This window comes from Aquarana catesbeiana, linkage group LG01 (genome assembly GCF_042186555.1).
Source record: "Aquarana catesbeiana isolate 2022-GZ linkage group LG01, ASM4218655v1, whole genome shotgun sequence".
NCBI classification, from domain to species: Eukaryota; Metazoa; Chordata; class Amphibia; order Anura; family Ranidae; genus Aquarana; species Aquarana catesbeiana.
Window position 1 is genome coordinate 917,482,622 of NC_133324.1, and position 144,179 is coordinate 917,626,800.

At 42.8% G+C, this 144,179-nt stretch overlaps 1 long non-coding RNA gene across 1 annotated transcript; it reads left to right on the forward strand.

Annotated features, from left to right (window-relative positions):
• Positions 1-34,399: 34,399 nt before the first annotated feature.
• LOC141125990 (uncharacterized) lies at positions 34,400-90,335 on the forward strand. The gene is made up of 3 exons (XR_012241407.1): positions 34,400-34,660; positions 55,682-55,755; positions 90,231-90,335. It is a non-coding gene; the product is annotated as an uncharacterized lncRNA (long non-coding RNA).
• Positions 90,336-144,179: the final 53,844 nt, after the last annotated feature.

Below are 144,179 nucleotides of genomic sequence, written 5' to 3' on the forward strand. Positions count from 1 at the left end.
TTCACTTTAAAAGTTGGAAAGTGATTGTAAAGGAAAAAAATAAAAGAATAACCTACATGTCATACTTACCTGTTCTGTGCAATGATTATGCACAGAGCAGGCCTGATCCTCCTCTTTTCAGGGTCCCCACTGGCAGTCTGGGCCCTTCCCCTTGCCGATTGCCCCTATATCAAGCCACTTGCTATGGGGCACTTGTGCATGCTTGCTCCCGTGCTGGCTGTCAGGGCCTCAACTTGAACCTGAGACCACTGCTGTGTCTGGCAATGACTTTGCTTGCTGAGCCACCTGAAATTCTGGACAGTTCCCTAAACAATTCCTTGAATGATCCTTCCCTGAATCTTGTTTGTCTTGAACCTTGAACTATTTGCTACTCCTATTAACTTCCTAATTTAAGCCATGTCTCTGCTCTTCCTGTTTGCCAGATTATTTTGCTCTCTCCAGCCAATACCTTGCTTTTGTTTCTTCTGCTGCTGTCTGTAGCTTTGCTACCAATCGTTACCTACCTTTGGCTTGTTCCTCGACTACGCTTCTGATTAATCCCAGCCTGCAACTATTCATTACCTACTTTTGGCTTGTTCCTCTACTATTATTCTGCTTGATTCCTACCTGCTATATCTGCTAGTGGACCCCGGCTTACTTACCTCCTGGTGGGGTGATCCTGAGGACCGCAACCTGGTACTAACATGCAGCAAAGCCCACCTTCATCATCAGCCAGGGTGACCTGCATGTATATATGTCCCACTTGTTGGTGGGAGCTGATGTACTGATATAGCTGCTGGCCTCCAAACCTGACTCCAGACCATGACACTGGCTCTCTGTGTCCATAATACACAGAGAGTATGACTCAGCCCCGCTCCTGGCTCCCAACTCACTGTGGTTGACAGTCCTGCTGCTGCATCTCTGCCAATCAGAAGGGAGAGACCCAGGAGAGCCTCGGCTCTCATGCACATCTCTGGATCGAGATTAGGCTTAGGTAAGTATTAGAGGGGCTGAGGGGGAAGCTGCACACTGAAGGGTTTTTATCCATAGAATGCATGAAGGTAAAAAAAACCTTCAGCCTTTAAAACCACTTTAACCGCTTGCTGACCAGCCGCTGTCATTATACACGACCCCGCAAACTTTCGTAGCTATACTTTGGCTCGCTGAAGCGGGATAGCAGGCGCAGTGCACCGCCAGGGGTGCGCGCACGCACCAGCTGCACAGCGGGGGTGCCGCTGCTCGTGGCCGATGCTCGTGATGATTGCCGGCCGCGAGCGGTCACGAGCACGAGGGACAGAACATGGAAGTGTGTGTGTAAACACACAAATCCGTGTTTTGTTTTGAGAGGAATGACAGATCGTGCATTTCTATTAGCTAGGAACCACGATCTGTCACTTCCTCCAGTCAGTCCCCTCCCCTTCAGTTAGAATCACCTCCCAGGGAACACAGTTAAACCCTTCGCCGCCCCCTAGTGTTAACCCCTTCCCTGCCAGTGACATTTTTACAGTAATCAATGCATTTTGATAGCACTGATCGCTGTATAAATGCCAATGGTCCCAAAAATATGTCAAAATTGTCCGATGTGTCCGCCATAATGTTGCAGTCACAATAAAAATTGCAGATCGCCGCCATTACTAGTAAAAAAAATTATAATAAAAATGCTATAAATCTATCCCCTATTTTGTAGACATTATAACTTGTGCACCAACCAATCAATATACGCTTATTGTGATTTTTTTTAATTAAAAATATGTAGAGGAATACATTTCGGCCTAAACTGAAAAAAAATGGGTATTGATATTTATTACAGCAAAAAGTACAAAATATTGTTTTTTTTTTTAAAGTTGTTGCACTTTTTTTGTTTATAGCGCAAAAAATAAAAATCACAGCGGTGATCAAATACAACCAAAAGAAAGCTCTATTTGTGGGAAAAAAAGGACGTCAATTTTGTTTGGGTGCAACTGACTGCGCAATTGTCAGTTAAATCGATGCAGTGCTGAATCGCAAAAAATGGTCTGGTCATTCTGCAGCCAAATCTTCCGGGGCTGAAGTGATTAAAGGGGAACATTGCTCTCTCAATCAATATCGACCATTTTTAATCCTTATGCTGCTTGCATCAGTAAATAGATAGGAAGGTATATTATATGTATTTGTTTTAATCTTTTTTATATATATATTTCTTCAGTTACTTCCAGGTTTCCAGGCCTAGGTAAATGATGTCATACAGTGGTCTTCAGGAGGTGAGGAGGGGGTTTTCTCAACTACGCATTCCCTTCTACATGCATGCCTGATGGATTCCATGATTTCAAGTTGGCCATGGCTAGAAATGCTAGGGGAATGTTTTTCAAAGTGATTTTTTAGCAAAATAAAGTGTAAAAAAAAAAGGATGGATGGGGGAGTTCGCTTTGAATATTAAAAATGAATTAAATTGCATTTTTGGTTTGTGGTGTTCAGATGAAGTGTTGTTCTGCTTTAAATTGATGCATCTTTGTATGGATATTTTTGGAAATGTTTAAAGCAATTCCTTAATTATGGAAGGACTGTATATACCCCATGTCTTTAGACTTTTTCTTTTCTCCTTTTCTTCTTTACAACTTAATTCTGCGAGTGTGCTGTGATTATATAGGCAGTTAATGTTTTGCAGCAGTGAGTTTACAGGATAAAATAAAGCTGTTATTTAAAAGTCAAGAACATGATAAAATATTATTATTACTACTGTATGTGAACAAATCATTTTGTGAATTGGGGAAATCTGGCAAATCTCATATTCTTTCAATGAAACATGCAATTTAGATTCAAGTCAGTATCTGAGTGCAGATTTGGCCAGTCTGCAGAGCATTGTGCAATTCATGAATCTTGATTACATGGTTCATTAAATTCATGATTCCTCACAGACTGTGTATATCTGCATGCAAATATTCAACAATTCTAAGGCTCAGACTCACCCTGATTTGTCCATTTTGTAAACTTGATTCACATTTCTATTAGAAAATGCTGGTTTATCAGGACAAATATGAATTGATTTATCAATACAACAGTTACCAAACTTTGACCAGGAACTTTACAGACTCCACATGAATTATAATGTTAGAACATGATGCAACCTTGTCTCTAAGCCTTTTCTGCTGCTTTGATTGTGTTTCTTTCTAAGCAGCTGAATAGAATTTTATGTTTTTTTTTTGTTTTTTTCTTCTTCTAAGCTTCATATTGCAATAATATCTACCATCCACTGTTGATTTGTAAAGCTGGTTGTGTTCAAGAGTACTGTCTTAGCATACTGAAGGGAAAAAATTAGTGGAATAAGCGCCTCAATCTGAGCAGTGGGCATTACATATTTTTTTTCTGCATACAGAATTTACAGTAGACATAGCGATAACCCATAGTCTAATGCCACGTACACACGAGCGGAATTTTCGACCGGACTGGTCCAACAGACTGAGTCTGGCGGACAATCCGACCGTGTGTGGGTTTCATCGGACCTTCAGCTGACTTTTTCTGTCGAAAATTTGACGGACTTTAGATTTGGAACATGTTTCAAATCTTTTCCGACGGACTCTAGTCCGGTCGAAAAATCCGCTCGTCCGATGGACGTAAACCTACGCTAGGGCAGCTATTGGCTACTGGCTACTGGCATAATGCCCCGTACACACAGTCGGATTTTCCGATGGAAAATGTCCGTTCGGAGCGTGTTGTCGGAAATTCCGACCGTGTGTGGGCTCCATCGGACATTTTCCATTGGATTTTCCGACACACAAAGTTTGAGAGCAGGATATAAAATTTTCCGACAACAAAATCCGTTGTTGGAAATTCCGATCGTGTGTACACAAATCCGATGGACAAAGTGCCACGCATGCTCAGAATAAATTAAGAGATGAAAGCTATTGGCCACTGCCCCGTTTATAGTCCCGACGTACGTGTTTTACGTCACCGCGTTTAGAACGATCGGATTTTCCGACAACTTTGTGTGACCATGTGTATGCAAGACAAGTTTGAGCCAACATCCGTCGGAAAAAATCCTAGGATTTTGTTGTCGGAATGTCCGAACAAAGTCCGATCGTGTGTACGGGGCATTACTCTCACGCCAACGCCCTTACCTTGTATTCGCCCACCTCTGCAATCCTTGCAACCTCTCAAGCACCCCATTTCTTTTCTCTGATAACAACCTTTATCAGTTTTACTCTCACCCTGTTTTCAACCTCGTATCCCTTCAACCAGTAAACAGTTACCTGTAGAAAACTTCACCACTTCAGGCCTTCTCTTCTCTTTTTGGCTGTGATGACCTGTGTATCAAAATCTCACCCTGATCCTGCCCTGAACTGGTCACTTTTGTTTACAACAGCCCACATCCACACTGGATACACGTGTTTGCTACAGAATTAGGCCCTAACCACTACAATCTTTGCAAGCAGATGACACGTGAAGGCCCCTTTCACACCAGCGGACCGATTAGGTCCGCCTGTCCGTTTTTCAGGCGAACCCAATCGGGCCACCCATTGTTCTCTATGGGACGCATCAGATCTGGTCCGCTAAAAACAGACAGATGGTGATACATTTGCCAGCCGTCTGGCGGATCAGATCTGATGACAATCGGATGGAAACGGACATGCAGCCCGTTTTCATCTGACTGCCCCATAGAGAGCAGCAGGCTGTGTCCATGTCCGCTCTGCATAGCAGAGCAGACACAGAACTGTCATCCACCTGTTTAGCGGGGACCAGCGGAGAAACCCCTGTTGAGCAGGCGGATCCACTTGGACGGATTCTGCCCTGTGTAAAAGGGGCTGAGGTCTTAAAAGGACCTAGCAAGAATAAAATATAATTACTCCCTCTGTGTTGCTAAACAGACCTAGTTTATCACTCTCATTAACATTACTTCATTCAGTCCTCATCAACTCCTTTCTACCCTTTAAAACAATAAAAAAGTCCATGCTAATAAAGTATAACACACTAAATTTCAGCAGCTAGCATTCAGGATTGATATATAAATCCACTGATAATAAAATATATAAAATGTAAGTCCTTTTTTCCCCACAAATTCTTTTGGTGGTATTTGATCACCTCTGCGGTTTTTATTTGTTGCGCTATAAACAAAAAAAAACAGACAATTTTGAGAAAAAAACTATTTTTTTACTTTCTGATATAAAACCTATTCAATGAAAAAATTGAAAAATTGAATTTCTTCATGAATTAAGCCAATATGTATTCTAAAACATATTTTTGGTTACCCCCCCCATAAGCGTATATTGATTGGTTTGCGCAAAAGTTATAGCATTTACAAACTATGGGATGATTTGATTTACTTTTATTTACATTTTTTTTACTAGTAATGGCAGTGATCGGTGACTTAGACCTCTTTCACACTGAGGCAGTTTTCAGGCATTTTAGAGCTAAAAATAGCCCCTGTAAAGCGCCTGAAAACTACCTCTCAATCCACCCCAGTGTAAAAGCCCGAGTCTTTTGACACTGGGGTGGTGCGCTTGCAGGACAGGAAAAAAGTCCTGCAACTGCAAGCAGCATCTTTGGGGCGGTGAGGGAGCAGTGTATACAGTGCACCTACACCGCCCCTGTCTATTGAAATGAATGGGCACCGGTTCCGAAGTGGCTGAAAGGCGTTTCAGAAGCGTTGCATCACGGCGCTTTTAGGGCCACTAAAACCGCTGTACCGCTAACGCCAGCACGGCCCCAGTGTGAAAGTAGCCTTATAGCGGGACTGTTTTGGATTCAGAACAAAAGTTCCGTTATTATTATATCTACCCTGATCAGATTGTTGTCTACAAAAGCATGCATGCTTCAAGTAAGCTCACACTGAGACTGCTTAGTTCAGAGTCAAATTACTTTCTGTTTAATATTTCCGATACTCAAGACTTTTATACAATTCCATTGAAGATTGAGATACGTCAACAAGACTGGGGCATACAAACCACAAATATAAAAATTCTAATATGTGACACAATTTTGGCTTTCAGCTGATGCACATTTACAGAAGTGAATCATTGTTTTTGCAGCATTCTCTTGCTCTTGTTCCATTGTGTTATGCTGTTATATTCTGAATGTATTCTGGGAAGCAGGCGCAAACTTTTTGATTAACTCTTTGCAGTCAGTCCAGTTCCTAAGCAAGCTTTGAGCTTTGCAGAATATCTGTAAATCTCTTAAGGCTTAATAAGCATAGAAGCTGAGTTTATATATGTTAGGTATATAAAGCAGGTATTGAAATAGACAGTTCACAATGATCACATCCATTACAGGACTACGGACATTCTGACACTAACTGACACTTTTGACACTTTTTGGGGACCAGTGACACTAAAAATAGGCACTGTCACTATACTAATGACACCGACTGGGAAGGTCAGGGGCGATCAAAGGGAAGATTGTGTGCCTAGCCAGTGTTTTACTACATGGTGGTTGGTGCTTTTACTAGGGGAAGAGATGGAATTTATTTCATGCTTTGCAGGGACACAAATTCCATCCCTTCTCTCCTATCAGAATGACAATCTGCCTTGTTTACATAAGCAGATCGCTGTTCTGCCTCTCTGCCTAATGATTGGTGGGTGCCGGCGGACATCGGGTATCCTGCACCCGCCGAACAGCTTTTTCTGTGTGTAATCACAGAGGAAGCGAGCTGCCGGTGGCGCGCTCCCTACCCAGAAGTGTCAGATCACGTACAGTGGGGACGGAAAGTATTCAGACCCCCTTAAATTTTTCACTCTTTGTTATATTGCAGCCATTTGTTAAAATCATTTAAGTTCATTTTTTTCCTCATGAATGTACACACAGCACCCCATATTGACAGAAAAACACAGAATTGTTGACATTTTTGCAGATTTATTAAAAAAGAAAAACTGAAATATCACATGGTCCTAAGTATTCAGACCCTTTGCTCAGTATTTAGTAGAAGCACCCTTTTGATCTAATACAGCCATGAGTCTTTTTAGGAAAGATGCAACAAGTTTTCACACCTGGATTTGGGGATCCTCTGCCATTCCTCCTTGCAGATCCTCTCCAGTTGTGTCAGGTTGGATGGTAAACGTTGGTGGACAGCTATTTTTAGGTCTCTCCAGAGATGCTCAATTGGGTTTAAGTCAGGGCTCTGGCTGGGCCATTCAAGAACAGTCAGGGAGTTGTTGTGAAGCCGCTCCTTTGTTATTTTAGCTGTGTGCTTAGGATCATTGTCTTGTTGGAATGTAAACCTTCGGCCCAGTCTGAGGTCCTGAGCACTCTGGAGAAGGTTTTCATCCAGGATATCCCTGTACTTGGCCGCATTCATCTTTCCCTCGATTGCAACAAGTCGACGTGTCCCTGCAGCTGAAAAACACCCCCACAGCATGATGCTGCCAACACCATGCTTCACTGCTGGGACTGTAATGGACAGGTGATGAGCAGTGCCTGAGCGTGAGTGATGAGCGTGTGGTTTTCTCCACACATACCGCTTAGAATTAAGGCCAAAAAGTTTTATCTTGGTCTCATCAGACCAGAGAATCTTATTTCTCACCATCTTGGCATCCTTCAGGTGTTTTTTTAGCAAACTCCATGTGGGCTTTCATGTGTCTTGCACTGAAGAGAGGCTTCCGTTGGGCCACTCTGCCATAAAGCCCCTACTGGTGGAGGGCTTCAGTGATGGTTGACTTTCTACAACTTTCTCCTATCTCCCCACTGCATCTCAGGAGGTCAGCCACAGTGATCTTTGGGTTCTTCTTTACCTCTCTCACCAAGGCTCTTCTCCCCAAATAGCTCAGTTTGGCCGGACGGCCAGCTCTAGGAAGGGTTCTGGTTGTCCCAAATATCTTCCATTTAAGGATTATGGAGGCCACTGTGCACTTAGGAACCTTAAGTGCAGCAGACATTTTATTGTAACCTTGGCCAGATCTGTGCCTTGCCACAGTTCTATCTCTGAGCTCTTCAGGCAGTTCCTTTGACCTCATGATTCTCATTTGCTCTGACATGCACTGTGAGCTGTAAGGTCTTATATAGACAGGTGTGTGGCTTTCCTAATCAAGTCCAATCAGTATAATCAAACACAGCTGGACTCAAATGAAGGCGTAGAACCATCTCAAGGATGATCAGAAGAAATGGACAGCACCTGAGTTAAATATATGAGTGTCACAGCAAAGGGTCTGATTACTTAGGACCATGTGATATTTCAGTTTTTCTTGTTTAAAAAATCTGCAAAACTGTCAACAATTCTGTGTTTTTCTGTCAATATGGGGTGCTGTGTGTACATTAATGAGGACAAAAATGAACTTAAATGATTTTAGCAAATGGCTGCAATATAACAAAGAGTGAAAAATTTAGGGGGGTCTGAATACTTTACGTCCCCACTGTATATGTACAAGATCTGGTGCACAGGTGCCACCCTGTAGCAGTAAAACTGCTATAGGGTGGACCTGAAGTTGTTAAGAGGCTCACCAGAGTAAAAACCTCAAACACAAAGTATATTGCGTTCAGCATGTATTGGCCTGGGGCAATATAAAAGCACTTCTCCTTTTCCTCTGACACCAGGGACACAAATGGAGGAACAATGCCTGACAAGCGGATCTCACAAACACCAGCAGATCTTGACTACGACACTCCAGATCCCCTCATCCATATCGGGACTCCAATATAAGAGCCCTTTTAAACTGAGGCAGTTTTCAGGCATTTTAGCGCTAGAAATAGTGCCTGTAAAACGCCTGAAAACTGCCTCCCATGCCGCCCGAATGTGAAAGTCCGAGTGCTTTCACACTGTGGTGATGCGCTTGTGGGACGTTAGAAAAAATCCTGCAAGCAGCTTTTTTGGGGTGGTTTTTCCACCCAAAAGTGAAACTTCCGCTTTAACCACTTCTTGCCCCCTTACATGTCACATTTGGCATGTAATTTTTGTTTGGAGGGGACTGGGTGACTAGTTTTGAGTGGGACTTCCTGTCCCACTTCCTACTTCCGACTACGGGCCGCCTAGGTGACTCCTCCTTTCCCCCTACGTGGCCCCTCCCTCTCGGCAATCTTCTGGGACACGTCACAGGTCCCAGAAGATGGCCTGTCCACTCGGAGAGCGCAGCTTCCAGAGCCTCCCTGTTACAGTTCTAGAGCAGTAATTACCTTGCAAAGGCCCTAGCTCTTCCCCATTCTAGGCCGACGCTTAAATTAAAGAAATGCAGGCTAGAAATAGGCTTTAAATATTATATTTAAAAAAGCATATTAAAGAGTGAATCCTTTTTACTTTGAAAAAAAAATCACCAAACTGAATGTGAATGGAAGTGACTTTATAATTATCAATTATCAAGTTACACCAGCAGGGTTCTAATAAGGGAAAGTGGCAGGGTCTGAATCTCTTTAGACACGATCAACCCTTTGGGAGTATCTCACAAAAACTGAAGTGCATTTTAGAGGATGTGAGGATGTCCACAATCTGATTTGTATCTTAGTGCAGAGTTTTGGGAAGATCAGTGACCCAACCACACAAGCAGACCATCTGTGTACAGAACACTTTCAGGTTGTCATTTTGCATCTTACAGAAAGTTACAGTGTTACAGAAAAAAGGAAAGTGAATTTTTATTATTGTTATATTACAATATGGCTTGATCGCGTTTGTATATGATATATATACAGTATCTCACAAAAGTGAGTACACCCCTCACATTTTTGTAAATATTTTATTATATCTTTTCATGTGACAACACTGAAGAAATGACACTTTGCTACAATGTAAAGTAGTGAGTGTACAGCTTGTATAACAGTGTAAATTTGCTGTCCCCTCAAACTAACTCAACACACAAATTGGGCCCAAAGTGTAAATATTTTGTGTGGCCACCATTATTTTCCAGCACTGCCTTAACCCTCTTGGGCATTGAGTTCACCAGAGCTTCAAGGGTTGCCACTTTAGTCATCTTCCACTCCTCCATGACGACATCACAAAGCTGGTGGATGTTGGAGACCTTGCAGTTGAGGATGCCCCACAGATGCTTAATAGGGTTTAGGTCTGGAGACCTGCTTGTCCAGTCCATCACTTTTACCCCCAGCTTCTTTAGCAAGGCAATGGTCATCTTGGAGGTGTGTTTGGGGTTGTTATCATGTTAGAATACTGCCCTGTGGCCCAGTCTCTAAAGGGAAGGGATCATGCTCTGCTTCAGTATGTCACAGTACATGTTAGCATTCATGGTTCCTTCAAAGAACTGTAGCTCCCCAGTGCCGGCAGCACTCATGCAGGCCCCGACCATGACACTCCCACCACCATGCTTGACTGTAGGCAAGACACACGTGTCTTTGTACTCCTCACCTGGTTGCCACGCATGCTTGACACCATCTAAACAAATATGTTTACATTGGTCTTATCAGACCACAGGACATGGTTCCAGCAATCCATGTCCTTAGTCTGCTTGTCTTCTGCAAACTGTTTGCGGGCTTTCTTGTGCATCATCTTTAGAAGAGGTTTCCTTCTGGGATGACAGCCATGCAGACCAATTGGATGCAGTGTGCGGCGTATGGTCTGAGCACTGACAGGCTGACCCCCCACCCCTTCAACCTCTGCAGCAATGCTGGCAGCACTCATATGTCTATTTCCCAAAGATAAACTCTGGATAAGATGCTGAGCACGTGCACTCAACTTCTTTGGTCGACCATGGTGAGACCTGTTCTGAGTGGAACCTGTCCTGTTAAACCGCTGTATGGTCTTGGCACCCATACTGCAGCTCAGTTTCAGGGTCTTGGCAATTTTCCTATAGCCTAGGCCATCTTTATGTAGACCAACAATTCTTTTTTCAGATCCTCAGAAAGTTATTTGCCATGAGGTGCCATGCTGAACTTCCACTGACCAGTATGAGAGAGTGAGAGCGATAACACCAAATTTAACACACCTGCTTCCCATTCACACCTGAGACCTTGTAACACTAACGAGCCTCATGACACCGGGGAGGGAAAATGGCTAATTGGGCCCAATTTGGACATTTTCATTTAGGGGTGTACTCACTTATGTTGCCAGTGGTTTACACATTAATAGCTGTGTATTGAGTTATTTTGAGGGGACAGCAAATTTACACTGTTATACAAGCTGTACACTCACTACTTTACATTGTCACATGAAAAGGTATAAAAAAATATTTACAAACATATGAGGGGTGTACTCACTTTTGTGAGATACTGTATATATATATATATATATATATATATATTTTTTTTTTTTTTTTTGCAATATTTTTTCCCTTGAAAAATTACCCTTTAAATATTCAATGTTGTCTGAGTAATCTAAACACAGAAATTATATTTGTCAAATATTAGAAATAACAATACATGTAATAATATAAACTTGACAAACTGAAAATGTATATGTATTTTCTAACCTTTTTTGATTCCTTTTTGTATTACTATGTATTAGACATGTGCATTTGTTTTCGTCCAAATGCATTTTCGTCCGAATTTCAGGTATTTTCGTTATCGTTTTAACAAACGATAACGAAAGTGCAGAGTCCGAAAAACGAAAGATCCGACATAAACAAATGCTTTATTTTCGTTTTTGTTGCTACAACAGTTCGATATAGATAGGAGATTCGACATGATGATGACAATAACAATCTGTGTACATCAAACCTGTGGTCGAATGTGCCTAACCTTAACTCTATTAGTTAAGATTATTCTACATAGAGAGAAAAGATTCGACGTAGGGGAGGAAAGATTCGACGTAGGGAAGGAAAGATTCGACATAGGGGAGGAAAGATTCGACGTAGGGGAGGAAAGATTCGACGTAGGGGAGGAAAGATTCGACGTAGGGGAGGAAAGATAAATAAAAATAATGATGATGATGAATGTTATTGGTTGATTGTAACCAAAGAGGAGGAGCAGTAAAATAGCTAGAACTAAGTACACACGTACTTTGGCTTATGGTGTCTGTTGAAAGTTCTAAGAAGATTCGACGGAGCAGGTAAACTATACGGCGTTGTACAGTTTAGCTGCTCCGTCGAATCTTCTTTGAACATTCGACAGACACCATAAGCCTTCAATGACAGATTCGACCTTAATTTGGATTTTCGGACTAATGCAATTTTTAACGAAAAATGAAATAAATAAAAACGAATTTCGGGAGTAACTAAATAAATTTATTTTTCAGACGAAAACGAAATTCCGAAACGAAATATTTCAGTGTGCACATGTCTATGTATTGATTACTATTTATATACTGTTTTTGCACTATTTTTATTTGCAAGTGTACAATATATATAAATGGCCAATGTACATTTTTATTTTCTTTTGGCCTTGAAAAATAATCCCCAGTAAAAAGAATAACATTTTAGCTGTAGTTTGTTTTAGAAAAGCCTGAATCAAATTTCTTTTTTCGGTAAGCACTTATGGAAACAGATGTTTTGTGTCAAATGTCCCCAGTTGATTTTTATTCAAGTAAAATCTGGCACTTTTGATGGGATAAAAAGAAAAGGCATATCCATGCTGTTTGGTAATTACTGTTAAATTTGGCTCAAAGTAAAGGACAGCTGGTTACCAAATGCATATATTACACAGCTGGTCACTTTAGTTTATGGTGAGTAATTCTTACATGTTATTGCTGTTAAATATGAGGATCTCTTAAAGTGAACATATAAGATTTTTTTAACACAGTTAAGTGCACGATTGCTAAGTAATGTGTAAGCGTATCACTTTCAGGTATGCATACCTCCCAACTTTTGAACTTCAGAATGAGGGACACTGGAGGAGTGAAAAGACCTGTGACACGCTACCTTGCAGTAAATTGTGGGCATAGTCAAGCGCCTAGCTGTGGGAGGGGCTTAAGGAATGTGGTTAAACAAATCCTGTGCTTCCTGGTACCTATAAAATATGCTTTTGATTGCTTTGTCTGAGCCTAACTTAAAGAACTTCATTAAAATAGTCAGGGACTGCATAGCAAAGGTATGGACATAATACAGAAGATGGTCAGAGACTGCAGACATGATAGAAGAGACTGTCAGAGACTGCAGACATTATACAAGAGACTGTCTGAGACTGCAGACATGATACAGGAGATGGTCAGAGACTGGACACATGATACAGGAGACTGTCAGAGATTACAGACATGATATAGGAGACTGTCAGAGACTGCAGACATGATACAAGAGATGGTCAGAGACTGCAAACATGATACATGAGATGTCAGAGACTGCAGAAATGATACAAGAGACTGTTAGAGACTGCAGACATGAAACAAGAGATGGTCAGAGACTGCAGACATGATACAGGATACAGTCAGAGACTGCAGAATGCAGACAAGCACACAAACTCAAGTTAAGTATAGTAACAAGTCCTATTTGCAATTTCTGAACACCCAATAAGAGGACAGTATGCGACCGGTCTAAACTACGTGGCATGTTCACCATTGCCAGGAGCCTGGCGAACAAGATGGGAGAACTAGAGATACTGTTGTACAAGGAGGATTTTGATTTTGTGGGAATTTCAGAGACCTGGTTCAACAGCTCTCATGATTGGCTGGCAACCATTCAAGGGTATTACTTTTATCACAATGATAGAGAGGGTAAAAAAGGGGGAGGGGTATGCCTATATATCAAGAATAATGTACAAGTGAATGTGAGAGATGACATCAATAAAGGAGCTAGGGAGGAGGTAGAATCCTCATGGGTAGTGCTCCAAAGGGATGAAACTAAGGGGAAAATAATACTGGGAGTATGCTATAGGCCCACCAACCTGAGGGAGGAGGGGGAGACGGACCTCCTATCACAATTTGAATTAGCAGCAAGGATTGGAAGTGTCATCATAATTGGGGATTTTAATTATCCAGACATAGACTGGGCAGAAGGAACCGCACATTCTTCTAAGGCTCACCAGTTCCTAAATGTCTTGCAGGACAATTTCATGGATCAGATGGTAGACGCACCAACTAGAAACAAAGCGTTACTAGACCTACTGATTACCAACAATACAGACCTGATCACAGATGTGGAAATAAGGGGCATTTTAGGAGACAACGATCACAGGTCAATAAGCTTCAGGATAAATCACAGAAATAGGAAACATAAGGGGAATACAAAGACGCCGAATTTCAAAAGAGCCAACTTCCCTAAACTACCAACCTTGCTAGTAGATATACATTGGGATAGAATCTTAGGAACAAAGAACACGGAGGAGAGATGGGTTTGCTTTAAGAGCATATTAAATAAGGGCATGAGCCAGTGCATCCCATTGGGAAACAAATTTAAAAGAGCGAACAAAAATCCTGGATGGCTTAACTCCAATGTAAAAATGAATATAAAAACAAAGGGGAAGGCCTTCAAAAAATACAAGGCTGAGGAATCATCATCAGCATTCAGACTTTACAAAAAATGCAACAAAAAATGTAACGGTGTGTGACAGACCTAGCCAGGACAGAGGCTTCTGGATGGGACTGAATGCAAGCCTCTTGCGGACCGATTATGGGCCCTGGCATTTGGGGGAATGGTGCTCTTTGTGAGCCTGGGGACCCTTGAGGTAGTATTACTTTGGATTCAGGTCCTTGTCCCCCAGGACACACAGACTCTGGGGACCTTGTGTATGCCATATGGGAAATGGTGACTTGGAGGGTATGTCTTGGATTGCTTAAAATGGGACAGTCTATTCCTACTATAGTTTGTTGATGACTAGGCTGAGGAGGGGGGGGATCACTGTCTGTTCTAAAAGGTCATATCTGTTAGTCACCTAGGCTGCATAAAGGATTAGATAATTAGCTCATGTTAATTAGGTTAGGTTTTAGTCATCCTGCTGTATATATTTATGTGAGATCTCAAATAAAAAGTTAGTCCTGATGTACTCCAAGACTGGTGATGTCTAGTTCTTGGGGGTTCCTATAGCCAGATCCATTGGACTCGTGTTCCAGCACTTAGGAAGCGGTATACTGATGGAAGCACTCAAGCGGAGTGTGGGACGTTCCGTGACAGGGTGCAATTAGGGCGGCTTAGATAGAACACGAAAGACACATATCGGAGGAGAGTAAAAAAAATCCCAAAAAATTCTTTATGTGTATAAACAGTAAAAAAAAGGAGGACAGACCATATTGGCCCCATAAAGAATGAGGAAGGAAATGTGATTACAAAGGATGGGGAGATGGCGAAGGTATTGAATTTATTCTTCTCCTTAGTCTTCACGAAGGAATCGGGGGGCTTCAGTAACCAAAACTGCAGTGTTTATCCTTATGACACATCACAGGAAACACCTTCATGGCTAACAGAGGACAGAATTAGAGATAGACTTGGAAAACTTAACATTAATAAGTCACCGGGACCAGATGGCTTGCACCCGAGGGTCCTTAGGGAACTTAGTCATGTAATTGCAAGACCATTGTTCCTAATTTTTACTGACAGTCTACTAACGGGAATGGTACCAGCTGATTTGAGAAAAGCCAATGTAGCACCAATATTTAAAAAAGGACCAAAAAACATCCCTGGGAATTACAGACCAGTTAGCCTAACATCAATAGTATGCAAGCTCCTGGAGGGGATGATAAGGGACTATATACATCAGTTTAGTAAAGAAAATGGTATCATTAGCAGTAATTAGCATGGATTCATGAAGAATCATTCTTGTCAAACCAATCTATTAACCTTCTATGAGGAGGTGAACTGCCATCTAGATAAAGGAAGGCCCGCAGATGTGGTGTATCTGGATTTTGCAAAAGCATTTGACACAGTTCCCCATAAACGTTTACTTTACAAAGTAAGGTCCGTTGGCATGGACCATAGGGTGAGTACATGGATTGAATACTGGCTACAAGGGCAAGTTCAGAGGGTAGTGATAAATGGGGAGTACTCGGAATGGTCAGGGGTGGAAAGTGGGGCCCCCAGGGTTCTGTCCTGGGACCAATCCTATTTAATTTGTTCAGAAACAACCTGGAGGATGGGATAAACAGTTCAGTCTCTGTATTTGTGGACAATACTAAGCTAAGCAGGGCAATAAATTCTCCGCAGGATGTGGAAACCTTGCAACAAAATCTGAACAAATGAGTTTAAATGTGGAAAAATGTAAAATAATGCATTTGGTTGGCAAAATATGAATGCAATCTACTCACTGGGAGGAGAACCCCTGGGGGGAATCTAGGATGGAAGATGGTAGATGATGCCAAGCTGCTGCTAACAAGGCAAATTGAATATTGGCATGCATTAAAAAGGGGATTAACTCCAGGGATAAAACGATAATTCTCCCACTCTACAAGACTCTGGCCCGGCCGGACCTGGCATATGCTGTCCAGTTCTGGGCACCAGTCCTCAGGAAGGATGTACTGGAAATGAGCGAGTACAGAGAAGGGCAACAACGCCAACTGAACTGGAGGATATTTATTATGAATAGGGATGAGCTTCGTGTTCAAGTCAAACGCATGTTCGACTCGAACATTGTGTGTTCGGTCGTTCGTCGAATTACGAACGATATGGGCCGCTCGCCCCAAATTCAAGTGCCGTGTCACGGCCCATAATTCACTGCGGCATCGCAGTGCATTGCTGGCTGATGATTGGCCAAGCATGCACTATGACCCGCATGCCTGGCCAATCACAGCCCTGTGTGTACAGAGAGCCGTAATTGGCCAAAGCCAAGGAGGCTTTGGCCAATTATGGCTAGTTGGTTTAGTACACGCCCCACACTATATAAACCGCCTCCGTGGCGGCCTTGTGTAGTATGTTGCGGTGGAGACTGGAGAGAGATAGATAGACAGAGAGACAGTGTCATTTCATTTAAGTTAGATAGAGTAGGCAGGTAGAGTCAGTTAGCTGCACTTACAGGGTATTGAGTATATATATGCATCCCAGGTGTTGTATGTATATATATATTATAGTATAGCTACCTGAAGCCAGGTGCTTGTGTAGGCTCTTGATGTATTTCCAGTTACTGTACTGTGTACCCTGCACAGTTGCACCTACAGTATAGCTACCTGAAGCCAGGTTCTTGTGTAGGCTCTTGAAGTATTTCCAGTTACTGTACTGTGTACCCTGCACAGTTGCACCTACAGTGTAGCTACCTGAAGCCAGGTGCTTGTGTAGGCTCTTGAAGTATTTCCAGTTAGTGTACTGTGTACCCTGCACAGTTGCACCTACATTATAGCTACCTGAAACCAGGTGCTTGTGTAGGCTCTTGACATATTTCCAGTTACTGTACTATGTACCCTGCACAGTTGCACCTACAGTATAGCTACCTGAAGCCAGGTGCTTGTGTGGGCTCTTGACGTATTTCCATATACTGTACTGTGTATGCTGCACATTTGCACCTACAGTATAACTACTTGAAGCCAGGTGCTTGTGTGGGCTCTTGAAGTATTTCCAGTTACTGTACTGTGTACCCTGCACAGTTGCACCTACAGTATAGCTACCTGAAGACAAGTGCAGGTGTTCTCATACTATTAATACTACAGGCAGGCAGTTGATTCTGCTAGCTGCAGTATAATCAGTATATATACATCCCAGTTTTGTGCAGCTACATCTCACTGCAGGCCAATAGTATGTCTGGAAGGCCAACAAGGAGATGCAGACAGTCACAAGCCAATAAAAGAGGGCAAGCAGGCTCTGTGTCTAGAGGCAACAGTGCTGGTCGTGGACACGGTGCATCCTCATCAGCACGTGGCCATGGGACACGCTTGGCTTTTTTTTCAGCAGCTGGTCACGTTGAGCCGTAACACGCGGAAGACTTGGTCCTCCTCATCCTCTCTCACCCAGGCTCAGGGTACTTTGTCTGGCAAAGCAGCTGCCAACGCGGCCTCTTCCCTCGGCTCAATGGCATCAGTGATTCCTTCCATAGCCCCACCATATCCTCCTGAGGAGTCCCCCAAACTGTTTGACCACAGTGTTTGGTACATGCTCCAGGAGGATGCCCAGCGTTTTGAAGGCTCCGATGATGGTACTCAGCTAGAGGAAGGCAGTAACGTGAGGCCAGACAGAGGGGGTGCCCAAGAAGGACAGCAATCTGGTAGTCATGTTCCCCCTGCTGCAGCACTCTGCCAAGTTTGCTCCAGTGATGAGGAGGGAGGGGATGATGAGGTCACTGACTCCACGTGGGTGCCTGATAGGAGAGAGGAGGAGGAGGCACATCCCCAACGAGGCAGGATGCCCTCCAGGGGCCAGCCTAAGGGCAGCACACTGACTGCATCACACCGCAGAGCTCAGCATGTGCAGGGTGCTGCTGTCTCTGTGCGTTATTCCAAAAGTTCTTTGGTTTGGGCCTTTTTTTAGACGAGTGCATCAGATCCCACCGCTGCTATTTGCAACATATGTCTCAAGCGTATCTCGCGTGGCCAAAACATCTCCCGCTTGGGCACCACATGCTTGACCAGGCATATGTTGACCTGCCATGCAGTTCGTTGGCAAGCGTACCTAAAAGACCCACACCAAAGAACAAAGAGGACCTCTCCTTGCTCCTCATCAGCTGGGATCTCCAACCCCACTATACCTTCAGTCCTCTCTGAGACCTGCACTGAGAGGAATGAAGGTGTAGAATTAGGAGTGTCACAGCCAAGTACTTGCGGGCAATCTGCTATCGGTACACCAACGTCAGATTGTACCAGGCAAATTTCCCTGCCCCAGCTGCTGCACCACAGAATAAAGTTCACTCCCAGCCATCCCCATGCCCAGTGGTTGAATGCTAGCTTGGCAAAATTGCTAGCACCTCAACTGCTACCTTTTCAGTTGGTAGACTCTGCCCCCTTCCGTGAGTTTGTGGAATGTGCGGTTCCTCAGTGGCAGGTTCCCAAATGCCACTTTTTCTCACGGAAGGCGATTCTGGCCCTCTACCAGCATGTGGAAGGCAATGTCTTGGCCTCGCTGGACAGGGCGGTCAGCGGTAAGGTGCATATTACTGCTGACTCATGATCCAGCAGGCATGGACAGGGACATTACCTAAGTTTCATGGCGCATTGGGTGACTCTGCTGGCAGCTGGGAAGGATGCAGGACAAGGTGCAGTAGTGTTGGAGGTTGTTCCGCCACCACGCCTCCAAAATGCCACTACTGGTGATTCTGACACACCTCTCTCCTCCACCCCCTCCTCTTCTTCTTCCTCCATGGCCTCTTCCTGTGCTTTGTCCTCGGAAACCAGCGGTGCTCCGTAGGCATTCAAGGGGCTGCGCAAGTACGCAGGCCAAAAGATGCCATGAGGTGCTTGAGCTGGTGTGCTTGGGGGACAGGAGCCACACTGGGGCAGAGATTCTGTCAGCTCTGTAGGGGCAGGTTCAGAGGTGGTTGACGCCATGCCAACTTAAGCCAGGAATGGTGGTTTGTGACAATGGCACCAACCTCCTCTCCGCCCTCCGACAGGGACAACTGACCCATGTGCCCTGTTTGGCTCATGTCCTTAACTTGGTGGTGCAGCGGTTCTTGGGCAGGTACCCAGGCTTACAGGATGTCCTGAGGCAGGCCAGGAAAGTCTGTGTGCATTTCCGCTGGTCATATAATGCCAGTGCTCGGCTGGCAGACTTGCAAAAGGAATTTAACCTGCCCAAGAACCGCCTAATCTGTGACATGCCCACCAGGTGGAACTTAACGTTGGCCATGCAGCAGCGGCTGCACACACAGCAGAGGGCCATCAATGAGTACCTGTGTGACTATGGCACCAGGACAGGGTCAGAGGAGCTTGTTTTTTTTTCCCCACGCCAGTGGGCCATGATCAGGGATGCATGCACTGTCCTGTTACCATTTGAGGAGGCCATGAGGATGGTGAGCAGTGACAGTGCATGCATCAGTGACACTGTCCCCCTTGTCCACCTGTTGGAGCACACGCTGCATGGAATAATGGACAGGGCACTTGAGGCAGAAGAGAGGCAGGAAGAGGAGGACTTCCTTAGCTCTCAAGGCCCCCTTTATCCAGACAGTGTTCCTGCATGCCCGCCGATCACACAGAAAGAGGAGGAGGAGGATTGTGTCAGCATGGAGGTGGAGCCTGGCACTCAGCATCAGCAGCAGTCTTTAAGGGATCATTTACAGTCCCAAGAAACCCATGGACTTGTACATGGCTGGGAGGAGGTGGCTGCGGATCATGTTGTCCTTAGTGACCCAGAGGACTCCGGACCGAATGCCTCAGCAAACCTACACTGCATGGCCTCCCTGATCCTGCAAAGCCTGCAGAAGGATCCTCGTATTCGTGGTATCAAGGAGAGGGATCGTTACTGGCTGGCAACCCTCCTTGATCCACGTTACAAGAGTAAGGTTGCAGACCTTATCTTGCCGTCGCAGAGGGTGCAGAGGATGAAACATCTTCGGGAGGCCTTGCAGAAAGGTCTGCGCAATGCGTTCCCAGAGACTGGAAGGTTACAAACTCCTGTTCCTGGACAACGCGTTGCCAAGGCTTCAGTCAGTCAAAGAAGGAGCGGTGGAGAAGGTGGCCATCTGACCGATGTGTTCAGACAATTTTTTAGTCCGCAGCCCCAAGATATGATCGGTTCCAGCAACCATCGCCAGCGTCTGTTTTACATGGTGCAGGAATACCTAGGGGCAAGATCTGACTTTCCCACCAAAAATCCTGGGTCTTGAGGATGGATCACTGGCCAGAGCTTGCACAGTATGCAATTGAGCTACTGGCCTGTCCTGCATCCAGCGTTCTTTTGGAACGCACATTCAGTGCTGCTGGAGGCTTTGTAACCGATCACAGGGTGCACCTGTCCACCGACACCTTCATAAAAATGAATCAGTCTTGGATCACCACCAAATACCAAGCACCTGATGCTGATGTAACCGAATAAATTTTTTTGAAATGTCAGATCGCTTCAAGACTGCCTATGCTGATGCTGAGTGACTATCCTGTTATGCTGAGTGACTATCCTCTTCCTCCTCAATGATCATGCTGATAGCTTGTAAGAATATTTTTGCTTCTGGGAGCCGCCACCAGTGACTAAGGCTCAATTTTTCAGCTCCTGTTTAACAGGGGCGTGTAATTACAATTTTGAAGCAATTCTTTGCAGCAGGGCTCGTTCCTGCGCTCCAACTAGAGTATCTGTGAGGTAAAAAATACCCCCAATGAAGGTTTATTACATAGAAAAAATTATATATATATATATATATATATATATATATATATATATATATATATATATATATATATATATAAAACATTGGCATAATTGATATACATAACACAGCAATCACAATAAAAAGCTGAAAACAGCTGTACTGATGTGCAATAGATGGAGATGCTTGTATAGTCTTCCACGAAGCCTACGCGTTTCGGGACTGAAACAGACCGTCCCTTCATCAGGGGAGACTCGTGGGACAAGCTCTTACCAAGCATATCAGTGTTGGAATACCCATTGCCAGAATCACGGCGGCGACTATGTCAAAACCACCCACGGATCCAAAAAGCGAAAGGAGCCGGGGTGTGTGTGGCTGGCCCCGCTCTGTCCACACTGATCCACCCCCAAAGAGACACCAAACAACAGAGCCCATCCAAGAGGGTACTGTACCAAAAAGGCGCAGACCCAAATAGATGTCTGGGTGTTAGCAAGTGTGCAGTGATGGATCCAGGGAGAGTAAAGAAGAAAACATATAAAGAGAATGTGAGGTATGGGGTAAAATGTCAATAAATGGCTCACATAGGTGTATTTAGCGCATTGATCTTCACACCAGCAAAGTATACCGGTATGAAGCTCTTTGTTACTGGGCATTGGATCTTAGTGCACCTACGTCCAAGCGGATTACCTCCGTGCAGAGCATTGCTCTGTGTTATGTATATCAATTATGCCAATGTTTTGTATATATATATATATATATATAATTTTTTCTATGTAATAAAATCGTTTTTACATTACGCTGCTGCCGTTAAAGTCCCCAACCTTCATTGGGGGTATTTTTTACTTATCGATCTAGGGATGTTGGCAACATACATGATCTAGCTAGATGGTAACCCTTTTTATTAGTAGAGTATCTGTGAGGGGTTGCAGTGCTGTGGCACCAGCACCAGTGCCTAAGGCCCAATTTTTCTGTCCCTGTTCAACAAGGACATTTAATTACAATTCTTGATCTAATATTTCACAGCAGGGCCTGTTCCAGCACCCACCAAGAGTAACTGTGAGGACTTACAGTGTTGTTGCACCAGCACCACCACCACCAAAGGCCCAATTTTTCTGCCCCTGTTCAACAGGTGCATGTAATTACAATTCTTGATCTAATGTTTCACAGCAGGGCCCGTTCCAGCGCCCACCAAGAGTAACTGTGAGGACTTACAGTGTTTTGGCACCAGCACCACCACCATCACCAAAGGCCCAATTTTTCTGCCCCTGTTCAATAGGGGCATGTAATTGCAATTCTTGATCTAATATTTCACAGCAGGGCCCTGTGAGGGCTTACAGTGTTGTGGCAACACCAACACCTAAGGCCACAATTTCTGAAGAGTATATAGGGCAGGCCCCTACTTTCAAACATCCAACTTACTAATGACTCCTACTTGCAAATGGAAGGAGACAACAGGAAGTGAGATAAAATCTACCCCTAGGAAGGGAAATTCTCTCCTATAGGAGTTAATATGGGAAAAAAAACTTTCTCCTTTCCACTGATGCTTTATCACCAATCCTTTTTTCACTAAAAACCCAAAATTTTCTAAAAACATTTGTCATTGTGACAGAAAGTGAGGTGAAATCTTCTGAAGAGGAGCACAGACAGCAAAACAAATGTCAAAACAAAAACCCTTCCCTATGTTTTCCAAAAAGCTTAAAAATTGATTTTTTGGCTGGAGCTACACTTTAAAAATGTACCAGTTCAAAATTACAAACAGATTCTACTTAACAACAAACCTACAGTCCCTGTCTTGTTTGCACGCCTGTATACTGCTGTTCAGAGTATATAGGGCCTGGGGGCCCCACGCCTATCCTTTTTTTAGGGTGCGGGGTCCCCCTTAATATCCATACAAGACCCAAAGGGCCTGGTAATGGACTGTGTAGGGACTCTTCTAAGCACGGGAAACACGCACCACTTTACAGGCCTACTATAGACACCCCCCAGGTACGATATTTAAAGGAATATTTCACTTTTTTTTCACTTTAAGCATTATTAAAATCACTGCTCCCGAAAAAAGAGACGTTTTTTTAAACTTTTTTTTGCATTGATACATGTCCCTTGGGGCAGGACCCGGGTCCCCAAACCCTTTTTAGGACAATACCATGCAAATTAGATTATAAAATTAGCAATTTTGATTTTGAATGTTCGAGTCCCATAGACTTCAATGGGGTTCTAACGTTCGTGCGAATTTTCGGTCCGTTCGCAGGTTCTGGTGCGAACCGAACCGGGGGGTGTTCGGCTCATCCCTAGTTATGAAGAAAGGTTGCGAGCACTGAACTTATTCTCTCTGGAGAAGAGACGCTTGAGAAGGGATATGATTTCAATTTACAAATACCGTACTGGTGACCCCACAATAGGGATAAAACTTTTTCGCGGAAGGGAGTTTAACAAGACTTGTGGCCACTCATTAAAATGAGAAGAAATGAGATTTAACCTTAAATTGCGTAGAGGTTTCTTTACTGTAAGAGCGGCAAGGTTGTGGAATCCCTGTCCACAGGCGATGGTTTCAGCTGGGAGCATCGATAGTTTAAAAAAACTATTAGATAAGCACCTGAATGACCACAACATACAGGGATATACAATGTAATACTGACATATAATCACATGCATAGGTTGGACTTGATGGACTTGTGTCTTTTTCAACCTCACCTACTATGTAACTATGATACAAGAGATGGTCAGAGACTGCACACATGATACAGGAGATAGTCAGAGACTGCAGACATGATACAAGAGACTGTCAGAGACTGCAGACATGATACAATAGACTGTCAGAGACTGCAGACATGATACAAGAGACTGTCAGAGACTGCAGACATGATACAAGAGATGGCCAGAGACTGCAGACATGATACAAGAGACTGTCAGAGACTGCAGACATGATACAAGAGACAGTCAGAGACTGCACACATGATACAGGAGATAGTCAGAGACTGCACACATGATACAGGAGATGGTCAGAGACTGCAGACATGATACAAGAGATGCTCAGAGACTGCAGACATGATACACAAGACTGTCAGAGACTATGAACAATATATAGAGGTTGTTGGAGACTGGGGGCATGTTTAAACAGTCAATCATAGACTGGAGACACAGTACATGACATATTACAGATAAGCTTTTGCAGGGGACAAATGGGCCACACAAAAAGTGGCAATGGGCTACATGTGGCACTGTGTTGTACATTTGGTGGGAAGTGCACATTCTTTTTCCAAAACCCCAAGAGCTAGCTCTGTTCTCCAGCTCTGGCAACACTGCCAGGATTCTTGCTATGAGAAATAAAATACAATCTATTGCTGGAGATCGGGAACATGCAAGGGCCAGTCTTCACACAGAAACAATTCTACCACCTGGCAAACTTCAAAACATAAAATGCTGCTAAATTCCAGTTGAAGTTGAAAAATATCCCTTATGCCGCGTACACACGACCGGAATAAATTCCAAAGGTTTCTCCGACGGAACTCCGACGGAATTCCATTCAAGCGGTCTTGCCTACACACGGTCACACCAAAGTTCGACCGTCCAGAACGCGGTGACGTGACGTACAGCACGTACGACGCGACTAGAAAAAGGAAGTGCAATAGCCAGAAGACAAAAATGCTTCTGTCTCAAACTTGCTTCAGAGCATGTGTTGTTTTTGGTCCGTCGGAACAACATACAGATACAGACGAGCGGTTTTCCCGATAGGAATTGGTTCCGTTGGATATATTTAGAACATGTTCTATTTCTAGGTCCGTCAGAATTTTCGAAAAAAAAGTCAGATGAGGCATACACACGAATAGACAATGAAAAGATTCCGTCTGACTTTTTCTGTCGGACATTCCGCTTATGTGTACGCGGCTTTACAGTGATGTGCCAGCAGTGCAAGGGTTACCTGCATTTTAACTTGTCCATCTTCTATCCTGACAGAGGCAGCATGGTGAGCCTTCTCCCCCTCCTCCTCTGTGTATAGGAGAACATCACAGCAGGAGGAGGAGAGGTGGGTTCAGTGCACGCTGCACTGTCTGTCAGAGGCAGAGGGGAGAGAATCCGGCTGCCATTTAAGTGTAGCTTGTGGCATGCGGGAACCATGACAACTCGCACATGCCGTGGGCATTCTGGGATTCAGCCCTGATTCTCCAGGACTCAGGGACAGGGTCCAATTTACAGGACGGTCCCGGCGAACCAGGGATGGTTGGGAGGTATGGGTATGTATTGTTTCTCACAGAGATTACTTACTCCATATGGCAATGCCATCATCTGCCTGTCTCTCTAGATCACGTGTGTCAAACAAAAGCTGGTGGGCCATATCAAGCCCACCAGGCCATTTCATGTGGCCCTCACACCTGTACTGCAGCTATGGCAGCCTCCTCCTCTCAGCCCCCATCTTGTCTCAGCAGTCGGCAGCAGAGAGGAGGGCAGAACACCTTTACTAAATCCTGCGCTTCTCCATGCTGCCACGGAGAGGCTCATCTCTGCCTCCCATCTCAGCAGATGGCAGCGGAGAGGAGGACAGAACTCATCCTACAGACCTTGTGCCTCTCTGTGCAGCTACAGAATCCCCTCACCTCCACCTCCCCTGTTCTCACCATTCAGCAGACTTCGGCAGCTGACTCCAGCTCTCCTCTGGAACTCCTCCAGAAACTGCCCCTTCTGCTTCTTTCTGGTAGCAGCACAAGGTAAGGGGCTGCACTGTGATGTAAGGGAGGATGGGGGACTCTTAACTTCTTAACTCTTAAAGGGGTTGTAAAGCTTCATTTTTTGTTGTTGTTGTAAAATACCAACCATGTTATACTTACCTCCTCTGTGCAAGGATTTTGCATAGGGCAGCCCCGATCCTTCTTTTCTGGGGTCGCCCCACAGTGCTCCTGGCTCCTCCTTCTCAAGTGCCCCCACTGAAAGCCGCATTCGATTGGGGCATTTGTGCAGGCGGGCTCCAGAGTCCTGTTGCTGCGTCCATTTATACAGACAGTAGGACTGGGTCCTGCCCCCGACTCCCACGGCTCCCACTGCTATCTATCTATCCAATGAAGACAGGGACCTTTCACGACCCATGCTATCACAAGGGATGCTGTTCAACCCTTGTGATAGAAATAAAGTTAATCCAAAAAAATTAAGCGTAAAAAAAAAAAAAAAAAAATTGTATTAAAAAAATTATGTTTAAAGTAAATAAAATGTTTAAAGTGCCCCATCCCACCGTGCTTACGCACAAATGCGAATGCATACGTTACTCCCGCATGCATATGTGTTGTGCAAACAGATGTGTAGCGCCAATTAAAAAGGAAGATACAAAAAGTTAATATAAAGTAAAAAAACAGTCCTCAATTAGCGAATAAAATCCTTTTTGATGAGAAGGAAAAAAAAACGATAGTGCCTAGTCCAGTGAAAAAAATTAAGACTCCAAAGAAAGATCCAGTACAGCAATACAAAGGAACCATCAATAACACCTCTTGAAGTGAACACAAGTGAACCAGCAAAGTGCTCCAAGGTCAGCCACGACACCCCAGTGAAATGAACACTCGCCATTATGGCAGCATATACGCCTATAGTGTGTATCTTTCATCCAATGAAGACTGAACACAGTAAGTCCGTCCAGCGACATTTCTCACCAGAGAATAACTATGGTAAATTAAGCTCACCGGGAGCCAGAAGGAATCCTCATAATGTAGTAAGTTTAATATAGGTGCAAAGACACATTACAAGAAAGTAGCATGAAAAGTCCTTACATTGGAACGCGCTGCCGACCCGGCGTGACAAGGAGCGGCATGTGGTCAGCACTAGAAACTCCTTCCGACGCGTTTCGTCCAATAAGACAAGGGGATGATCGCACCACACATGTAAGGTATTGTCACGAACATTAGAGTGAGAGCAATAAATCTAGCACTAGACCTCTTGTGCAACTCTAAACTGGTAACCTGTAAAGGTGTTTAAAGGGTCACCTATGGAGAATTTTAAGCACCACAGTTTGGCACCGTTCCATTGGCAGACGCAATTTTAAAGCATAACACGTTAGGTATCTATTTTTTCAGTGTAACACTATACAAAACAAATTGGGCTAACTTTAGTATTTTTTAATTCATGAAAGTGTTTCTTTCCAAAAAAAATTGCATTCGAAAAACCGCTGCACAAATACAGCGCAACATAAAAAATTGCAATACCCACCATTTTATTCTATCCCTGTGTTGAGTCAAATGGTGAGTCTAAGCAGCAAAACTTAGCATGTGCTCCTTTATGCCCTGTACACACTATAGGATTTTCCGATGGAAAATGTGTGATAGGACCTTGTTGTCGGAAATTCCGACCGTGTGTGGGCTCCATCACACATTTTCCATAGGAATTTCCGACACACAAAGTTTGAGAGCTTGCTATAAAATTTTCCGACAACAAAATCCGTTGTCGGAAATTCCGATCGTGTGTACACAAATCCGACGCACAAAGTGTCATGCATGCTCAGAATAAATTAAGAGACAAAAGCTATTGGCTACTGTCCCATTTATAGTCCCGACGTATGTGTTTTACGTCACCGCGTTCAGAACGATCGGATTTTCCTACAACTTTGTGCAACCATGTGTATGCAAGACAAGTTTGAGCCAACATCCGTCGGAAAAAGTCAATTAATTTTGTTGTCGGAATGTCTGATCAATGTCCGATCGTGTGTACAGGGCATAATACTACTTAAAAATGAGCAATAATATTGTGTTAATAATAATGAAAAATAACAAAAAGTTATATAGTGGCATTGTCCCATCTCTTAATACCCAAAACAGGTAAACGAATATGCAATATTAGTTTAAATCAACTTTGGGAGAATTCCAAAAGCAGGACATTACACTGTTGATAAATCAATGTGTGTTTCTAGTCTTGTCATTATTCATTAGGTTTCATTTCAACTGCTTGTTTTCAAACTAACTCCTATATCAGTGTTTCTCAACTCCAGTCCTCTAGGCGCCCCAACAGGTCATGTTTATAGGATGTCCCTCAGATGAAACGGCTGTGGTAATTACTAAGGCAGTGAAACTGAACAAATCACCTGTGCAAAATAATGGGAAGCTTGAAAACATGACCTGTTGGGGCACCTTGAGGACTGGAGTTGAGAAACACTATCCTATACTACAAGCAGTGTTCATTTTGTCAACTAAAATATTTTTGTTGACTAAATTAATACTATATTAGTTGACTAAAATATGACTAATGCCCCGTACACACGGTCAGACTTTGATCGGACATTCCGATAACAAAATCCTAGGATTTTTTTTTGGCTCAAACTTGTCCTGCATACACACGGTCACACAAAGTTGTCGGAAAATCCAATCGTTCTGAACGCAGTGACGTAAAACACGTATGTCAGGACTATAAACGGGGTAGTAGCCAATAGCTTTCATCTCTTTATTTATTCTGAGCATGCGTGGCACACGATCGGAAATTCCGACAACGGATTTTGTTGTCGGAAAATTTTATATCCTGCTCTCAAACTTTGTGTGTCGGAAAATCCAATGGAAAATGTGTGATGGAGCCCACACACGGTCGGAATTTCAAACAACAAGGTCCTATCACACATTTTTGGTCGGAAAATCCGACCGTGTGTACGGGGCATAAGACTAAAATACATCTAAAACTAAAATGGCATTTAAGTCAAAAGTCTAAAATACGACTAAAACTAAAATTACATTTTAGTCAAAAGACTATGACTAAAACTAAATTGAAATTTGACATCACAATTAACACTGCACTACCACATAAGAAAAAAAAAAAAAGGAAACAAAAAAAAAAAGCTTTTATTTTTTTCTTGATATTTAATGATGGTAATATATTAAGGTAATATGTGCAATGGCATTACAACCAATAGAGTTTACAGTTTTTTGGATTTTTTATATTTTCAAGTTAAGTATTTTTGTTTGTTTATGAAACTTGGCTTTATTTTTAAAGATGTTGTAAATCGCAATGGCTAAACCGTGTCTGTAGTGAGTGCATGTTCAAACCTTAATACCATAAATAATAACATGTTGTTAGATTTTTACTCTAGCAGTATATAATGTTTGGCAAATCTAAAGAAATGCATAAATAATGCACTCAAATTTAACTGCTTCCGGACCATCCACCGCACATTTTCCTGCAGCAGGGTGACCTGGCTGCGTGAAACAGCATACCTGTACGCTGGGTCTGGGGCGAGTGCACCTGCTACCGGCGACCCGCTCCAGCTGATTGGACACAGTGGGAGACAATCAGCGGGTCCGGCAGTCGCGATAGCTTCCGGGACCTGCCGATCATTTGCTGGAGGGGCAGAACGGCGGTCCGCCTACGTAAACAAGGCAGACCGACATTCTGTCAAAGAGGAGGAGAGAGATCTTGTGTTCCTGCTAATCAGGAACACAGATCTCTGTCTTCCTCCAGTTAAACCATCCCCCACACAGTTAGAAATCACTCCCTAGGAGCACACGTAACCCTTTGATCGCCCCTGATGTTAACCCCTTTCCTGCCAGTGTCATTTATACAATGGCAGTGCATTTTTTTAGTACTGAATTTTTGTCACTGGATCCCAAAAAGTGCCACTTAGTGTCCAATTTGTCCGCCACAATGTCGCAGTCCTGCTATAAGTCGCTGATCCCGGCCATTACTAGTATAAAAAAATAAAAATAAATAAAAAATCCATAAATCTATGCCATAGTTTGTAGACGCTATAACATTTGCACAAACCAATCAATATACACTTATTGGGATTTTTTTTATCAAAAATATGTAGCAGAATACATATTGGCCTAAATTGATGAAGAAATTTGATTTTTTTAAATTTTTTTATTGGATATGTGGGGAAAAGCTCTATTTGTGGGGAAAAAAAAGGACACTCATTTTATTTGGGTACAGCGCTGCGTGACCGCGCAATTGTCAGCTAAAATAAGGTAGTGCTGTATCGCAAAAAATGGCCTGCAATACAGCATTTTCTGAAGTGGTTAAGAAAATGTTTTAAAAAGTAAGAAAAATATAAAACTTGGGTACAAAAATACACAAACCTGTTGGGCTAATGTACATTCTTTTCCATTTTGTAAAAGAGATTTGTTTATGGATACATCTGTAATATATGTACCTGCAAAATATTTTCTATCAAATCAAATAAAAACAAATAAAAAAAAAAAAAAATACACAAAACATAAATATTCTATCTCAGGACATACATTTTGTTTGGGTACAGCGTCGCACGAACACGCAATTGTCAGTTAAAGCAACACAGTGCCGTATCGCAAAAAAATGGCCTGGTCATGATCACGGGGGTGAAACCTTTGCGGGGCTGAAGTGGTTAACTAAACCTATTCGATTTCAGTCGACTAATATGTACTGGAGATTTTAGTTGACTAAAAAACGACTAAAACTAAAACGATTCAGATGACTAAATTCTGACTAAAACTAAAATGGCATTTTAGTCAAAAAACTATAACTAAAACTAAATTAAAATTTGACATCAAAACACTAACTATAAGGATGATAATGATCACATTGGTCCTAAAGAAAATCTTAATATTTTGCTTGTTCTATTGTTTAGAAACTTCTTTATAACTAAACACAGATTGATTTAGTTTCTTTTAAGAAAATTACAATTGTAGAAAATCCTAATGATTCTCTGATTTAGACAATTATGGGCAGGTTCTTCCACATATTGTTCTTGGCCACAGATCTCATCTATGCACACTCATAGTAAAAATAATTGATCATTTTCTAATCTCTCTATAATTATTTTCGTAATTTCATAAGTCACTAACAAAATTTAGAGTATTGAACCTGGAAGTTTGCTCTTTTCTAGGGATAACAAAACATTGTCAAAAATAGAGCAACTCCAACTGAGACGTGGCTCAGCAGTTTTGTTATCTTATTCCTTCTGGATTGTAGTCTTTGATTACTAAAATGCTTTACAATTTCCTACTTCCTGGCACTGGACGCCTTCAATGATTATTTGATTGCCCTTGTCCATGGCTGAACAGATAGCAGTTTTGCTTATTTTATCTCTCCAGTAAAGGATTTTCCGAGGGCACAGTAAATTAATCATTCTTGAAAATAGTCCAAAACTTCAAATCTTTGAAACTAACTTAAAGAGACAGAGATTAAAATAAATTCCTGAGTGTTCTACTTAAAGTGTCAGGAAACCTTGAAGTCTGTTTGATAAAGCCCTAGGAGAAAAATGAGTTCGAAAAATGTCTTTTCAATGATTACTTACTCTCGAGATAAGCAGCCATCCCACTCATACTGATTAATAGCTCTTTGCTTTCATTAATATACCTCTTTCACTTGTAGATGCGCAATAGATACATGCTGGCGTCTGGCAGGCCAGCTAAACACAATTACTTGGTTGCAATCCAAAATGTGTTTAGCTGGAAGCAAGCGACATGTTAGCAAATGTATACTGTCCAGCCACAGCTATGATTAGATACAGTGCCTTGCAAAAGTATTCACCCCCCCCCCCCCCTTGGCTTTTTACCTATTTTGTTACATTACAGCCTTTAGTTCAATTTTTTTTTAGTCTGAATTATATGTGATGGATCAGAATACAATAGTCTAAGTTGGTGAAGTAAAATTATAAAAATATATACATAAAACTATTTTTCAGAAATAAAAAACTGATAATTGGCATGTGCGTATGTATTCACCCCCTTTGTTATGAAGCCCATAGAAAGCTCTGGTGCAACCAATTACCTTCAGAAGCCACATAATTAGTGAAATGATGTCCACTTGTGTGCAATCTAAGTGTCTCATGATCTGTCATTACATATACATACCTTTTTGAAAGGCTCCAGATGCTGCAACACCTAAGCAAGAGGCACCACTAACCAAACACTGCCATGAAGACCAAGGAACTCTCCAAACAAGTAAGGGACAATGTTGTTGAGAAGTACAAGTCAGGGTTAGGTTAGAAAAAAATATCAAAATCTTTGATGATACCTTTGAGCATACCTAGGAGCACCATCACCAGCATCATAACCAAATGGAAAGAACATGGCAAAACAGCAAACCTGCCAAGAGACGGTCGCACACCAGAACTTATGGACCGGGCAAGGAGGGTATTATTAAGAGGCTAAAATTTAACTTTTTGTCCATCAAAGAAAACGCTATGTCTAGAGCAAATCTAATACATCACATCACCCAAAGAACACCATCCCCAAAGAACACTATCCCCACAGTGAAACATGGTGGTGGCAGCATCATGCTGTGGGGATGTTTTTCAGCAGTCAGGACCGGGAAACTGGTCAGAGTTGAGGAAAAGATGGATGGTACTAAATACAGGGATATTCTTGAGCAAAACCTGTACCACTCTGTGTGTGATTTGAGGCTAGGACGTAGGTTCACCTTCCAGCAGGACAATGACCTCAAACACACTGCTAAAGCAACACTTGAGTGGTTTAAGGGGAAACATGTAAATGTGTTGGAATGGCCTAGTCAAAGCCCAGACCTCAATCCAATAGAAAATTTGTGGTCAGACATAAAGATTGCTGTTCTTAAGCGCAAACCATCCAACCTGAAAGAGCTGGAGCAGTTTTCCAAGGAGGAATGGGCAAAAATCCCAGTAGTAAGATATGGCAAGCTCATAGAAACATATCCAAAGTGACTTGAAGCTGTGATAGCCACAAAAGGTGGCTCTACAAAGTATTGACTTTAGAGGGGTGAATAGTTATGCACATTGACTTTTTTTGTTATTTTGTCCTATTTGTTGTTTGCTTCACGATAAAAAAAAAATCTTCCAAGTTGTGGGCATGTTCTGTAAATTAAATGATGCAAATCGTCAAACAATCCATGTTAATTCCAGGCTGTGAGGCAACAAAACAAGAAAAATGCCAAGAGGGTGAATATTTTTGCAAGGCACTGTAGGTGTGATTTTGCTCTTCAGATGCAAAAAAGGGATCATTATTATTTATTATTATACAGGATTTATATAGTGCCGACAGTTTACGCAGCACTTTACTTGAGGGTAGACAGTACAAATACAATATACTTTAATTCAGTAGGAATCAGAGGGCCCTGCTCCTTAGAGCTTACAATCTAAGAGGGGAAGTCAAGAGATACAAGAGGTATTAACTGTGGGAGATGTGCTGATGGAGAAAATAAATGTACAGTTTTTAGGTGGGGGCCAGATAGGCTCCTCTGAAGAGATGAGTTTTCAGGGATTGTCTGAAAGTGGACAAAGTAGGAGAAAGTCGGACAGATTTGGGTAGAGCATTCCAGGGGATGGGCGAGGCTCAGGAGAAGTCCTGAAGGTGAGCATGGGATGAGGTGACAAGGGAGTTAGAGAGCAGGAGGTCTTGGGAGGAGCGAAGAGAACGATTAGGTTCAATATTGAGTTGGCCCACCCTTTTGGGAAGGCTGTCCACAAGGTTTAGGAGAGTGTCTATGCCAATGTTTGACCAGAAGCGAATTTGTGAGGCCAGGCAATGACGTTTGTCAAGAGGGCTTGGCTCGCAGCCTCCACCCAAAACTCGCTCATCCATGTCTTTATGGACCTTGCGATGTGCATTGGTGTGCAGTCGTGTTGGAACAGAAAGGGACCACCCTCAAACTGTTCCCACATAGTTGGGAGCATGTAATTGTCCAAAATGTCTTGGTATGCTGACGTCTTAAGAAGTTTCCTTCACTGGAACTAAGAGGCCAAGCCAAACCCTTGAAATAAAACCCCACACAATTACCCCCCTCCACCAAATGATTTGGACTAGTGCACAAAGCAAGGTCCATAAAGACATGGATGAGTGAGTTTGGGGTGGAGGAACTTGACTGGAGTCTTGACCTCAACTCGATAGAACACCTTTGGGATGAATTAGAGAAGAGACTGTGAGCCAGGCCTTCTCGTCCAACATCAGTGCCTGACATCATAAATGTGCTTCTGGTCAAACATTCCCATAGACACTTTCCTAAACCACTAGCCAAATTTTAAAAGATGGTTATATTCTTTCTATTCTATTCTTTTTTTCCATTTTATTCTATTATGTTCTTTTCTTTTCTATTCTGGTCAATTCTATTCCTTTATTTTCTATGCTATTCTAATCTATTATTTTCCATTCTATTTATGGTTCAATCATTTTTATTGAAGTTACAGAAAGAACACAACCTTTGACATACAAGAGTTGCATTGTCAAAAGACAACATAAACATGATCCAACTTGGGAAACATTAAAAAAAACAGCCTATGTTTAAATAAAATGGTTGGATATAGATGTAGCACCCTTGTCCCTAGAGTAAGGCTACAGGTAAATTTAGTTGTGCTGGATGATAGCCAGTCTGTCTAATTTGTAGTGTATAGTGATTACATGACTTCTGTTATATCCATTGTAAGTTGTGGCTTCTCCCTTCTGTCAGTAGGTGGTGCTGTTGCCTTTGACATTAGAATGATGAGTTACAGTGAAGTTCAGGTTATGATAAACACACTTTTCTTAGCCAATCATATTTGCGGCTAAGCATGCTGGGAAAAGGTATTTCATGGAATGAAGTCAGGTGATCAGGCAGAGTGTTCCCGCCCAGGGCTACGGCCTGAGTGGATGGTGTATGTAGAGTTCCTGGCTGCTAGGCCTATCTAGGTGGCTGCCAGCTGCTAGACCTAACTGAGGCCTATCCGGGTGTTCAAGTATATGCAGAGAAAAGATCCAGAAAGGATTCTAGAGGGATGGAGTTCTAAGGAAGCACCAGAGGGAACTTTTCATGAGCCAGAGGCTATGAAGTGGCTGGGAGGACATCAAAGAGAACTCATCCAAAGGAATCAGTGCATGAAGCAGTGAGTAAAGTTCAGTTATTAGACCAGTCTTTTTCATATTTACATATAGAACTTCACCATAAAACTGTGCACACTTTGTAGTAAATAAGCTCTCTCTCCCCCTTTTTCTTGTTTATGCCCTAGAAACTTAAGGTGTATTCCTGCTTCAGCTGTGGCATGTGTGGGGTTGGGTGGACACAAAGTGCCCTCTGTGTTTGGTCCTGAATCTGGGCCTGCCGCGCCCTCTTCCCTCACTGGTTTTCTTCAGCTTGGATGATATATGGCAGCAGACTTCCTCCCTGCTTTTAAAAGGATGCAATATTGGTGATATCCAAGAAATATATGGTCCGAATCAATATTATAATATGTTTATTTTAGAACTTTAGTAATTACGTTTAATGATGAATGCTTATTGCCTTTTGTTCTCTATTCATTGTAGACAACTAATTATTGAACCACTAACTTCTAAAGAAGAGGCTTACCCAGGGCCGATCCTAGGGTCACAGGCGCCTGGGTGCAGAAATATTTATGGCGCCCCCACATGGGCGTGGTCTTTTTTAGTAACTCCTCCCCTTTACAAATATTTCTATGGCAACGACTCAACCACAGAGATGCTCCACCACAGAGTCTTCATTACCCTGGGATCCTTACAGGTACAATAAACAAAATACAGGAAGAGACGCAAGAGTACTTTATTGGGACCTGGAGGGGGGCCTCTCTGATGGAGACAGAGAGCGCTTCTGTTAGAGAGTCTGTTAGAAAGAGCCCCCAGAAATACTACAGACGTGATACAGGAGATGGTCAGAGACTGCAGACATAGTACAGGAGATGATCAGAGACTGCGGACATAGTACAGGAGATGGTCAGAGACTGCAGACATAGTACAGGAGATGGTCAGAGACTGCAGACATAATACAGGAGATGGTCATAGACTGCAGACATAATACAGGAGATGGTCAGAGACTGCAGACATAATACAGGAGATGATCAGAGACTGCAGACATAATACAGGAGATGGTCAGAGACTGCAGACATAATACAGGAGATGATCAGAGACTGCAGACATAATACAGGATATGGTCAGAGACTGCAGACATAATACAGGAGATGGTCAGAGACTGCAGACATAATACAGGAGATGGTCAGAGACTGCAGACATAATACAGGAGATGGTCAGAGACTGCAGACATAATACAGGACAGAGACTGCGGACAGAGACTGAGTACAGGAGATGGTCAGAGACTGCAGACATAGTACAGGAGATGGTCAGAGACTGCAGACATAATACAGGAGATGGTCAGAGACTGCAGACATAATACAGGAGATGGTCAGAGACTGCAGACATAATACAGGAGATGGTCAGAGACTGCAGACATAATACAGGAGATGGTCAGAGACTGCAGACATAGTACACTAGATGATCAGAGACCGCATACATAGTACAGGAGATGGTCAGAGACTGTAGACATGGTACAGGAGATGGTCAGAGACTGCAGACATGGTACAGGAGATGGTCAGAGACTGCAGACATGGTACAGGAGATGGTCAGAGACTGCAGACATAATACAGGAGATGGTCAGAGACGGCAGACATAGTACACTAGATGATCAGAGACTGCAGACATAGTACACTAGATGATCAGAGACTGCAGACATAGTACACTAGATGATCAGAGACTGCAGACATAGTACACTAGATGATCAGAGACTGCAGACATAGTACAGGAGATGATCAGAGACCACAGACATAGTACGGGAGATGGTCAGAGACTGCAGACATGGTACAGGAGATGGTCAGAGACTGCAGACATGGTACAGGAGATGGTCAGAGACTGCAGACATAGTACAGGAGATGGTCAGAGACTGCAGACATAGTACAGGAGATGGTCAGAGACTGCAGACATACTACAGGAGATGGTCAAAGACTGCAGACATAATACAGGAGATGGTCAGAGACTGCAGACATAATACAGGAGATGGTCAGAGACTGCAGACATAGTACACTAGATGATCAGAGACCGCATACATAGTACAGGAGATGGTCAGAGACTGTAGACATGGTACAGGAGATGGTCAGAAACTGCAGACATGGTACAGGAGATGGTCAGAGACTGCAGACATGATACAGGAGATGCTCAGAGACTGCAGACATAGTACACGAGATGATCAGAGACTGTAGACATAGTACACTAGATGATCAGAGACTGCAGACATAGTACAGGAGATGATCAGAGACCGCAGACATAGTACAGGAGATGATCAGAGACTGCAGACATGGTGCAGGAGATGGTCAGAGACTGCAGACATGGTACAGAAGATGATCAGAGACTGCAGACATAGTACAGGAGATGGTCAGAGACTACAGACATGGTACAGGAGATGGTCAGAGACTGCAGACATAGTACAGGAGATGGTCAGAGACTGCAGACATAGTACAGGAGATGATCAGAGACTGCAGACATAGTACAGGAGATGATCAGAGACCGCATACATAGTACAAGAGATGGTCACAGACTGCAGACATAGTACAGGAGATGGTCAGAGACTGCAGATATAGTACAGGAGATGATCAGAGACTGCAGACATAGTACAGGAGATGGTCAGAGACTGCAGACAGTACAGGAGATGATCAGAGACTGCAGACATAGTACACTAGATGATCAGAGACTGCAGACATAGTACACTAGATGATCAGAGACTGCAGACATGATATAGAAGAAGGTTAGAGACTGCAGACATAATACAGGAGATGATCAGAGACTGCAGACATAGTACAGGAGATGGTCCGAGACTGCAGACATAATACAGGAGATGATCAGAGACTGCAGACATAGTACAGGAGATGGTCAGAGACTGCAGACATGATATAGGAGACAGTTAGAGACTGCAGACATAATACAGGAGATGGTCAGAGACTGCAGACATAATACAGGAGATGGTCAGAGACTGCAGACATAATACAGGAGATGATCAGAGACTGCAGACATAATACAGGAGATGATCAGAGACTGCAGACATAGTACAGGAGATGGTCAGAGACTGCAGACATAATACAGGAGATGGTCAGAGACTGCAGACATGATATAGGAGACAGTTAGAGACTACAGACATAATACAGGAGATGGTCAGAGACTGCAGACATAATACAGGAGATGATCAGAGACTGCAGACATAATACAGGAGATGATCAGAGACTGCAGACATACTACAGGAGATGATCCGAGACTGCAGACTAAGGATGATCTCTGGCGTGTTCGCATGCTGCATGTGCCGAGCCCGCCAGGAAGTCGGCAATGCGCTGCGCTAATCACAAGCAGTGAGACATTTCCCGATCTCTGCAGCCGCACATTGGGAAATGTCTAACTGCTTGTGATTAGCGCTGTGCAGTGCCGAGTTCCTGGCGGGCTCTGCACGTGCAGCTTGCGAACATGCCGAAGCTCATCCTTACTGCAACCATAGTACAGGAGATGGCCTATTAGACCCCTTTTACACTGGAGGCGTTTTTCAGGTGCTTTAGTGTTAAAAATACACCTGGAAAAAGCCTTATCTACAATCCCAATGTGAGAGCCCGAATGCTTTCACACTGGAGCAGAGCACTGGCACGACGTCCAAAAAAATTCCTGCAAGTTGCTTCTTTGAGGCGCCTTAGGAGCGGTGTATACACTGCTCCTAAAGCGCCCTTGCTCATTGAAATCAATGGGCAGTGCCTGCAAAGCGCCTCCGCAGTTGCGTCTTTGAACCCTTTAGTGGGGGTTAAATGTACCTCTAAAGCGACGGTAAAGCGCCAATAAATGTAGCAGCGCATTACCGCCGATGCCCTTGCACTGTCAGTGTGAAAGAGCTCTTAGTACATCTCATTAAACATCACATCTGTAGCTGGACTACATAGGTGCAGAAAGGGACAGGGGCTGTGTATCCTATTGTAATCTATCATGCCAAAAAACCTCTCCTAGCAGGGGCAGCCCAGAGCACATCTAAAGGTGTGCAGGGGATGCCATTTTCCTACACACAGCACACTGACCCGCCTCAGTTCTCTCTCCTGCAGCCCGAGATAGAGATGGGAGGGGGAGGCATTCCAACTGGAGTTGGTAGAGACAGTGCGGGATCCCAGTGTGAGAAATTCATTCCCGCACATCAGCATCCACTGACTAGAATCCTCATGTCAGGAAGAGGAGCGCCCCTCCCCCGAGCACTGCCAGGCTGGACAGGCTGCCCTATGCTCACACTAGTGTTCTGGATGGACACACACAAGGAGAGAAGGAGGGAGGGGAGAACTCTGGCTCTTCGGCGCCCCCACCTCTGCAGGCGCCTGGGTGCAAAGCACCCTGCGCACCCTGGGTAGGATCAGCCCTGGGCTTACCGTTACTAAACTTGAAATGTGTGGGGCATTCTGTGTCCTATTCTGCTATTCAACAGTCAAGTGGTTGTCTGTATATGTTTTTTGATATTACACCTGAGTAATAAATGCATCCAACTTTGACTTTTATCAATGTTATACTCTCATATTTTTAACTTTTCAAATAAAATATAAATATATTTTCAATATTATCTGATTGTCAAGGAGTTTCTGCCTTTCAAAGTCCCATAGAGGAAACTGTTTTTGTATTTGTATTTTTGTTTAAGGAGTCTGCCAATCTGCTTGTTGCTGATCGTTACTAAAGGTGTCCTGTGCCCTATTCCCCTCTCTACCACATCTTCCTGTTCTGAGAAATACATTTCTCTTTTGTTCAAGCATAAAAGTGACTGGCGCCCAACTTCTTTCCTGTTCATCACCCACGATGCCCACAAACCTGCAACCTGAGAGTGTATGTCAGCCATCCCTACCCCCGCTAGTCACCATAAAGCTTCCGGAAAGTCGGGGCCATGGCTACATAGACTATGTCAAAATAACAACAGATGACAATATAAGTGGCTACGCAAAATGCAAAAGATATCGGGTTGTACTACAGGATATTGGTTATCTCAATTGTTTAACCAATCAAGCCACTGCTTCCATCTTTTTTCAAGGGCTGGAAGGATGCCAGCATATATAGCAATCACTCTTTCATAGGAATAGTAAAGTTGCGTTGTATTCACAGCTTCTGAAGGGTTAGGGGCAAGATCTGTGCTCCACTTACGTGTGATGGTTCATTTTGCAGATAACAATAAGTTGGCTATGACATTACGGTACAAGATAGGGAAAGAATCTAGACCAATATTTAGTATGGCAAGGCCAGGATTGGGAGTAGTTAGGATTCCTGAAATTTCTGTTATAATTTGTAAGATCTTTCTCCAGAAGCTGCGGATACTTTTACAAGACCACAATATGTGATATACAGTAGGTTACCCGTTAGGCCACAACTTCTCCAACAAAGTGCCGAGCTGTCAGGATACAGCTTTTTTCTAGTTTAAAGGGTGTGAGATACCATCTAACATTTATTTTCAGGGCCAATTCCCAATGTGTGACACAGTGAGTAACATTGTATGCGGCACGTATTGCTCGTTGCCACTGGGATTCAGAAAACTTAGCATCCAGGTCTGCTTCCTATTTGGTTAGGAGGTCATTTTTGCTAAGGGTTAATTTTTTAATGGAGTAAGTTGTATATTAATGAAATACCCTTTTGGGGTTTGTCTGTTTGGGTAAAGAAGCTCCATAGTTTAGAATGTAATAACAATGGAGGGGGAGGCTTAGAGGATAAGAAGTGCTTGACGTGCACTAGTGTGAAATAGCATTTATGTGGTAGGTTAAGTTTCCGGGTAAGCGAACTAGGGTCAATGGGGTTACCATCAGACTTAATATCCTCGACCCACTGGATTCCATAAGGCATCCAATCAAGGACAGGGAGGTCTGGGATTAAAGCTTTTCTATTCTATTTAAATTTAAATGTATTTTGTTAGAATTTTGGGAAATGATTATATTCTTTTATTTTCTATTCCATTCTTTTTTATTCTATTCGAATTCAAATGCATTATATTTGAAATTCGAATTTCAGCAGAAGATGGTTATATTCTTACTATTTTATTCTATTCTATGCCTTTATTTTGTATTCTATTTTATTCTGTTCTTTTATTTTCTATTCTATTTTGTTCTGTTTTACTCTATTCTTTTATTTTCTACTCTATCCTTTTTTTTTCTATTCTATTTTTTTTCTAATCTTTTATTTTGTATTCTGTTCTATTTTACTCTCTTATATTCTATTCTACTCTTGTATTCTAATCTTTTATTTTCTATTCTATTATATTCTTTTCTGTTCTATTCCTTTATTTTCTATTTTATTTTATTCTCTTCAGAAATTTGAATCTAATTTGAAAACTATTCAAATTCGAATTTGATCAAAAAACTATTTGAATTTGATTAAAAATTGTTTGAATTCAATTTGAATTCAAATTTTATCAAATTTAATCAAATTGTGATTTGTTATTTCAGATTTGCTTAAATTCATTACTATTGTAATTCGGAAATTCGGATACATCCGATTTTCTGAATAATGTAAAATTTGTCTGAATTTCAATTCGGAACGAAATGAACCACACATGTCTACTCTGGAGCAACTGCACTCTAATGCCCCAGACACACGGTCTGATTTTCCGACGGAAAATGTTCGATGGGAGCTTGTTGTCGGAAATTCTGACCATGTGTAGGCTCCATCGGACATTTTCCATCGGAATTTCCTTGACACAAAATTTGAGATCTGTGCCTTTTGTAAATAACCCCCAATGTGTCACCATGTGCTATCTGCCATCATGGGATATCAAGGTACGCATTTTGGGAATTCAACCCCTTCCTCGCAAATAAAGTAGATGAGAGGAAAGGGTTGCACCCCTGAAATACATTCATTGATCCTCCATGATGGGAGCTAGCACATGTTGACATTAGGCATGGGATCAGGAGGGTAATGCCCATTTTGACTCTTAATTTGTGTGCATCTTCAAAATTTGGCTTTCACAGGGGTGAGATCACCCAATCTGATGAAGGCAAGATCAACACAGTTTGGACATACTAATGTCTGATATTGCCTGCACTTTGTCAAAGTTGGACTTTGTAAGTTCCTGAGTTGTGTAATGTTTTATGGTTTTAAACATGCCTGTTTTAACACAAAAAAGGCTATACTGTCAAAAACAAAAATGTTATTACTAAAATATGTTGGTTTGTTCAAAAACCATTTTCTAACGCACATGTGAATGTGCACAGAATAAAAAGTTTTCTACTCAGCAATGTGTAGCTTCTTCTTTTAATGCTCAATATCATTTTTTGGACTGATGGTCCAAAAAATGGACTGATGGTTGGTAGTTTACACTGAAATGGGGGTAATTTACTAAAGGCAAATCCACTTTGCACTACAAGTGCACTTTCAGTGCAGTTTCAAGTGCAGTTTCAAGTGCACATTTGCAGTGCACTTGTAGTGCAAAGTGGATTTTCCTTTAGTAAATAACTCCCACTGTGATTTATAATTTGCCACAATCATGCCATTTTCGTGACTCTGCAAAGTTCATTCATGGTGCTGAAAATGATGTATATTTTTAACAGTAATGCATTACCTACATTAACAACAAAAACAAGGTGTGTGTGTAGCAGACCCACAACATAATAATAGTTCGCTGAAGAAGAGATTGTCACCTCGTGTATCAAATAAATTACGTTTGCACTATTGAAGAAAATATAAAAAAAAAAAAAAAAAAAAAAAAAAAGACCATTGGTGAACCTAGGAGACAGCTAAAAGAAACACTAGTAGTAAATCAAAGGAAATATTATTTCAGTTTAAATTATAAAAAATTATTTTTAAAAAAGTTTATTAAACATTTACTGGCATATCAATGCCCCCCCTACCTGTAAAGTACTCCATATATTTTATACGGACCTCGCGTGCGCTTTGGGGGGCAAGCACTGAAAACCAGATACGAACCCACAAGCACAAACTGAAGAGCAGTAACGATCGGAAAAGCACAAGGCTGAAAAGCGAGAATTGTGTCTCACCAAACTTCTACTAACACGAGATTAGCAGAAAGGGTGGCGCACTTGGTATTGAACTTCTCTTTTCTAGTCGTACATGTTGTATGTCACCGCGTTCTTGACGTTCAGAATTTCCGACAAGATTTGTGTGACCGTGTGTATCCAAGACAAGTTTGAGCCAACATCCATCGGAAAAAAAACATGAATTTTGTTGTCGGAATGTGCGATCGTGCATATGTGGCATTGGATGCAAATGCACTTGCAGAGTGTACAGTCTAGTTGCCTTTAGTAAATCATCCCCACTGTCTAATAATTGCACACACTATTTACCTCTGAGAAAGACAAAACTAATTTTAGTTCTTTAGAGATTTGGGCTTGATGTAAAATAACATCCTGTGAACATTTTACAGCATTTATTCAACAATAAAGTGCTTCCTGAGGAATACCATTTACCCAATAATTGTGCATGTCTTTCATGCTCCCATCATCACGGTAATGACGTATTAATTCGGCTGTCATTATGTGTTACCCTGGGGCAAATCCACCCCCATTTAATGAACAGGCAGATTCTTCCTAGTGGCTTTGAAGAGCATAACGCAGAAAATAAATAAGTCTGGCCACTGACAGCTTGATTTTTTCATGTGATACAGTATGGCAGACTTAAGCTTTGCATGGCCTCGATTAGAGTAAGGCTTGGGATTTGTAATCAACTGGAATACAAACTGCATATTATAATACAAATTACTACATTGAGGTGGAAAGCAATCAGTTGCTGTTCAGAGGCAAAATGTTGAAAGGCTATCCAATTATTTATATATCTAAAATGACCCCGTTGCTAGACAAAAAAAAAGATACAAAACTACTAGCAGCCTAAAAAAAGATCAGAAATACTTACCAGTTCACTAGCTACGCACTCTGTTGGAATACAACTCTTCTCCACATGCAATAAAGTTCCACCAGCCACTACATCACTACATTGCACAGTAAGGACTCGCTTGTGGCAAGGATTACCACTCCTCTGAAAAATCTGCATTCATTTCACTTTTCAGAGGTGTTTGACAGGTGTTCTCACCGCCTGGTCTAAATGCAGCACTACTGGGCTGCCACCGCAGGCATTGCATGCAGATGCAGGACATTCTTTGGAATGTGTCACTTTTGGAAGGTGGTAATACTCTCCAAACATGACAGGGTGGTAAATTCCTGCCACAGCCACAATGCTTTGTATACACCCCTGGTTGCTGCCTTTGCATCTTATTTTTTTTGTTTACAAACTTTTTATTGAGTTTTTTTTTTCATATAGTAACAAGAGAAGTAACAATTGTAGCGTTTAAATAAATAAATAAATATATATATATATATATATATATATATATATATATATATATATATATATATTTACATATAAAACCTATACATGTACACAATAACCAAATTACAAATGTACAAAAATTAATTACTTCTTTATCATTAGAAGAAGAGAAAAAAAAGAAGAGGAGCAAGAAGATTAACCACTTAGGGATCGCCCCATGTACATATACTGCGGCAGGGCAGCTCTTAAGCGCAAAATGGGATTCCTCTTCTTTGCCTCTAAAGCGCGTGCGCACGCCGCCGGAGCCCCACTCCCGCTGTGATTGGACACAGCGGGAGCCAACCTGTGGGTCCGGTGGACGCAATGTCTGCCGGGAACCCGACGATCATTCGTAGAGAGGCAGAACGGTGGTCTGCCCATGTAAACAAGGCAGACCGCCGTTCTGCCAGAGAGGCAATAGAGATCTTGTGTTTTTGCTATGCAGAAACAGAGATCTTTGTTTTCCTTTAGTCAAAGCACTCCCCCACAGTTAGAAATCACTCATAGGGAACACATTTAACCCTTTGATCGCCCCTGATGTTAACCCCTTCCCTGCCAATGTCATTTATATACTGACAGTGCTTTTTTTTTTTAGCACTGATCACTGTATTGGTGTCACTGGTTCCCAGAAAGTGTCGCTTAGTGTCAGAATTGTCCGCCGCAATGTCGCAGCCCTGCTAAAAATTGCTGAGCCGGCACTGCGGCTAGTAAATTTACTAGTAAAAAATTACTTTACGATTACTAGTAAAAAATATAATAAAAAAAAAAATAAAGTTCCTAAATCTATCCCATAGTTTGTAGACACTATAATTTTTGCGCAAAGCAATCAATAATACGCTTATTGTTTTTTTCTTTACAAAAAACATGTAGCAGGATACATATTGGCCTAAATTTATTTAAAAATTAGATTTTTTTAAATATCAGAAAGTTTTATAGCAGAATGTAAAAAATATAGTTTTTTTTCAAAATAGTCGGTCTTTTTTTGTTTATAGCGCAAAAAAAAAAAAAAACATAGGGGTGATCAAATACCACCAAAAGAAAGCTCTATTTGTGGCGAAAAAAAGGACATCAATTTTATTTGGGTGCAGCATCGCACAACCACGCAATTTAGTTAAAATAACGCAGTGCCATATAGCAAAAAATGGCCTGGTCAGGAAAACCTTCTGGAGTAAGAAAAAAAAGTAAGAAAAATATAAAATTTGGGTACAAAAATACAAAACACATAAATATTCTATCATAAGAAAATGATACACATGGTATTTTCCCAGTAATTGTTCGCTATTTACTCCCAAAGAGGGAAAGTATATAGAACTAATTACAAGACTGCATATCATTCCTATTTGTAATCTATGCATTAGCTGTAGTTTTGTAAATAAACCAGGGTTCCCATTTAAGATCAAATTTTTTTTGGTATTATTGATAGTATGAAAAAATATTTTCCATTGTTCTGATCTCCTCTACCTCAGCCACTATTTGAGGAAAGGGAACTACTGTAGTTTTTCAATGAGTTGCAATGGCCCAACATGTTGCAACACAAATGGTATGAATTAAAATTGATAAAGGGGAGGGTATATCAGGGATATTCTGGAATAGTAAACAATTGTATTGGGTTAAATTAATCTCTTTACCGGCCAAAGTATTAATTAAAGCAAAGACCTCTTTCCACGTGGTGGACAATTGTTCACAGCTCCCGAAGATGTGTAGAAAAGTCCCGGGAAGAGAACAACCTCTGAAACAACATGGAGAAGCTTCTTCTGATCTTTAAATGAGAGGGTGTAAAATACCATCTAGTGAACAGCTTCACTGCTGTCTCTCCTATTGCTAATGATTTTGTACATTTATGTAGATTATTCCATATAGAATTCCATTCATGAGAGGGAAATTGTGTGTCTAATTTAGACTCCCATTTGAGCATATAAGGTCATTTATCTGTGAGTGAAGGTGTATTAAGGTCATTGTATAATAGTGAAATAAGACCCTTCCCTCTTGGATTATTAAGGCTTATCTGCTCAAATATAGTTAATGAAGATTTTAAGGGTTTACAGTAGTGGGTGTCAAAGAAATTATTTTTTTTTAATTTATTTGTGAGTAATTCTGCTGCTCTGAAATTGGGACTGTTTTAGTCTCCTGAATTGAAGATGAAAATATCTTTGTTGTAGAATTCAGATAATTTGGTCATGATATCCGACACTGGAAATTTTTCGGGGAGGGAAAGGCTGATTTAAGTCTAGGGTCTCCCAAAAAATGTTGTATGCGGTGAAGGGTTATGCCGCATACACACGGTCAGATTTTCCGATGGGAAATGTTGGATGTGAGCTTGTTGTCGGAAAGTCCGACCGTGTGTATGCTCCATCGAACATTTCCTGTCGGACTTTCCGCCAACAAATGTTGGCTAGCAGGTTCTCAAATTTTCCGCCAACAAAACTTTGTTGTCGGAAAATCCGATCGTGTGTACACAAGTCCGTCGCACAAAAGTTCACGCATGCTCGGAATCAAGCAAAAGGAGCCGCACTGGCTATTGAACTTCCTTTTTCTCGGCTCGTTGTACGTCTTGTATGTCACTGCATTCTCATGTTCGGAATTGTCGGCCAATATTTGTGTGACCGTGTGTATGCAAAACAAGTTTGAGCCAACAACCTTCGGTCAAAAATCCACGGTTTTGTTGGCGGAAAGTCCGATCTTGTGTACGCAGCATTAGAATAGTCCAGTCTTTCTTGCATCTATTCCATAATTTTAGGGAATGGGATATAATCGAATTATGGGGTGTAATAAAACGCAATAAAATCGCATTGGACCAGAGAAGTCCTGGGAGGTAAGAGGGTAGAATAGAAGCCCTCTCAAATGTTATCCAAGGTATTGTAGAATTCTGTATGCTCCATTGTGCTATATAATATAATTACAAAGTTGAGGAAGACCCAATCCACCAGATCTTTGTGATCGATATAAAATCTTTATTGAGTATCTAGGAGGCTTGTCATTCGAGATAAATCTGTTGATAATTGATTGGAGTTTGGAGATATATGCTTTAGATAGAGACATTGAAAGGGGTCTGAAGAGATATAATAATTTGGGTAGTATATTCCTGCCTTAAAGGGGAGCAGTTAGAGGGCTCAACTGCATGTCTTTACCCCCCCACTCAACCAAAAATGTAAACTCTCCCTAAGTGAGACTTATCTTCTTTTACTTCTGGCTTAAAGAGCAACTCCACTTATGTTGAGAAAGAAACATTCCCTTCTGGAAGGATTATAACAAACTTTGTTGCAGATTTCTACCTTTTGTTATTCTGAAGAAATCCATGTGTGTTTGTCTGTGCCCCCGGCTGTAAATGGGTCTAATGGGAGTGGTTTCATAATTATCAGTCAGCTGTGGCAGCTGCAGAGCACTAATGAGGAAAGCTGCTGGGCCTGCATCCCATTAGACGTGTTCCTATTTGAAGTATGTCACTAAAAATGACATTTTTGTGGCAGGGGATGCCTAAAATCTGACTTGTAGCTTAGGCAGACTTCTGGGATAATTGGAGAGCCAATCACACAAGCAGGAAATTATATTTCTGGGGAGTGGTCAGTACACATTCTGTGTACAGAACACCTCCAGGTAGCCATATTGCATTGCATTTATAGAAAATTACAGCGGCTGCAGATTGAAAAGGAAAGGTAATTTTTAATAACATTCAATTATAATATGACTTGTGTCGCAATTGTATACACTATATTATTTTTTTCTTTATTTGCTATCTTTTCCCCACGAAAGTGGCGTTACCCTTTAATTGTATTTGTCTAGTGACAGGTTTACTTTAACATACACATGTACAGTGGGTATAGAAAAGAATCATCCCCTTTAAAATAATCACATTTTCTTGCTTTGCAGTCTTAAATGAAGACAGACACAATTTTTGTTTTAACCAGCTGTAAAACAGAACCACTGAGTTGGAAAAAGGATCACCCCCTCCTAAAAATGACTTGTAAACTCAATTAGGTGTAGCTGATCACCTTTTCAATGGCACTCAAAACAATTTGACTTTCAACTGTGATCAGCTATGGTCATTTTGATTAGCTCAGCACGAAAAGAGCTTTCCTGGAGCATTTCAGTCTCTGATAGTGAAAACTGAAGCAAACAATCAACTATGGGTGGCAAGGCACTGTGAAAAGATCTCTGGGATAAAGTTGGGGCCAGGCACAAGTCAGGAGATGGATACAAAACAAATGAAAAGGCTTTATCAATGCTTAGAAGCACAGTGAAGTATATTAAGAATTGGAAGGTATTTGGTAAAACACAGACCCTTCCTGGATCAGGACGTCACTCCAAACAGGATGCAAGAGCCAGGAGGAAACTGGTCAGAGAGGTTACCAAGAGGATTACAGCAGCTCAGAAGCAGGGATTTATTACAAACAGTGGTCATTGTGTGCATGTGACAACAATATATCAAATTCTCCACAAATGTGGCTTGTATGGGAGGATTGCAAGAAAAGCCACTCTTCAAGAAAGGCCACATGCATGAATGACTGAGCTTTGCCAAAATGCACCTTGAAGATTCTGAGGCCACATGGAAAAAGGTATTATGGTCAGATTTGACTAAAATTTAATTATTTGGCCTCAAGACCAAACAATATTTCTGGCGGAAATCCAATACAGCTCACCAACCAGATAACACCATTCCCACAGTAAAGCATTGAGGTGGTAATATCCTGTTAAGGGGGTGTTTCTCTGCAGCAGGAACTGGAAAACTGGTCAGGATAGAAGGAAAGATTGACAGGGCAAAATTACCATCAAATTCTTGAGGAAAATCTGCTGCCCTCTGCCAGAAAGTTGTCAATGGGAAGGTTTACCTTCCACCATGATGATAATGACCCAAAGCACACAGCAAAAATGACCACATAGTGGTTGAAGGAGAAAAAGGTGAATGTCCTTGCATGGCCTAGTCAGATCCTAGATTTAAACCCCATTGAAAATCTGCGGAATGACTTGAAGACTGCAGTTCACAAACGGTCACCATCAAATTTAATTGAACTTGAACAGTTCTGCCAAGAAGTTTGGGCAAATATTGAAAAGTCTACATGTGCAAAGTTACAAATCCCAACAGACTAAAGGCTGTAATTAAAGCAAATGGTCGTCCAACAAAATACTGACACAAGGGGTTGTTTCCAACTCCGTGATACTGCTTTTGAATATATATTTTTTCCTAACATGTTGGTGTTATATTTTTCACTTGGATGTTATTATTATTATTATTATACAGGATTTATATAGTGCCAACAGTTTACGCAGCGCTACAACATGAGGGCAGACAGTATACACAATGCAAATCAATACAGGAGGGATCAGAGGGCCCTGCTCATTAGAGCTTACAATCTAGAAGAGAGGGTCAGGTGGAAACAAAAGGTAATGACTGTGGGGGGTGAGCTGATGGAGAAAATGAAAAAAAAAAACAGTTGTAGTTAGGTGTGGGTAGGATAGGCTTCTCTGAAGAGAAGGGTTTTCAGGGATCGTCTAAAAGCTAATAGAGTAGGAGATAAGCGGACAGATACGGGTAGGGCATTCCATTGGATTGGGGAGGCTTTGGAAAAGTCCTGGAGGCGTGCAATGGGAGGAGGTGACAAGGGAGCTAGAGAGCAGAAGGTCTTAAAAGGAACGAAGAGAACGAGTAGGTTGGTATTTAGAGACTAGGCTAGTGATGTAGCTGGGGGCTAAATTTTGGATGGCTTTGTGCGTAGTTGTTAGTATTTTGAATTTAATTCTTTGGCCGACCGGAAGCCAGTGGAGCATTCATGATGGATTGAAGAGGTGATAGACTATGTAGAGGTAAGCCAATGAGAAGGGAGTTGCAATAGTCGAGGCGAGAGATGACCAGCAAGTAAATTAAGAGCTTTGTTGTGTCATTGGTTAGAAAGGGGCGTATTTTGGAGATGTTGCGGAGGTTGAGGTGGCAGGATTTGGACAGTGATTGGATGTGGTGCTTAAAGGAGAATTCAGAGTCCAGAACTACACCTAGAACCTTGGCATGTGGGGATGGGCTTATAGTTGTGCCATCGATTTTGACAGAGAGATCAGGGGAAGGGTCATATGGGGGAGGAAAAATTATAAGTTCGGTTTTGGATAGATTGAGTTTGAGGAAGTGGTGTGACATCCAGACTAATATATCCGATAGTAAATTAGTGATACGTGAGGAGACAGAGGGAGTGAGCTGAGGGGTAGAGAAATAGATTTGGGTGTCGTCAGCGTAGAGGTGGTATTGGAAGCCATGGGAGGCTGACCCAGGGAGGAGGTGTAGATTGAAAATAGGAGAGGTCCAAGAACAGAACCTTGGGGGACCCCAACTGAGAAAGGAAGAGGAGAAGAGGAAGTAGAGTTGTAGGAAACGCCAAAGGTGCGGTTGGATAAGTAGGAAGAGAACCAGCGAAGAGTACAGTCATGGAGACCAAAGGCATGGAGTTTCTTGAGGAGGAGGGGGTGGTCAACTGTATCAAAGGCAGCAGAGAGGTCAAGGAGTAGGAGTACAGAATTGTGTCGATTGGTTTTGGCCGTTATTAGATCGTTTGTTAGTTTTAGGAGAGCAGTCTCTGTGGAGTGTTGAGGACAAAATCCAGACTGAAGGGGATCAAGAAGGCTATTATCAGTGAGGTGGACGTTCAGTTGGTTGTAGACCAGAAGTTTGAGGAGTTTGGATAAGGAGGGGAGCAAGGAGATAGGGCGTAGGTTGGTAAGATTGGATGGGTCCAGTGAGGGCTTTTTAAGTATGGGTCCGACAAGTGCATGTTTTAGAAAGTTGGGGAAGATGCCAGAAGAGAGGGAGAGATTGAAGATGTGGGTTAGAGAATGTAACATAGAGCCAGAGGGTGATTGTAGCATTTGTGAGGGAACAGGATCCAGAGGGCAGGTGGTAAGGTGGACATTAGCATTAGCAAGTAAGGTGGACATTAGCAAGTAGTTTAGCAACCTCGTCTATAGTGGTGGGGTTGAAAGAGGGAAGTAATGATTGTGCCTATGGGCATGAAGTGTGAAGCATGGAGGGTATCGGTACAGTAGAGATCTCCTCGCGAATTGTATTGATCTTCTGTTTGAAGTGATTGGTGATCTCCTGCGCAGTGAGTGAGTTGGCGGGTGGAGGCGGTAGAGGACGAAGTAGAGAGTTGAAGGCAGGGAAGAGTTGACGGGGACGGGATGATAAGTTGCTAATGAGAGTGATAAAATAGGTCTGCTTGGCAGTGAGGAGGCTGGAATTGTATTTTTGGAGGGCAGATTTATATTGGTTGAAATCTCTCTGAGACTTATTCTTAAGCCACAGGCACCCGTGAGCATGACTACGTTTTTTCAGACTTCTAGTATCATCTGTTTGCCAAGGTTGAAGGGGTCAGGGCCTGATTCTGTGTGTAGTGAGGGGGGCCATTGAGTCCAGTGAGGCTAGAAGTAAGGCGTTGTATACAGAAGTAGCTAGGATGGTGCAGGATAGGGGTGAGATTTTGTCGTAGAGGTTGTCGATAGCAGAGTAGAGAAGAGAAGCGTTGAGATGACGTTGAGATGACATAGGTTTCTGCGGGTAACTTTTAGGCGGTTGGAGGGAGAGGAGGTGGAGGAGAGTGAGAGTGAAACTGATAAGGTGGTGATCAGAGAGAGGGAATGCATAGTTAGGTTGTATGGAGTGCAAAATGAGGTCAAGGGTATTGCCTTCGGAGTGAGTAGGAGCATGTATCCACTGCTTCAGGTCAAAGGAGGATATTAGGCTGAGAAGTTTGGAAGTGGCAGGAGTTTTAGTATTAATAGGGATGTTGAAGTCCCCGAGAATGATTGTGGGGATTTCAGAAGAAAGAAAGTAGGGTAGCCAGGCAGAGAAGTCATCAAGAAAGGATCAGCTATCATTAGAGAAACTGGAGTGAAAAGACGAATGCAGTGTGCTTTGAAAGAGGAGAGTGACAGAGAGGGTGGTGGGTGTAGCACCTGAAAGGTGCTATGTGGGACTAGAAGGATTCCGACACCTCCTTCCTTATGTCCACTGGATCTGGGGAAGTGAGTGCAGAGAGGACCACCATGGGATAGGGCAGCAGAAGACGCAGTGACAGATTCGTGGAGCCAGGTTTCGGTAATGGCGAGTAGTTTAAATGAGTTGGCAATAAAGAGGTCATGGAGAGAGGTGAGTTTGTTGCAGACAGAGCGGGAGTTCCAAAGGGCACAAGAGACAGGGAGTCTGGTCTTAGGAAGAATAGAAATGGGAACTAAATTGTGTTGATTGCGGCTGCTACCAGCGAGTGCAAGCTGTTGGGTGCATGGGGTACAGTTAAATGATGAAGGCCCAGGGTTTGGGGATATATCTCCAGCGGTTAGGAGAAGCAGGAGAGTGAGGGAGGTAATATGGGAGTGGGATTTATATGAAGGGACATGGCCCAGGGTCTTGGAGATTTTTAGTGTGTGTGGATTTAGAATTAGTAGGAGTTGGTGGGTGCAGTAATAAGGAGAGGACAGAAGTGAGGGTGATATATATATGCTGTGGGGGGGATAAGAGGGGTGAAGGAGAGATAGTTTAAGGATAGAGGACACAGCTGTCAAAAGGAGTGGTAGAGAGTGCATGTTACAAGGAGAAGGAGCTGAAGGGGTAAAATAAGGTCACCTGATATCGGTCTGGTGTTTTTCATAGGTATTTCTTGTGTTCATTTGCTTTGTGCATTTGCTGAAGTGAAGAGTCAGAAGTGCTTCCACTTATAGAAATCACCCACTTTGAGAAAGAGCCCCAGTTGCAAATGTGCCCCCTGCAAATGCTTCCCCCAAAAGAAGCTTATATTTATACTGATAAGGGTGGGTGGTGGGTGGATTTCAATTAGCAATCAAGAGGTAATAAAGGTTGGCTGGTTAACAGGGCAAAATTCTTACTGCAGAAACAGACTAGCAAGAGGGCACTAAAGTTAACGGGCCATAATTGTGGGTAATAAAGCATTGTAATGTGGACAGGTCTACAGACTGTTAAGCAAAAATAACATACCAGCAATTATTAAGACACATAAGCAAAGCAGATAGCAGTGTTTCAGTTTTTGGGTGGATATGGTTTAGTTAGCACATACCATAGCAATTTAGACTAGGGAAAACAAATACTTTTCAGTTTTCAATTCTGGGTAGTTGGCAGTCAGCTGTAAACATACCATAGCCATTTAGACTAGGGAAAACAAATACTTTTCAGATGTTATAAGTTGCACTGAGTAAATATAACTATATGAAATAAAAACTGTGTCTGTCTTCAGTTCAGGCTGCAAAGCAACAAAATGTCATTATTTTAAAGGGAAGTGATTTTTTTCTATACCCACTGAACATGTATTGCTAGATTGATAAATAATGTATATATTTATTATCTTAAATTTCACCAATGCCAGATATAGAATTCACGTAGCGACAGTTTTGCTTACTACAGAGCAACAAAATTAGTAGTACCTGCTCGGACCAATCATTTCAATTATATACATTATTAAGATTCAGGACTGCCTCCCAAATTTGGTAAACTTAAAAGCTTTTGCCATCAGTTTGTGCAAACATTTAACTGATTCACACCCTGTCTGGCGTGAATTGGTTAAATTGTGTCTGGTTTAATGATGGGAGAACTGGCATTATGCCCATCGAAACTCAGCAACCTGTTCAATGTTGGTAGGTTTGGCCCTCAGAGACCTGAGACTGCTATTTCTGTATGTTTATCAGCTTATTGGTTAGGTAAGTGTTACTTTTTATTTGTTTTAATTGTGTGCGTGTGTTATGTCACTAGTACTATATCAAGAGACTTAAATTGTATATATAATTAGTTCCCTTAGAGATATTGCAAGTGAACTTAAGATGAACAGCGCCAGGCAATTGTAGATCTCTGTAAGATCTGATCATTAAACCATGAACTACAGCACATGGGAGTACCAGCATGTGCTTTTCTAGCTTCATTTATAACGTTTATTAATTTAATAAAACTGTTGCATTTTATTAACAGAAAGACACTAATGTTATAAAGAAGTTTAATTGCCACAAAAAGTTTTTTTTTAAAGAGATTGACAATATGTAACATAATGATATGGGAAGTGGCTGGCGCTCCATACAGGGCGCAGGGGTGCCGCCCCCTCCAATCCACGCCGGACGCATGGATTCCAATGTTTTTTTTTGTTTTTTTTTTAAGCACATGATTGAGGCTCTAATTGGCTTAAAAAAAGGTGGGCTTGTGGCACAGAGTACTGTGCCTGAGCCCGCCCATTTGTGTGACAGCAGCAAATTATTATTCGCCATTGTCTTCCTGCTTCTCCTCTTTCTGGCCAATCGGCAAGCAGGAGGAGCGCGATTGGCTGAGAGGAGAAGCAATTGTATTGGCCGGTACCGGGGGCAGGGAGGATGTACAGGGAGATACGGAAGATGGCTGCCGTCATCGGCTCTGCATCCGTCATCTACTCTGCATCACCGCCAAGAGCCCGACCACGTGAGTACCACCCACCGGGTGATAGAGTAACCAATCATTTTCCAAATTCAGTTTGTTCAATTAAAGTGGAGCTCTACCCAAAAGGGGAAGCTCCGCTTGTCTGCCTCCCCCCTCTCTAGTGCCACATTTGCCACCTTGTGGGGGGAGCGAATACCTGGTATTGACAGATACCCACTCCGACTTCCTGCTGAGTTTGCCGCAACTAGCTCAGCCTGAAGATTCGGCCCTTGCCGCAGCAGGCCCATTAGGAAAGCGCAGTACGATGCGCAGTGGGAAACTGGCTGCGAAGCCGCAAGGCTTCACTGCTGGTTTCCCTTACCCAAGGTGACGGTGCCAGCACCCAAGAGCCAATTGAAGCATCAGCTTGGGTGAGGACACCACTGGATCCCTGGATTGCTGCTGACATTACATTTTTGGTGGGGGGGCTGGAGCTCCTCTTTAAGCTTTGACAATAAAACCTAGAACCTGATTGGTTTCTATGCAGTGCTGCACAAGATTTTGCACTCTCCAGTTTTAATAAATCCCCCCCATGTCTTACTTGAACTGGTTTCGCGCACAGAGGCATGCCATTCAATTATCTAAAATGTCTTTATATGCGGTAGCATTGACAGTACATTGTACAAAAAGACACTGAAACTCATCATTTTGAGAGGTGTCCAAAAAATGAAGGCCATATTGGACATCATAATAAGCAAAATTAGATTTAAAAAGCTAAAACTGTTAGAGATGATACCTGCTTGCTATATGCACTCTTTTGTTTAAAAAGGAACTGCAGTCTGCTCACATAATTTGTAATAAAAACATCTTTGCCATTCTGAAGTTTCCCTCCAGCCACTTTGCATATTATTTTATATATACTGTGATTCTGTACTTGCCAAATATGCTGCAGAAATCTCCCTCCACTGAGTCTGGCTGCAGCCATTTTAACTATGGGCAGCTGAGGCTGCTGCCTGTTCACTTCCTGGATTTACACAGGCACACCTCCAGCTCTGCAGCTCTCATTGGCCCTCTTATGGCTCATCCCCCCTCCCTTCCTGGCAAACTCTCACGAGAGTAAGAGAGAGAGCTGTGCATGATGTCATAAGCCTAGGCTATTGACCAGACAAGAAACAGGAAGTGGGCTGTATAATTTACTGGCATAAAAATATATGTTTTACTATCCAAAGTTAAAACAACAGGGGGCAGAAGATTTACTAGATGGAAAGTTAAAAAATGACCGAAGTTCTGCTTTAAGTCCATGCAATATGTTACAGCTTATAATGCTAAATCCTATTTGCCCAAACACGTCTTTGAGCTTTAATTTGCTTTAATTAATCTCTGTCCATTTTTAATCCCTCAGATTTATGATGGTACCCTCTTCATCGGCACAATTCATACCTTGTTTACTGGAGAGGTCTGATGAATGCTAAAAAGGTTTGATTTTTCCATTTCATCAAATGAAAATGTTTTTGAGCTATTGTTAACTTGTCATTAAGCATTTAAAAATGAAGCACATTCATTGAGTGTCTTCATGATGGCGCATTCATTGAGATGTGATCTCTCTGTCCCATGAAGAGCTTTCGTGTCAAGGCTATTGATTCCGATTTAGCAGCACTAATGCAAGTGCGATGAGGCAATTTGTTTTATTTTGCAGTTGTCTGAATATGTAACATCTCAACTCGTTTGGAATGATCACATATAAATAAATTCTCCCGTTCATGAAGCCATTAGAACAAATAATTTTCCTCATTATGGCTATAAACAGAAAGTAAAAAATACATTTGCATTATATCATGATTATAACTTCAATCCTTAATTATTATATTTGACTTGAAATCGTACACCGGGTGTCCTTGCTTGCTCTCTGCTCTAAGTGAATGCTAGGTTAAACTTTGTTAACAGCTCTTTAGATGAATAACCTTGAGAACTTGCAAAGCTAGTTAGACACCATGAAAAGTATTATTTGACTTCTTTTTTTATTTTTATATCTTTTAGCCTTATTCATTTATTTAATGGTAATCAATTATATATGCTCATTTGTCCTCTTTTTCTTTAGCTTATATAGATCCTGTTAGTCAGCTGTCAACTCCATATGTCTGATGAAATTCAGAGATTCAGCATTGGCATGGTATATACAAATCCTAACTTTTCAGTGCCTTAAAGCGGAGCTCCACCCAAAAGTGGAAACTCCACTTGTCTGCCTCCTCCCCCCCGCTGCTGCCACATTTGGCACATTTTGGGGGTGAGCAGGACAGGTAACTGGTTTGGACAGGTACCCGCTCCCACTTCCAGCTCAGTTAGTCATGGTGAAGTGAGCCAGAATTTTGACTCCTTCCCCCCACTGCATGCGCAGTAGGAAACCAGGTGTGAAGCCGGTTTCCCTTAGCTAAGATGGCGGCACCAGCACCCGAGAGGACACCTCTGGATGACTGGACAGGTAAGTACCCTAATAGCAAAGCAGTATTTGTAGCTGATGACCTTTAATTTTTCGGGTGGGGGGAGGGAACTCCTCTTTCACTTCTTGCCGTCCACGCTATAGCTGAAAGATGGCTGCAGCCCTGGCCTTAATTGCCGGGAGGGCGTCCATGGACGTCCTCCTGAGCAAGCGCAGTCTGTGAGACCCTAAGGGTTACGCGCGGCGTGCTCTGTGATCACCGAGTCTGTGAGACTGATCACAGATCCGAGTAAGGGGTCGATCCCGGCCCCTTACCACGTGATCAGCTGTCAGCCAATGATGGCTGATCACGTGATGTAAACAGAAGCTCGGTAATTGGGGAAAAAAAAGGCGATCACCGGCTTCTGTAAGAAGGACATTGGTCCCTCACTAAGAAAGCCGTGGCTGTGCCCACCAGTGTCACCTGCCAGTGCCCACTGTGCTACCTACCAGTGCCACCTAACAGTACTCACCAGTGCCACCTACCAGTGCCCACAGTGCCACCTACCAGTGCCCACAGTGCCACCCATCAATGCCCATGAGTGTCTAATAATCAGTGCCACAGATCAGTAATGCCTATCAGTGTCACCTACCGGTGCCCAACAGTGCCACCCATCAGTGCCGCCTATCAGTGCCCTTCAGTGCCAACCATCAGTGCCCATTAGTGCCAACCATAAGTGCCACCCATCAGTGCCACCTATCAGTGCCGCCTCATCAGTGCTTATCAGTGCCATCTATCAGTGCCCATTACTGGCGCCTTATCAGTGCCTATCAGTGCTCATCAGTGCTGCCTATCAGTGCCCATCAGTGCAGCCTATCAGTGCCCATCAGTGCAGCTTCATCAGTGCATATCAGTGAAGGAGAAAAATTACCTGTTTTCAACATTTTATAACAAACTATGAAACAGTTTTGTTTTTTGTTTTTTTCAAAATTTCGGTCCCTTTTTGTTTTATTTAGAAAAAAAAAAAAAACCCAGCAGCAATTAAATGCCACCAAAAGAAAGCTCTATCTGTGTAAAAAAAAAAAAAAAAAGATAAATATTTAATTTGGTTAAAATGTAGCATGATTGCGCAAGTGCCAGCGCTGAAAGCTGAAAATTGGTCTGGGCAGGAAGGGGGTTTAAGTGCCCAGTAAGCAAGTGGTTAAGCAAGTTTCCTTTTTGCCCTTGTGAGCTTTTAGAAATTGTCTTAGACTCCTAGTTGGTACTCATCTTCCTTCCACTTGTTCTCATCTTTAGCTAGTGGTATGACTCTAAGGGGTTGATTTACTAAAGGTAAATACTCTGTAAGAGCAGTTGCTCCAGAGCTTAGTAAATGAGCAGAAGCTCTGCAGACTTCTAATCATAAACAAGCAAAAATGCAAAAGTGAAGCTTTATCTCATTTACTAAGCTCTGGGGCAACTGCACTTGCAGAGTACAGCTGCAATTTGCAAAGTGTACAGTCTATTTACCTTTAGTAAATCAACCCCTAAGCATTGTCTATCCTGATCTATGCCTGTGTTAATGAAGTATGTTCTTGCTTGTTGATCAAGTGTGTTGTTTTTTATTATCTACCATCAGTGCACCAGACTTGGTACCTTTTCTTAGGATTGTCACACAGAAAAATCATATCCTCCTTCCAGGAATCTCTTCGGAAAAGAGGGGTCACTCCATATCCTCATGGTTTCTTGGGAACCACACAACTGATGACACAAAGGGCCTTAACTGATTGGTCAAATTTGAAAAAACCTTGTGAGCTGCTATATAATTCCTAGAAGCTGCCGGCACTTCCCACACTTTCAAATATGTGATAGTACAAAAAGATTAAAAATTAAGTGCAGCACTATACAAACATAATTAATACCCAATGTGCATATATAATTAAAAAAAAAAATTATATATATATATATATATATATATATATATATATATATATACATATATATATGTATATATTTTTTTTTTATTATTATTATTATTATTATTATTATAATACCTCCTTTAGGGAAAGGGAGCCTTGACTGCTAGAAGCATGGCATCACTGTAGGCGTGAGCCTAAAAGGGAAGTTAAAGAGGTGTTCCAGCCTGATGAAACATTTTACAAATACTGTAGCTGCTGACTTTTAATATATGGATACTTACTTGCCCAGGGAGCCCGCAATTTCGGCACCCCTGCCAATCTTCGGATCGGCTGTTGGGTGCTGCCGCCACCATCTCCATTTAGGGAAACCGGCAGTGAAGCCTTTCAGCATGCGCCAAGAGCGCTGGACTTTCTAATTGGCCCGGCAGCGGAGGAAGGAGGAGGGGGGCCGAACTTCCGAGTGACAGTGCCGCAGCACCCTCTATGGAAGTGGGGAAGGGAGGGGGACCTGTCAAAAACAGGTCCTCCTCCCCCTGAAAGGGGCCAAATGTTGCACAGAGGGGTGGAGGAAGAAAATAAGCATAAGTTCCACTTTTGGGTTGAACTCTGCTTTAAGTAGCTCCTTTAGGATTAGCTACAAAGACCTGAGGAGATCTAGGAAAAGGCTACGATTGGGCACGTCCAACTGTTCTGAGGAGATTCAGCTGTTACAAGAGTTACTCACAATTCCACCCGTTGTGATGTTTTTTCACAGCTTTATTGGCGGTTTTGACCTTGCCAGAAATTGATGTTGCTTCATGGGCTATGCCCTCAAGTTAAATTCTGGGGCCTCTTAGACTATGTGAGTTTATATTTTATGGGTGCTCACAATATAACTGTGACTGGCATTATTATGTGATACATTTGGAAAGTTGTTACATTTGCAAAGTTCAATAAAGCTGTGGCCTTGCCCTATTTTCAACTTAGTACATAGTACATAGTACATAGTAGGTGAGGTTGAAAAAAGACCAAGTCCATCAAGTCCAACCTATGTGTGTGATTATGTGTCAGTATTACACTATATATCCCTGTATGTTGCGGTCATTCAGGTGATTATCTAATAGTTTCTTGAAGCTATCAATGCTCCCCGCTGAGACCACCGCCTGTGGAAGGGAATTCCACATCCTTGCCGCTCTTACAGTAAAGAACCCTCTACGTAGTTTAAGGTTAAACCTCTTTTCTTCTAATTGTAATGAGTGGCCACAAGTCTTATTAAACTCTCTTCTGCGAAAAAGTTTTATCCCTATTGTGGGGTCACCAGTACAGTATTTGTAAATTGAAATCATATCCCCTCTCAAGCGTCTCTTCTCCAGAGAGAATAAGTTCAGTGCTCACAACCTTTCCTCATAACTAAGATCCTCCAGACCCTTTATTAGCTTTGTTGCCCTTCTTTGTACTCGCTCCATTTCCAGTACATCCTTCCTGAGGACTGGTGCCCAGAACTGGACAGCATACTCCAGGTGCGGCCGGACCAGAGCCTTGTAGAGTGGGAGAATTATTGTTTTATCTCTTGCATTGATCCCCCTTTTAATGCATGCCAATATTCTGTTTGCTTTATTAGCAGCAGCTTGGCATTGCATGCCATTGCTGAGCCTATCATCTACTAGGACCCCCAGGTCCTTTTCCATCCTAGATTCCCCCAGAGGTTCTCCCCACAGTGTATAGATTGCATTCATATTTTTGCCACCCAAATGCATTATTTTACATTTTTCTACATTGAACCTCATTTGCCATGTAGTTGCCCACCCCATTCATTTGTTCAGGTCTTTTTGCAAGGTTTCCACTTCCTGCGGAGAAGTTATTGCCCTACTTAGCTTAGTATCGTCTGCAAATACAGAGATTGAACTGTTTATCCCATCCTCCAGGTCGTTTATAAACAAATTAAATAGGATTGGTCCCAGCACAGAACCCTGGGGAACCCCACTACCCACCCTGACCATTCTGAGTACTCCCCATTTATCACCACCCTCTGAACTCGCCCTTGTAGCCAGGTTTCAATCCATGTACTCACCCTATGGTCCATGCCAACGGACCTTATTTTGTACAGTAAACGTTTATGGGGAACTGTGTCAAATGCTTTTGCAAAATCCAGATACACCACGTCTACGGGCCTACCTTTATCTAGATGGCAACTCACCACCTCATAGAAGGTTAATAGATTGGTTTGGCAAGAACGATTCTTCATGAATCCATGCTGATTACTGCTAATGATATCGTTCTTATTACTAAAATCTTGTATATAGTCCCTTATCATCCCCTCCAAGAGTTTACATACTATTGATGTTAGGCTAACTGGTCTGTAATTCCCAGGGATGTATTTTGGGCCCTTTTTAAATATTGGTGCTACATTGGCTTTTCTCCAATCAGCTGGTACCATTAACCAAATGTCTTTTTGGGGGCAAGGTATTGGTTTATTAGTTGGTCATAAATGAGCCTATGCTTCTCAGCAGTCAAGGTACATTGGCAGCTCATCAAGTAAAAGGCCAGATCTTTGTAACCATAATGCATTGTTGGCCATTGAACCAAGGGTAGGTGGCGGGGAAGAGTCAACAAGAGGGCTTTCGGATATGACAGCAGCCATATTAACAATGCACTTCATATGTAATAGGGATAGCATAGGGAGTGCTGCTGATAAACTGCATAGGGAGAGATTAGTGTAAAGCTTATCGGCACTGCAGGTCTGTTAAAGTAAACCCTTAATGAATGTCAAAAGATGGCAAAATGTTGTATATCTTAGAGAACAACTTCTCATCATGTCCCTGTCAACTCTTCTCTACCTTCAACTCTCTGCTTCATCCTTCATTGCCTCCACCCACTAACTCATTCTCTGCCCAAGCGATCGCCAGTCGCTGCAAGCATAAATTTGTTACAATTTGTGAGGCGACTTCCGCTGTGCAGATACCCTCTCCACTTAACACATCCATGTCCACAGGTACAATCATTACTTCCTTCATTCAACCTCACTACTATTGACAAGGTTGCTAAACTTCTTTCTAATGTTCAGTTTACCACCTGCCCTCTGGACCCAGTTCTTTCACAATTGCTACGTTCACCCTCTGGCTTTATTCTACACTCTCTAACTCACATCTTCAATCTCTCCCTCTCCTCTGACATCTTCCCCAACTCTCTAAAACATGTACCAGTCACCTCCATACTTAAAAAGCCCTCAATGGACCCCACCAACCTTAACAACCTATGCCCTATCTCCTTGCTCCCTTTTTATCCAAACTTCTTGAATGTCTGGTCTACTGAGAAACACTCCACAGAAACCGCCCTCCTAAAATTAACAAACAATCTAGTAACAGTCAAAACCAATGGACACTATTCGGTACTCCTACTCCTGGACCTTTCTGCTGCCTTTGATATGGTTAACCACCCCCTACTCCTCAAAAAACTCCACGCCTTTGGTCTCCCTGACTGTACTCTTTACTGGTTTTCTTCCTACTTATCCAACCGCACCTTTAGTGTTACTTAAAATTTTTACCTCTTCCTCTCCTTTTTCTTTCTCTGTCGAGTCCCCCAAGGTTCTGTTCTTGGACCCCTGCTATTTACAATCTACACCTCGTCCCTAGGTCAGCTGATAGCATCCCGTGGCTTTCAATGCCATCTCTTCTCTGATGACACCCACATTTATCTCTCTACCTCTCAGCTCACTTTTTCAGTCTCCTCACGTATCACTAATTTACTAATAGACATATCAGCCTGGATGTCACACCACTTCCTCAAACGTAATCTATCCAAAACCGAGCTCATCATTTTTCCTTCCCCACGTGCTCTTTCCCCTGATCTCTCTGTCAAGATCGTTGGCACAACTATCAGCCCATCCCCGTATGCCAAGGTTCTATGTATAATCCTGGACTCTGAACTATCCTTTCGGCCCCACGTCCAATCACTGTCAAAATCCTTCCACCTCAACCTCTGCAACATCTTCAAAATATGTCCCTTTCTAACCAACAACACAACAAAGCTCCTAATTCACTACCTGGTCATCTCCAGTCTCGACTATTGCAACTCCCTTATCATTGGCTTACCTTTACAGGGGTTATCCCCCCTTCAGTCCATTATGAATGCTGCTGCCAGGCTCATCCTACTTACCAACCGTTCAGAGTCTGCTACTTCTCTGTGTCAATCCCTCCATTCACTCCCGCTCACCCAACTAATTCAGTTCAAAATACTAACAACAACTTACAAAGCCATCCACAACTCTGCTACTAGCTACATCACTAACCTAGTCTCAAAATACCAACCAAATTGTTCTCTTCATTCCTCTCAAGATCTCCTGCTCTCTAGCTCCCTTGTCATCTCCTCCCATTCTCACCTTCAGGACTTTTCCAGAGCCTCTCCCATCCTATGGAACTCCCTAACCCAATCTGTCCAATTATCTCCTACTCTGTTTGCTTTTAGACAACCCTGAAAACCCTTCCCTTCAGAGAAGCATATCCTGCCTTCACCTAACAACTGTACTTCAATTTTCTCCATCAGCTCCTGCTCCACAGCTATTACCTTTTGTATCACTTGACCCTCCCTTCTAGGCTGTAAGCTCTAATGAGCAGGGCCCTCTGATTCCTCCTGTATCAAATTGTATTGCAACTGTACCATCTGCCCTTATGTTGTAAAGTGCGGCACAAACTGTTGGCACTATATAAATCCTGTATAATAATAATAATAATAATAATAGAGTGGGGGTGGGGTTATGTTATTACATCCTTACATCCATAAGTCAGCCATAGACAGATTGAAATTTGGCCAGTTCAGCAGGAACCAGGCAAATTTTGATCCATCTATGGGCAGACTGGTTGTACTGAGATCAATCTATCAATTAACTTTAGTACAACCAGCCTGTTGTTTCTCCTTCATTTGATCACTGCCAGCGGAATGGCTGTAGGCAGTGATCATTTTATACTAATGGCAGGGAAACCTCCCACTGTCAGAATACAATAGTGCAGAGGGAGGAGTTCCCCCATCAACACTGTCAATGTTGATGGGGTAATTGAGAAATTTTCTTTCCTTCAACCCATAGTTGAAGGAAATAAAATTGCATATTGCATGGCCTGCCTTACATTACATTACAATGCTGCTGATGTCCTGCAGCCTCTTTTACAGCATGTCCCCATCCACATTCACTACAGTGATAACAAGCTGGATATGTTTTTTTTTTCACAGGGCATATTTTCTAATGGTTCCTATCTGCAATTATTTGTTTTTATCACAAGATTTAAAATGGTGAAAAGAGTAGACTATGCTTAGGCGATGTTCATCAGCACAGTAGCATTTGGATTCTTTGGGAGGGCATGTTACAGGTAGACTTACAGACAAGAGATGGGGTTGACAGGAGCAGAATGTTGTTACTGGATAAATCACTGGGGTTGATTTACTAAAGGCAAATAGACTGTGCACTTTGCAAAGTGCAGTTGCCCTCTGCAAGTGAAATTGCTCCAGAGCTTAGTAAATGAGGTAAGGCTTCACTTTGCAAAGGATACCCAATCACATGCAAGGAAAATTTTAAAAAAAACAGCATTTTTGCTTGCACATGATTGGATGATGGAAGTCAGCAGAGCTTCTGCTCATTTACTAAGAGCAACTTACTTTACTGGAGCAACTACACTTGCAGATTGCAAACTGCACAGTCTTTTTGCCTTTAGTAAATCGACCCCATAATGCCCAAACAAGGAATGGGGAGGTTGATTTAAAAAGAGGCAAATATACCGTGCAGTGCAAGTGCACTTTAAGTGCATTTGCTCTAGATCTGAGGGGAAGATCTGAAATGAGGGGAAGCTCAGCTGGTTTCTATAATCCAATCATGTACAAGCAAGAATGCTGTTTTTTATTTTCCTTGCATGTGATTGGGTATTCTTTTCGAAGTGAAATGTCACCTAATTTACTAAGCTCTGGAGCAAGTGACCTTGCAGTGCACAACATATTTTCCTTTAGTAAATCAATCCCAAAGTCTCATATTGCCCTTCACCTCCCTCTCTCACATTTGGATTTTTTTTATTTTTGTTATTTTATGAGATTTTTTGGTGTTGAAAAGGTAGCACTTCTTTTCACCTGGGAAAGAATGACACTTGCGTCGCTACTTCACCCCTCCCAGATTCTGCAAGTGCGCAGATGTGCCACAAGGTACATGCATGACTTTGTATACAAATAAGTTGTGCTCATATAACTTGAGTGATCACATACTGTATGGTAAACGAAAAATTGCAAATACTAGTGAAATACAAAATATTCTAAGTGAAAAAACAATAAGTGAAAACTAGAAATAAGGAAGTCTCTATGTAAAAGTCTATATTAAAAACTCTTTATCAGCAAAAGTGAAAAATGACAATTAAGTCCACATAACAGAAGGAAAAAATCAGCAGTGTTGAAGATGATAATTCCAATAACATGATAAAGTCCAGATTCCTTCCACCTTCACCAAGAGAGAGAGGAGAAGAAGAGGGGGGGATTCCTGAATCGAAAAAAAACCCACTCGGTGTGTGGGGACTGTCACGGGCATGGCCAGAGCGGAGGCTGTTGGAGAGGACTGTGTGCAAGCCTGTTGCCCACCGATTATGGGCCCTAGCATTTGAGGTGAATGAGAAATCCAATCTGAACTGTATTAATCGGACTCAGTCATGTATATATTGTATGGGGACTCCTTACTGTATATTTGTGTCCCTGAAGAGGGAGGGGGGATTCCTCCAGCAGCCCCCTGCTGATAAGACTGATTCATTCTGCTGGGACACATCCTGTGAGGAGATGCTGGTGTTATCAACATGTGTTTATGTTAATTGAGAGAGCTGATCACATTAGCCACCAGCCCTGGCTAATAGACGAATGGTCTAGGCTGAGGAGGGGGGAGATTGTTGTTTGTATTGTTAATTGTATTAATGTGTGAAGCTCGGTGCCCACAAGACTGTCATCTGGTCTGGGTACATTTTGTAGTAAATTAGGTCATGTTAATTAGGTTAGCTTTGAGTCATCCCTGCTGTATAAAGGTCTGTGAGATCTCAAAATAAAGGCAGTTCTGATGTACTCCAAGACTGGTGTTGTCTAGTTCTTGGGGTTCCTATAGCCAGATCCATTGGACTCGTGTTCCAGAACTTAGGAAGCGGTATATGACGGAAGCACTCAAGCGGAGTGTGGGGCGTTCCGTGACATTGGTGGCAAGCAGCGGGAAAGCTTCCTGAAGTCTGAAGTCTGGGACATCCAAACCTCCAACTGGATCCAAGATCAGCATAGCAGACTTCAGTCACCCCAGCGGAGATATGGACCTGGCATCAGAATTCCCGGGGCTGCTGCGGATCATCCTTTCAACGTACACCAGGACTGTGTCTGAGGATGAATACCTGGAGCTCAGGCAGCTGATTCGGGTGGAGCTCTAGATGGCAGCCCTCCGTCTTGCTGGTATAAAACAAGGCAAGTGCTTTCCAACCCAAGAGCAACGGGCCAGTGACCAACGGGCATTGCGGATGGCATTCCTGGGAGAGCAGCCCCAGGAGCAATGGGTGACTGAGTTGGACAGGTTGGTCCAGCAGGAGATAGAGCTGGACAATCAATATCGGGCTCTGCAATGGCACGCAGAGGAGGGATATTTAGGGGAGACAACAGAATGCTCTCCGGAGGGATATGACTTTGGCGGCCCTGGATTGCTGTGGGAGAACCTTACAGATCTTTTTATGTTTGGCGATGAGGGGGAACCTGACCTTGAGGACATGAGAGACTATAGAGAGTCTATGCTCGGTCTTGCAGGGGTCTCAGAGCTCAAACCTGATCTGGACCATTTGCTAAGGAAGGAACAGCATCTGGAAAGGGCATACAGGAAACTGCTAGAACAAGTTCAGCAGCATGCCAGAGAATCGGCAGTGGAAAATCCGGAGATTGCCGTCCCCAAACCTGAAGTGCTGACAACAGGGCAGAGCTCTGCTAACCTCTGTCCAGAAATGATAACATCTTCTGGGTTCCATGGACAGGAGATGGTGAACCTCTATTCACAGACACCAGTTATAGAGGTAGAGGATTTAATAGACTTTTCTGCTGAGGAAGAACAACCTGATGAGCCTCCAGCAGAAGAGCTGCTATCAGGGCCAAAGTTCACCGTGTTCTGCCCAGCACCAACAGTGGCTTCCGCCTTCCTGAGAGAAGAGGTAGTCAGCCTTTCTCCCACAACACTGACAGGGCCATGTGATTTTCTGCCAGCAGCATCTATGGAGTTAAAACAAACTTCTCCAGCTGAAGATCTGGTAACTGAACAGAGGGTCCAAGACCTCTGTCCCACACTTTTACCAATTCCAGAGACTGGGGATTTAATAGACGTTTCTGTAGAGGAGGAACCACCTGGCAAACCCCCAGCAGAAGTGCTGGCAACCGGACAGAGGGTCCAAGACCTCTGCCCCACACCTGCAGCAATTGTGGAGGCCCAAGGTGAGGAGGTGGCAGTCTATCGCGAGCTGCAGATCAGGATCCAAGGAGAGAATGCAGTCATCACCTCACAACTGCAGCTTGATCTGGTGTCGGTTGATGGGGCTTCAGTCCCCACCTGTATACCCCAGGAATGCTGGGCAGTCGGCCCAGATCCCCAACAGCAGGATGGAGTGAGCCCAGTCCCCCTGTCTTCTCTCCAGCGGCAGAAAGAATTCCAGGGAGAAGGGCCAGTCCGGGCCTCTCCCCAGCGGCAGATATGTTCTCTGAGAGAGGCAGAGGATGGCTGGGTGAGTAATGCACTGTTTGGGATGATTTGTTTGGGGTACTGTGTGGGTACAGGCAGTAGAGGACTGGAACTATGGACTAACTTCGGAGTCAACCCGTCTGGGGTCTCCTCCTGTGTTAGTCTCCTGCCGAAAGAGGAGAAATGTCACGGGCATGGCCAGAGCAGAGGCTGTTGGAGAGGACTGTGTGCAAGCCTGTTGCCCACCGATTATGGGCCCTAGCATTTGAGGTGAATGAGAAATCCAATCTGAACTGTATTAATCGGACTCAGTCATGTATATATTGTATGGGGACTCCTTACTGTATATTTGTGTCCCTGAAGAGGGAGGGGGGATTCCTCCAGCAGCCCCCTGCTGATAAGACTGATTCATTCTGCTGGGACACATCCTGTGAGGAGATGCTGGTGTTATCAACATGTGTTTATGTTAATTGAGAGAGCTGATCACATTAGCCACCAGCCCTGGCTAATAGACGAATGGTCTAGGCTGAGGAGGGGGGAGATTGTTGTTTGTATTGTTAATTGTATTAATGTGTGAAGCTCGGTGCCCACAAGACTGTCATCTGGTCTGGGTACATTTTGTAGTAAATTAGGTCATGTTAATTAGGTTAGCTTTGAGTCATCCCTGCTGTATAAAGGTCTGTGAGATCTCAAAATAAAGGCAGTTCTGATGTACTCCAAGACTGGTGTTGTCTAGTTCTTGGGGTTCCTATAGCCAGATCCATTGGACTCGTGTTCCAGAACTTAGGAAGCGGTATATGACGGAAGCACTCAAGCGGAGTGTGGGGCCTTCCGTGACAGGGACCCTTCCCCGAACTGGTGGACCCCCTAAAGAGCAAGGTCATATGCACCAGCAGATTTAGCCCTCTGCAGGGTCTAACAAACCTCCGTCTTCCTGAAGCCCTCCAGATACAGCAAGGAATCCTCCATGGTATCCCGATTGGAGATGAAAAGTCCGGTCTAAGGGGCGCACTCCTCTGCTGCCACTTCCAGAAATCTCTCCTCTCTACTGCCCCACAATTCACCTCTCACAAATATGCTGGAGCATATGACCTTGCTCTTTAGGGGGTCCACCAGTTTGGGTAAGGGTCCCCACACACCGAGTGGGGTTTTTATTTGATTCAGAAATCCCCCCCTCTTCTTCTCCCCTCTCTCTTGGTGAAGTGGAAGGAATCTGGACTTCATCACGTTATTGGTATTATCATCTTCAACACTGCTGATTTTTTCCTTCTGTTATGTGGACTTAATTGTCATTTTTCACTTTTGCTGATAAAGAGTTTTTAATATAGACTTTTACATAGAGACTTCCTTATTTCTAGTTTTCACTTATTGTTTTTTCACTTAGAATATTTTGTACTTCACTAGTATTTGCAATTTTTCATTTACTATATGTGATCACTCACGTTATATGAGCGCAAATTATTGCCCATGCTTGGCTTTCCTCCATACACGTGGAATCCCCATGAGTAAGCTCCAATGGGCAGAGTGAAACAAGATGGCAGTGTGGTTTGGCGGGGGTCCAGGCTGAGACTGCCATTCACTCTCATACAGCAGGTCTTGACTTATGTGAGGCTCCTGGACACCAAGTCACTCTCTACCATTGCCCGGAGCATAGACAAGCTCCCTTCCCTGCCAGCACTCACAGTGGTGGGCACAGGACTTGATTCCCATACAGCCAGTGGCGTATCATCTATGTGTGCAGGGTGTTCGCTGCACATGGGCACCGAGGGGGGGGGGACACTGTGACCCACACTGCACCCATGGATGATCCCCTGGTTGACAGTGGGTAATGATCGGTGCAGTGGGAGGGACAACTGCTAGCACCAATCTCCCTGTATAGCCTTCAGTAAAGCACCTGACTGCTTCTCCTCTTCCTCCTGTGGCTGTCAACTGAAAGCTAAACAGGGAGATCGGTGCTTGCAGCTGTCAATTGTGCTGCACTGATCATCCCCCACTGTCCTCTGTGTCCTCCTCTTCCGGCCCCCCTCCGTATCCTCCTCCTCCGGCCTCCCTCTGTGTCCCCTTCCTCTTCTGGCCCCTTCTCCGTGTCCCCCTCCTCTGATCCCCCGTGTCTCCCTCCTCCAGCCCCCTATGTCCTCCTCCTCCTCCTGCCCTGTGTCCTCCTCCTCCAGCCCCCCTCCATGTCCTCCTTCTCCGGCTCCCCTCCGTGTCCTCCTCTTGCCCCCCTCCATGTCCCCCTCCTCTGGCCCCCCGTATCTCCCTCCTCCAGCCCCCAATGTCCTCCTCCTCCTCCGGCCCTGTGTCCTCCTCCTCCAGCCCCCCTCCATGTCCTCCTCCTCCAGCTCCCCCTCCATGTCCTCCTTTGGCCCCCCTCCCTGTCCTCCTTCTCCGCCCCCCTCCGCATCCCCTTCCACTGGCCCCCCGGTGTCCCCCTCCTCCAGACCCCCATGTCCTCTTCCAGCCCTGTGTCCTCCTCCTCCAGCCCCCCTCCTTGTCCTCCTCCTCCGGCTCCCCCTCCATGTCCTCCTTTGGCCCCCTGTGTGCTCCTCCTCTGCCCCCCCTCCCTCATCCTCCCACAGCCGACTTCCTTCCTCTCCTCTCCCGTCTGTGTTTTTTTTTTTTTAATCAATGCCTAGCGTCCACCTTTTATTTGCACAGAGGCACACTGATTTCATGATACACCCCTGCATACAGCCTGAGTGGCTCACACATTTAAACATTTCCCATCCTTCTCTTGCACTGCTGTCAAAAACTAACTTCAATTTGATCCTGCTAACAATTCGAAAAATCGAATGGATGTCCTTAAAAGGAAAAGTTTCTAATGAAATTCTACTACTATATGTCCATCTTTAGGGCCTATTCAAAATAAATGGCCTGCAGTAAACCAATGTCCCTCAATACATGATAAAGCACATTGCAACACATGCGTTACAGCATTACAGAACAGTGTGACCATGCCCTTTGTTAAACCTGCTTGCTCTTTTGTACTAAGTGTCCTATTCTTTTTATTATAATAACCACATCAATTTATTTTTATTTTAGTGTTGCTTGTCATGGAGTATACATTCTTTATGCTGCACGTTTCATTAGGCATGTGATAATATTGAATTGCCAGCTTAGCAGCAGCTGCCTATTCATTGCTGAGAAGTTACAAATGAGGACACTATGCTCATAGATGCTGAATGAAAAACAAGAATTAAACCAGTAAATCGGTACAGAAATGGAGGGAAACACATTATAATGCATCTAATTTGCTATTTCCATAAGTTAATGGAGCAGCCCAGTCCCTTGTGTCATCTTCCCTTCCCCAGCTTTAAATCACTGGAGCACAAGAAGCTCTCACAATTAAATTTGCCCAAAAACTATAATTGTCTTGCAACATTGAAAGGACATATTAGCTAATGAAAGGCAACGGCTCAGTGGAAGAAAATCAGGAAGATAATAGCAACGTATAAATCAAAATAGAGGATTCTGTGAACTTGCTGCACAATTTGTTAATTGTATTTTTGTCAGGTTATGAACTAGTTTTGAGTGGTTTCTGTTGCAATTTAGGAAAATCCGCAGTAATACAAGGGCTGTACCGAAAGAAATGCAAAAGGGGCATAACTATTTATTACATTAGATAGGTCATTTAGGTTTCACATGTTGGTAGAGTAACCCTTCCTCTATAGAAATGGTCTCCAAACCATGGCTTATGGGCCAAATGTGGGCCTTTGCTTGCTTTTATCCGGCTCTTGGGACACTGCCTCTACTACTGAGATGACACACTATTACTCCCATTGATACAAATTATTATTTCTTCCACTAACACCAACAATGAGTCACCATTCCTTCCACTTACACCCACAGTGTGGGACTATCCCTCTCACTGACACCAACAATGAAGCATTTATTCCTCAATTGACACCAATGACGGGGCACTATTCCTTCGACTGACAACAACAGTAGGGCACTATTCCCTGCGCTCTCACACCGCACAGCAATAGGGCATAATTACTCTTACAGTCCTCCAACTAATACCAATAATGAGACACTATTCCTCCTCCTACTGACCACAGGCATTATGTACTTGTTTTACTCTTGCTGATCACCAAGTCTGAGACAATGAGGTTGATTTACTAAAGACAAATAGACTGTGCACTTTGCAAAGTGCAGTTGCACTCTTCAAGTGCAGTTCCTCCAGAGCTTAGTAAATGAGGTAAAGCTTCACTTTGGAAAAAAAAAAAATCACATGCAAGAAAAAAAAATGGAAGTCAGGAGATCTTCTGCTCATTAACTAAGCTCTGGAGCAACTGCAACTTGCAGAATGCGACTGCACTGTGCAAAAATGCATAGTCTATGTGGTTAATTTACTAAAGGCAAATAGACTGTGCACTTTGCAAAGTTGCACTCAGCAAGTGCAGTTGCTCCATAGCTTAGTAAATGAGGTAAGGCTTCACTTTGCAAAGAATACCCAATCACATGCAAGGAAAATTAAAAATAAATTGCATTTTTGTTTGCACATGATTGGATGATGGAAGTCAGCAGAGCTCCTGCTCATTTACAGTACTAAGCTCTGGAGCAACTGTGCTTGCAGAGTCTATTTGCCTTTAGTAAATCCCCCCCTCTTTGTCTTTAGGAAATTAACCCCTGTACACTTTGAAAATTGGAGTTGCACTCTACAAGTGCAGTTCCTCCAGAGCTTAGTAAATGAGCACAAGCTCTGCTGACTTCCATCATTCAATCATATGCAAGCAAAAATGCTGTTATTTTTATTTTCACTGCACGTGATTGGGCACTCTTTGCAAAGTGTAGACCTACCTCTTTTATTAAGCTCTGGAGCAACTGCACTTGCAGAAGGCAACTGCACTTTGCAAAGTGCTCAGTCTATTTGCCTTTAGTAAATAAACCCCTTTGTGTCATGGTCAAGGGTCAGTCTTGGAGACCAGTAGCTACAGCAGTAGAAAGGCTCCCACCGACCAGCGGGATAGGTATTCAAGCAGATTACCATGGTGGATTACGCAGGCTCACCTGAAGGGTGGGGTCTAAGCAATAACTGGTATTCAGCAGAGCTTCTGATGGTGGAGACGGGTTTTGCTGCATGTTAGTAGTAGTACCAGGTTCGCCACACCAGGAGCTGAGCAAGTCGGGATGCTGTAACCCATATAGCGGGTAGCAGTGCTGGGACAAGGTCATCCAGTGCCTGGGGCAAAAATGGGAAACTGCACCCCCACCAATCCCCGATGCCTGTTGGATAAAGAAGGGGGCGAGACCAATATGTCAGTATGCATCAAAATGTTTGTAATGTTTTTGGAATGCAATTGCATAGCACCAATATTTTTGACGTCAACTAACTGTAGACTTTAGCCCACTGTCAGCTGAATACAGGTTACAGGAGTGCAGCAATAAGTGCACTCTGGTAACCTACTGTAGAGGAGAAGTAGGGCCAAAAGAGCTTTGGCCCTACTTCTCCTTTAAGGGTCCTTTCACCTAGGTATTCCATTCAGGTCCTCCTCTCAATATTTCAGGAGGACCTGATCGGAAGTCCACGCAGACCTATGGACAGGCTGATGTAAATGGACTGTTTACACCAGTCTAGTTCTGAATCAATTCAGGTCTGGGAAAAAAAATTGAAAAGCACAGCATGCTCTTCCATTCACAGAGCCTTGAAAAAGTATTTATACTATGACATTTTCCACAGTTTGTCATGTTATAACTAAAAACGTAAATGTGTTTTATTGGAATTTTTTGTGATAGACCAACACAAAGTGGCACATGTGGAAGGAAAATGACTTTAAATTTTTTTACAAAAAAAATCTGAAAAGTGTGGCGTGCATTTGTATTCAGCCCCCTTTACTCTGATACCTGTAGCCTCCCTGGCAGTATGATTATGTCAGATTTTTGATTAGAATTCAATTGTTTTGCATAGAAACTTGGTGTTTTATATTGTAGACCTGTAATTCTTAGTAATAACACACTTAAATCTGTCCAAACAAGAGTCTAGTAGATATCCCGGGTATGATAAAGTTTGAAACACAAAATCATAAACTTAATATAATAAATAACTATAAATAATTATAAAAAATAATAAAATTAATTTCCCCACGATTCACTATCTGCAAGTGTTTGAATTTACTATCCCTGTTTTCTAGTTGGTCTAAAACCACTTTTGACGTAAAGGGACACTTTTTGGTTGCTATGGACAATCTCAAGTTTCCAGGCAGAAAGAACAGTATATATAATATAAAACTGCATGCAGGGCACTGGACAAAGCATTAGGGACAAATTGGAGGTGAAATGATTTGATACAGTAATGTAATCTGTAAGATTACAGTGTACTGTATGTGTTATGTTTTTTGTACTTTTTGAATTTGCCGCCGGGCTCCACCTCATTCATCGTGATGCTGGCAAGGAACAGAGCCTGAAACACAGAGCTTCAGGCGGAGGACAGAGCCCGCAGACACAGCGGGGGGGACTTCGCAGGATCCTGGTAACAAGGTAAGTAACTTGGACCAGGTTTCTGCAATGCAATCCCGAGTGTGGCTAATGGTACTGAAATTAAACCCCGAGCCACACTCGGGAATACCGCCAGGGAGGCTAACTGAAATCTAGTGGAACCTATTGCCTTCAGAAGTCACCTAATTAGTAAATAGAGTCCACCTTTGTGTAATTTAATCTCAGTACAGCTGTTCTGTGAAGCCTTAGAGATTTGTTAGAGAACCTAGCAGGGCTAGGTTATATAGAAAATATTCCACGCTTTGAACATCTCATGGAGCAATGTTCAATCCATCATCCGAAAATGGAAAGGGTATGGCACAACTGCAAACCTACCAAGACATGGCCGTCCACCTAAACTGACAGGCTGGGCAAGGAGAGCATTAATCAGAGAACCATCCAAGAGGCCCATGGTAACTCTGGAGGAGCTGCAGAGATCCACAGCTCAGGTGGGAGAATCTGTCCACAGGACAACTATTAGCCCCCTGGATCTAAGGGCAAAGCTGTAGCTCTGCCTATGTTGGTTTAAAGCCCTTCCCTCTTATATCACTAAGCCCCACCCTTTACCATTCAACTTTAAAATCTCATAGCATCTACTGCCCACTGAAGTTTTGACATTTGAAAAATATAAACACAACTAAACACTTTTGTTAAAAAACAAGCTGGCAGGTTTTTATAGTAGTAAAAACTCGGAAAGTCTCTCCTGCCATAAAAGCTTGTTCCCTGCCTGTTTGCATTTTTTTTCTTAATTGTACACTGAGCTGCACATACACAGCTCAGTGTATAATCTCAGCATGTCATGGGAGCCACATTCACCAGCCCCTATTGAAACAGGTGAAGAATCTAGACACAGAAAAAGACCAGAAGAACATGGTAGCAATGAAGTAGAGAATGAACATCGTATGAGTGTAGCACTCTGCTGAACAAGTCTGCCATAAAATAAAAAATTGCAAAAATGACACTGGGAAATCCATTTTGTTCCATTTTAGTGACAAGGGGTAAATCTTAATGCATGGAAGAGCCTGGACTTTAATTTAACTTGACTAGAAGTTAAGGTTCCAAATACAATCTAGGCCTGGGATTCAGGGGTTTCCACAGGGGCATGACATACAGGACAGTAGAGGAAACGGTAATCATTTGTAGACAACTACCTCAGTTTAAAATTATAATTTGAATTGTGATAGTTATGGGATTAGTTGCTAGTGGAATTAGTTGCTAATGATAATAATCTTAAGTTACAGTAAAATTGTTTTTGAAAATTTTGTGTTTTTTACTACACTTTTTAACCTCTTACTGTCCAGCAGTACTGGACAGCAAGAGGAGTGTAAGTCAGCAACAGTGTTCCTTTAGTGAGCCACACCAGTCCCAGTGTCTCAAGACCAGTGCAGCCAGCAACAGTGTTCCTAACTGCATCACACCAGGGCCAGTGTAAGCCAGCAACAGTGTTCCTGATTTGCCACCACACAAGTCCCAGTGTCACCAGACCAGTGTAAGCCAGCAACAGTGTTCCTGACTGCCACCACACACGACCCAGTGTCACCAGACCAATGTAAGCCAGCAACAGTGTTCCTAAATGCTAACTACACCAGGACCAGCGTCACCAAACCAGTTTAAGCCAGCAACAGTATCCCTGATCACCATCACATAAGTACCAGTGCCGCCAGACCAGTGCAAGCCAGCAAAAGTGTTCCTGATCGCTAGTCAGACCAGTCCCAATGTCACCAGACAAATGTAAGCCAGCAACCATGCTCCTAATTGCTAACCACACCAGTCCCAGTGTCACCAGACTAGTGTAAGTCAGCAACAGTGTTCCTGATCACTGCCATACCAGTGCCTTTGTCGCCACAACAGTACAGCCAACAACAGTGTTCCTGGTTGCTGCAACACCAGTGACAGTGTCAGCAAACCAGTGCAGCCAGTAACAGTGTTGATGATTGCCGCTTCACCTGTCCCAGTGTCACTAGAACCAGTGTAGCCAGCAACAGTGTTCCTGATCACCACCACATGAGTGAAGTGTTGCCTCTGCCTGCCTCCTGTGGTGACTGTGGTCAGTTTATTGACCATGTCCTTGCCTGCCGCCTGAACTGACACATTTGTTTGTCCCACTGACTATTCCTGTGAGACACCAGTCCTTGCCATCTCCTGCGGACAACTGTACTCCTGGAATCACAAGAAATCATTTGTTCACCCTTCGTTCAGTTTCATGTACTCCCTAGCCAGTAAATAGAGCATTCCTGGGGGCAACCACATACCAGTAGGCTTGGCTTATAGGAATAGGGACTGTTATAGGTAACTCTACACTGTGCTATATTCCCTGACCACTCACACAGAGGCAAACATTATAGTACACTGTTTTGGTTGATTTTTGTGATACACAATATAAAATGTCTGGTAAATAATGAGTCCAAACATTGAAAAAGTCTCACACATGTGGTATGCCATATGCAAGAGCAGTAGCAGAATGTGTTTTGGGGTGTAATTCTAAGTATGTGAATGCTGTATCTTAGTAAATTGACAACTTTGTGTAAAAAATACATTTTCATTATTTTTCTGTATTTTCTAAAATCTTGTGGAAAAAAATTAAATAGTTAAAAGACTCACTGTGCCTACTGTAAAATACCTTGGGGTGTTTCTACTGTTTCTAACTCTCTCTTTTTTGTTTGGGGGGTGTTTCTACTGTCCTGGCATCCAAAATTGTGATAAGTAGTAGGGAAATTAGTAGTATAATGTATGCTTCTTGAAAGCTTGAAGGTGCTCCTTGGATTGTGGGCCCTTTTTTGCAGCTAGGCTGCAAAAAAGTCTAACACATGTGGTAGCCCTATACTCATACCCTATGCTGTGTGTTAGAAATAGCTTACAACTTTGTGTAGAAAAACTCTTCTTTTTCTTTCAGCATTTTTAAAAAATGAAATATGCATAAAAAAATTAAATCTTTAAAAGAAATTCACGATGCCTCCTAAAAATACCTTGATTATCTTGTGAGCGTTTCTCATGTCTGGCACTTCAGGGCCCCAGGAAATGTGTGGTGTTTTGGGGTGTAATAATATGTCTTTTTGTAAATATGTTTTTGGGTGTAAATTACTTGTTAAAATTACAACTTTATGAAATAAAATCTCATTTTATTTAATTCTTTCATTTCCAAAAAATGCGGGAAAAATTATATCTGCAAAAACTCACCATGCCTCTTACTGAACTGAAGAAATGTAGCAGAACACATTTTGGCCTAATCTTATGAAGAATGTTTATTTATCTGCAACGTTTTATAGCAGGACATAAGAGACCCTTTTTTTTTTTCAAATTTTTTCTTTTTTTTTCTTTTATATATAAAAACAAATTAAAACCCAGTGGTGATTAAATAGCACTATCTGTCTAAAAAAATATATACAATTCTGTACAGTGTTGCCTGACCAAGTATTTGTCAGTCAAAGTTTTACAGCACTGGAAAGTGAAAATTAGTCTAGACAAGAAGAGGGTGTAACATATTGGTCCTTAAGTGGTTAAATAAAACATACAGTACTTTGCCTAGTGAAACAACACCCGCTGGATATAAATATATATATATATATATATATATATATATATATATATATATATATATATATATATATATATATATGTGTATATATATATATTTATGTATATATAGTCTAGACAAGAAGAGGGTGTAACATATTGGTCCCTAAGTGGTTAAATAAAACATACAGTACTTTGCCTAGTGAAACAACACCCGCTGGATATATATATATATATATGTATATATATATATTTATGTATATATATATATATATATATATATTTATATATATATATATATATATATATATATATATATATATATATATATATCTTGTCTTATCTGCCATAAGGTTTGTGAATTCATCCCTTTTTGTGATCCAGTCCAGACACCCCTGCAAAGGCAGGATAGCTAAGTTGGTGACTTTATTCTCCAGGCAAGAAATACAGCTTGGTTGCCAACAGCCTAAGCTGTTTCTGTAATCATGTTCAAAAAGGCAAACTGACACCATTGTGCAATAGAGTAATTTAATTGGCTCTTTCCACTCCCAATGGAATACAGGAGTCCGTTATCAAGATTAAGGTTAATGTACTTATAGCAGTTATAAGAGGGGCTTTCAAGTCAAATCGGGCCTTTTGAGTTTTTATAATAAAAGAGCAAATTTCAAGAAGTAGAAACTGCATTAATTTTTACTATACTCCCCTGCTACTTTTTTACACTTACTCCAGCATTTAAAGCGGTTGTAAACCTCACATTTTTAAAAAATAAAAATAACAAACATGCCTATACTTACTTTACCTGCTCTGTGGAATCGTTTTGCACAGAGAAGCACCCAACCTCTTCTTCTGGGGTCCCCTGCTGGCACTCCAGGTCCCTTCTCTTCATCAGGTGCCCCCATGGAAAGCCGCTTTCCCTAGGGGCACCCGTGCGGGCTCGCTGCCAGCTCCCGTTGCTGTGTGCATTGACACAGACATCGGGACTCGTCCCCCACTCCCGTGTCACAGAATTTGATTAACAGCAGTGGAAGCCAATGGCTTCTGCTGCTTTCAATCTGTCCAATGAGGAGAGAGACAGCGGCTGAAGCCGCTGTGCTCGTGCACATCGCTGGATTGGATCAGGCTCAAGTCAGAAAAGGGGGGGAGGGGAGCTGCATTTAAGAAGGTTTTTCACCATTAATGTTGAGGCTTTAGAACCACTTTAACTAATGCCTGGAAAGTTTTGGCATAGAAAGAAAGATTACCTTGATTATTTAATAAATATTTGTGTTTATATTTACCCAGAGAATGCCAGTTGATATACATATACTGTATGGGGAATGCTTTACATGTCAAAATTTACGTATACCCAGAAGGTGACATCTTCAGACCATAGAAACCACCTTCCCATCTCCAGCCTTCTCATTGGGCTAAAAATGAACATCACTGCATTTTTTAGGTCAATATACTTTGCAACTCTTTTAAATAAGAGCCAACATGGGCACTTAAAAATGTGACCAGCATTGCTTCAAATACTGAAGACTTTTCCAAAATTGCAGCTAGATCCCATGGTTGTGAAAATTTTTCTGTATTTTTACAAACCAGGGCTCCATATGCCACCACTTTGTAAGAGCCTGCAAAATTCCATACAGAAATGGACAGGTTGCCAAAACCCTCTGGCCAGTGCAGTACTGTAAAAACACACTGGTGCCTGGCAGACCCTGTCTGGGGTATACCCCTCTCAGTGGCTGGGCTCAGGGCTCTGGCCATCTTTTTCCCAGCCATTCCCCCATCAGGCTTGCTTAAAGACCCATTTTAACACATTTCAGTCCTACCGACATTGTTTGAAACGTGGCTGAATGAATGCACTGAGCTGTGAAAAAACAATATTTGTTCATAGTTTAAGCTCCCCAACTCTCAGCCTAATTTCTAAATGCATTGAGAAGTCTAAAGTCTAAGTATTACATTAGATTTTAGTAAATTATATTAGCATTATACATTTAATGATTTGTTTTCATATTTTGATGACATTCTGATTTACTAGAGTACCCCAAATATACATGAAGAAACTTCAAATCTACTCTGTGACTTTAATTTTAGGTTTCCTTTTTAATAACTTTTGGATAGCATTCATATTTTATAACTTCTATTCTTCTGATAAAGTACCAATTACAGTTATGGGGCTTTGCCGTCTACTCACCTACAAGAAAACTACACAGGCCTGTGACTTAGGCAAAAAAGATTTTAAGCCTTTCAAATGAGCCATTTTGATCCATGGACATTTTGCACAGCAACCAACCTATTTGGTATCCACGTTTCCAGCAAGGAGGTAATCGTTATGCTGTTCTTCTATACAATCTTTAGAGTAGAAGTGACTTTTTGTAATTATTGCAAGTTTTTGATGGAAAAAAAACATGGCATAATAAAAGAAAGTGCATCAGTCACCATAAACATTAATCTTTAAAGCCAACTATTTCACCTGTTCATGCTGCTCCAGAGTAAGCAACAAGAAAAAGTAAAATGTTTGTTTTCTTCATAGAAATCATTAAAAAAATAAGTCTAATAATATTTTTAGTATTTTACAGCATTGCCATATATTTTCATTTGAGAAAACAGAAACCCTAAAAAAATTACAAAGGGGGATGAATGGGGGTGATTGGTGTAGGTCTTTAGGAGGAAACTTATGCTGACAGCTGATTTTGCCTTCTATAATCAAGTATTTGCAGATTGTAGATTTGCTTTTTTAGTTTGTTTTTAAACTGTTCCTTTCATTTATTTATTTTTTTAAATCATTTTTATATTTATATCAGTAAATGTAAATATCCCCTGTCAAAGCAATAGTTAGTAACAGGTACTGTTTTTTGAAAAAATTGAGGTCTATTAGATCCTAGATCTCTCCTCTGCCCTCCATGCATCTGACCACACCAAGATCGGTGTGATAAAATGCTTTCCCAATTTCCCAATGGCGCTGTTTATATACGGCGAAGCATAAGCCATGAAATGCTCGTAGCTTCCGGTTTCTTAGGCCATAGAGATGATTGGAGCCATTTTGGTCTCTGATCGACTCTATGGTCAGCTGGCGGAACCACCGGCTGCATTCTTGGGTTCCCTGTTGGGACAGGAGAGTCTGAGAAAACAATGGAAGATGGTGGGGGGGGGACGTTCCCTCCCACTGCTTGTACAAGCAGTCTAGAGGCTAATTGGCCACTAGGATTGCTTTTACATGAAAGCCAACCGCTGGCTGAAAAGAATGATACCAAGATGATACCTAAACCTGCAGGCACCATTCTGGTATAACCACTCAAAGTCCAGCAACATACCAGTAGGTCGCTGGTCCTTGTTGGGCATACATTATAATGTTCTTTTTTTCATGTAGCCTGTGGGCTGCATGAAAAAAAGAGGTTGGTCGGTGGGTATGCCCACCATTAGAGTACCGCCTTTCATCCACTCACTTCTAATGATGGGCATACATGCACCTTTTTTTACTGTGGTGGTGAATTCACCTCCTACAGCGCTGGAGTCACTGATTTACTTATCGTGGGAGAAAACGCTGTTGCTGTCAAGATAAATAAATCAGTGCTGCAGCTGAATGGTGTACCTGCTAAGTAAATGATGGTTAACAATAAAACAAAGTAACATAACAGTATAACAGTAAGACATACCATACCTGCAAAGCAAATACAATAAAATATAGTAAAACTAAAACATTTTTTTAGGCAATCTGTGCCTAAAAATATATGCTGAAGCATGGGGGCAATCCGCCCCTAATGTTAGGAGCAAATCGTTCCTCCACCCCTGCCCCCTGTCAGAAACCATGAAATCAGACCGAGACAGAAGTACAGTTAAATCACACTTGTTTAATAATAAAAATAGAACAAACGTAGTCAAAACATAGCCAGAGTTCAGGAACCGGAACGGATAGTCAGACAAGCCAAACGTCAGGGAGCCGGAGATAAGCATAGTAAAACAGCAAGCAGGATCTGGAGCCAGAAGGGATGACAGCCAAGCAAGTCTTTTAACAGGAATGCAGGAGAGCGTCTCTGTGATGTTGACTAAGGTGAAGGCAGAGATTCTCTGGGCTCGACGGCTTAAGTAGGCAGGACTGACAAGCAGGATATCATCAACAGTTGGGTACCTGTGGAGAGATAGGAGCTGGCAATTAGCAGACAGCTGAGTGGCCAGCTCGGAAAAGGAAGGGCTGAGGCCAGCCCTGACAGTACCCCCTCCTCAACAACCCTCTCCCTCGGAGGACCACCAGGCTTGAGGGGAAAACGTCTATGGAAATCACGGAGGACAGGGGCATGTACATCCGAGGATGAGACCCAAGAGCGTTCCTCCAGGCCCCTTCCAATGCACCGGGTACTGTATGCACCAACGGAACCTACGGGAGTCAACAATGGACTGTACTTCATACTCCTCAAAGGTTTTAATAAGGAGACATGAAATACATTTGAAATAAGCATGTTAGAAGGAAGGTCTAATGTGTAAGCCACTGGGTTAATTCTGCGAAGAATACGGAAAAGCCCAATAAACCGAGGTGCAAACTTCAGTGAGGGAACATAAAGTCGGAGGTTGCGAGATGACAGCCAGACCCTTTCCCCAACCTGGTAGGAAGGCGTGGGCAGGTGTCTGCGGTCAGCATGGAGTATGTACCTATCATTAGCATGTTGCAAAGCCTCCTGGACTTGTGTCCAAGTGGGATGAAGCCCATGGAGATGCTCCTCTAACGCAGGAATACTCTGTGGAACAAATGAGTCAGGCAACATGGAAGGTTGGAAACCATAGTTCGTCATAAACGGGGACAATTGGGGAGCAGAATTCAAGGCACTATTATCAGCAAACTCTGCCCACGGTAATAGGTCTGACCAGTTGTTATGATGGTCAGAAATATAGCAACGTAGGAATTGCTCCAAGGACTGATTGGCTTGTTCTGCGGCCCCATTAGACTGCGGGTGATACGCATAGGAAAAAGCAAGTTGAATTCTCAACTGTGCACAAAAGGCTCGCAAGAATCGGGACACAAACTGACTACCCCTGTCCGAGACAATCATCTTGGGTAGCCCATTTAAGCGAAAGATCTCCCAAGCAAAAATGGAAGCCAGTTCCTTAGAAGTGGGCAACTTCTTAAGTGGAATACAATGAGACATTTTGAGAACCGGTTAACCACCATAAGGATAACTGTGTTGCCCTGGGAGTTGGGTAACTGCACAATGAAATCCATAGACAGGTGGGTCCGGGGCCTCTCTCCATTGGGTATGGGTTGTAGGAAGCCCATTGGAAGATGTCATGGAGTCTTACTCTGAGCACACACGGAACAGGCTGCTACAAAGGCGGTTACATCAGCACATAGACTAGGCCACCAGAATAGTTGGGAAATGGCCCAAAAGAGTTGATTCTTCCCAGGGTGGCCAGCAGCCTTGGGAGAATGGTAAGTCTGGAGCGTGGCAGTACGGAGACTCTCTGGGACAAAGCAGCGGTCACAAGGTTTCTCAGGAGGAGCATGGACCTGAGCAGCAAGAATTTTGTCACCCAAAGGAGAAGTGAGACTGGTGCTAACCAAAGCCAGAATATGATCAGGAGGAATCACAGGACCTGGAATCGACTCCAACTTGGAAGTGGAGGAAGATTGTCGTGACAAGGCACCAGCCCTTACATTCTTAAGAATTACATTGTCTCATTCATAAGAATGAGACAATGTATCTGAAACTTGACAAGAAAAGAGCCCATTGCACCCTTCTGGGAGAGAGGCATTTAGCCTCAGGCAAGAATGTGTGATCCTTATATTCAGTAAGAATGAGAACCAGCACAGTGGTACCTTCGAGAAGATGTCTCCATTCTTTCAGAGCTAAAATGATCTCCAACAGCTTTCTGTCACCAATCTCGTAATTACACTCTGCAGGTGACAATTTCTTGGAAAAGTAGCCACAAGGATGCAAAGCGCTCTCAGAGGTAGGACGTTGAGACAGAAGGGTGCCAACACCAGTCTCAGAAGCATCAACCTCAAGGATAAAAGGTAATGTAGGATCAGGATGTGCCAACACAGGAGCAGAAACAAAGGCAGCCTTGAGACTCTCAAAGGTCTTAACGGACTCCGGTGACCAACTCTGTGGGTTACCGTCCTCTCTGGTCATATCAGTCAGGTGCTTGACCAGAGGTGAGAAGTTATGAATAAACTTTCGATAATAGTTGGCAAAGCCCAGGAAACGCTGCAGAGGATGTAAACTCACGGGCCGGGCCACTGTAGGACTGCAGAAAGTTTCTTAGGGGTCCATCGAAAAACCAGCAGTGGAAATGAAATACCCAGACATTTAACCTGTTCACGATGGAACTCGCACTTCTCCAATTTACAATAGAGATTGTTCTCTCTTAGTTTCTGAAGCACACGACAGACATCTGTGTGGTGGCTCTCCAGGGACTTGGAAAATATGAGGATATCATCGAGATAAACCACCACACATAACTGCAACAAATCTTGGAGGACATCGTTAATGAATTCCTGGAAAACTGCCAGGGAGTTACAAAGGCCAAAGGGCATCATGAGGTACTCATAATGGCCTGTTCTGGTATTAAACGCAGTTTTCCACTCGTTGCCCTCCTTAACCCTCACGATATTGTATGCCCCTCTCAAATCAAGCCTTGTGAAAACCGTTGCACCCTTGAGGTGGTCAAATAACTCCGTAATCAACGGAATCGGATAGGCATTCTTAATCGTGAAACGATTGAAACCCCTATAATCAATACAGGGTCTCAGTTCACCACTCCTCTTCTTCACGAAGAAGAAACCAGCACCAGCAGGGGTTGAGGATTTGTGGATGAAACCTCGAGAAAGTGCGTCTGCAACATATTCCTCCATGGCCTTATCCTCCAAGACTGACAAATGGTAAACCTGGCCACGAGGGGGTATGGCACCAGGTTGAAGGTGAATTGCGCAATCTAAAGGCCGGTGTGGAGGCAAACTACCGACTTGACCTTTGTCAAAGACACCGCTAATATCACGGCAGGGAGGAGAGTGAAGAGGTGCACAGGACCTTGGCTACCTTCTGGAAGCATGTCTTACTGCATTGTGGTGACCAGGAGAGAACCTCAGCATGGAGCCAATCAAAAGAGGGGTTGTGCCTCTGTAACCAAGGATAACCAATAACCAATGGAAACTTAGGTGAGAAAATAACTTGGAATTGGATTATCTCACGGTGAAGAGCCCCTACGGCCATGGACAATGGAACCGTCTCATGAGTCACATGGACAGGCTGTAGGGGTCTCCTGTCAAGAGCCTCAATGGCAAGTGGAGTGTCACACAGCTGCAGCAGAATCGAGTGTTTCGATACAAAGGCAGCAACAATGAACAGGCCTGCAGCCCCAGAGTCGATTAGAGCCTGTATCTTGATGGACAACTCAGCCCAAGAAAGGGTGACCGAAACCAGGGGCTTATCCTTCTGGATAACTGGGAACGAAACAACGCCACCTAAGGTCTGTCTGTGACAGGACCTCAAGGTTCGAGCATTCCCTGGATGGATAGGACAAGACTTCAAAAAGTGACCTGCCTGCCACAATAAAGGCACAATCTCTCCCTCCTCTGAAGAGTTCTCTCATCCGCAGAGAGATGCGTGAAGCCTAAGTGCATGGGTTCATCTTTAACTGTGGTGGTAAAATCACCTCCTACATCGCTGGCGTCACGGTTTTACATATCGTGGGAGCAAACGCTGTTGCTGTCAGAATAAATAAACCAGTGCTGCAGCTGAATGGCATACCTGCTAAGCAAAGGATGGTTAACAATAAAACAAAGTAACATTACAGTATAACAGTAAGACATACCATACCTGCAAAGCAAATACAATAAAACATAGTAAAAATAAAACATTACAGTTCTAAAATACAGTAACAACAGAGAGAGAACAATAGATATAGAACAATAGTGAGGACAATAGAGCGGACAGTAGAGAGCGAACATAGGAGAGAGTAGAAAAATCAAACCACAACTATTTTTTGCTTTTTTATTTAACTTTTTTTTGTGTTTTTGTGTGTGTTTTTTTTTTTTATACTTTTATAAAATCTGTTAACTGTGAACGTTCCAGATTAGGGTCTCTCAAAATGTGATGGCCAGCTCATCTTTCGAGACCCTATGTAATGCCGCATACACACGAGCGGACTTTACGGCAGACTTGGCCCGGCGGACCGGACTCCGTCGGATAATTTGATCGTGTGAGGGCTCCAGCGGACTTTTTTTCCCCAAAAGTTTGACGGACCTAGACGTGAAACATGTTTCAAATCTTTCCGACGGACTCGAGTCCGGACGAAAAGTCAGCTCGTCTGTATGCTAGTCCGACGGACAAAAACCGACGCTAGGGCAGCTATTGGCTACTGGCTGTGAACTTCCTTATTTTAGTCCGGTCGTACGTTATCACGTACGAATACGTCGGACTTTGGTTGATCGTGTGTAGGCAAGTCCGTTCATTCGAAAGTCCTTTGGAAAGTCCGTCGAAAAGTCCACCGGACCTAGTCCATCGAAAAGTCCATCCGTGTGTACGAGGCATTAGTGTGCCCTAGGACTGTGTAGTGCTGTACGCTACGCTAATACTCCACTAGTGTGTGGTAGCATTTGAAACAGTCACCAATGCAGAAACCAGGTTGGTCAGGACAGGAGGGACAATAAAAGCGAGTGTCACGCCTAAATCCGCATTTTCTGCAGACACAGCATTTTTTTTGGGGTGTTCTTTGGGCAGGGGTACCAGGGAGAACATACGGAAAATGCCTCTCATGCAGCCGGCTCACTGCATTTGCGTTGGGAAGGTGGGGCATACCACTATCTGGAAACAGAAGGGCTGTGACCAGGGGTGTTGCTAGGTCTGCAAAAGATCTGGGGCTAGAGCCCATAGCAGGGGTCACCAACCTTTTTGCATGCCTGCGGGGGGAAAAAAACTAAACCAAAAAATAATAGGGCAGGCTTTAAGCATTGTTTTTGAATAGGAATAGACAGAGTAGGCCTAACTTTTAAAGTGGTTGTAAACCCTCTATCTCAACTTCAGCTCATTTTAATCCTTATTAATAAAGCTACTGATCACTGCCTGTAAAAGTTTCCTTACTTGTTTCTTTTTCTTATATTGGGCTAAAAATGTCACTTTCCTGGTGCCTCCATGGCAGCATACCAATGGTTGGTGGCTCTGCCCTCGACCAAGCCACAGGACCACGTAACTCTATAAAAAAAAGAGTTACCCCCCCAGGTATTCTTTTTCCTGTACTCATCCCTGCAGAATCACAGTTCAGCCTTACCTCAACGACGTTTGGTGTGACCATTGCAGGTTCATGCTCTACTGCAGTATGGAGTCCCATTACTTGGGTTGCTAAATGCACCATATAAGTATGGGAGCCCGTTACTTTCTGTGGATCTTTTTTGGGGCATGAGAGATCCAGGAGCATTTCCTTCACCTCTGTCTCTAACGCTGGCTATTCCAATTGGTCTGGGGCCTTCAGTGGCAAAATACCTGTTTTACCTAGTCTTTTTGGGGAGACAGCCCCAAAAAGACTTGGAAAAAGAAACACCCGCCGCTCCAGGTGAGACCAGGAAGCCTAATGATCCAGTAGGTGCTCGCCTCGGCTCGCCTCCACACACAATGAATTTAGAAGAAATGGCCTCACACCACTGTAGATCAAAATCCTTTTTATTTGGACATCCCAAAAATGACAGGAATCAGAATGCCGAGTAGACGCGTTTCGCACACTTCACGTGCGCTTAGTCATTAAAGTAATGACTAAGCGCACGTGAAGTGTGTGAAACGCATCTACCCAGCATTCTGATTCCTGTAGTTTTTGGGATGTCCAAATAAAAAGGATTTTGATCTACAGTGGTGTGCGGCCATTTCTTCTAAACCCAAAAAGACTTGCAGCTGTAATTGCAGTGAAGGGTGGTTCTACAAAGTATTCACTCAGGGGGCTAAATACAAATGCATGCCACACTTTTCATATATTTATTTAAAAAAAAAATTGAACACCATTTATCCTTTTCCTTCCACTTCACAATTATGTGCCACTGTTTGTTGGTCTATCACATAAAAAAAAACAAAAAATAAATTTACGTTTTCGGTTTCGGTTTCCACAAAATGTGGACAATTTCAAGGGGTATGAATACTTTTTCAAGGCACTGTATATGCAGTACATGATCCCGCATTTCCGCCTGCAGAGGGTGCATAGCTTCTGCTGTGATTATTCACAGCAGAAGCTGATCTACAGGTGCCCAGCATTCAATGTCTGCTGGCACCAACCGATCATCAGGAAGAGACTCAGACCGGTGCTCTGGCTATGTAAACAAGGCAGAGTTCCGTTCTGACAGGGGGCTCAAATACATCTCTTCGCTTAGTAAAAGCAGCACAAATAGTAAACACAAACATTGGCTAGGCACACAGTTAACCCTTTGATTGCCATAGATGTTTAACCTCTTCCCAGCCAGTGTCATTAGTATAGTGACAGTGCATATTTTTAGCACTGATCAATGTATTTGTGTCACTGGTTCCTGGAAAGTGTGAAAAGTGTCAGCGTCCGATTGTCTGCCGCAATATTGCATTCCAGCTATAGGTCGCTGATCACTGTCATTACTAATATAAAAAAAGAAATACAAATTCCAGTATACTGTATATCCCATAGTTTGTAGATGCTATAATGTTTGCGTAAACTGAACAATATACTCTTATTGGGATTTTTTTTTTACCAAAAACGTGTAGCAGAATACATATTGGTCTAAATTTATGAAGAAATTAGATTTTTTCAATTTTTTTTATTGGATATGTTTTATAGCAGAAAGTACAAAATATTGTTTTATTTTCAAAATTGTTGGTCTTGCACAAAAAATAAGGGACGCAGTGGTGATCAATTACAACCCCAAAAAATAGCTTTATTTGTGGGAAAGAATGACATACATTTAATTTGGGTACAGCGTTGCATGAATGTGCAATTATCAGTTAAAGTAATGCAGGGCTGTATCGCAAAAAGTGGCCTGGTCATGAAGGGGGGTAAATCTTCCGGAGGTCAAGTGGTTAATGTTTTACATAGCTATAGCTGCAAAAGGGGATAGCATAAAGTGCTCTATCTGGATTTAATTGTCTAACTATAGTTCCACTTTAGCCCTGGTTCACATTGATGCTATTTTGAAATCGCGCTAATTCACTTGAAGTAGCGCGATTTCAAAGCAGCAAGGTCAGCGCGATTTCAGTTTGCTACTTGATAGACATCTGTGTGGCTTCATTCACAGATGTCTATTAAAGTCGCACCTGAAAGCGCAGCAAAATCTGTGTTACACTGATTGGAACAATGCTATTGTCTCCAATAGGCTGTAGCTTGTCATGCCATTTGATTTATCAAATGGCATGACAAAGCGCTCCAATGTGAACCTAGGCTTAGGCTGAGTTCACATATGCTGCCACCGCAGCTCACAGCATGGGGTCCAGTGTGTCCCTGTTCACCGATTCAGGTGCGAATCAGGTCCGAATTTTTGCCTGAATTCACACCTTAATCGGAACCAAAGAAGCACAGGACTTTTTTAAATGTGGACCACGGCCACCCTGGAGCTGTGTGAACTGGCTCCATTGAGAGCCGGTCATGCTCTACTGTCATGCGAATTGGATGCGAAGAAACCTGTGTATGTGTGAACCCGGCCTACATGACAACATTCCTTCCCAGTCTAAGCACATCATAAGAGGTGTTTACTTCACCGCAGTAGACAGGCCACCGACTCAGATGTCCAGGAGCCGCTATCCACTTCCTGGTTCGCGGTGGAACGCAAACATCACTTCCAGCGTCGTGTAAGCCACGCCCTAAGGGCAGGAAGTGGATAGCGGCTCCTGGACATCTGAGCCGGTGGCCTGTCTACTGCGATGAAGTAAACGCCTCTTATGATGTGCTTAGTTGATTGCAATGCTAATGTACGAACCTTTATTGAAGGGGTTTTTTTTGTGTGATGTGACGGGATTTATACTCAATAAACAGGATTGCGCTATGTGCGCTTTTCTTTTGTTGTTGATTGAATTTCGGTCCCTGATCCTCTGAGAATCCTCCGAAGTGGTGGTAGCAGCAGTTTGTGGCTTGGTTGTTATTTCCTTGAAGGCTCAATACTGCCTAGTTCTGGTGAGTTTAACCCCCTGAGGGGAGTGTGTCATCACATGGTGGGATCTGATTAACTGGTGGAAGGTGCACACTGAGAATCTGTTTTACAAACACCTGGTGGACACTGTCTGAACTACACTCTGAACTCATTACCGCTTTTTGTAAAAAGGACTTTTTTTCATGTGAAGTTGGCCGCATGCTCGTTTATCTATGCTCAACATTAGCGCTGTTTAGTGTGATACTATAGTCTTTATGTATGATTATGCTATACCACTTATACTAGGTTTTAAAATATAGACAAGTATGGGCACTGATTTAAAATAAATGTGGAAATCCCCAAATCCCTTTAAAATGGTTAAATTTGATATTTTGCTTACACAATAAAAAAAAATCCTATATTTTATGCTTAATATCTTACAACAAGTTTGACTGCTTGCAAAAATACACACGTTTTATCTTTTTGTAAAAAGAGCAAATAATTGGATCTGGAAAGCAGGGTTGAAAAAAGGATTACAAATTATAATTTCAGAAATACAGCAAGAAAAAAAAAATATTTTAATGGAAGCAGAACGAGTGTTTTCAGTAATTTATAAATGAACATTTCTGAGAACATAGTTATGCAAAAATCCCCTGAAAGGAAAGAAGAACTTGCATATCAAGCTGGCAATTTCCCCATTGTTATTCTTGTGTCCTATGCTGTAATTAAAATTACAAAACTAATGGAAATAGCGTTAAGCCCTTTAAAAAGATTATGTAGCCTTCAAGTTAAAGCAGCTCTCAAATGTATTTAGCCCTAGAGTGTGTTATTAAAGATTTTCTTCTAAAAGTGACTTAATATATTCATTAACCAGAGGAAAAATACTGACCTATACTTATTTGTCGTCTAACGTTTGACAGACGATTAAGCCATTGCTAGCCTGCTGGCTGTTTATTTGACGGGTGGAAGAATTACTCTGGTAACATCATTTCAGGCTAACAACAGGTAGTATTACTTTAGGGTAAGCAATAATATTAAATTATAATATATATATATATATATATCCTTGTATTTACAAACTTGGGAATGCAATTTCAATTAGGTAATTTAAATGTAATGTATGTGTGTATGATTAATTTGTTGCTTCCTGTGGTAAGTTTCAATCTTAAGGCCGATTTAAATGTTCAGTTTAAATCAACTAAATACATTCCAGGTACAAAACAAAAGATGTTTAAAGTCCTACAGTTGTTTTTTTTTTTGATTGTTAGAAAGTAGCCATAACTTAAGTACAACAGCCTGTCCCCTGCCAGCATGCGTTAGAAAATAACCCTTGCTTAATGTGTGGTATTGTTTTGTTATTAAATCATTTACAAACTAGGGGAAAAAATGTAATATGTGTCTGTATGTGATTAATTATTTTCTCCCTGAGACAATTTTTCATCTTAAAGCCTAAGTGAACTTTCAGTTTAAATCAACTAAATGCATTCCAGGTGCAAAATAACATGTTTAAATTCTTACATTTGTTTTTTTATTAGAAAGTAGCCAAAGCTTGAGTAGAACCGCCTGTCCCCTGCCAGCATGCTTCAGAGAAGGACCCTTGCTCTCTCTGCTAAAGTAGGACATTCCCCCTTGCTGAGTCAGACCTATAGCTCTGCAAACACCAAAGCTTGTGCCTCCTCTGTTTGGGTGCATGATGAATATAATTAGCTGATGGAAACTGAAAGTTCAGTTAGGATTCCAAGAGAATGAATATATGTATTTATTTATTTGATTCTTTTAGTCTTTGTCTAGTGGGAACTGAGAGCAGGGGACTGTTTAATTACAGAATACAATAAATAAAATTACAGGCTGGGTTCAAGTTAACCTCCCTGGCGGTATGATTATTTCGGATTTTAGGTGCTGAAAGCGGTACAATTATTTTGCATGAAAATTTGGCGTTTTATATTGTAGGCCTGTAATTCTTAACAATAACACACTTAAATCTGTCCACCAAGAGTCTAGTAGATATCCCGGGTATGATGAAGTTTGAAACACAAAAACATAAATTATAATATAATAAATAAATATAAATAATTAAAAAAATAATAATATAATAATAATAAAATACATTTCCCCACGATTCACTATCGCTCAATTCTGCAAGTGTTCTAATTTACTATAGCTGTTTTCTAGCTGATCTAAAGCCACTTTTGACATAAAGGGACACTTTTTGGTTGCTATGGACAATCTCCAGTTTCCAGGCAGAAAGAACAATATATTTCATATAAAACTGCATGCAGGGCATTGGACAAAGCACTGGGGACAAAAGGGATGTGAAATAATTTCATACAGTACTGTAATCTGTAAGATTACAGTACTGTATGTGTTATGATTTTTACTCTTTTTTTAATTTGCCGCCAGGCTCTGCCCCCGTGCGTTGCGACGCTCGCAGGGAGCAGAGCCTGGCATGGAGAGGCTTCGGAGGAGACACAGCCCACGGACACTGCAAGGTACAAGGGGACAAGGTAAGTAACGCCGCACCAGGATCCTGCAATGTAATCCTGAGTGTGGCTCGGGGTTACCGCTAATGGGACTGAAATTTAACCCCGAGCCACACTCGGGATTACCGTCAGGAAGGCTACACTCATGTTCAACCCAAACCTGAAACTCATCCCCAGTGTGCAGCAAATGTCTTTGCAAACCTAGATGTTACAGTGGAACCTCAGATTACGAGCATAATCCGTTCCAGGAGTATGCTCGTAATCCAAAGTACTCGCATATCAAAGCGAGTTTCCCCATTGAAGTCAATGGAAACGAAAATAATTTGTTCCGTATTGACTTCAGTGGCATGCAATACCGCATGTGGCCAGAGGTGGGGGGAGCCAGAGAGCCTCAGAAATGGCGGGAAAGGCCCAAGGACACCTTGGCTGACCTCGGCAAACCTCGGAAAGACTTTGTTCCCGAGGTTTGCCGAGGTCAGCCGAGCTGTCCTCGGGCCTTTCCGTGCATTTCTGAACAGCACCGATTGGCGCCACTCGGCTCCAGCGCCCCACCACCTACTGCACAAGCTTTAACCTGAATCATGCTCGTTTTGCGAGACAAGACTCGTGAACCGAGTTACTCGCAATCCGAGGTTTCACTGTACCTTGTATTTTATTTTAACTATTGGGATTTGCTCCTTTTGTGATATTTCTTTGACCTCTACCCTCTGCGTGTCTTTTTACCCTTGTACTGTGCGAGGTCATCACTAGGGGGTTTTGTTGGTAAGTGGGACAATATACAAAAGGGCCCCCATAAAATCAAATTTAGCCGAGGAAAAGGGTAAAAAGAAGAGAAAAAACTTGGAGGCCAGGCTTTTGGTATTAATTGGGAGACAAGAAACATTCAACAGGAGCCAAAGGGGGGGTTTATGACCTGTCCATATCAAGGCACCAATGTTTGCGCTCTGACATGTCTCCATCCCTAATATTTGGAAACAAAGGAAAAATTGGAACGGGACTTTGCGTGAGGCATGTCAAAGGATTGTTGTAAGCTACGATCCATGATATTGAAATTACATAAATAAACAATACTTAAAGCTGAATAGCGTAATCACCAGGATTAACTTAATATTCATATAAGGTTATTTAATATAATTAATCATTAAACAAGATAAAGCAGGTACAGATAATTAGACAGTAAACATGACTGATACAGTTGGTAAAAAATCGATACAAAGAGAATTATCATAAAATATACGAGTTTGTTTGGGCATCCATAAGTTGGTAACTCAACGCGTTACATGGCTTTCAACCAATCATCAGGAGTCAGATGCATAGTGACTATAAAATAGGATAATGAGACAACTATTAACATATGGGATCCTCTACACAGATGGAAAGTAGGTAAGGAGGGAACATCAATTTCAAAGATACTCACTAATCTCCATAGGTTGATAGCAACCACTAAAGGTAATGGGGTGCTCGGACACCACTGGCGGATGTTTTTCTGGGGGATGCTCTCTGTCTCAACCCCGGTGAGACTATGTTAACCCAGACCACCGAAAAATCCCACTTTAGTGGTTGCTAAACAAACTCTTATATTTTATGATAATTCTCTTGTATCGATTTTTTACCAACTGTATCAATCATGTTTACTGTCTAATTATCTGTATCTGCTTTATCATGTTTAATTATTAATTATATTAAATAACCTTATATGAATATTAAGTAAATACTGGTGATTACGCTATTCAGCTTTAAGTATTATTTATGTAATTTCAATATCATGGATCATAGATTAAATATTGGCCTAGATTAATTCAATCTGTTTTGATCAATAAGCTTAAAATAATCCTTTGACATGCCTCACGCAAAGTCCCGTTCCAATTTTTCCTTTGATTCAACAGGAGCGTAGTCCGACCACGTTGTGGTGTGGTTTACAGATGCAATGATTTTTTGTAGTAGCCATTTATAACTAAGAAAAAGAACTCCCCAAAACAACTAGGCGGGACTTTTTAGGCTCAAAGAGTGTACAGACACATACTGAATAACACTTAAATTCAAATATTTTATCAGTATCAAAATTTAAAAACAAAGGTATAATAAAATACAATCCATACAAAATATTACATAGAACAGAGAAAATGGCCACACGGCGCAAGTGTAGTAGGTCACTATGCAATGATGGAATAGATGTGTAAACCTGACACCAATGTGTTTCGCCATCCTCTATCGGGTTGCAGGTCCATCCTGCACCCGTGACCTTTGAGCGCCATCTCGATCCACCCTGGCTGCTGTTCCTTTCAGCGTGGCCAGTCTTGCCCATCAGCTTTGATGGCTTACATGTGTTGGCGGGTTCCGAGCACGTGACGTCACTCTGCACAACACGCTCCTTGCCCTGGGGCGATGTGGGGTGACACCGCAACGTTCTGTTCCCGGGAGATGGATGTTTCTGTGCTAATTGGCGCTCTGCACACCTGGGGCCTATCATTAAACCTTGTTCCCTTCCCCTCCTCCATCCATCCCCACATAAGCCTTGGTGTATATATACAGCCCGTTTTCATGCTGCAGTCAGGGTGACCATCCGCACATAGGTCGCACCAGGCAGGGCGGACTGCTATATACACGTATGCAAGCTGACCTCTTTCATTTTCACCTACTGGCTCTATGCAGGGGATTTGGGGGCAAGCGCTTGTATCTTTTTGCCCTCTTCACACGATATTACTAATATATCTATTACATATATACACTTGTCTATCTTTCCCAAGATACCTTTGGGATTTTATTATTTTCCCTGTACTACCAGCTTTCTCTTTGAGTCCTTACTTGGTGAATGGACCGTTAAATCTAAAACTGCCACCAGTACCAGAAATACTATTCAACCCAAGTGGCTTTTCATGAGGTCTGGGATCATAATTATTTTTCCCCCACCCTCGTCCCCTGTGAAGTAATCTGCTTATGCAACATGCACTTATACATCTGTAGCACTAACTCTCGGTGGAGCTGCTGGTTTAAAGCGGGCTGTTACCTCTGTTTCACCGGCACTGGACGATGTAGGCACCAAACACTTGAGTATATTTTCCAATGCTTTATTGAACAAGTAATAAAGGAAGTAGCAGGAAAGAGGCAGAAGGAAAGTCGCAGGGAAGCTCAAATACCTTTCCTTAGCATTCTCTAGAACATTCTTTGGAATTGAACACTTGTATTTGAATGCACTCCCCTTGTGGGATTTAAACTTTGCCCGCCTGGATAGGCCTCTCTCACTTACCTAGCAGCCAGTATGCAGCACAAACAAAATTCTCTGCCACAGACTTGTTTGGAATAAAACCTGTACGATCCTCTGCCACAGGATGTATTGGTTTGCGATGAATGTCAGACACAGTACTTGAACCTTTAAGCCAACCCAGCAGTATTATGCAGTAAGATTACTTCACGATACGTCCTCCAACTGAGTCACCAGGCCCCTCTCCAGACCAGCACTCTGCATGATCCTTCCATGATGGGTCCTCCCCTGGGATCTCCTCAGTTGTCCAGCTTCTTCACTCAGGATAGACAGCTCAGGACCATTCCTCTGCTGCTGTGGTAGGCCCCAGACAGGCTTCTGGGCCCACCCACACGCCGCAGCGACATGGGCCTCCGGAACGGAGGACCACGAGGTGGTACTCTTAACGCATACCTGACGGCCAGGAGGGCCAGCAGGTGGCTGAAAACGAACCCCTGAATATGGCGTCTGTCCCATAAATACCCTCTCCCAGAATGCAACTCAGAGGACCACCTCCACCTCCACCGAAGTATGAGGAGCACTCATACGCTTCAACACGTTGCCTTTCCAACACCAGCCCATGATGACAACAACACCCACCGGCACAGTGTGGAACTACACGCAACTCAGCCAAGCTGGAAGAGAGGCAAATCTAACTTCACCTAACAAGTAACCCACAAAATTTACCTATCAGCGGTAGATTAAAAAATCTACCAGCGCGGAGGCCTGGGATACCCTAATTTTACTAACTACTACAGAGCAGCACATTTGGCCAGTCTGTCCAAATACCATGCAAAACAGGAAATCCCATTATGGGTTTTTATAGAGGCTTCAGAAAATGACCCTCTATTAATATCAAATTTATTATGGCTTGATCCTAAGGACCGCTTTAAAATTCATAATCCCATAACTAAACACTTCTTATCTCTCTGGGATAAACTAAAAACCAAATATCAGTTACAATCTCCACACAATCCTCTCCTTTCTTTTATCAGAAATCCGGCCTTTTATCCGGCATGGATCTACCCAAATTCTTTTAAAGCTTGGACAACATCAGGCATTCAGACACTAAATGACTTCATAGCATCTAAATCATTCCTTTCATTCCCATCGCTTAGAGAAAAATATGATCTACCAAACTCTGAGATATTTAGATATCTCCAAATCAAAAATTTCTATACACCATTCCTAAAGGGGGATACACCATTATCCCAATTATCCATTTTTGAATCAATCTGTACAAAAGATCCATTTGCTAAAGGTACAATTTCATCATTTTATAATCAATTATATGGAGTAGCAAATCTTAATAGACCCTCTTACGTTCAGAGGTGGGAGGAGGACCTGGGACGAACTTTAGAAGACACGGACTGGTCTAACATATGGCTCACATCTAAGTCATCTTCACCCAACATCTTAGCACTGGAGACAAATTATAAAGTCCTAACTCGCTGGTACCTTGTACCCGCTAGAGTGGCAAAATATTCACCTAATACCTCAGCTCTTTGTTTTCGAGGATGCCCAGAAATAGGCACATATTTACACATATGGTGGACGTGCCCAGTAATCCAAACCTTCTGGAAGGAAGTCTTCGTGATTGCATCTAAAATATTTTAAAAAATAATACAACCAGATCCATATTTAACTTTACTTAATCTAAAACCGGAATGGTTAACACTCTCTCAATTCAAACTTATGATCCAACTAATAACGGCTGCAAAACAAACAGTGGCCAAGGCATGGAAATCTCCTACATTGGTACTAGCAGAAACAATTCACAGAATGAATAATACAATGTCCCATGCTAAGATGGTAGCCATCGAGCAAAATCAAATTCCAAAATTTGAAAAACTTTGGCATCCTTGGATAAAACAACAGTTCCTGTCAAACTTCAATGACTCTGTCCTGTTGCCATGGTAACAGATTAAATGACTTACAGAGACACCCATTCTAAGGCTTCAAAGAGAACTAAAAAGAATAATGAACTGACATGCGGGACAACCTTGTGGACCATACCTCTACCTTTCAACCCTTTTTCTTCTTTCTCTTTCCTTTTCTCCACCTTACGATTAAAGCTCATTATCAGAATTTATTTGACCTATATACACTCTACTTGTAAACAATATGTATAGTAGGTATAAATCATTTAAATACCTACAAAAGTAACTAAGGAAATGATATATATCTTTAATTTAGGTTTACGTGAACCCAATGTTTAATATTTGAAATTTCATGATATTTACCTATATAAACCCTACTGTAAGCTTACTTTATAGATCCTTGTAAACTTACTTTATGTATCTTTATAACATTGTATACTCAATAAACTTCTTTTGACAAGGAAAAAATCTACCAGCGCTACACATGTTATATTTATTATTATATGTTTCTATGTATTTCTGGGTGGGGCCCATTCTCCCAAACATTTATAAGGATTCATTAAAATGTTGTTGTCCGCGACCCCCAGCTCTTCGTTTATATTCTATTAGCCAGGAATTTGGGTGGGTGAACTTTAAGGTCTGCCCTATAGCAGTTTTACTGCTACAGGGTTGCACCTCAGCACCAGATCACATGTATATATATATATATATATATATATATATATATACGTGATCCAGCTCTTCCAGCTAGGGTGCTTCTGGCGGCTCGCTCCCGCTGTAATCACACACAGCGGGAGCCCAGCAGCAGGTACCTCAGACTCGATGTCTGCTGGCACCTGCCGATCATCCAGCAGAGAGGAAGAATGGTGGTCTGCCTATGTAAACAAGGCAGATCGCCGTTCTGACAGGAGGGGATGCATGGATCCTGTATCTCTGCAAAGCAGGGACTAGGATCCATATCTTCCCCTAGTGAAAACCTCCCACAGTACACGAAAGCACTGTTCAGGCACACAGTTAACCCTTTGATTGTGTCTGATGCTAACCCCTGCCCAGCCAATGTCATTAGTACAGTAACAGTGCATTTCTTTCGCACTGCTCACTGTATTAGTATCATTGGTCCCCAAAAAGTGTCAGTTAGTGTCAGAATGTCCACCGCAATATCACAGTCTCATTATATGTCGCTGACCATTACTAGTAAAAAAATTAATAAATAAAAATATCTCATAGTTTTTAGATGTTATAACTTTTGTGCAAACCAATCAATATACATTTTTTTTTTTTACCGAAAATATGTATCAGAATACATATTGGCCTAAATGTATAAAAGACATTTTGAAGACAGATTTTAAAATTTTTTTTTAATTGGATAGGATTTATAGCAGAAAGTATTGTTTTTTTTTCAAAATTGTCAGTCTTTATTTGTTTATAGCGCAGACAATAAAAAAAAACATAGAGTTGATTAAATACCACCAAAAGAAAGCTCTATTTGTGGGAAAAAAGGAACATTTCATTTGGCTACAGTGTCACATGACCGTGCAATTTGCAGTGCTGCAGTGCTGTATCGCAATAAAATGGCCAAATGTCAAGTGGTTAACCACTTGCCGACTGCCTAACGCAGATATACTGCGGCAGAATGGCACGGGCAGGCAAAATCACGTACCTGGTACCCGCTGGCGGGGGGCACATCGCACCCCACCCCGGTGTCCGAGGCGGTCGGCTTCATTAGGGGAGCGATCCAAGCTGAGGGGGAGACCACTCATTCATGGCCACCCCATCGCGATCGCTCCCAACGAATGACAGTCTTCCTCTGTTGCTGTAATGTAAACAGCGGCAGAGGAAGTGATGTCATCTCTCCTCGGGTCCGTATTTTTCGTTCCGGCGCCGAGGAGAGAAGACATCTGAGTAAGTGCACAACACAACACATACAATAAAACACACTAGGCACACATTTCACCCCCATCACCCCCCGATCACCCCCTGATCACCCCCCCATCACAGTGACACCAATAGCAGTTTTTTTTTTTGATTATTGCATTGGTGTCAGTTTGTGACAGTTATAAGTGGTAGGGCAGTTAGTGTTAGCCCCCTTTAGGTCTAGGGTACCCCCCTAACCCCCCCAATAAAGTTTTAACCCCTTAATCACCCCCGTCGCCAATGTCACTAAGCGATTGTTTTTCTGATCGCTGTATTAGTGTCACTGGTGACGCTAGTTAGGGAGGTAAATATATAGGTTCGCCGTCAGCTTTTTATAGCATCAGGGGCCCCCATATACTACCGAATAAAGGTTTTAACCCCTTGATTGCCCCCAGTTAACCCTTTCACCAGTGATCACCGTATAACTGTTTATTTAGTTAGTTAGTTTATTTTTTATAGTGTCAGGGCACCCGCCGTTTATTACCGAATAAAGGTTTAACCCCCTGATCGCTCGGCGGTGATATAAGTTAAGTTTTAGGGTCAGATAGGGTCTGCTTCGTCCCAGGCATCGTCAGGTTAGTGCCAGTAGCGCTAACACCCACGTACGCAGCATACACCTCCCTTAGTGGTATAGTATCTGAACGGAACAATATCTCATCCGATCAGATCTATACTAGCGTCCCCAGCAGTTTAGGGTTCCCAAAAACGCAGTGTTAGCAGGATCAGCCCAGGTACCTGCTAGCACCTGCGTTTTGCCCCTCCGCCCAGCCCAGCCCAGCCAAGTGCAGTATTGATCGATCACTGTCACTTACAAAACACTAAACGCATAACTGCAGTGTTCGCAGAGTCAGGCCTGATCCCTGCGATCGCTAACAGTTTTTTTGGTAGCGTTTTGGTGAACTGGCAAGCACCAGCCCCAGGCAGCGTCAGGTTAGTGCCAGTACCGCTAACACCCACGCACGCACCGTACACCTCCCTTAGTGGTATAGTATCTGAACGGATCAATATCTGATCCAATCAAATCTATACTAGCGTCCCCAGCAGTTTAGGGTTCCCAAAAACGCAGTGTTAGCAGGATCAGCCCAGGTACCTGCTAGCACCTGCGTTTTGCCCCTCCGCCCAGCCCAGCCCAGCCAAGTGCAGTATTGATCGATCACTGTCACTTACAAAACACTAAACGCATAACTGCAGCGTTCGCAGAGTCAGGCCTGATCCCTGCGATCGCTAACAGTTTTTTTTGGTAGCGTTTTGGTGAACTGGCAAGCACCAGCGGCCTAGTACACCCCGGTCGTAGTCAAACCAGCACTGCAGTAACACTTGGTGACGTGGCGAGTCCCATAAGTGCAGTTCAAGCTGGTGAGGTGGCAAGCACAAGTAGTGTCCCGCTGCCACCAAAAAGACAAACACAGGCCCGTCATGCCCATAATGCCCTTCCTGCTGCATTCGCCAATCCTAATTGGGAACCCACCACTTCTGCAGCACCCGTACTTCCCCCATTCACATCCCCAACCAAATGCAGTCGACTGCATGGGAGGCATTTTCTTTATGTCCTCCCCAGTACCCCTACCCAACGAACCCCCCATAAAAGATGTTGTGTCTGCAGCAAGCGCGGATATAGGCGTGACACCCGCTATTATTGTCCCTCCTGTCCTGACAATCCTGGTCTTTCCATTGGTGAATGTTTTGAACGCTACCATACACTAGTTGAGTATTAGCGTAGGGTACAGCATTGCACAGACTAGGCACACTTTCACAGGGTCTCCCAAGATGCCATCGCATTTTGAGAGACCCGAACCTGGAACCATTACAGTTATAAAAGTTACAGTTACAAAAAAAACTGTAAAAAAAAAAAAAAAACACAAAAAAATATAAAAAAACAAAAAACAAAAATAGTTGTCCTTTTATTGTTCTCTCTCTCTCTATTCTCTCTCTATTGTTCTGCTCTTTTTTTTACTGTATTCTATTCTGCAATGTTTTATTGTTATCATGTTTGCTTTTCAGGTATACAATTTTTTATACTTTACTGTTTACTGTGTTTTATTGTTAACCATTTTTTTTGTTTTCAGGTACGCCATTCAACTGCAGCGCGGATTTATTTATCTTGACATCAACAGTGTTTGCTCCCACGATACATAAAGCTGTGACTCCAGCGCTGTCGGAGGTGATGTATGCCGAAGCATGGGGCAGCAGGAGCAGAGGAGCGATTTGCTCCTTGGGGCGGATGCCCCCATGCTTCAGCATATATAAATGGTGCATGTATGCCCATCATTAGAACTGGGTGGATGAAGGGAGGTATTCTAATGGTGGGCATACCCACCAATCAATCTCTTTTTTTCGTTCAGCCCACAGGCTGCATGAAAAAAAAGATTACAATATATGCCCAACAAGGACCAGCAACGTACTGGTATGTTGCTGGACTTTGAGTGGTTATACCAGAATGATGCCTGCAGGTTTAGGTATCATCTTGGTATCATTCTTTTCAGCCAGCGGTCGGCTTTCATGTAAAAGCAATCCTAGCGGCTAATTAGCTTCTGGACTGCTTTTACAAGCAGTGGGAGGGAATCCCCCCCACCGTCTTCCATGTTTTTCTCTGGCTCTCCTGTCCCAACAGGGAACCTGAGAATGCAGCCGGTGATTCGACCAGCTGACCATAGAGCTGATCAGAGACCAGAATGGCTCCAATCATCTCTATGGCCTAAGAAACCGGAAGCTACGAGCATTTCATGACTTAGATTTCGTCAGATGTAAACAGCACCATTGGGAAATTGGGAAAGCATTTTATCACACTGATCTTGGTGTGGTCAGATGCTTTGAGGGCAGAGGAGAGATCTAGGGTCTAATAGACCCCATTTTTTTTAAAAAAAGAGTACCTGTCACTACCTATTGCTATCATAGGGGATATTTACATTCCCTGACATAACAATAAAAATTATAAAAAAAAAAAAAAAATGAAAGGAACAGTTTAAAAATAAGATAAAAAAAGCAAAAACTAAAGAATAAAGAAAAAAAAAAAAAAAAAAAAAAGCACCCCTGTCACCCCTCTTGCGCAAAGGCGAACGCAAGCGTTGGTTTGGCGTAAAATGTAAACAGCAATTGCACCATGCATGTAAGGTATCGCCGCGAAGGTCAGATCGAGGGCAGTAATTTTAGCAGTAGACCTCCTCTGTAAATCTAAAGTGGTAACCTGTAAAGGCTTTTAAAGGCTTTTAAAAATGTATGTAGTTTGTCGCCACTGCACGTTTGTGCGCAATTTTAAAGCATGTCATGTTTGGTATCCATGTACTCGGCCCACCACCCACCATTTTAGTCTGTAGGGCCTTTGCTTTAAAAAAAATATATAATGTTTGGGGGTTCAAAGTAATTTTCTTGCAAAAAAAAAATATTTTTTCATGTAAACAAATAGTGTCAGAAAGGGCTTTGTCTTCAAGGGGTTAGAAGAGTGGGTGATGTGTGACATAAGCTTCTAAATGTTGTGCATAAAATGCCAGGACAGTCCAAAACCCCCCAAAATGACCCCATTTTGGAAAGTAGACACCCCAAGCTATTTGCTGAGAGGCATGTCGAGTCCATGGAATATTTTATATTGTGACACAAGTTGTGGGAAAAAGATAATTTTTTTTTTTTTTTTTGCACAAAGTTGTCACTAAATGATATATTGCTCAAACATGCCATGGGAATATGTGAAACTACACCCCAAAATACATTCTGTTACTTCTCCTGAGTACGGGGATACCACATGTGTGAAACTTTTTGGGAGCCTAGCCGCATACGGGACCTCAAAAACCAAGCACCACCTTCAGGGTTTCTAAGGGTGTAAATTTTTGATTTCACTCCTCACTGCCTATCACAGTTTCGGAGGCCATGGAATGCCCAGATGGCACAACCCCCCCCCCCCCCCCCAAATGACCCCATTTTGGAAAGTAGACACCCCAAGCTATTTGCTGAGAGGTATAGTGAGTATTTTGCAGACCTCACTTTTTGTCACAAAGTTTTGAAAATTGAAAAAAGAAAAAAAAAGAAACATTTTTCTTTTCTTTCTTCATTTTCAAAAACAAACGAGAGCTGCAAAATACTCACCATGCCTCTCAGCAATTAGCTTGGGGTGTCTACTTTCCAAAAAGGGGTCATTTGGGGGTGGGGGGTTGTGCCATCTTGGCATTTTATGGCCTTCAAAACTGTGATAGGTAGTGAGGAGTGAAATCAAAAATTTACGCCCTTAGAAATCCTGAAGGCGGTGCTTGGTTTTCGAGGCCCCGTATACGGCTAGGCTCCCAAAAAGTCCCACACATGTGGTATCCCCATACTCAGGAGAAGCAGCTGAATGTATTTTGGGGTGCAATTCCACATATGCTTATGGCCTGTGTGAGCAATATATCATTTAGTGACAAATTTTTGTAATTTTTTTTTTTGTCGTTATTCAATCATTTGGGACAAAAAAATTAATATTCAATGGGCTCAACATGCCTCTCAGCAATTTCCTTGGGGTGTCTACTTTCTAAAATGGGGTCATTTGGAGGGGTTTTGTACTGCCCTGACATTTTAGCACCTCAAGAAATGAGTCATAAACTAAAAGCTGTGTAAATTCCAGAAAATGTACCCTAGTTTGTAGACGCTATAACTTTTGCGCAAACCAATAAATATACGCTTATTGACATTTTTTTTTACCAAAGACATGTGGTTGAATACATTTTGGACTAAAATTGAGTTTATTGGATTTTTTTTATAACAAAAAGTAGAAAATATTGTTTTTTTCCAAAATTTTCGGTCTTTTTCCATTTATAGCACAAAAAATAAAAACCGCAGAGGTGATCAAATACCATCATAAGAAAGCTCTATTTGTGGGAACAAAAGGATACAAATTTCGTTTGGGTACAGCATTGCATGACCACGCAATTAGCAGTTAAAGCGACGCAGTGGCAAATTGTAAAAAGTGCTCTGGTCAGGGAGGGGGTAAATCCTTCCGGGGTTGAAGTGGTTAAGCAAGCTGTAGGTGTTTTTTTTTTTATTTTATTTTAATAAAGTTTTCAACACACACTAATACATACCTTAATCTGTTGTCCCATGATAGCAGATATCTCAGTCCTCTGCCCTTCAGCACTGGCTGGTTACCTTTAATAATTTTTAAAGAACTACAGATTACTTATGGGATTGACACTGTACATGCATATGGTAACGTGTTTATATATGTTAGTAGGTTATCTACAGAACGTTTGCATAAAGCAATTTGTGCTTTATATTTATTTGCCCTTTAAAATACATTTAATTAAAAGCAGCACACTTTCCATGATTAAACCTTAGTTAAACTGAACTCTCCGTAAGACCATCTGTCTTTCAGACCTAGACACAAGGACCTTTGCAAGTACCATTCACATTCCTTCAATTGCACATTGTATTCATCTCATTTATTAAGTTCGAGCACCAGAAATATTATCAAGAATTTTTTAATTATATTTTTCTATTAATTGGTATTACATGTAATGTTATTGTATCCCAGTAAATCCAAGTATGGCACACATTTAAATTATTTTAAAATGTAGGGCATATTAAAGTACTACAGAGAAGAATACGCTTATAAACTAAACACATGGACTTTTTTGGTACCACTAGTTCTGAATCTTAAAAAAAAAAAAAAAAAAGTCCATACGTCTCTTTTAAATAACTAAACTATTTATTTTGTATGGGGATGATCGCTATCCGTGGTGCTGAAACTGTGTGCAAGCAGTTTCAGTACCATGTACACAGTTTTATGATGAAAGCACCATGCACAACGAATAACATTTTTTGTAGGTACCAATTAATTATTTAAATTATTTACTTATTTCTGTTTTACTGTAAAATAAAAAAAATGGGATGGAGTTTCCTGTGATGTTATTGCCTATTTTTTGACCTAGTCAATGATGTCACGGAGAAAACAAATCTCAGAGTTTTCTGGACACAAAAAAAAACGTGCAGTGAATAAAAAGATTTTGTTCTCCCCTTCCTCTAGTGCGCTATTAGACATTATGGGACATCTTAGGACACTGGACCTAGAATGGTGAAAAAAGGGTAACAACTAAAATTAAACATTTTTATTTTGTGTGGCATATTTTTAAACACTCTATATTTACTTTTATGCAACTTTTATGCAATTTTTATGTACTGGTTAGTGGCTCAAGTGATACCTAAAACCTTTTCCAGGTAGGGGAGGGGGGGGGGGACCTACTTGCTCCCCATAGGGTCTGAAGAGTCAGCTTTATAAGACTGGTGCTTTAGGAATGCAAATAGAAATTTTGTGTAAAAAATACTTGTGTGCTGCTATGTACACAATTAGTGGAAAAAAACTAAATAAATGAACTGCTGCAACCATTCATCAATAAACTCACACTGCAACACGTTAATACTAATAAATTAATAGTACGCTTATTCTCTACCTTCTGTGAAAAAAAAACAACAGATTTGGATACACCAAAATAAGCAAATAAGGTGTGTGTTACCTAAACATCCATATCAATACACCCAAATCAAACCAAAATTAGCAATGAGTAAAATTGCATCAAAAACAAATATTTTTTGAAAAAATAAAATAAAATGTAAATTATTAGTCCTATAATTGAAGCAGATATTTAGTCTACCCAGAATTCCTTTCTGCTCCAATGCGTGCTCACAATATTGGTACATCCGTGATAGGTGCACCTTTACCATCCACCCCAAGTGAATTGGCAGCTCACCTTCAGATAATGATAATGTGAGGGACAGACGGAACGTTCTGTGTAGCAGGAAGTACAGAGGAGATGTTGCTGTGGCAAGAGGAGAAACTGAATTACTTTATATACTCTGAGCAAATGGGAAATGTGAAGGATCAAGTGCTGATTTAAAACGTGGACCACAGGAGATTTGGAGCATATTGGATGGATACTTGTAGACATCCAAGCTAGTGCTATCAACCAAAGGCTTTTTCTGACCAAAACTGGTCATAATCTGAAGGGGAGCAGCCAATTCACTTGGGGTGGATGGTAAAGGTGCACCTATCACAGATGTAACAATGTTGTGAGCATGCATTGGAGCAGAAAGGAATTCTGGGTGGACTAAATATCTGCTTCAATTATAGGACTATTATTTACATTTTTTTTTTAAATATTTGTTTTTGATGCAATTTCACTCTTTACTAATATTGGTTTGATTCACATATTAAATTGTTACTTTGTTATACTGTATTCCAGGAAGTATATAGATGTGGATGTTTAAGTAACACACCTTATTTGCTTATTTTGTTGTATTCAAATCTAGTGTTTTTTTTTTACAGAAGGTAGAGATTAGGTGCACCATTAATTTATTAGTAAATTTAAAATTGACTTAACTTGGTAAATGAGGTAAAGCTGTGCTGAATTCAGTCATCCAAAATGTGCAAGCACAAATCCTTTTTCTTTCCTTGCAAACATACATTTAACTTAGATTCGCCTCATTCATTAAGCTAGGTGGAAATTCAGTTCTCAAAGTGATCATGCTCCACTCTTTTAATAAATTATTTGGATAGACAAAATAGTCTGTCTAATAGTCAATCTAATAGTTTTTATGAAGAAGTATCAAGTGATAGGATTTAGGTAACCTCCCTCTTTAGTGCTTCAATCACCCAGTGCAACCTCCACCAATGTCAGAATAACGCACTCACCAAATATAGTTGCTGTCTGATGAATAGAACAGCAAAAATCTCATACGAGAAGATCCAGGTCATTAGAGGTATGTAGTCATCATGATAAAAGAAAAAAAGAGAGAGTATGGCTGAAAAGGACAGCGCCACATCCTTGATTAGAACTGGAAGCAAAACATCAAATAGGGTGGGACTTTATAGGTGCTGAGACCCCCCTCTTGGATTCTCATTTTCGAGAGGGGGTTTCAGCACCTATAAAGTCCCATCCTATTTGACGTTTTGCATGTAGTCATCATTAGCTCACACTTATCGGGTCTGTATGGAGGGACAAAGCCTCCCAAGATAAAATGTAGGGATAACCTGCATTACTACAGATGGGATATGCTGAGCTGTTTTTACCTTGAGAAATACTTCCTGGTCATGATCCATGCACTTGGATACAGTCTGAAGAGGGCCCTTTGATTTGGATAGAGGGGATAAGTGTGAGCTAATGATGACTACATACCTCTGATGACCAGGATCTTATCATATGCAAATTTTGCTGTTTTATTGATTAGACAGCAACTATATATAGTGAGTGCGTTTTTCTGACATTAGTAGAGGTCTCACTGGGTGATTGATCACCTGAATCCTATCACTTGATACTTCTTCATAAGAACTATTCTATGTTTGAATATTTTGAATATTTTCAATGTTGGACTCACTATCATAACACTTCAGGTGTTTTGTTTTTTTTTGATATTGTGCTGAGCACTGCAATTTTTCTTTGTTATCTCTAAATAACATGCCTGGTGGAAGGAGAATGTGGGCACATTGACTGGCGACCAGTGGGAGGAGGCTTTTCAGTCGGCTAATATATGCTCCCTGAATGTATCTCAGAAGGTATACCAACTGTACATTCTACTTAGAGCACACTATACACCAGTGAAGCTCCACAGGATGGGTAGGCTCCTTGACTCGCTATGTGGTAAAGACATTCATCTCCTCTGGCGGTGCCCAAAACTCCATGGAGCAAGGTCCTCTCCTCCGCTCTCTGCGCTCAATGGAGTATTCCAGGTGACTGTTCCCTTGAATCCTATTTACTGCTTGCTTGGAATTCTTGAGAAGGTGATCCCAGAGGAGATGACCAGAATAGCCTTCTTAAGGGTGCTATTTCAGGCGGGGAAAATCATTCTTCTAGGCTGGAAATCTGCAACCCCCCATCAGTTAAAACATGGGTAAACCATATGGGGAACACACTTCTCTTGGAAAGATATATTTACTAACACAGGAGCTGGACAAATTTGAAAAATTTTGGTCTCCATGGCTTGATACCCTTGTGTTGTCCCCCAGGGAACTGGTCTTGATGAGAACACTGCAATGCCCTGCAGGACGAGTGCACTCCGGGGGACTCCTGGGTGCACAGGAAGGGTATATATGAAGCATATACCTTTAAATAGGTCCCACACCCTCATTGTTTACTCCCCCATGTCATATTTATGTTGTTTGATGTAGTCAATAGGACTGGGATTTATTAAATTTGACAGAATAAAGATGCAACAGGTCTCTCTACTTGCTTTTTGTACTTCTAAACAAAGCCTTTTTTTTATTTAAAAAAACAAAATAACTCGCCTGGAAGTGTCCTAATCCTGTCTGTGAAGGGGTGTGTCTCTGTGCGTCTCTGTGATGTCATATAGCAAGGTTATCCACTTTAAGACCGGGCCTATTTTTCAAACTTGTTGTTTACAAGTTAAAATCAGGGTTTTTTTTGCTAGAAAATCACTTAGAACCTCCAAACATTATATATATATATATATATATATATATATATATATATATATATATATATATATATATATATATATATATTTTTTTTTTCTAACACCCTAGAGAATAAAATGGCGGTCATTGTAATACTTTTTGTCCCACCATATTTGCGCAGCGGTCTTACAAGCGCACTTTTTTCAGAAAAAAAAATCACTTTTTCAAATTAAAAGTAAGACAACAGTAAAGTTAACCCAATTTTTTTATATTTTGAAAGATGATGTTACTCCAAGTAAATTGATACCCAACATGTCATGCTTCAAAGTTGCTCCCGCTCGTGGAATGGTGACAAACTTTTACCCTTAAAAATCTCCATATGCGACGTTTAAAAAATTCTACAGGTTGCATGTTTTAAGTTACAGAGGTCCAGGGCTAGAATTATTGCTCTCGTTCTAATGATCACAACGATACCTCACATGTGTGGTTTGAACACCATTTTCATATGCGGGCACTACTCACGTATGCGTTCAGTTCTGCACGCGAGCTCAGTGGGCTGGGGCATGTAAACATCCCTTGTAATAGAAAAAAAGCATGATAGGACCTCTTAAATATGAGATCTGGGGTCAAAAAGACCTCAGATCTCACATTTACACTAAAATGCAATAAAAAATAAATAAATAATTAAATGTCATTTGAAAAAAAAAAATGTTGCTTTAAGAGCTATGGGCAGGAGTGACGGTATCTTCCCCTCACTCATTTCCATGCCTAACAGGAGACAGGACATGATCTCCTCCGCCGCTGCCGGAGGCTCCGGAGAGTGGCAGGAGGGGGGTCCCCTCTCCCGCCACCGATAGAAGTGATCTTGCTGCGAATCTGCCACAGAGACCACTTTTATCTGAAAGCGGACCGCCCGCTGAAGAAGAGGATACCGAGGTTATGATAGGTAGCTGCTGCCATAACAATGATATCCCTCTTCAAACAGCCAATTTATAACGACGGCGGGCAGTCCGTAAGTGGTTAACTTGCCACAAATTTGTGGTAGTGATTGAAAGTCTGGTAACATGCTTCACTGGCAAGTTAACACTTTTCCAGTTTTGTAGCAAATTTGCGTGGCAAGTCTCTAGCAAGAGCAAAGTTGCAGTAGTGAGTCTACAGGAAGAGCTCTGTAAGTCTACAGCATGGAAATTCAACCACAGTGCCCCTTGTGGTGGGATGACTATTGCACAATATAATTGAACCAGAACTTGCAGCAGACTTGCAGAATGTTTGCAAAGAAAGTTGATCTGGAGTCATACAATGTGGACTTGCTGCAATTGTGCAACAAACTTGTGTAGCCTGGCAGGTCTAGCAATAGCTAATCAAATCATTTTCAAACTTGCAGCACACTTGCTTGCTATTTGGGAAGTGCTGCAGCATTGACTGACTGACATTTATAAAGGAAAAAGGTGTTTAAATTCTCCGGTAAATGACATCTTTTTGAAGAAGCCAGCAAATAGATGTCATTTCCTGACAAATTAAACTGTATCTTTTTTTTGTAAATGTCACTTTTGGTGTAGCACACCTTACAGCACGAACTAAAAAATTACAGAGTCCCCCAAAACACATACCAGACTCTTTGAGTCTAGTATGTATTCTTACTGAGGTATCCCACAAAAAAAAAGTGTAAGATCCCCTGAAATTCCAAGCTAGACTCTTTGATTCTGATACTGTTTGTAAGGGGGACCTCACATAAAAATGCCCCCTAAAAATCCATATCAGGCCCTTAATCTGAGCATGCAGGCAGGCTGGCCACGAAAGGGGAGGATGAACATGACCCCCTCCCTTCTGGAACCAAGCCACATGCCCCCAAGATGGGGAGTTCTTAGCCAGGGGGAACACCCCTGGCCAAGCACCTTGTCTCCAAGTTGATGGGGCCTTATCTCCACAGCCCTGGCTTGTGGGGGTCTGCGGGTGAGGGGGGGGCTATTGGAGTCTGGAAGCCCCCTTTAGCAATAAGAGAGCACCAGATACTTCCCCCCACATTCACAAGAAAAAAATTGAAATAAAGGAAGAAAAGATAAAACCAGGTAACAAAGACACCCAAATGTTTGCCAAGTCCTTTTTTAAAAAAAAAAAATGAAAATCCTCCATCTTGTAAATCCATCTTCAATTGCGTCATCCAGTGATGCAGATCTGCATCTATCACCATGCCCAGCTACCGGACTAACCCGCCAAAAGAAAAAAAACATTGGTGCCAACACATGTCCTGCACATGACAAGTCATTGTTATGTACAAGGGGGCTGGGACTCCTGGTTCACGCCATTGCCCATATAGGGTCATGTCCATATTTGGTCAATGGTCCTTATATGCTCCTCACATGACAGCGAGAAGCTGTCATGTGTAATAGCAGTAGTAACACTGCAATTATACTGTACATGAGCAGGACTCTTTTTTCTCTGTATTCTCTAGGTAAAGGGTAGAAGCAAAGGATGATGCTCGGAGGTGGGTAGCGGGAGAGACAAGGGGTGACTCTGAAAGGGGGAGTGCCTGCACCTATTCTCTGAGAAAAAAAAGCTCTGTACGTGAGTATCAGCTTCTGCCAAACTTTCTTTATTACTTAAGAAAAAAAAGCATATTTAATAAAAAAAAAAAGTTTTGAAAAGAAACGAACAAAGGCATTTTGACCCAAAAGACAGACTGCACTTTTAAAATGGAGAACATTAGAAGCAAAAGTTCGATGTATGGCAACCCAAAGCAAGCTAATTTCAGCTTAGAGGGTTTCTATTTGGTTGCTAAACAGCAATTACATTTTGCACATCATCCTCCCAGGTCTTTGAACTGCCTTATTTTATAAGCCTATTTGTGCTGGAATAAAAGGTAAGATATCTGGAGAGATGGCGTCTGCACCCAAACTGTGCTGGAAATGATGATCTTCCAAGATGCGCATGTGCCAATTAAAATATAATTTAAACCAGCACAAACACACTTTCTGTGTGGAAATACAGGCATTTACATCTGAGGCAGCCATGAGAAATATCAGGATAAAAATAGGCCGTGCCCTTGCCAGTTTGACATTTAAAGACATTTGGTTCAAGCCAATTAAGTTAATTCAATAAGAATTTAATGTTCTTCTCAAGCTCTTTAGAAGTTAATGACTGTACGTTTAGCAGGTTACAGAGAAGATGTAACTGCTCTGACTGAGCAATATATGCAAGTTCCCCTTATTTCTTTCTTGCCTTATGTTTACTCTGCACATTATAAGGAAAGTATCAATGTAAATTCTAAATTTATGTTTCAACTGCATCTAAAGTTGTCTTTTCTATGTTATTTGTTTTTGCAGCCTCAGCTAGACTGGTGGGCCAACACAATGAAAAAAAATACTGTAAAAAAAGGTTGAAGCTGAGCTCCAGCTTTTTCTCCAACCCACATTTCCCTACCACTGCAAATCCCCCCCCCCCCCCCCCCAAAAAAAAAAAAAAAAAAAAAAAAAAAATATTATATATATATATATATATATATATATATATATATATACAGTATCTCACAAAAGTATCTTACCCCTCACATTTTTGTAAATATTTTATTATATCTTTTCATGTGACAACACTGAAGAAATGACACTTTGCTACAATGTAAAGTAGTGAGTGTACAGCTTGTATACCAGTGTAAATTTGCTGTCCCCTCAAAATAACTCAACACAGCCATTAATGTCTAAACCACTGCCAACAAAAGAGAGTACATCCCTAAATGAAAATGTCCAAATTGGGTCCAATTATCCATTTTCCTCCCCAGTGTCATGTGACTCGTTAGTGTTACAAGGTCTCAGGTGTGGATGGGGAGTAGGTGTGTTAGATTCGGTGTTATCACTCTCACACTCACATACTGGTCACTGGAAGTTCAACATGGCACCTCATGGCAAAGAGCTCTCTGAGGATCTGAAAAAAAGAATTGTTGCTTTACATAAAGATGGCCTAAGCTATAAGAAGATTGCCAAGACCCTGAAACTGAGCTGCAGCACAGTGGCCAAGACCATACAGCAAATAACAGGACAGATTCCACTCAGAACAGGTCTCGCCATGGTCGACCAAAGAGGTTGAGTGCACATGCTCAGCGTCATATCCAGAGCTTGTCTTTGGGAAATAGACGTATGAGTGCTGCCAGCATTGCTGCAGAGGTTGAAGGGGTGGGGGGTCAGCCTGTCAGTACTCAGACCATACGCCACACGTTGCATCAAATTGGTCTGCATGGCTGTTGTCCCAGAAGGAAGCCTCTTCTAAAGATGATGCACAAGAAAGCCTGAAAACAGTTTGCTGAAGATAAACAGACTAAGGACATGGATTACTGGAACCATGTCCTGTGCTCTGATGAGACCAAGATAAACTTATTTGTTTCAGATGGTGTCAAGCATGTGTGGCGGCAACCAGGTGAGGAGTACAAAGACAAGTGTGTCTTGCCTACAGTCAAGCATGGTGATGGGAGTGTCATGGTCTGGGGCTGCATGAGTGCTGCCAGCACTGGGGAGCTACAGTTCATTGAGGGAACCATGAATGCCAACATGTACTGTGACATACTGAAGTAGAGCATGATCCCCTCCCTTCGGAGACTGGTCCGCAGGGCAGTATTCCAACATGATAACGACCCCAAACACACCTCCAAGATGACCAAAAAAAAAGGTGAGGGGTGTACTCACTTCTAAAAATGTGAGGGGTGTACTCACTTTGAGATACTCTATATATATATATATATATATATATATATATATATATATATATATATATATATATATATATATATATATATATATATAGAGTATCTCACCTAAAGTGAGTACACCCCTCACATTTTAGTAAATATTTGATTCTATCTTTTCATGTGACAACACTGAAGAAATGACACTTTGCTACAATGTAAAGTAGTGAGTGTACAGCTTGTATAACAGTGTAAATTTGCTGTCCCCTCAAAATAACTCAACATACAGCCATTAATGTCTATTAATGTCCATTAATGTCTAAACTGCTGGCAATAAAAGTCCCAAATTGGGACCAATTAGCCATTTTCCCTCCCCAGTGTCATGTGACTCATTAGTGTTACAAGGTCTCAGGTGTGAATGGGGAGCAGGTGTGTTAAGTTTGGTGTATTGGAATCAGGTCTTTAAACTCATATCTGAATTTACAACTGTACCACTTCCTTCCATTGAATTAGCCATTCTCCATTTCAGCATAGATATTTTATCCTCATCTTCTAGAACTATTGTTTTATATTCTTCTCTCAGCTAAACGTAATATTTCAAGACACTGGAACTCCTCTGTTGTACTGAATGACTGAAATCATTAAAGAAATAAACCAAAATTGAGCATAAGAGCAACTATTTGCTATGAGAAACAATTGCTTACCTAAATTCCACTTATCTTGGGATTTGTGGCTTAACCACCGCTACTGTGTGATCCAAAGTGCTTAGCCCCATTCACACTTTCCGTAATTATCTTGTATTCATGATGAATTCCCTCATTTGCCTAACCTTGACAGGGATCCCTTACACAGCTTATGCTTTATCTTCTTCACCTGGTTGTCTCTGAGATATGCACTTGTTTCATATTGATGTAATGTTACCATGCTGTTAAAAAGTAAGTCTTGGTGTACATGTTATATGTTCTCCTTCTACCTGCTCTGTTTTGCAAGACAAGTTGTTATTTCACAATTGACATGTGCATAAGTTTGTTGTCTTTTTGATATCGTATTGCTATATGCTCAAGAAAGACTTACTGAAACATAAAGAACAATTGAACTGTAGTTTTGATGCACGTCGTTCTTTAGGGCATACCACCACTCTCCTGTGTGCAGCCCACCTGAAGAAATATGTATCTTCATCCTCCATCCAATAATCTTCATTGTGTGCCCCTGCCAAATGCTGCAGAGCCTTGATTAGAAAGCATCCCTACTTGGTTCTCTACACTCAACCCCAACTCATTCCTATGAGGACCAAGCAAAAAAGGTCAGACATCTCACTGAGAGTGATGGAGATAGATACATTACCTAGCCTTGTTTAAAACTCTTTGACCCCTTGCTTTCTTACCTGACCAATGTGTATGTGTAATATTTAGACAGTCCTTTCTCTTCATAGAAAAATGTTGACATTATTTCAACTAAACCTTTTTTTTTGAGTGCAGAGAAGGATTTAAAGTCATTGGATTGTCTATGTTTACACAAAGATGATAGCTTTTACAGGGGAGGGTCAGGCTGTTGGGGGCCTTATCAGGTAGACTGTACGGGGCCTCGTTATTTTTTATGACAGCTCTACTTTGATAGGTCACATGACCTGGCCCTGCCCCTGTTTTTCTCTCTTATTCAAGCTCCAACGTGGTAATGAGTTAGGGTGGAGTGTCTGACCTCTTGTCTTGATGGACCATGGGCGCTCAAAATGGATTTTAAAGTTCTGCTCTGGGCCCTATTTCTGTAATATTACATGCCAGATAGACTGCTAATACTTACCAGGTAAACCAAATATCAAAATCTGCTTCACTGAATCAGCAACAGAGTGAATTTATTGAAATTTGATCATTATAAGTTATTGGCAGAAGGGTGTAAAGTTCCTGTTCCCCGGCAGCTGCTGGTCTCAATCCAGCATCCTAGTTTTGGCTGAGCTGCACTCTCCCTATCTTATTGCCCACCTGCAGGGTGATTGATGTAGACACAGCCTTTAGGTGGAGCCCTAACCTGTTTTAAGCCTGCCAAGCCCTTAGCATCATGTTTGTAATAGTGTTTACACGTGTTTCAAGCTTCCTGTTTCCCTGCCTTGTTCCTGTGCCTTGACCTTTACCTTCACCTGATCCCCACCCTGCCAGCTAGTTTGGATTCCCTTGTTATCTACCTCCGATTAAGCTGTGGACTACTCTCTAATCTCAGCCTGCCTTTTCACCAAAGATTCGTTCACTGACCACTCTTTGAATGTTGCCTGCCCTAAGCCCGGGCTGCCATGGGTGGATAACTCTGCCTGTCTGCCAACCGCAAGTACATGTTTGCTGTGCTTAGCTTGTGCCTGCCCCAGTGTAGTAGCCAGGCACTATAGCATTGTGCATATGACCTGGGGAAACTGAGTAATGGTAGGCCTGCTTGCCTTATGGGAAAGGGGGCTGTTATAGTTGAAGAACACAGAGGCAGCTATAGTGCCTGACCATCAACCCTAGGGGTAGGCATGGGGTAGGCATGACAATTACATTGCATGACAAGTTAGACGGAAGACTTTTTTGCTAGGAATCTAGATGGCAGTAAAAACTTAGAGTACTGAAACATGAGTTTTGGAAGTGATTAGATTTTTAACTCTTTAAACCAAAATAGTAAAATGGCTACTTATGTAAAATGCAATATCAATGCTGATGTTTGAAACCAATCACGTATTTTGATATAAGCAGTATCTGCTGATGGATCAGAACACTGTACTCTGTTAATTAAGCTATGGCTTAATCTATTTAAAAAAAGGCAAAGCGTGTCTTAAGTGGAGCACATCAATCATATTGAGTAGACTGTAAGGAATATTAAGATAAAGCTTAGTTTTCATGGACAATGCTGTAATGTGTCACTCTCTGTTAGTGAAAAAAATTGGTAAGCGTTCAGTGTTCAAACTCTAATGAAGTCACAGCCTGGAGCAATGATAATTTATTCAGGCATGTATTAATTGAGGGTGATGCCATGATATGTAAGCAAGTACTAAATAAATCATATTGCTCAGTTCATTTTTCACATGTTGTGCTATGCTGTTTGTCATGTCTGTAAAACACTGAATTGTTCGTTCTAACCAAATGGAACACGGGCAAAACTGTGAAAGTTTTTTAGGGCACTGCCGTGATTGTGAGTTTATTTAAATCTAACGTTTTTTTGCCAGGTTTCTATTTCTGGCCCAGCTAGTGATATTCACCTTTTTTACTATTAAGTATCATTGTCACCAAGACAGAAAGTAATGGGAAATCCAACATATTACAGTAGCCATGAGGTACAGTGGGGAAAATAATTATTTGATCCCCTGCTGATTTTGTAAGTTTGTCCACTGATAAAGAAATGAAGGGTCTATAATTTTTATCATAGGTGCATTTTAAAATGATAGAGACAGAAGATCTACCACAAATCCAGAAAAACACATAAAACAAATGCTATGAATTAAGTTGCAGTCCAGTGAATAAAATAAGAATTTGATCCACAAGCAAAACATGACTTAGTACTTGGTGGAGAAACCCCTTGTTGGCAAGCACAGAGGTAAGACTTTTCTTGTAGTTGGTAACCAAGTTTGCACACATCTCAGGAGGGATTTTGGTCCACTCTTCTTTACAGATCTTCTCTAAATTCTTAAGATTTCTTGGCTGTCTCTTGGCAACTCGAAGTTTCAGCTCCCTCCATAAATTTTCTATAGGATTAAGGCCTGGAGACTGACTAAGCCACTCAATGACCTTATTGTGCTTCTTCTTGAGCCAATCCTTTGTTGCCTTGGTGGTATGTTTTGGGTCATTGTCATGCTGGAAGACCCATCCACGACCCATCTTCAGTGTTCTGGCTGAGGGAAGAAGGTTCTCATACAAAATTTTACAATACATGGCCCCGTCTATTGGCCCCTCAGTGCATAAAAGTCAGCCTGTACCTTCAGCAGAGAAACAGCCCCAAAGCATAATGTTTCCACCTCTGTGCTTGACTGTAGGGATGGTGTTCTTAGGGTCATAGTCAACATTTGTCTTCCTCCAAACACAACGAGTTAAGTTAATGCCAAAGAGCTCAATTTTGGTCTCATCTGACCGCAGCACTTTCTCCCAATTTTTCTCGGAATCATTGCGATGTTTATTGGCATGACAATACATGTTCCTTCTTGAGGAGGGGCACTTATCATGTTTGGAGGAAGAAAAATGCTTACTATGACCCTAAGAACACCATCCATACAGTCAAGCACGGAGGTGGAAACATTATGCTTTGGGGCTGTTTCTCTGCTATAGGTACAGGCCAACTTTGCCGCATTGAGGGGCCAATGGATGGAGCCATGTATTGTAAAATCTTGGATGAGAACCTTCTTCCCTCAGAACATTGAAGATGGGTTATGGATGGGTCTTTCAGCATGACAATGACCCAAAACATACCACCAAGGCAACAAAAGAGTGGCTCAAGAAGAAGCATATTAAGGCCATGGAGTGGCCGAGACAGCCTCCAGACCTTAATCCTATAGAAAATTTATAAAAAGGGCTGAAACTTCAAGTTGCCAAGCGACAGCCAAAAAGGATCTGTAAAGAAAAGTGGACCAAAATCCCTCCTGAGATGTGTGCAAACCTGGTGATCAACTACAAGAAGCTTCTTACCTCTGTGCTTGCCAACAAGGGTTTCTCTACCAAGTACTAAGTCATGTTTTGCTTGGGGATCAAATACTTATTTTACTCACTGAACTGCAACTCAATTTATAACATTTGTATCATGTGTTTTGTTTTTTTTTATTGTTGGTTGGTTGGTTCTCTATCATTTAAAATACACATATGATAAAAATTATAGACCCTTCATTTCTTGTGGGCAAACTTACAAAATCTGCATGGGATCAAATAATTATTTTACCCACTGTAAAGGGAAATCATCAAATAAGGGAACACCTGTCCACTCACTTTGGAAAGATGTCCTCCAACTTTCTGTTGTGTTTCTCGGCAGTGTAGAGCTTAATAAATTTGGCAATAGCTTTGGGCAGGGTTCAAAAACAGTAGGATTTGTAACCTATGCTGTTAAGTAGTTCAGAACTTATGGGAAAAGGTGGTGGGGTGCAATATGGCCTTTTTTGCTTTGGGTGCTGAAGCACTTTGTCCTGATATGGTCTTTAGGAGAGGAAATAAATGGAAATCTCCCCAATGTTACACAGATATTTTATTTCTGTTTCAATCATTTTTATTGAAGATTTTTCATTAAAAAAAGGGTACAAAGGCCAGGACAGGGAAATCATAATTTGCCAAGAAAAAAAGCAAGTGAGTCCACAACACAAGCAGAGTGTATTACCATAGGATCAGCAATAGTAATACGTAATTGCAAGCTTACATGTGTCAAAACATGGTTAAAAAATAGCATCATTGCATATAGAAGAGGGAACAGACAAATAAATTGTGGGCTCTGCAATTAAAGGTGACGAATCCCAAGCATAAAGAACCACATGCTCACTAAGGCACAAAAAACATAACTAAGCAAAAAAAATCTCCAATATAATGGGTGGTTGGCATCACATAAAATGCATATTGAGACATTAAAAGGGGAAGAAAAAAGCAGAAGAAAGAAAAGAATGAAAACAAAAGTGTAGGGTGAAAGAAAAGGGGGGTAAAAAGCCATGACCCATCCAAACACTACTCGGGTCCCACCACATTAGCCATCACAAATGAGATTAAAGAGATTGTATCCATGGATTCCAAACTCTCTGAAACTGTGGAGGGGTATCTCGAAGTATGCTGACCATCTTGCATCATTCATGATCCAAGTGAGCTTGTGCTTCATCACCTCCATTGCAGTGGCTATTTTGGCCCTGTGGAGAGTCAGCCTGGGGAAGGGTTAAGAAGGGGTTAATTGAAGAGGGCAGGTACTTCACCTTCAGACTTGCTTATTGCCAGCTGAGTTGAAAATGTCAGAGAGGAAAAGTGTGTTCAAAAAGAGAGATGACTGTTGAGCTATCAAAGCTGAGAGGAGCTGTAAGCTGGAAGGAACCCTGTTACCCATGACTTGATCCTGTTGGAATGAGTTTACCTGAACTGGGACTTTGCTATGTTATATGCTGTGGCTGGGATGCTGAGCATTATTTAAAAGGGCTGTCTTATACTGCTAAGAAGAGTTTTTGTGTTGTTTGAACTGCCTATAAAGACAAAGCTTGTCAATTTTCTGTTGCTTTTTGCTGAATAAAGCCTTTTAAGTTGACTGAACTGTCTGAGCCAGCTTGTCACCCCCTGATACCTTACAAATTGGTGGAGGGTCCATCGGGCAGTTTGAGGGGTCCAGTCCAGTCCCTTGTCCTGGGTTAAAGCTGCACAGATGGTGAAGTCTTCTGAACAAGCCATAGAGGACGTGGTTAAGCAGCTGGTACTGGCTAATACACAAGCACAGGCCCGCCATCAGGAGGCCCAGGCCCGTCAGGAGCAGATCCTGGTACAGAAAGTCACTGTACAACAGAAAACAAACCACTTACTGAGTGAGCAGATAGCAGGACTGCAAAAGGCGGAGACCCAGCAGGCTGAAATAATGAAAGGTTCCCCGCTGTAAAGAGTGACCCCTGGAAGGCAGCGCAGCGGACTATGCAAAAGATGACAGCCACAGGTAATGTGGAAGCTTATATGGCATTGTTTGAAAGGATTGCAACAAGGGAAGGTCTCCCTGAAAAAGACTGGGTGGATGTGCTGGCTTCTTTCCTGCCTGCAGATCCTCAACAGGCCTATTGTGATTTGGCCTCTGAATCATTATAAACTGCTTAAGGCAGAAATCCTAACCAGGCTGGGGGTGACTGTGGCTCTAAGGGCAAACCGTGTTCATGAATGGCGCTTTGACAGAGCTAAGCCTGCCCGTGCGCAACTGTATCCTCTACTGCACCTGTTCCAGGATATACTGTAACCAGAGAAGAAGACCACCACTCAGATTGTAGAGCGAGTTGCACTGGATCACTTTTTGCATGGTCTTCCTAAGGAGCTGCACCGATGGATGGCTCTGTCCGAGCTTCAGTCCCTGGATGAGATGGCTGCTGCTGTCGAGCGCTACAGTTGTGCAGAAAGTGTCCAGGAGAGTCCCTCTATTACCAGAGAGCTGGCCCGTTCTAAGGAAGTGCGTTCCAGCGTGAAGATGGCACCGGTTTAACGCATGGTGTCTGCTCGGGTGCCTGACAATCCCGCTAGGAGCACCCTAACGTGAAACCCTCCTAAGAGTCAGCAGGGAGAAAGGGTACCCCGTGAGGTTCACTCTTGGTCCTGCCAACAACTGTGTCATATGGCGGCCCAGTGTCCAAGGCAGGAGGAGCCAATGGAATGTGACATGGCTCGACATGGCTCTATGTTTGCTTTTGCCACCAGTCCCATGAACAATCTAAGCCCACTTGAGAGTGTGATGCGGGTTAATGGGCAGGAGGTTGTAGCACTTCTTGACTCAGGGAGTGGGGTTACCCTGCTCCGATCAGACAGGTTTCGGGGAAATCTGATACCCAAGAAAAAGATTGGAGTGGTTTCTGTACATGGGGTTGTCAAGGACTATCCAATGGCCCATGTAACCATGTCCACAACCGCAGGAACTGGTACACTGAGAGTTGGGGTGATCCCGGGGTTACCCCATGATTTGCTAATTGGGCAAGACTGCCCACTATTTTGGGACTTGTGTGAACAAAAGTTTAAAGGTTCAGGGGCCTCCCCTAAAAAGGAGAAACCCCCATGTGAAGTGTTAAATACTGTGTTGCAGGAGGTAAACAGTAAAGAAATCTGTCAGATGTGTGAACCTGCAGGAGCTGACCTAGATCCCCTGGAGGTGTTTGTAGGATTGGAGGCAGAGAGTTCTCCCTCTGGGCCTGACTTGTCATATCTTGGCTGTTCCCGAAGTGATTTCTTTGATGCTCAGAGGAAGGACTCCCCTTTGATCCCCACGAGGGAAGAAGTCACATCGTTAAGTGGTGAGCCACAGCATCCTGCAAAAGATACGCACTCTCCCTGAGTTGCTGTGCATCACACTCTATGCTAAAGAGTAGCCAAAATCGCAAAGTGCTTAAACGTGGACATGAATCATTAGTGAGGACCCAGAGGGGGGTTGCCAACCGGTCTGCCAGGGTCAGAGAGTCTAAACCTGGGGATCAAGTGCTAGTGATTGAGCCTACCGTGGAGAGCAGATGTCTCACGGAGGGACAGGAACCCTCTGAGATAGTAGAAAAGATTGGCACTGCTCTCAGTGGTAACGAAGGTAGAATCTGTGCTGGTGACTTTTTACAGCCGATGCTACCAGACGACCACATTAAGGACTGCCTGGCTGAATTCGAAAACATGGCATTGTTTAAAAGGTGGCCCAGAAGTTGCTGGGCTAAATTGGTGCAACCGCTCCTCACAGAGGAGTACCAGGATGTGTACCACCTAATGGAAACTGATAAAAATTACTATGATAGGTTTACAGCAGCAATCTGGTCTAGAAATTATGTGGATTCAGAGTAGGAAGGGGGCATAGACCTGAGTGCGTGCATTCAGGAAAAAAAAAAGATGCCCTTTCCCAGGCCTATGGCCATTGTGGTATAAATTGTCCAGCCCCCGTCCATAGAAATTGAGCCCCATGGTCTTGATGGAACAGGGAGTGGCTGGAGCAACCCCAAAATAGAAGCTCGGGGAGTCTTACTGCGTGCACAGGTCAGGCATGAGGCCACATAGTGTTTGATAACTTTCTTATAGCTTGGCCACCATAAGGAATGTGACAAGAGCTCTTCTGTTTTGGAAATCCCAAAATGGCCAGCAAGTGATGAGTCATGAACCAACCTGAGGGCTTCAATCTGAGCAGATTCAGGTTCATAGAGACTATGTGCATGAGTCCAAAAACCGTTCTTGTACACAAGGTTAATATCCGTAGGCGGATGATTGAGAAGAGGGTCATTTTCATACCCCTCCTTTAGGAGACTCAAGAATGTCTTGAAACCCGTGGCCCTTATGATGTTCTTTTGAGGCAGGATAGTACATTCAGGGTTGCCTTCCTGGCATGTTTCAGTCAACATCCTTGATAATGTACAAGCCTTACCATCCCTTGACCCAGGTTGATACGAGATGATAAAATTAAACCTGGAAAAGAACAGTGACCAACGTGCTTTTCTAGAAGACATCCTCTTGGCAGAACAAATGAATTCTAGATTTGTATTATCAGTGAGAACAGTTACTGGATGCTTAGCCACTTCCCCTTCCTTGAAAAAAAAAAAAAAATGAACGCGGTGACATACAACACCACGACGAGCCGAGAAAATTAAGTTCAATGCTTCCGAGCATGCGTCGAATTGTTTCCGAGCATGCATGATTTTTTGCGCGTCCGAATTGCATACAGACTAACGCATTTTCGGATAGGAACTTTTTCTGACCGAAAAATAGAGAACCTTCTCACAATCTTTTGCTGGCTGGAATTCTACCAGCAAAAGTCCGATGGAGCATACACACGGTTGCATTTTCCGACCAAAAGCCCACATCGGTCTTTTGCTGGTGGCATTTCCGATCGTGTGTACGCGGCATTCGGCATTCACTTCCACTATAAAAGAAACTTCAGGACCGGGATGTACCAATATTGGTGCATAAGTGAAAAGAGTCTTTAGCTTAATAAAAGCAGTCTGTGCCCCAGCTGACCACATAAATGGCATGCCTTTCTATGTCAGCTGTGTAATTGGTGCTATCACTTTAGAGAAGTTTCTTATGAATTTTCTGTAGAAGTTGGAGAAAACCAACAAATCGTGGTATCTCTTTAACATTTTTAGGGGCAGGCCAACCCACCACTGCTTTGATCTTCTCAGGATCCATGCTTACTCCTTTAAGATAAATAATATATCCAAAGAACTGCACCTGGGTTCATTCAAACTCACATTTCTCCAATTTAATATAAAGATGGTTCTTCCTTAGACTTTCAAAGACAGTGCAAACATGTTTGCGATGTTCTTCCAGGTTATTAGAAAAGATGAGAATATCATCCAGATAAGCAATCACAAACTGGTCCAATAGGTCTCGAAAAGCAACATTGATGAAGTGTTGGAAAGTGGCAAGAGCATTGCAGAGGCCAAAAGGCATAACCAGGGACTAAAAATGGCCATATCTGGTCCTAAAGGCATTTTTCCATTCGTCTCCTTGACGCTTGCGGATGAGGTTATATGCCCCCTGTAAGTTTAGTTTTGTGAAGACTTTGGCAGAGCGGAGTCTTTCCAACATTTCAAAGATCAAAGGAACTGGATAGCGGTTTTTAATAGTGATTTTATTCAAGTCCCGGGAGTCAATGCATGGATGCAAGGTGAAATCTTTCTTTACAACAAAGAACAGGGCTGTCCCTGCAGGAGACGTTGAGGGTCTAACGAAGCCCTTGATTCTCTTCAATCCATTCCCTGAGAACCTTTAATTCAGGTTCTGAAAGATTGAAAAGGCAACTAAAAGGTATTTCAGCCCCTGGGAGCAGTTCAATGGGACAATCATATGGGCGACGAGGAGGTAACTGATCGGCATTCTTCTTATCACAGACATCCCAGAACTCATGATATTGTGGAGGCAGGTTGTCATATGACTGCACAGTAACAACATCCACCTGTGATTCCTTGACTGGCAGAGAACTTGTTTGACAAGGTTCTCTAAAGAATTCCTCACGATTGGGGGATGTAAAGTTTATAATCTGTGCTTCCCAGTTGATGGAGGGATTATGGGTGGAAAACCATGGAATGCCCAGGATGACAGGACATGGGTGATGTAATCTACTGAAAACTGATGGTCTCATGATGGTTAGCCTCAAATTGCAGTACCAAAGGGACTGTTTCATGGGTAACAGGTCCTGAAGTTAAGGGTGAACCATCGACCGTCTGCAGAGTCCCCACAATATAGACACAGGTTTTCCGAACATCTTCACTCTTTCTTCTGAGTAGAAATGGATCTCCTAATTGCATCAACCTGCATAAGTTCAGCTGTGTCAGAATCTGGAGAAACTCTTGGATCCTTCTGAACAAATTAACTAGCAGAGAAAAACGCATGCCACCATTACTTCCAAACATTCTCAGTCTCTCCTTCCTCCTTTCTGTAAGTCTTTGATCAATTCGGATACATAGTTGGATGAAGGCTTCAAGATTATTAGGAGTCTCCACTCTGGCAAGCTCATTTTTTACCTGTTCAGAAAGGTATTGGTGGGAACTGACTTTTTTGCGCTGCTGGGTTCCAAGTGGTATCTGTGATCCAACGTCAATTCAGCTGTGTACAGAACGTTTACTCTGCCGTAAACTATGCAACTTTGCTTCAGCAGTAGCACAGCGTTGGGATAATCAAAAACCCGATTCATCGCGGCCTCAAAAGTCTGTAAATTATTCAACATGGCACTGTCTTGTTCTATATAAGGGGAGGCCCAGGCAAGAGCTTCCCCAGTCAGGAGGTTGATAACAATCATTATCTTCTGTTTTTCAGAAGTGATTGCTGCCAGTCGCATTTGGAAATATATGCGACACTGGTTAAGAAAACCTCTGTAATGGCGGCAATCTCCATTAAACTTGGGTGGGTGAGGCATATGTGCGTTAGCATAATCTCAGGAACATAGGTCCAGCAATTATTTTTGCAGAGCACGGATCTCTTCGTGTTGCCCTTTCACCACACTTTCCAGTCCAGCAAATTTTTCTTGGTAGGTGACACCAAACTCCTGCAGCTCCGCAATTGCTGCCTGAAAGGAGCCACAGCATTTGCTATAATGGCCTCCATGTTTTAGGTCAGGTTATTCTGTCACAATCAGGCATCAGGCTTGAAGACCAGTTGCTATAGCAGTTGCAGGACTACCACCGACCAGCAGGATAGGTACACAGGCAGTCACCCTGGCAAATGATACAGGCTCACCTGAGATGCAGAGTCTAACTACTACTGCGGTGTTCACCAGAGCTTCTGATGAAAGAGATGGATTTAGCTGCGTGCTAGTACCAGGTCGCGGTCCTCAGGTTTGCCCCACAAGGGTGTGAGCAAGCTGAGGTCCAGTAGCGGATGAGCAGGTAAGGATCAAACAGCAGCGTGGTCAGTAAACAAGCCAAAAAGTCGGTAACGAGTAGTTGCAGGTTGGGATCAGGCAGTAGAGCAGTCAAGGAACAAGCCAAGGGTCGATCACAAGTGGTAGCAAAGTACAGACGGCACCAGGGAAGACAAGAGCAAGGCACTGGTTGAGAAAGCACAAAAACCTGGCAAAGAGGAAGTGCTGAGACAAGGCTTATATAGAAAGTTCATGGGAGGAGCAAGGAGTTCAAGGTTCAACAGCAATCAAGACACAAGGCAGGGTTGTCCAGTGGGTCAGGTAGGATTGTCCAATAGATCAGGCAGGCACTGTCCTGCATCCCAGGTTTGAGCCCAGGTCCCGACAGTCCCCTTTCCTGGAGTAGGCCTTTAATGCGGCCCCTTCCAGAATTATTCCACTAAAGGCAGGTCATCATTCCATTTCACTTTCATATGCCTGTCTGGAAGCCATGTTTTCAACTGCAATAAACTTTATACCTTTTTACAAATAAAAAAAGCGTTTGGCGAATGTCTCCTGGCTGCTGCAAACCCAAACCTTTTGAATGTGTACATTTATTACCAGAACTAACTAATTCTTTACAAATATTTTGCAAACAAAAGCTTATATTTAAAAAAAAAAAAATTAATTTGCCAAAATGCTATTATGGCAAAATTACTTTAATAAGGAAGTCTGCCGCATAGTGTGGAAGGCATGAAGTGCAGACAGACACAAGTGTTTTAATGTTGTCAATTTGATCTTTTACCATAGCTATATTTTTTGCTCTTTTTTAATATTAATCTTTTCTAGATGTCTTCAGGCCAGTCATTTGGCCAGTCATTTGGCACGCAGGGTCCTATACCTCTTCAGATCCTTTGGTTGGGGGAGGTCCTCAATGACGTTAAGGTCATGACATCGGCTTTGCCTTTCCATCACTACACTATAAGTGCAGAGAGCCATGGCAATGCTTCCTCATGGGTGGGTCCATGACACCCTGCACTAAGAGTAAGTCCTCTTGGGTGTCATTCCATCTAGGATACTAAGGACGTCTTGTGACAAGTACAAATTACTGCTGGGGACAGAGCCAGAGAGGAAGTGAGTATTGCAGTCTGATTTGGGCTTTAAAATAAATCTGTCAATATTGATCTCCTGAAAATATTATTCACAAGGCTGATTTGCACATCCACTAGCTTCAATAATTTCTGAGGTACTGAACTTGACAATTATTAATATCAAGTCAGAAAAAAAGCCATACATCCTTATCTGCATATTTATTATAGAACAGTGACTTAAATATATGTAGCACCCCCTAGCATTGCTAGAGTGCTAAAGTAGGATGTTTTGTGTTAGTGTAGGTATATTTTTAGGCTTGGCTGGCAGCCAAGCCTGTGTGTATTCTGGGTCAGGGTTTGAGTGACTCAGGTAGGCGGGATGACTCATCAGCAGCTTTTCTGGTGACTCCCCCTGCTATCTGGAAATGTGCAGAAGCTTCCAGGTGCAGTTAGGAGTGGTCGAGGAGGAGCTGACTGGAGTGTTCTGAGGGCCCTGAACAATCCCCAACAGATGGGTTGGCAGGAGGCAGGCCTCCTCAAATACACAAGGTCAGCTCAGCTGGGGTAGTGTGGAGTTCAAGTGGAAGATGGAGTAGGAGTGTTAGGCTGTCAGGGCCTTTGAGAGTAGCTCCTCAGTCTGGGGGGGATGAACTCATCAGACCTGGGCTCGCGTGCAGAAGGGACCCCTTTTCATGACTCATAGAGGGATCTTGACCAGCAGGCATGGGAGCACAGAGAGGACAGCAGGAGGACACTGCTGGGCAAATTTCCAGGGAGGAAGACAACCAGGAGGACTGGTGAGTGTTGCAGTCAGAAGACTGAGAGGCATGCCTGAAGGGACTGGGTGCAAGCAGTCTGGCATGGATGCAGAGCCAGTCTGGAGGCAGTGGCAGCCCTTAATGCATAGCGCACGGGCACCGCTCCCCCTATCCATGTGTCCAGCCCCCTAATCTACATACGGGGCACCGGACACATGGATTCCAATCAGGGTTTTTTTTTTTTTTTTTAAGCAAGTGATTAGAGCCAGAGGCTTTAATAGGCTTCAAAAAAGAGTGGGTTCGGGGCGCAGTGAGCCCACCCAGTTGTGTGACAATAACGAATGAATATTCGCTATCATCACACTGATTCTCCTCCCGGCAATCAGGAAGCAGGTCATGAGACCCGTTTCCCGATTGGCAGAAGGAGAAGCGTTCCAATTGGCCTAGGAGGGAGGAGGAGGGAGGAGACGCCGTGATGTTGAGGAGGAGACCCGTCGCCCGCTCCATACATCAGGTAAATTCCAAGCTGCAGATTAGGCAGGGGGGTTGCGGGGCCACCCGACCGGGGGGGGGGTGCCATAACCCCTAGAAATATACCGCCATCCGCCAATGCTGGGAGAACTGTGGAGAAGTAGCCAGGAGGGCTAGTGAAAGGGACAGCTGCAGCCAGGTGGGCTGACAGTGCCTGAAGAGGTGGTACTGGGAGCAGTAGCCACAGATAGGACAGCTAGCATCAAAGACCTCTATTTTTGCTACACCACTAAAGGGGCCCGCAGTCCATGCCAGCGGCGATTTTGAAGCTCAGGATCGCAGGGGATCACAGGATCGCAGGGGAGCGGCGCCATTTTCAAACTGCGAGCTGCAAGGCTGCACTGGGGCAAGGCTGCACTGGGATAAGGCTGCAATGGACACTGGGGAAGGCTGCACTGACAAGGCTGCACTGACAAGGCTGCACTGACATGGCTGCACTGGGGCAAGGCTGCACTGGGATAAGGCTGCAATGGACACTGGGGAAGGCTGCACTGACAAGGCTGCACTGACAAGGCTGCACTGACAAGGCTGCACTGACATGGCTGCACTGGGGCAAGGCTGCACTGAGAAGGCTGCAATGATGGGCATTTAAATGTAAGTTTTTTTTTCCCTTAAACTTCCCTCCTAAAAGTTTTTTTTCCTCAAAATTCCCTCCTAAACTTGGGGTGCATGTTATACGCCGGTGCGTGTTATACGCCGATAAATACGGTATATAGTTTGTGTCCCTGAAAAGTTTCCTATTGATCAAGTGGGCATCCCAAATGAACCCTTACCCCATCCAAGTTCAATTCCCCTAATAAAAAAAACAAAACAAAGCTACAAGGACTGCTTCATGTCTCCAGAGTGAGTGGAAAAATCTGTGTACCTGGCTGTACAAGGTGGCAGATAAGATAACCATATTCACCGGCAGCTCCTATGGGGGTAGTGCTACATATATTTTTACAGATGAATAGGGAAAAAAATGAATGTATGTATCTATGTATACTTCGTTTAGCATATGTTAAACTATCTCCTCCATCTTGCACAATTCGCGGAAACAAAAGTGACACCATTGTTTATCATGACTCAGCAATCACTCATACTGTATGTGTCAATTTATTATAAATATTCATCGTATTTCAGTTTGAAGATTCATCAGATGTTCACTTAAAGATAATCATATAGATTAAGAAGGGAAGTGATATGGAAACAGAAAGAATGAGTGATACCAACAATCTGTTTCCAAGACAACCGCTGAACTACAACCTCTCATATTAAAGAAAATGTCCTTTACACAATAGAGAGCAGAAGAGATGATTATGAAAGCTCTAAGTAAGGGAACATTTACTATTTCCCTGGTTGTTCTATCTACGCATATAAGGTAGACTCATTTTTGGAGTCAAGATAGCAGTTTCATTAGGAAGACAATAATACAAAATAGATAAGCCTATTAAAGAAGAAGACTAGACTTACTGTAGACTAGGGATGTTGAATTACAATTCAGGGAGGTCAGGTCAGTAAAATGTTCTTCCAGCAGAGGTCCAAATAAAATGTTTGTTCTATGGCTGGGATCTTTCACATTACAGACCCCCCCACCCCCCACCCCCATCAAATTTCCTCCTTTACATCACATTTTACAGTGTCCTCAGCTACCTTCATATCACAGTTCTTAGTCACCCCCTTTACATCACATCATAACCCCCCTTACATCACATTACAGGAACACGAGCTGCCCAACTTTTAATTTTAACAAGCAGGTGACTGGTTGCTAGGACAGCAGTGCTAGTTGCATTGTATACAAGTTTGACTAAGTCTAGGAGCCAAGATAGCATTTTCATTAAGAAAACAATAATACATAACAGATAATGCTATTAACCACTTTTCGACCAGCCGCTGTCATTATACTGCGGCAGGTCGGCTCATTTCCTCAAATCGCCTTAGGTGCATGGCTCCCAACTGTCCCTGATTTCAAGGAACTGTCCCTGATTTGGAGCAATGTCCCTCTGTCCCTCGTTCCTCCTCATTTGTCCCTCATTTTGGTCTGATCTATATAGTTGTATATAAAATGCACTTTTTATCTTTCAAAAAGTGTTTCCCAGTGCTAAACCTTTCATCCAATTTCTAAATTGCTGCATTTGTAAATTTCAAAAGCCAATATAAAGGAATAGTAGTGTTAAAAAAAAACACTAGTGGGTTTAATTAATCTTTTTTTTTGTTTAATTCTCCTTTAAGGGGGTGTGGCTAGGGGTGTGTTCTATGCCTACATACTTTTGCTTATAGGTGTCCCTCATTCCCATCTCAAAATATTGGAAGGTATGTAGGTGTACGTCGGCTCCGATGCGTATGGCCAGCGGCTGCGTTGTCCGCCGGCCCACCACGATCATGGGAAAAAGAGCCAGAACGGGGATCTGTCAATGTAAACAGACAGGCCCCCCCGATCTGACAGGGGAGGAGAGAGAGATCTGCTGTTCCTAGTGATCAGGAACAGCGATCTCTCTCCTCCTCCAGTCAGTCCCATCCCCTCACAGTTAGAAACACCTCCCAGGGGAACACATTTAACCCCTTGATCGCCCCCTATTGTTAACCCTTCCCTGCCAGTGGCATTTACACAGTAATCAGTGCATTTTTAAAGCACTGATCGCTGTATAAATGTCAATGGTCCCAAGAAAGTGTCAAAAGTACCCGATCTGTCCACCACAATGTCGCAATCACGCTAAAAATCGCAGATCGCCGCCATTATTAGTAAAAAGTAAATAAATAATAAAAATGCCATAAATCTATCCCCTATTTTGTAGACGCTATAACTTTTGCACTAACCAATCAATGTACGCTTATTGTGATTTTTTTTACCAAAAAATTGTCGAAGAATATATATTGGTCTAAACTGATGAAGACATTTTTTTTTTTTTTGGATATTTATTATAGCAAAAAGTAAAAAATATAGTTTTTTTCGAAACTGTCGCTATTTTTTTTGTCTATAGCGCAAAAAATAAAAACCGCTGAGGTGATCAAATGCCACCAAAAGAAAGCTCTATTTGTGGGAAAAAATTGTGTGGGTACAGCGTCTTATGACTGCATAATTGTCAGTTAAAGCGACGCAGTGCCATATCGCAAAAAATGGCCTGGTCTTTAAGGGGGGAAATCTTCCAGTCTGTAAGTGGTTAAAGAAGAAGACTAGACTTACTGTAGACCAGGGATGTTGAATTAAATGTCATGGACCTAGTCCGGTCAGTAAAATTTTCTTGCAGCAGAGGTCTGAATCTTATGTTTGCTCAAAGACTCAGATCCTCTGCATTACAAACCCCCCCCATCACATTCCTCCCTTCCCAGAAAAAGCCCCGCTTTACAGCTGTATCCTCAGTCCCCCCTTCCCATCTCAGTTTCTTCTTTACATCATCACCCCCCTTTACTTCAGTGTCCTGAGCCCCCCCTTCACATCACCCCCCCCCCCCCCCCAGCCACATACATCACATTTCCCCTTTACAAAACTCCCCTTACAGCACTGTCCTCAACCCCTCCTCATCACAGTCCTCAATCCCCCCTTCACATCTCAGTCCCCCCTTACATCACAGTCCCCCCCTTGAATCATAGCCCCCCTCTCACATCACAGTCCCCTTCATATAGCAGCTTACCCCTTGCATTATAAGCTTCCCCCCTTACATCACACTACACAGGTGGGAACTGCTCAACTTTTCATTTTAACAAGCAGGTGACTGGTTTCTAGGACAGCAGGATGGTGGGGGCCATGGAACACCTGGGAGAGGACACCCAAGCTGCTAGGTGGCACATATATTAAATGTTTGTTTAATCCCTTCCGGCCCGCCCCAGTGTCTCTTTAACTGTTACAGGGAAGGGAACAGGAAGGTATGCGTAATCATGTGAACATGGTGATTGGCGGCTATGGTAGTCATATGACTGGGGGCTGGTCCTGCCAGTTCCCAATCATTAGTACAGAATGAGTCTCTCAGTCTCTGTGTTGGGAGTGCACAGTGGGCATAATGGGCTTATTTTTGAAGGTGAGCCATGCAGTGTCCTTGTCATATCCTGTGAGCTTACAGTGTTACTAAACCCACAACAGTAAAATCAGTCTGTATATGCAGTAAAGAATGCTTGTTATTCTCACTGTGGAACCCAAGGGGTTATTCCTCCGCATTGTGTAAAAAGACTGTTTGATCTTGTATGCATATATCCTCCCCTCCTTCCACTGTCCCCTGATAATTTCCTGATAATGCAGAGCTTTTGGAGTCAAGCTGCACATGCTCAGTTTGGTGTGTATTGCTAGAGAGGTTTTTTTTTGTCTTGGGAGAGTGCATGTGATCAGCACAGTGCCAATCAGCACTGTCCAGACCATGGGCGGCTGCTCATGGTCTGTCCAGCACTGTCCAGACCATGGGCCACCCCCTATCTATTTTTTTTTTTGGAAGCACATGATTAGAGCCTGAGGCTCTAATTGGCTTCAAAAAGGGTGGGCTCAGTGCGCAGAGCACTGCACCCTGAGCCAACCCTGTTGTGTGACATTAGCAAATTAATATTCGCTAATGTCTTCCTGTTTCTCCTCCTGGCCAATCAGGAAGTGGGTTCTGAGACCCCATTGGCTGGGAGTCTGAAGACCCAATTGGACGGGAGGAGAAGCGACAGCCAGGACATGGAACACCATGGGGTAAGTGAGGGTCTGATTGGGGCCTGGCGGACAAGAGGGTGAGCTGGCAACCGGGAGGGTGGGCGATGTTGTCAATTGTGTGCAGTGGTGGGCTTGAGCGACGGGGGGTTAGTGTAGAGTGGCAGGCCGGAGCGACGGCGGGGGGGTCTGTGGTTAGGTCTGTTTGGAGCACCAGCCGCCATTGGTCCAGACAGAGGGTCAGAGGTCCTGTATCCTGATAGGATGGCTCAGTGCAGTATGAAAACTCCTCCTACAAGCTTTAGCTAGTACTTGTCTGGACACTGCTAGAAGTCACAAGATTGCTCTAACTGCTGATGGAAAAGGTATTTAGCAGTTTATATTTACTAAAATAATTGCATTTCCATGTTGTGTGTACTGTGGGGGACCAGATATTGTGAATGCAGGCTCCAGGGTTTAGTAACACTTTAAATAAAGAACCATAATACCTATATTTATTGTGTAAATCTACTAAACCCATCACTCCCTATGTAATAAAGATGAAAAAAGAAGGATGTGTTTGAAGTAGTTGGGCGGCACAGTGGTGTAGTGGGTAGCACTCTCGCCTAGCAGTAAAAAGGGTTGCTGGTTCGAATCCCAACCACGACACTACCTGCCTGGAGTTTGCATGTTCTCCCTGTGCCTGCGTGGGTTTCCTCCGGGTACTCCGGTTTCCTCCCACACTCCAAAGACATGCTGGTAGGTTAATTGGCTTCTGTCCAAAATTGGCCCTAGTATATGAATGGGGACCTTTGATTGAGGGTAGGGACTGATGTGAGTGTGCGATGTACAGGGTTAGGAACAAGGGTCAGGGTTGTAGACACACACTCACTCAGGTTGAACTGGATGGACTGGTGTCTTTATTCAACCTTACTAACTATGTAACTATGTAACTAAGTCTAGCGTAGGAGACAACTATGGCTCCCTCAATAGATGTTTTGTTACTCACCGGATTGCCGGGTAAAAATAAAGAGCCCGAAAAAAGAAAAGGAATTCAGCCACTGCAAGGACTAGTAAGTTGCAATATATTACATTTCAGTTTTTGGGTTGTAGAAAAAAAAGGTGTCTCCACTCTAAATATTTGTCACTCAAGCCCCAGCGTTATTCAACCGTTCCTAAAAACCAGGCCTTCATCTCTGAGCCTTCATGTCAGGTCTCTTCCAAACTTCTCTGTTACGGTAAACTCAGAATTCATACTGCTGTTATATGACCTATTCAACTTCCGATTGCCCTCAGGCCCTGAGCAGACAGCCCTCCGTTGGACATGACAATCTGTTTAATATGACAAGACTGTAAAATTGCTTATAAAGAACCAATTTGTGAACTTGCTCAAGGAAGACGACTCTCTCTTCGAAATAACAAGTCTACATTAGCTGAGAGAAAATGGCCAACATCTTCCAAGATGTTGTATATTATTTATGAAACTGACACCTAATATGAACTTCAGTATGTCATTCACTAGAAGTGCATCCAATTATCAATAACTCGGGGAAAGTGTCAGTTTCAATGATGAGACCTACAAAAGTCTCTTCTGCTAGAATACATTTTCAAATGTCTTCGCAATCTGACAAATTAGCAGCTGACACTATATTTAGGAATGTATTTTCCAAAAGCTTTTGACCTAATTATTTTCAACGTCCAGCACATTTGCATGTTCTTTAGTGCCCCCTGTGGGTCCAAAGAGAAATAGGCACGATACATTGCAGCAAATAAAGTGAAACTAGACTCTCAATTAGCATTATCTATTTTAACTCTTATGCTGCTAACATTAGTAAATCGTAGGGATGAGCCGAACACCCCCCGATTCGGGTCGCAGCAGAACATGCGAACAGGCAAAAAATTTGTTCGAACACCGTTAAAGTCTATGGGACACGAACGTGAAAAATGAAAAGTGCTAATTTTAAGGATTAATATGCAAGTTGTTGTCATAAAAAGTGTTTGGGGACCCGGGTCCTGCCCCAGGGGACATGTATCAATGCAAAAAAAAGTTTTAAAAAGTCAGTTTTTTCGGGAGCAGTGATATTAATAATGCTTAAAGTGAAACAATAAAAGTGAAATATTCCTTTAAATTTCGTACCTGGGGGGTGTCTATAGTATGCCTGTAAAGTGGCGCATGTTTCCCATGTTTAGAACAGTCCCTGCACAAAATGACATTTCTAAAGGAAAAAAAGTCATTTAAAACTACTCGCGGCTATAATGAGTTGTCGGGTCTGGCAATACAGATAAAAGTCATTTAAAAAAAGGCATGGGATCCCCCAGTCCATTACCAGGCCCTTTGGTATGAATATTAAGGGCAACCCCGAACAAAAATTGAAAAAGAAAATTACGTGGGGGTCCCCCCAAATTCCATACCAGGCCCTTCAGGTCTAGTATGGATATTAAGGGGAACCCTGCGCCAATTTAAAAAAGAAATGGCATGGGCTCCCCCAAAAATCCATACCAGACCCTTATCCGAGCACACAACCTGGCAGGCCACTGAACTGTACCAGGCCACATGCCCTCAACATGGGGAGGGTGCTTTGGGGTAGCCTCCCAAAGCACCTTGTCCCCATGTTGATGGGGACAAGGGCCTCATCCCCACAACCCTTGTCCGTGGTTGTGGGGGTCTGCGGGCGGGGGGCTTATCGGAATCTGGAAGCCCCCTTTAACAAGGGGACCCCCAGATCCTGGCCTCCCACCTGTGTGAAATGGTAACGGGGTACAAATGTACCCCTACCATTTCACAAAAAAAGTGTCAAAATGGTACTAAAGACAAGACACAACTTGGAACAAGTCCTTTATTAAAAAATAAAAATGTCCCTCAAAGTCTTCTTCTCTCGCTCTGCCAACAGACCGAAAAAGAAAAAAAAACAAAGCTGCAACTGACCCGCCCCCATGGGAGGCACCCACCGTATGATGCGTCCTCGCAGGTGACAGTTCTTTTGTAACTGAAGGCGGGGCCACACGGTGACGTACCCAGGTGACCCCACCCCCTCTGATGCACGGGAACGCCCCAATGTTTTCCTTGTGGCGTCAGAGGGGGCGGGGCCACCCGTTTACATAACCGGATGCCCCCCATCTCTAGAAATTACAGAGAATGATCCGAAAAAAAAGAAAATATCCAGTGAGCGGCAGTTGTGTGGAAGAAAATGCCTTGATGTCAGAGGATAATGGGCAGACTGATTCGAGTTTATGAGAGAGGGGGGAAGGTGAATAGGGAAATGTTGTGACTTCGTGTGAAGCACACCACCAGAATCAAATGAATCAATTAATATGTATTATTTGATGTGCACATGGATGCATCTGGGACAATAAATACAAATATATAATATATAACATAAAATATATACATATATATACAGTATCTCACAAAAGTGAGTACACCCCTCACATTTTTGTAAATATTTTATTCTATCTTTTCATGTGACAACACTGAAGAAATGACACTTTGCTACAATATAAAGTAGTGAGTGTACAGCTTGTATACCAGTGTATAACAGTGTACATTTGCTGTCCCCTCAAAATAACACAGCCATTAATGTCTAAACTGGGCCCAATTAGCCATTTTCCCTCCCCGGGGTCATGTGACTCATTAGTGTCTCAGGTGTGAATGGAGAGCAGGTGTGTTGGATTTTATCGCTCTCACTCTCTCATACTAGTCACTGGAAGTTCAACATGGCACCTCATGGCAAAGAACTCTCTGAGAAGCTGAAAAAAAGAATTGTTACTCTACATTAACATGGCCTAGGCTATAAGAAGATTGCCAAGACCCTGAAACTGAGCTTCAGCGCGGTGGCCAAGAACATACAGCAGTTTAACAGGACAGGTTCCACTCAGAACAGGCCTCGCCATGATCGACCAAAGAAGTTGAGTGCACATGCTCAGCGTCATATCCAGAGGTTGTCTTTGGAAAATAGACATATAAGTGCTACCAGCATTGCTGCAGAGGTTAAAGGGGTGGGGAGTCAGCCTGTCAGTGCTCAGACCATACGTCGCACACTGCATCAAATTGGTCTGCATGGCTGTCATCCCAGAAGGAAGCCTCTTCTAAAGATGATGCACAAGAAAACCAACAAACAGTTTGCTGAAGACAAGCAGACTAAGGACATGGATTACTGGAACCATGTCCTGTGGTCTGATGAAACCAAGATAAACTTTTTGGGTTCAGATGGTGTCAAGAATGTGTGGCGGCAACCAGGTGAGGAGTACAAAGACAAGTGTGTCTTGCCTACAGTCAAGCATGGTGGTGGGAGTGTCATGGTCTGGGGCTGCATGAGTGCTGCCGGCACTGGGGAGCTACAGTTCATTGAGGGAACCATGAATACCAACATCTACTGTAACATACTGAAGCAGAGCATGATCCCCTCCCTTCAGAGACTGGACCAAGGGGCAATATTCCAACATGATAACGACCCCAAACACAACTCCAAGACGACCACTGCCTTGCTAAATAGGCTGAGGGTAAAGGTGTTGAACTGGCCAAGCATGTCTCCAGACCTAAACCCTATTGAGCATCTGTGGGGCATCCTCAAACAGAAGGTAGAGGAGCGCAAGGTATCTAACATTCACCAGCTCCATGATATTGTCATGGAGGAGTGGAAGAGGAATCCAGTGGCAACCTGTGAAGCTCTGGTGAACTCCATGCCGAAAAGTGCTGCAAAATAATGATGGCCACACAAAATATTGACACTTTGGGCCCAATTTGGACATTTTCACTTAGGGGTGTACTCACTTTTGTTGCCAGCGGTTTAGACATTAATGGCTGTGTGTTGAGTTATTTTGAGAGGACAGCAAATTTACACTGTTATACAAGCTGTACACTCACTACTTTACATTGTAGCAAAGTGTAATTTCTTCAGTGTTGTCACAAGAAAAGATATAATAAAATATTTACAAAAATGTGAGGGGTGTACTCACTTTTGTGAGATACCGTATATATACATTCACATAAGTGTTCCTACATAGTACATGGTATATATTAAAAATATATTAAATGTAGCCCAAACTTGCATATAAACATAATTGATTGCACACATGATGCTATAAAATTGAAAAATTCTTCAAGAGAAGTCTCATAGTAGACACATAGTAGCTGTGACGTACATCGATAGAAAGCTCTACGCAGGTTTTGTGGATGACTTTCACTCATAAGGAGCAAATGCGATTATAGGTATGTCTATAAGTAAGCTACAATATTTAACAACATGGGTAGTATTGGTAGCTGGAGGCACTATGGGAACATCATCCCCGGAAACTGAGGTGGCGATAACTGCGGCAACACAGTGGTGAACAGAAAACATCAATAGTGATTTTGTCCCCAATAAATAACTATGGTTGTAATAGGTGCTGAGTAAAGGCCTATAGGGCTTCCTTAATATGATGTGAAAAGCATAGTCCAGAGATGTGCAAAGTGTCATCAAGGTGCAAGGAGCAGACACACAATCTATATGTTTTAGGGATGGAGACACACGAACTCTATAGCAGTCGTTGTCTCATATAAAGTCCCAACATTTTTATTTAATCGATTCCTGACCAGCTGCCGCAGTTACACTGTGGCAGGTTGGCTCCCCTGGGCGAGCCATCATAGCTGTACATCGGCTCTTTAAGACACTGTAACAGCATGTCCCCAGAGCCAATGCACGTGCCCGGCGGGCACCGGCGATCGCTCTTGACAGAGCGAGAACCGGGATCTGTGTGTGTAAACACATGAATCCCGGTTCTGTCAGGGAAGAGGAGAGAGATCATGTGTTCCTACTAAGTAGGAACTACGATCTCTCTCCTTCTCTAGCCAGCCACATTCCCCCCCCCCACAGTTAGAACACGCAAAGGGAACACAGTTAACCCCTTGATCGCCCCCTAGTGTTATCCCCTTCCCTGCCAGTGACATTTATACAGTAACAGTGGCTATTTTTAGCTCTGATTGCCGTATAAATGTCACTGGTCCCAAAAAAGTGTCAAAAGTGTCCAATGTGTCTGTAGCAATGTTGCAGTCACGATAAAAATCGCAGATCACCGTCATTACTAGTAAAAAAAATAAAAATGTCAAAAATCTATCCCCTATTTTGTGGACGCTATAACTGTTGCGCAAACCAATCAATTTACGCTTATTGCGATTTTTTTACCAAAAATATGTAAAAGAATACATATTGGCCTAAACTGATGAAGAAATTTGGGGTTTTTTTGTGTCAAAGTATTTTATTGATTTCCAGATAGAAGAAGAAATACAGTACAACATGTATATCATCTTCTGAATCACCAACATCGAATAAGATTAATAATACATTCAGACCAAGCCTTAAACGACTGTGCGTACTATAATGGAGGAGTGATGAGAGCCCCCGGCCACTGACACCCTCTTTGGGGTCTAGCTGTGCCGGTGGAAGCGGGGATGCCCCCACCCTCATTTTGGAAGTGTGGAAAACATAGGTAGCTGCTAAGCCTTTGGTAAGCCCTCAAGATTGTTCAGTATAACAGAACCTCCGGTTCTCCTAGGGAGGCCTGGAATCAGCCTGGTTTACTTTTGGTTTAAGCCCTAAAGGCTTCAAGGTAAGATCTTTGGTGAAAGATTATAGTGTGGAGCACATCAAAGAAGAAGATGGAAAGATGATAGAAAGGCAACAGTAACTCAAATAACCCCTCATTACAACCAGGGTATGCAGAATACCATTTCTGAATGCACAACACATCGAACCTTGAAGCAGATGGGCTACAGCAGCAGAAGACCACACCGGGTGCCAATCCTGTCAGCTAAGAACAGGAAACTGAGGCTACAATTTGCACAGACTCACCAAAATTGGACAATAGAAGATTGGAAAAACGTTTCCTGGTCTGTTGAGTCTCCATTTCAGCTGCAACATTCAGATGGGTCAGAATTTGTCGTAAACTACATGAAAGCATGGATGCATCCTGCCTTGTTTTAAGGCTCAGGCTGGTGGTATAATGGGGTAAGGGATATTTTCTTGGCACACTTTGGGCCCCTTAGTACCAACTGAGCATCATTTAAATGCCACGGCCTACCTGAGTATTGTTGCTGACCATGTCCATCCCTTTATGACTACAGTGTACCCATCTTCTGATGGCTCCTTCCAGCAGGATAATGTACCATGTCACAAAGCTTAGATCATCTCACCACTGGTTTCTTAAACATGACAATGAGGTCACTGTACTCCAATGGCCTCCACAGTCACCAGATCTCATCCAATAGAGCACCTTTGGGATGTGGTGGAACCTGAGATTTGCATCATGGATGTGCAGCCGACAAATCTGTAGCAACTGTGTGATGCTATCAAGTCAACATGGACCAAAATCTATGAGGAATGTTTCCAACATTGAATCTATGCCATGAAGAATTAAGGCAGTTCTGAAAGCAAAAGGGATCCAACCCGGTACTAGCAAGGTGTACCTAATAAAGTGGTAGGTGAGTGTATATCTATGAACTGATCACTTAAGATCCATATACATTCATTAAATATATATAAATCACATATATGTGACCAAAAATAAATAACAGAAGTGATTAGTAAGTGTCAAACACCAGTGTTGGGCTCAGGCTTGTTCAGGATCGTAGTCCCAACCCACCTGAGCAATCCTGCCAGGAAGGCAACACTGCACACGGCCAATCATAGGCAGTAAGGGATTACCCAGTCTGTGCAGCTGCGGAATGGGAAATTCCTCACTGCCTATGATTGGCCGTGTGCAGTGTTGGCTTCCTGATGGGATTGCTCAGGTGGGTTGGGATTACGATTCCAAACATGCCTGAGCCCAACACTATCAAACACCAACAAAACATATAGCACGACTCATATGTCCATAAAATATTACAAAAATGGTGCTGAAAACTGTCCACTCCTTGTGATAATCCAATTAAAAAAAAAATACAGTCCAATCCTTGCAGTGATTTTTATCAGGAAAGACAGCCTGCTACCAGAGCTCACCTCAGTGCACACATAGGACTCCTACCAGATTCATATGACCACTATATAATAAATGGTCAAGGGTTAAGCAGTCATGATCTCAGCTTCATTTGCACACACATATAACGCCACCCCCAAAGGAGCTGCTTAGTAATTTGTGGGTCCTCTGTTCTGCGCCTCAACTCCAAGAATGGCCTTAGCCCCCCTGGCAAACCTGGTTAGATATAAAATCACATACAAACACTTTCAAGAATACAAGTAGAAAATACCAATATCCTGGCTGTGGATTCTTACCAGAAAAAGACAGATACACCTAGTAGTGATAAATAAGTTGAGTATATTATCACAGAAAAAAATGTGGAAACTTACAGCACTGTCAAACCTTGCTGCAGAATATCAATACAATGGAAATGGCATCTAATATTTAGCAACTGTAAATATAGAAAACAAAGCACAATAATCTACATGTCCATTGCACAGGTGCTGAGAGGGAGGAGAGAAGGTTTGTCAACTTCTCAGCTCCTTCTGGGCCACAATCACCATTGAAAGTAACAACACAAAAAAATATGAAGAAATGGGTTAACAGGTACAGTAAGCACAGTTCTGTAACATTACAGGTCCTAAGAGTACTAGTATCTTCTGCTAGCAAACGCTGGGACCCTTTGTAAAGAAAGTAGGTTTAATCACGCAAAAAGGAGACGGTACTCATCTAGGATTTTCCGTTATTTAGTGGCTAAAGGTGGCAGCTCCAAACAATCATCCTCTGACACTAGAAAGGGGGATAGGTGTCTTCATGCAGTGTCTGTACTGTGTCAAGAAGGATGTTTGGGTTTACACCCACTCACCAATCCTCTGTGCGATGACACAACGGAGATTCCCAATGCTGCTTCAGGCTCCTGGCAATGTTGTAAGGCACCCGATCGCCTCTGGTCGGCCGATCAGAAGAGATGGTAGCTAAACTGGCAAGGTGACTGGACAGCGGCCGACTGGACACCTGGATGGATATTGCGATTCCTCAAGCTGAGTGAGTTGTCTCTGCTGGGCGTCACTGGGTTGCTGAGCAGGGTGCTTGGGCTGAATGGTGGTGAACCATGTAGTTGCCACAGTTCCTGACTCCCCTCAGCCTCCTGTCAGCACTTACAGTAGTCTCAGGAGAAGTGTGGCTTGCAGGTGCCACTAGACAGTGTGGCTCTCTCTCTCTTTCAGATGAAGTTTCACCACACAGTCCTATCACCTCTCCTCCACTCTCTCTTCTGCTGACAGCACTCTCTGTGTGGAAGCCTGTCTCTCTCTCTCTTCAATCACCTCAGCCTTCCCTCTCTTCAGTCTCCTGTCAGCACTCTCTGTAGTGCTGTGTGGAGGCCTGTCTCTCTCTGTAGTGCTGTGTGGAGGCCTGTCTCTCTCTGTAGTGCTGTGTGGAGGCCTGTCTCTCTCTGTAGTGCTGTGCGGAGGCCTGTCTCTCTCTGTAGTGCTGTGTGGAGGCTTGTCTCTATCTGTAGTGCTGTGTGGAAGCCTGTCTCTCTCTGTAGTGCTGTGTGGAGGCCTGTCTCTCTCTGTAGTACTGTGTGGAGGCCTGTCTCTCTCTGTAGTGCTGTGTGGAGGCCTATCTCTCTCTGTAGTGCTGTGTGGAAGCCTGTCTCTCTCTGCAGTGCTGTGTGGAGGCTTGTCACTCTCTGTAGTGCTGTGTGGAGGCCTCTTTCTCTCTGTAGTGCTGTGTGGAAGCCTATCTCTCTCTGTAGTGCTGTGCGGAGGCCTGTCTCTCTCTGTAGTGCTGTGTGAAAGCCTCTCTCTCTCTGTAGTGCTGTGTGGAAACCTCTCTCTCTCTGTAGTGCTGTGTGGAAGCCTTTCTCTCTCTGTAGTGCTGTGTGGAGGCCTGTCACTCTCTGTAGTGCTGTGTGGAGGCCTCTCTCTCTCTGTAGTGCTGTGTGGAAGCCTTTCTCTCTCTGTAGTGCTGTGTGGAGGCCTGTCACTCTCTGTAGTGCTGTGTGAAGGCCTGTCTCTCTCTTTAGTGCTGTGTGGAGGCCTGTCTCTCTCTGTAGTGCTGTGTGGAGGCCTGTCTCTCTCTGTAGTGCTGTGTGGAGGCCTGTCTCTCTCTGTAGTGCTGTGTGGAGGCCTGTCACTCTTTGTAGTGCTGTGTGGAGGCTTGTCTCTCTCTGTAGTGCTGTGTGGAGGCCTGTCTCTCTCTGTAGTGCTGTGTGGAGGCTTATCTCTCTCTGTAGTGCTGTGTGGAAGCCTGTCTCTCTCTGCAGTGCTGTGTGGAGGCTTGTCACTCTCTGTAGTGCTGTGTGGAGGCCTGTCTCTCTCTATAGTGCTGTGTGGAGGCCTATCTCTCTCTGTAGTGCTGTGTGGAAGCCTGTCTCTCTCTGCAGTGCTGTGTGGAGGCTTGTCACTCTCTGTAGTGCTGTGTGGAGGCCTCTTTCTCTCTGTAGTGCTGTGTGGAAGCCCATCTCTCTCTGTAGTGCTGTGTGGAGGCCTGTCTCTCTCTGTAGTGCTGTGTGAAAGCCTCTCTCTCTCTGTAGTGCTGTGTGGAAACCTCTCTCTCTCTGTAGTGCTGTGTGGAAGCCTTTCTCTCTCTGTAGTGCTGTGTGGAGGCCTGTCACTCTCTGTAGTGCTGTGTGAAGGCCTGTCTCTCTCTTTAGTGCTGTGTGGAGGCCTGTCTCTCTCTGTAGTGCTGTGTGGAGGCCTGTCTCTCTCTGTAGTGCTGTGTGGAGGCCTGTCTCTCTCTGTAGTGCTGTGTGGAGGCCTGTCACTCTCTGTAGTGCTGTGTGGAGGCTTGTCTCTCTCTGTAGTGCTGTGTGGAGGCCTGTCTCTCTCTGTAGTGCTGTGTGGAGGCTTATCTCTCTCTGTAGTGCTGTGTGGAAGCCAGTCTCTCTCTGCAGTGCTGTGTGGAGGCTTGTCACTCTCTGTAGTGCTGTGTGGAGGCCTCTTTCTCTCTGTAGTGCTGTGTGGAGGCCTCTTTCTCTCTGTAGTGCTGTGTGGAAGCCTATCTCTCTCTGTAGTGCTGTGTGGAAGCCTATATCTCTCTGTAGTGCTGTGTGGAGGCCTGTCTCTCTCTGTAATGCTGTGTGGAGGCCTATCTCTCTCTGTAGTGCTGTGTGGAAGCCTGTCTCTCTCTGTAGTGCTGTGTGGAGGCTTGTCACTCTCTGTAGTGCTGTGTGGAGGCCTGTCTCTCTCTGTAGTGCTGTGTGGAGGCCTGTATCTCTCTCTGTAGTGCTGTGTGGAAGCCTGTCTCTCTCTGTAGTGCTGTATGGAGGCCTGTCACTCTCTGTCGTGCTGTATGGAGGCCTGTCTCTCTCTGTAGTGCTGCATGGAGGCCTATCTCTCTCTGTAGTGCTGCGTGGAAGCCTGTCTCTCTCTGTAGTGCTGTGTGGAGGCCTGTCTCTCTATGTAGTGCTCTGTGGAGGCTTGTCTCTATCTGTAGTGCTGTGTGGAGGCTTGTCTCTCTCTGTAGTGCTGTGTGGAGGCCTGTCTCTCTCTGCAGTGCTGTGTGGAAGCCTGTCTCTCTCTGTAGTGCTGTGTGGAGGCCTGTCACTCTTTGTAGTGCTGTGTGGAGGCCTGTCTCTCTCTCTGTAGTGCTGTGTGGAAGCCTGTCACTCTCTGTAGTGCTGTGTGGAGGCCTGTCTCTCTCTGTAGTGCTGTGTGGAGGCCTGTCTCTCTATGTAGTGCTCTGTGGAGGCTTGTCTCTATCTGTAGTGCTGTGTGGAGGCTTGTCTCTCTGTAGTGCTGTGTGGAGGCCTGTCTCTCTCTGTAGTGCTGTGTGGAAGCCTGTCTCTCTCTCTAGTGCTGTGTGGAGGCCTGTCACTCTCTGTAGTGCTGTGTGGAGGCCTGTCTCTCTCTGTAGTGCTGTGTGGAAGCCTGTCTCTCTCTCTAGTGCTGTGTGGAGGCCTGTCACTCTCTGTAGTGCTGTGTGGAGGCCTGTCTCTCTCTGTAGTGCTATGTGGAGGCCTGTCTCTCTCTGTAGTGCTGTGTGGAGGCCTGTCTCTATCTGTAGTGCTGTGTGGAGGCCTGTCTCTATCTGTAGTGCTGTGTGGAGGCCTGTCTCTCTCTGTAGTGCTGTGTGGAGGCCTGTCTCTCTCTGTAGTGCTGTGTGGAGGCTTGTCTCTCTCTCTGTAGTGCTGTGTGGAGGCCTGTCTCTCTCTGTAGTGCTGTGTGGAGGCCTGTCTCTCTCTGTAGTGCTGTGTGGAAAGCTGTCTCTCTCTCTTCACTCACCTCAGCACTTCCTAAAAACTCCCCTTCTTCCCAGTGTCAACTACAATGCAGAGTGCATGAGCATCATTGGAAATGTAGTTCCAAAACATCTGGGGTGCCAAGGTTCGTCATCACTGCTCTATATTATCAGCACACCCTCCTGCCTGCATGCCTTAGCTAATTAAGAGAGCCGGCCGTTGGCTTTAAAAAAAACGGTACTGGGGTGATGCCTGCATCTGCTGGCATCATCCCGGTACAACCATT